General features: G+C 43.0%; 2 protein-coding genes across 3 annotated transcripts; both read right to left on the bottom strand.

Annotated features, from left to right (window-relative positions):
• Positions 1 to 2883: 2883 nt before the first annotated feature.
• On the bottom strand, positions 2884 to 4477 carry TACSTD2 (tumor associated calcium signal transducer 2). Its single transcript, XM_056122344.1, has one exon. The coding sequence runs from the start codon at positions 4461 to 4463 to the stop codon at positions 3471 to 3473; it is 993 nt and encodes a 330-aa protein (XP_055978319.1). The 5' UTR covers positions 4464 to 4477; the 3' UTR covers positions 2884 to 3470.
• Positions 4478 to 64240: 59763 nt separating this feature from the next.
• Positions 64241 to 110968, bottom strand: MYSM1 (Myb like, SWIRM and MPN domains 1). Of its 2 annotated transcripts, none has more exons than XM_056122290.1 (19): positions 110886 to 110968; positions 105016 to 105091; positions 102763 to 102833; positions 102021 to 102098; positions 97804 to 97882; positions 95157 to 95255; positions 85563 to 86338; positions 84066 to 84196; positions 82653 to 82756; positions 81618 to 81695; positions 77150 to 77235; positions 73270 to 73324; positions 72848 to 72898; positions 72051 to 72125; positions 70713 to 70901; positions 69780 to 69912; positions 67721 to 67826; positions 67484 to 67541; positions 64241 to 65643 (listed from the first exon to the last, which is right to left on the bottom strand). In XM_056122290.1, exons 1-19 carry the CDS (start codon positions 110966 to 110968, stop codon positions 65485 to 65487), a joined length of 2487 nt encoding a protein of 828 aa, XP_055978265.1. In that variant the 3' UTR covers positions 64241 to 65484. The 2 variants fall into 2 exon arrangements, with proteins under 2 accessions (XP_055978265.1, XP_055978266.1); XM_056122291.1 differs by having other exon boundaries at positions 67484 to 67538.
• Between the last annotated feature and the right edge of the window lie 33211 nt (positions 110969 to 144179).

The following is a 144179-nucleotide window of genomic DNA, read 5'->3' as shown; positions in this document are numbered from 1 at the left end:
GATAATCCATGACTCAATTTGGAAAGCAGCCACTGTCACTGGCACTGTCCTCCCGTTGTTCATTGATTTGCTCGAGCGGGCACCAGCAACGTCTCACAACAAATTGTGAGACTTGTTGTTACTGTTTTTGGCATATTGAATACATCACGGGTAGCTTACCGGGCTTTGCCATGTAGGCAAGATACTCTTGGTAGCTTGCCGAAAGGGGCCGAGGAATCGAACCCAGGTCGACTGCATGTAAGGCAAACGCCCTACCTGCTGTGCTATTGCTCCAGCCCTTGGAAAGCAGTACAGTCTGAGTTATGTAGACAGGGAGAATGTTAGGGATTTTAAAAGCAGTTTCTCTTGAGAAAGTAGCTGGTGGGGGGAAGGAGGAAGGGTGGAGGAGGGGTGTTTGTGACTCGGGTGGAGGGAAGTGGCACTCTGGTGGTGGGTGTGGTATTGGGACAATGTATGCATGAACATGTCCTTACCAGTGCTATAAACCGCAGGGTACCTCCTTTTAAAAATGGGGAGGGAGGACACCAAAAAGCAATCAAATAAGCAAATAAAAAATATTTATTCCTCTTAAGGAAAGACTGAGAGGGAAGAAAGACCTGGTGGTGGAAACAAGGAAATTAGTCGAGTCTCCCAGAGGCACTCAAGACAAGCAGAGACTTGCTGGGTTAAACCACACCTTTGCTCACATTCCTCCCAGGGCAAAGCTCAGGATGGGAATTTTGATTTGACCAGGGCTGGGGGAAATCCCTGGAGTTCAGCTTTTGCTGAATTTCCCATGGGAAGCCAGATGGACACATCCTAGAAAGAAGCACTGAACAAAGACACTTTTCCCGCTCAGCACATGGGGCTGGCAAGCCTGGGACTGGGAGCCACAAACCAGATCTTACACTCACGTTGGCACCTGGGGAATGTGTGACCAGGAAGTCATTTCTTCTTCTCTTTGAACCTCCATCTTTGTAAGAGAAAACTGATGTAAGCTAGGAGAACAAATCTAAGACAGGCGAGCTGGGGGCGCCTGGGTGATGCTCGGCGCTGGTCTTTGCGGTCAGTGAGGTCCTGTGACTCTCCAGTGCAGCAGGACTGACCTCGGGTTCATGCCCTGTGGGTCATTTCCAGGAGGTTTCTGAGAGCAGCTGCAAGAGAAAGTGTACTTGGGGTTTACGAGCGAGACGTGCCAGACAGTGCAGGGCCGGAAGTGGGGACTCCACATACAAACTGGTTTATCCTCCAGAGCCCCTTGCTGGAAAAGGAGCCGGGCCGTTTCCTGCCTTCTCCTTTGTCCAGATGCCCACTCCACCCTTCATCTGTTTATTTTCGCCCCAGTCAAGGGCCTCTTGGGAAGGGGCTCTTGAGGCAAAGGCAGCACGTCATAAATGGAAAGAATCTTGCCTAAGGAGAAACTGAGAGCTTTTTCGGTTCAGCCCCTGATACTGAAACAGTCATCGGTGGAGTCATTCTCTCCTGCCTGTAAAGTGAGGAGGTTAGGATAGACCTGACGTAGGAGGGTCAGAATGGCAGCTCCTTGGGCCCTGTTCAGACCAGCTGGAGGTCTGGTTCCAGCAGGGGGTGGAGGTGGGGGATAGCCTCAGTCCATCTCTGACCCCCTTTTGTGAGAGCTGGGAATGGGGTGGCACCCGAGACTGCAATCAGGGGTTTCCAGACCTTGAACCCACCCCCACCCTACCTCCACTCCTCACCACAGGCCTCCAGCAGCCTACCTGCTCCCTCCCTGTGCCCCCCCCCCCCTCCCCTCAGACCCTTGGAACTTCCTCTCTTCAGTTCAGAGTCTGGATAAGGGTCAGGAGGCCTTGAAGATGGGGGGGTAACCAGGAGAGACCCTGTGGTCCCTGCTTTAGGATCCATCCATGACTCCCTCCATGGGCCCAGCCCAGTGTGGCAGCAAAGTCCCCAGGTCCAGGGACCTGCCACCACTTTTGTTTCACATGGGTCAGTGTCGGTGAGTGAAATGGGCAACAGGGCCTGGAGACTATTCCCAGGGCCCAGCTAACAGGAAGTAAAGTCTTACAGCACATTAAGAGCAAAGTCATGGGGAAACCATCCGCTGGGTGTACACTGTTAGGCCCATCCAAGGCAGTTCCCTAGCCTTTCCAGACCTGGGCTCCCCCCACCCCACCTTCCCCCCCCCACACACACACATTCATTCCACCACCACTACCACTATACCTGTCTTTGTTTCCTTCCGAGTCCCACTCCCCTCCTATGCTGGTCGCCTTGTTGTATCGCTCTTGGAATAGCCTGTGGACACACAGGGGCCCCAGTTGAGAAACGCTGGGCTCAGGGCCACCATAGGTCAGAGCACACCTGTGTGGGTAAGGCCTTCGCTGCCCTCAGAGCAACGTGCTTTGGAAATAGTAGATTGCCAAATCTGAATGAGAACAGGATCATCTGCTCCCAGGTGCAGTGGGGGACACTCAAACGTGTTCACTGTCCCTGGAGCAGGAGAGTTTTCCTTTCCCTGAAAATCAAGGCTTAGGGCTCTCCAGAGCTGTCCCAGCAGATTCCGACCTCCCGCCTCAGACCCTCCTCCTGCAGTGGGAGTGAGGGTTGCAAATTTCCAAATTCTAGATTTCTACCAGACTGTTCCTGGACCTGAGGTCCCCCCACCCCCACTCCCATTCCGAAATGCCTAGCCACCTGCAAAATAACAAGGGAGAGTGGGACTTTGAAACAAGAAATCTGAGGAAATGAGAGGAAACAGACGTCTGGAGCAAGTCTTCACAAGCTCCATTTTTTGGGTTGTGCCTTTTCCATATTTTATTAAATTCTTGTTTTAAAAAAATGACAGCAGCATTATCAAAGACAACCTATGTACAAACATTTTACAAAAGAAACATCACTGGTATGTAGGTTGGAAAAGGGGTGAGCTGCAGAACAGACGCAGTTTCTGGGGCCGAGTCTGCCCTCAGAGACATGGGTGTAATAAGGAGGAGTGGGGTGTAGGAGGTGGGTCACAGGGCTGGTGCCCAAGGGTTCCCAGAGCACAAGACCCACCTCCTCTTCGCACCCAGAAGGCCAAGAAAGCGAGCAGGGGGGCGCTAATAAGCCAGCCAAACTGGCCCTGGCGCTGTCTTCCCCTCTCAACTCATTGGCACCTTCAAAACGGAAAGCTCCAGGGATGCTGGGTGGGTTCCACAGACGATTGCTCCTTAGACACAACCCTAGGCCCAACTGGCCTGAATTCTTCCATTCGGGTTTCTCCTTGTTGGAAAAAGAGGGAATTGCAGAAATGCTCCCTTCAAGACAGAATTCAAAGGGGGCTGACCCCGGGCCAAAAAAAAAAAAAAAAACTTGATAAGGGATGGGGGTGGGATAGAGGAAGAGGCAAGAGTTGGGGCGTAGAAATATCCCCTTCGGGCCAAGAATCCAGAAGGTAGCAAAAATCCAGAAGGTGTCCTGGGACCGGGCTAACGTCGCCCCCCACCCGAACCCACCCCCTTGTCCGTCTGTACCTACAAGCCGGGCTCCTTCCTCAACTCCCCCAGTTCCTTGATCTCCACCTTCTTGTACTTCCCCGACTTCCTCCGGTTGGTGATGATCAGGACCACCACGCCGGCCACCAGGGCCACCACGACCACCACGATGACGGCGATGAGGCCGGCCGTGAGGCGCTTCATGGAGAACTGCGGGGGCTTCTCGTCCAGGTAGTAGATGAGGGTCCGCTCCAGGTGCAGGGGCTCGCCGCGCACGCGCACGTCGAAGCGGTCGCCGCCCTGGAAGAGCGACTCGCCCTTGACGTCGCGCTCGAAGTAGTAGGCGGCGTCGGCGATGTCCACGTCGTCCGCGGCCTTCTGCGACGCGTTCTGCCGCAGCTCGATCTGGATGGTGGGCTCCTCGTAGTGCACGGCCTCCAGGAAGCGCGGGTGCAGCTGGTAGCGCTCGCGGAAGAGCCGGCGCAGCGCGGCGTCCAGGTCCGAGTGGTTGAAGGCGCGGGCGGCCGGCCGGTGGCGCAGGTCGATGAGGATGTGGTGGGTGCGCACCAGCTCGTCGCAGCGCAGACTCTGGTCGCCCTTGTCGGTGCGGCGCACGCCCACCGAGTTCACGCACCAGCACTCGGCCGTCTGGTTGCACTGGCGCGCCTTGAAGCGGCCCTGGTGGTCGCAGTCGGGGTCGTACAGGCCGTCGTTGTCCACGATCGCGTGCTGGCTGGGGCGCACCAGCCCGCGGCCGCTCTTGGAGCCGTGCATGCGCGCCTTCAGCAGCAGGCACTTGGACGTGAGCTTGGAGCAGTCCACCTCCAGGCCCGAGCCCAGGGCGCGGCACCGACAGGGGCCCCCGGGGCTGGCGCGGCTGCACAGCGTCATCTTGTTGGTGGCGCACGTGCAGTTGTCCTGCGCGGACGCCGGGCGGGTGGCCGCGGCCAGCAGCAGCAGCAGCAGCAGCAACAGTGGCAGCCCCAGCAGCGGCGGCGAGGGCAGCGCGAGGAGGCCCGGGCCCCGGGCCATGGTGCGGCCGAGATGCGCGGACGGGACGCGGCGCGTCTGGGCCGGGGAGCCGGGGGAGCGGGGAGGGGACCGAGCGCGGCGCGCGCGGACCGGACGGGGCGCGCGGGGACTGAGCGCGGCTGGGCTCGGGCTCCCGCGGCGGCGACCGTCTGTCTGTCGGTCTGTCTCTCCGGGCTCTGGCGCGGGCCGCTCCCTCCCGCTCTTATACTCCGCCCGACCTGCCCGGCTGGTTGGGCCGCCGACTCACCCGCTGGTATTCGGGTGACACATCCCGCCTCCCGTCCCGCGTCCCACGGGAGGCCCAGCCCGCCCTGCGCCGCCCGCGATAGGATCAGGGCCGCGGAGGCCGCTCCCGCCTCCTCCCGACCGAAAGCCCGGGAGAGGGGAACCGATACTCACCTGCCCGCGGCCGAGGAGCCGTCCCCGGCCCGCCCGGCCACACCCAGGCTGGACCCGCCCTCGGCGCGCTGGTGGCTGCCCACCGAGAAGGCCCGGCCGCTCTCCCGCTCTCCGCTCTCCGGGTTGGTGTCTCGGCAGCCCCACGGAAAAATCTATCAGTTCCCACCACCAAGCCCTCCCTTTTCCTATTCTGGAGTTCTTTCTCTTCCTAGTTTCTGACCCGCCCGCTCCCCCAGCTCGCTCGCTCCCTCCCTCCCTCCCTTCCTTCCTTCCTTCCTTCCTTCCTTCCTTCCTTCCTTCCTTCCTTCCTTCCTTCCTTCCTTCCTTCCTTCCTTCCTTCCCCCCTCCCTTCCTCCCTTTCCTTCCTTCCTACTTTCGTACCTACAGTACAGCCGGTAAGGCTCTTGCCTTCCATGGGTCTGACCTGGGTTCGATTCCGAGCATCTCATATATTTCGTCCACGACCCCCAGCCCGTCAGGAGTGATTTAATTCCTGAGTGCAGAGCCAGGAACAATCCCTGAGCCAGGAGTAACCCCAGAGGCAAGAGTAACCCCTGAGCACTGCACTTCCATGTCTGGCCCCAAAACCAAAATAAATAAATAAAATAACCACTCATAGGCGAGATAGTATAAGGGTGAAGGCACTTGCCTTGCACATGGCTGACGGGGGGTTCGATCCCTGGCACTGCATAGGAAAGATTCCCCAAGCCCTGAGAACTTCCATGTGTGGCACAATGCTCCCCCCCACCCCATTTACATAAATCAAAGCTCACACATAAAGATTACCTCATCCTTATGGAGGTACAGTTTCAGGCGGCACTTAGAGTTGAAACTTAGAGTCCCCCAGTCTTTGGTCCTCTACCTGACTGTTATGAGACCTTTAAATGGACCTTTCTAGAAAGGTTATCATGAGTTATCACGGCATGAGTTATCATGGTATGAGCAAAACCCTGGTGACCAGTGTATTAGAGCTTGTTTGAAACACCTCTCCCTCTCCCCCTCCCACTTCCTGTCCCAGTCACATTCTCTTTCTCTCTCTCTCTCTCTCTCTCTCTCTCTCTCACACACACACACACACACACACACACACACACACACACACACACTCACACATACCCATTAAGGAGATAGGAACATAAGGGCATAGGGACATAAGGAGTTCCTTGCCCATTGCATCAGGAAATAGCCCTTTGTGTCTGCTTCTCCTGGGGGTGATGCTTGGGTGCACCACTGCACCCCAGGGTGTCTGGAGCAGGTGGGAACACACTGTCTGCTGCGCTGTGGCTGTGTGGCTACTTTCATGGGACAGAGAGGTTGCTGTTTCCTGTGTGAATTGCTGAGAAAGTCCAGAGTTTCAAAGCTGTGGTAAAATTAACAATAATTAGTAAGCTATAATTATTCCCAGCTCTTCCATCAAAGCCCATTTTATACATTCAGCATTTAATGAACACCAGCGGTAAGACAAGGGTGTTGTTTAACACATGAAAACCAGCCGGGCCTCTGTCCTATTAGTTTTTCAGCAATTCCAGAGGCAGGTAGATGGAAATATGTCATTCTGCATTTACAGGGAGAGAAAGAAGAATGGAGCGGAGAGAGGGTATTCCTGATTCATAGCGCCCCGTGACCCTACTCTTTGTTCACTCACAGCGTCTGCCTACTCAGACCAACTATCTTGTGGGTCCCACTTTCTCTTCCTCTCCACAACCCCATTCTGCTCTGCATCAGAAATGGTTTCCCGAAGACAAATCTGCACCCTTTCCTTAAGGACTCTTCTACCACAGATTGGTGGGGTGGCATGGATGCACTTTGCTCCCTAGATAAAATTCATACTTCTAAAAAGATGCACGCAGATATCTGACCTTGGGAAGCTACTTTACTTCTCTGGGCTTCCATTTCCTCTTGTCTTGAAATGGGGTAGGAAAGTACCTCCCTGGGAGGTAGCTGTGAGAATCAGCGTTAGATAAGCGACCTGGGATGGTATCTAACAGTAGCAGTGCTCAGTAAACAGGTGTAGGCGGTAACTCTGCTGTGATCACCATCAGTGGCCGCTGCTCGTTTCCCTCTTGTTCCTGCCAGCTTTTGCAACCGTGCATGTTTTCAAGCCTTTGCTTGAAAGTCATAGACCTAGGTTCTCCCCTCCATTGATTTGATGCATAATCTTTTTTTTTTTCTTCTCTTCTGGCCTCCGGGAAGCCTTTCCCAGTTGCACTCAGGGCTTCAAGTACCTGTCTGGCCACACTGACTTACCTGGCCCCTGTCCTTCCTCCATCTGCAGATTTTCACAGGTCTTTCTGCACAGCACACCTAAATGGAGAGAGTAGATGCCAAACTTTGGAAATGGCAAAGATGTTAGGTTCACTTGATCACTTGACTTCCCGTTAATCTGCGATTTGCTCGAGCGGGCGCCAGTAACGTCTCCATTTGTCCCTGTCGCGTGCTAGTGTAGCCCTATGGTGTCTGTTCACTCTAGGAACACGAAGAGCCTCAAACCGATCGTTCATAATCTTGATGAAGAAGTCTGACCATCTGGTAGGTGGGCGGCCACGCAGTCTTTTGACATCCCGTGGAATCCAGTCGGTAACAGCTCTAGTCCAGCGATCTTCTTTAAATCTCATTACGTGACCAGCCCATCTGATTTTTGACACATTGGCAAACGAGACAGCGTCCCTTATTCTTGATAGTCGACAGATGTTGGAACTCCGGATTCTTTCTTTCATTTGAGTGAAACGTGATATTCCAAGCATAGCTCTTTCAATTCCTCTTTGGGAGACCCGAATAGCGTTCTCAGCCTGTTTCAGTAGGGCCCAGGTCTCTGAGGCATATGTTAATGCAGGAAGAACAGTGGAATCAAAGAGATGTGCCCGGAGCTGGAGGTTCTTCGTCCTCTTAGCTATTTCGCTGACACTCTTGAAGGCATTCCAAGCCGCTCTCTTCCTCCTGCGCAGCTCGCGTGCCAGGTCATTTGTCATGTTGACTTCTCGACCTAGGTACACATAGCTGTTGCATTCGGAGATGGTCGTTCCGTTGAGAGCAAATGGGGCATCAGGAACGAGGCTGTTTCTCATAAACATTGTCTTCGTAAGATTCAGCTGTAGTCCGACTTTTCCACACTCACGGTAGAAGTTGGCCAGCATTTGTGCCGCTTGGCTGATGTTTGGTGTTATTAAAACAATATCAGCAGAACGGAGGTGGTATAGTTGCCGACCATCTATCTTCCAGTAATAATTAAAGATGTTAGGTTACATTAAAAATATGATATATATATACAAAAGAAAAATTATATATACATCACTGTATCACTATATCACTGTCATCCCGTTGTTCATCCATTTACTTGAGTGGGTGCCAGTAACGTCTCCATTCGTTCCAGCCCTGAGATTTTAGCAGCTTCTTCTCACTCGTCTTTCTCAACGCTGCCGTATTGAAGGCTCTTTCAGGGTCAGGAGAATGAGACCCGTTATTGTTACTGTTTTTGGCATATCGAACACACCACGGGTAGTTTGCCAGCCTCTGCTGTGTGGATGGAATACTCTCGGTAGCTCGCCGGGCTCTCCAAGAGGCTGTTTATACACATATGCATGAATATGCTACCGTCTCACTTAGCCACAATCCGCGGGGATTGGCAGAGCCCCTGACTATTTCAGTGTGTCTAAAGCTGTAAGGAGGAAAGTGCTGAGGAAGGGTTCGCAGGGTCAAGGAATGGATCTCATGACTACTTAGCTAGCATAACCCCCAACTCTGCGAGTCCAATTTCTTCCTTTACATCATGCTGTCATTGGGGAAGATGGGGCAGAAAGAGACTGTCCTCAGTATCTTTTCTGGAAGATGTAGTGAACTGTAGATGACCACACATACCCGTAATTATGCTCTTTATTTTTTTCTTTTTGGATCACACCCAATGATGTGCTCAGGGGTTACTTCTAGCTCTGCATTCAGGAATTACTCCTAGTGGTGCTCAGAGGATCCTACGGGATGCTGAGGATCGAACATGGGTCAGCCACATGCAAGGCAAATGCCCTACCACTATACTATCAGTCCAGTCCCTCTTTTTCTTAACTCCTGTGTCCTTCTGTACTTTCCTCCAAAGTCACACCGTTGCTAATTCCTTTATGAACAATCCCAGGGCCAAAGGAGTAAAGCACTTGCTAGCATTTGGCCAACCTGGCTTCAAATCTCCAGCACCATATATGTTCCCCTGAGCACTGCTAGGGATCACCCCTGAGCACAGAGGCAGGAGTAGTCCCTGAGCATAGGTGGGTGTGGCCCAACCCCTGCTCACCCCACCCAAATAAGAGAACAGCCCTGGCTCAGAGGTTTCCTCCTTTATCCCTTCATCTCTGGCCTCCATCTGTAAAAGCATTTCTTTATATGTATTTTTAAACATTTCAGAAAGGTATTTCTAGGACTTTTAAGTATCTCAAGGGCAAGAACCATGTCTCAGACAGTTGTCCCAGTGCCAGCAATGTTAGACACTCGGCCACTCACCATGTCTATGGGCTTTGAGTTGTGTCCAGAATGAGGCGTGACAGTGTTCTCTCCACAGAGTGAGTTTGTGTCCATTCCTAGTTAGTTTAAGTCTTTCCTAGTTAGTTTAAGTCTCATTCTCCCACTCTTCCCATGTCATGAGCATTGAGGTCTTCCTACCTCAACGTTCTTCCTGCCCTCCAACCCCGACCCCCTGCCAAAAAAAATCTAGTTTCTTTTTTTTTTTTATTGAATCACAATAAGATACAGTTACAAAGCTTTCATGTTAGAGTTTCAGTCATACAATGATCGAACACCCATCCCTCCACCAGTTCACATTTTCCACCACCAATGTCTGTAGTATCACCTCCCCATTGCACCCCTCCCCCGCCTCTCTCTCTACTTTTCTATAGTTTCCCCCATACTCTCTCTCTAGTTTTGGCATTATGGTTTGCAATAAAGATACTGAGAGGTTATCAAGTTTGATCCTTTATCTACTTTCAGCACACATCTCCAATCCTGAAGGATCCCTGCAATACCACATCTGGGAATATATCCCTGGGGTGCAAAAAATCACCGTAGAAATGACATCTGCACTTATATGTTCATTGTAGCACTGTTTATAATAGCCATAATCTGGAAACAACCCCAGTGCCTGAGAACAGATGACTAGTTAAAGAAACTTTCGTACATCTGTACCATTATCCTCCCATTGTTCATTGATTTTCTGGAGCGGGCACCAGTAATGTCTCCATTATGAGACTTGTTGTTACTGTTTTTGGAATATCGAACACATCACGGGTAGCTTTCCAGGCTCTGCTTGCGGGTGGGATACTCTCGGTAGCTTCCCGGGCTCTCTGAGAGGGCCAGAGGAATCGAACCCAGGTAGACTGCATGCAAGGCAAATGCCCTACCCGCTGTTCTATTGCTCCAGCCCATTGGTACATCTTCACAATGGAATACTATGCAGCTGTTAGGAGAGATGAACTTATGAAATTTGCTTCTAAGTGGATGGTCATGGAGAGCATCATGCTAAGCGAAATGAGTCAGAAAGAGAGGGGCTTCGTTATCTTTGAGTTGTGCCCAGGATGAGGTGTGACAGTGTTCTCTCCATGGAGTGAGTTTGTGGCCATTCCAGTGCTTCGTTCTTAGTTAAAGTTTCATTGCCCCACTCTTCCCATTTCCACCTCAATGCTCTTACTGCCCTCCCACCCTGACCCCCTGCCAAAAAGAATCTAGTTTCAAGGCTGTCTGGGTAATTAGCAGAGCCTTGCCTTTCTGCATGCTGCCAAGCTTCAGTCTGTGGCTGTAGGAAAGGATGTTCTGAACCTTTGACCAGAGGTTCCCATTCCCGTCTGATCCCCTGCCCTCTTTGGGGAAAAAGAAACCAGCGTCCTATGGAGACCTACTTTCTTTAAGGGAAGAGACAGGAAGTGCCTCCCTATTGTATCCAAGGCTGCAATGCCCCCTCCATCCTCACATTGCAGGGGCAGAATTAGCTCTGGGAAACACTAATGCTGACAGGAAATTTGAAGCTCAGCAGCATAGTCGGGTGAAAATAAAATGGTCTTTGGAGCTAGTGAGACTTAGACTCTGGTTTCATGCCCTTCACTGGCTGTGAGGTTTTCGAGTCTGGTACTTTTCCTCTCTGAACCTCATGTCCTTTATTATGAAAATGGGGAGAGAGGATCATGTTACATTTCACTGTTGTCTCTGAGAAGGATGATCTTGCACTTTTGTGTTCAGAATCCGCTCCTTCCCTATGGAATTTCACATTTCTCCTATTGCTGCACTGTTTTGTAAACCAGTGTTTTATTGTTTGATTTTCCTTGCTATAAGATCTGTTGCCACCACATCTGCTTTATGTTTAGAGGTGTGATTTATAAAAGCAAGGCATAAAAATAAAACTGGATGATTGTTTAAAGACAAATGCCAGGCTGAAAAAGAAATAAAAAACAAATGCCAGGTGATCTTGCTTATCTGTGGTATGTAGAGTAACAGGACAAGGAACTGCAGGGGATCAAAGGGGAGATGCCTAGATGATCCTGGTCCCTAAATTATAAAACAAAGAAGGACAAAGCAAAAAGAAAAGAAAAGAAATGGGGTATGGGGAGTAAGAAGAGGTGAAGATGTGAACAGGTGCAGGGGCAGACACCTTGGACACATTGGCATAGAACTATGGCATATTTACATATCTGAACCAACAAAGCTGAAAGTATAAGATCCAAACTATACCAACCAAACTTTAAAATATGCCTGCCAAGGAGACAGGCTGGGGAATAGGAGCGAACATGGAGACATTAGTGGAGGAAAGTTAACACTGGTGATAGGATTGCTGTTAGAACACTGTATGCCTGAAACTTAACTATAAATAACTTCACAAATCACAGTGCATCAAAAGAAAAAAAAACCTTACCATTTATAATTATCGTATTAATTTATTATTCTTTAAGACAAAGAGTACAAAATGCCAACGCCAGGGCTGGAGTGATAGCACAGTGGGCAAGGCATTTGTCTTGCATGCGGCCAACCCGAGTTCGATTCCCAGCCTCTCATATGGTTCCCTGAGCACCACCAGGAGTAATTCCTGAGTGCATGAGCCAGGAGTAACCCCTGTGCAATGCCAGTTGTGACCCAAAAAGAAAAAAAATGCCCAACACCATGTTCAGCACGTACTAAAAGTAATTCATTTTAGCTCTTGCCAGTCTCCTTGGGAATATGAGGATGCTTGTAGGTCATTGTTAGTGGTGCTTACAGCTGTTAAGTGAGTCCAAGTGCTTATAACACGGTCCCACATTCCTTCTCCATGCCCATTATGTCTCATCTACCTCTTCTTACTCCCTCTTGATTTCTTTTGTTCCTTGGCCATCTCACTGTATCACTGTTATCCCGTTGTTCATCAATTTGCTCGAGCAGGCATCAGTAATGTCTCCATCCCAGCCCTGAGATTTTAGCAGCCTCTCCTTACTCATCCTTCCCAATGGTGCTTTATTGGGGACTCTTTCAGTGTCAGGGCAATGAGACCCATTATTGTTACTGTTTTTGGCATATCGAATATGCCACAGGGAGCTTGCTAGACTTGTCCATCTTAGTTCTGTAATTTAGGGACCAGTGTCATTTAGGTATCCCCCCTTTGGTACCTTGCATTTTCCTGTCTTGTCCTACATTCCTTGTCCTCTAAGTGGTAAGACCAGATCTCACATCCAGTCTCGACTGCAGGTGTGTATAAGACTCAGTACACCTGGCTGGGAGAAAGGAGTGAGAAGGTGAGAATCTCCTCTCATGGAGGATTTTTTTTTAACCTCCTTTTCTTGAATTGTGAGGAGATATAGTTTTAGAAAGTCCTGATCGTGAAGGTGAAAAATAAACACATTTTGCAGGACATCACAGTGAGTCAACAGCTAAAAATCTGGGCCCTGTGCCTTTAGCCACTGATTCCTTCCACGAGGGGTTGGAAGGTGCCGTGGCCTTTACTTGGTTGCAGTGAAGCAGCCAGGCCCAGGGCAGGGCCTTCTCTCTGGTTTCCTGTAAAGCCAGGCAGATGGGATCCTTGTGGTGTCAGAAGATTCTGGAAGCAGTCTGAGACCATGATGAATATTTCCTGTTCTTTCTGGTCCACCTCTGTCAGCTTTGGTCTCTAGAAGGTGCCACCATCAGACTGGTGGATTTCCCCTTCTCAGAGGGAACTTGGAGCCCTAGAGGAAGTGGAGAGCCCTCAGCCACAAGGTGGAAGATACAGACAGAGAAGTGTGTTGCAGGGATTGTCAGCTCATGATGTAGGAAGGAGGCCCTAAGAATGGGAAGTCAGCCCAGGGACTGGAAGCCAGGGTGGAGAGAATGGAACAGAATGGAACAACTCTATCATAATTGTTGTATATCATAAAAATGTGACTCGGGCCCAGTGAGAACTCAAACGATTGAGCACATGCTCTGAGACTAACCTGGGTTTGATTCCTGGCACTGCATGGTCCCTGGAACACCAATCTGGGAGAAACACTTAAGTACCAGCAAGTGTCGCTCCCAAAACAACAGCAAAAACGTGGCAGATATTGCAAACCAGTAGAATTAAAAAGAACCAGGGAATGAGTATACTTTCTGTATTTTCTTGTTGGCTGGTATTAAACAATTTATAACAAAAACTTGTAAAAGTAATACCTCAAATTCAGTTTGTTTTGCCCCTGTGATTTTTTTTCTATTTCCATAGTTTCTGTGATTTGTATGAATGGCCAATCATTGCTCACCAACATGCTCATCAAGCACTTAATAAATTTCCTATTCACCTCCCAGATGCTCTACAGAATGAGGACACTTGTCCCTATTCAGTTGCTAAGGTTCAGGGTCACTTTGCTAGGAATCAGTACAAGAGGGGTTTGAGCCTAGTATGCTTTTCTGTGACACAAACTGGTCTCTTGTAGAAGAGTCTGGAGTAAACATGAGAGTAGGTCTGGGGCTGAACAATAGTACAGCAGGGAGGGTGCTTTTCTTGCATACAGCTAACCCGGATATGATCTGCAGCATCCCATATGGTCCCCTGATCATCACCAGGAATAATTTCTGAGTGCAGTGACAGGAGTAACCCCTGAGCATCACCAAGTATGTTCCAAAAGCCAAAAAAAAAATAAGAAGAAGGAGGAGGAGGAGGAGGAGGAGGAGGAGGAGGAGGAGGAGGAGGAGGAAGAAGAAGAAGAAGAAGAAGAAGAAGAAGAAGAAGAAGAAGAAGAAGAAGAAGAAGAAGAAGAAGAAGAAGATGATGATGAAGAAGAAGAAGATGAAAAAGAAGAAGGAGGAGGAGGAGAAGGAAGAAGAAGAAGGAGGAGGAGGAGGAAGAGAAAGAGGAGGAGGAGGAGGAGGAGAAGAAGAAGAAACAATAGATCTGAGAAATGGAGTTGGTACCTGAGTGTGGTTTGGTCCAGACTGCCTAAAGAATGGAATGTCTGATCTTTTCACTATCTAGAAAGGTGACACATTTCTCTTGGTGCTTGTCATTGGGGTGAGGCCTGACTCCATCTTTAGGGAACGTTGATTGTGACATCTTGCTTGGTTTGGCTTGGTTCTATTTTTATTTTTTTCAGAATGTGAAAAGGGATCACGATGTCTTCTGAAAGCCTGAAAACTATCATGGTGTTATCTAGCCCCATCTGCCCACAGGTTTTTTTCCTAGTCAGATCCAGTGTCTGTTATTATCCAGCCTGGATTTCAAGGGACCTTTGAATCCTTTCCAAGGATCTTCAAGTCGGGGAAGGGCCAATATATGTCCCAATCATTTGTGTTGGTTATGTCAGCGGCTTCTGGTTCTACTAGTTTCTGGAGAGACTTGACCAAGAGAAGGAGAGACTGGTCCCGTGTCACATCTTCCAGACATAGTTGTCCCACACCGACACTTCCTTTCCCAAAGATGGCCAGCGGGTGATGCCCAAGGAGGGAGGTTTGGGCTGTTTCTAAACACTTCTGGCTGCTGTAGAGATGAGGACAGGTAGTTAGAGGTCGTGAATGTACTGCTATCCCCTCAACGCCAGCCTGCCTCTTTGAGCTCTCAGGGGGGTAAGTCATGGTCCTTAGTTAGAATCACCAAGAAGGATCTTAGCAGTCGGTGATTTTAGTCTCCCATCTCCCCTGCAAATTAGAGGATGCCTCTCTCTGCATTCTGAACAGGTGCTTATGTGGTTTCTGGAAGAATAAAAGTTCTTCTCCACAAGTCAGCTGCCTCCCGCCCACCCCACCCACCACGCCACTCCCAGAGCAACCTTATGAGAAATTTTATCATACTCAGGGGAAGCCTGAGATTCTTTAATGATCAGCCACTCATCCAAATTTCCATTCGTGGAGCAACAAAGAATCAGAGCGCCTCTCCTTTCACACTGCTTTCTCAGGCAGGGACTTGAAGCCAGCTCTCCTGGCCCCTGGTTTCTCCACTCCCTACTCTCTGCCTCTTCCCTTATCTTTCTCAATGAGAAACAAGGGCCCCCAATACCCCCTGTACCACTCACACACAGGTTTATACCATCGTGTACCCACCATTTCTACCAGGACCCAGTTCAGGAAATGACATAATGTAAACAGGCAGAAGCCAGAAGCTCATATGTTATCTTTATTCTTGCAACATCTCGATGAGGCAGGTGCTGTGATTCTCACTTTACAAATAAGGAAACTCAGGCAAAAGGGCACTTTCCCAGGAAGACAGAGCCAGTCAATAGCAGAGCTGGAATTCTAGTTCCATCTAGAACTAGATTCACCCCCACTCCCAGCTGTGACAGATCATGTGCATTTCCCACACCAATTGTTCTTTACACCGACCCACTTTCCTCCAAGTTCACTAGCAAACAATTCCCACTGCTCACCAACCTCTTTCTCCACTGCAGCTGCTGAATCAGATCATCAGCATTGCCTTTCACCTTTGCCAAGGGATGGACAAGGCCTGGATTGTCTGCGCTCATGTATGACTTGGCTGACATCTTGGTGGTGCTCAGTCTGTGGGGGAAGCAGCTGGGTCGTGATAAGCACCGTGTTGGGGAGAAATGCCTGCAGATCAGTTGCTTGATCCTCACTCGAGAACAGGACAGAATCTTCTAGTCCTCCTAGCAGTGGACACTACCTTTAGCTTTTGTGCTGCTGTTCCCAGGCAGGAAACCCTGCTGGGTGGGTTTTGCCTCCCAATCTCCCACCCAGCCTCTGTGTCTTGGAGATCCCTGCCCTAACAAGTGTGCTGAAGGCTGCACAGCCCACTACTGCTCTCAGCACTCAGTCACTGGACTGGGGCGGGGGGGGGGGGGGGGCGGAAGTCAAGTGGGAAATCCACTGAGGAGTGGGAAGGGGTGAGGATTGGAAATCTAGGAAGAATGTGGCCGTGCCGGAGACGAGACGTCATTATTCTCTAGTGTTGGGACTGCATCCAAGCTGGGGCCCAGAAAGCCCCTATTGTTTCCTGGGCCTCAGTGGGGTGCCAGACTGCACACTCATTTCTTGGAGTCATGTGGGAAGTCCTGGCTGTGTCAGCTACCCTTGAGCTATAACCTTTAGAGCATGATGATGGAAGTTCGGTTGTCAAAACACAGGAGGCTGTGGATGGGGTCCCCAGAAACCAGCACAGCTACTGTGCTCAGCACCCTGTTCCATGTTCCCATTTTCTCTTGCACTGTCTTGTAGCCAGCCAGCCGCCCATCAAACACACATAGTTCACTCATTTCCAGACTTTGGAGTCTCACTGTGTGCTACGGTGAGGAGTGGGAGGCACCTAATCGAGGTCTTCAAAGAGTTTAGTGTCCACAAAGCAGGAGCCTAGAGGCTTTTGGTATGCATTTGGTGAATAAATAATATTGAATAATTGCAATGAAGGATTACCAACCACTGTTTCTGCCCTTCCCATTAATATGGATTATTTACTGAAGGTTGCAAATTCTGTTGGTAGAAACACCTAGCTTACTCTAAAGCTTATCCGCATTTCCCCCTCTCTTTTCACAGTAATGAATTTAGGGGAAGAAGTATAACCCAATTGGAAGTATTCTCATTTTAAAAAAAAAACAACACTAAGACAAATAATATGGGGGCAGAAAAGACATCTGAAAGATAATGTTTGAGGAACAAAAGTGACAGTCCTAAAAGATAGCAACAAAATATGTTCAAGTTCGAAAAGATTTTGAAAGAAAAGGTAGTCCCTTTGTCATGCTCTGTTTCTAGCCCTGAAATCATTTCTTAGGACAGAGATGAATTCTCTCTGCAAATACATCCTCCATTGTCCTTTCTACAGGAGGCATCACAGCATTCCTAGAACTTCTTATTCACTCCATGGACCTTCCAATTCAGGGCAATTCAGTGCTCACTGCCCATTTAACAAGACTGCAGGACGAATTCTTTAAATTCGCACATGCAGGGAAAGAAAGTAGTACATGTTATTTTTTCTCTATATTTTTATTTTATTGGCTCACAAGGCTGTGCTCCTGGATCTTCTGCTCTGTACTCAGGGATCACTCCTGGCAATGCTTGGAGTCCATATATGGTGCCAGGAATTGAACTGGAGTCAGCCGCATGCAAACCAAGCACATTAACCCCTGTCCTATCTCTCAAACCCCAGCAGTAAGATTTTGAGAAGAAATGCAGAAACCACCCGTTTGGCTTCACTGCCTCAACTCCAATTCTAACTTCGTCATTGACCAGTTCTTTGACTTGTAATCAACAACACAACTAGGGCCAGGGGCAAGGGGGGGTGGGGCTAGGCAATTGCCTTGCAGGTAGCCGCTTCAGTCCAAAACACTGCATACATATGGTTCCCTGAGTACCCCCAGGCGTGACCCCTGGCCTCTGAGCACGAGCCATGAGTAGCCCTTGACCAAGGTTGGGTGTTTCCTCCCTCCCCCAAATCAAAACAAAACAGTGAAAATTGAACTATGCAACTTTTCAATGCAGCTATTTTCTCATTTGTAGAAGGGGGATCATAGTAACCCACTTAGAGGATAAGGCGTTAATCTGCACTAAAAATCTCTGAGCACGGGGATGAGGGATGAAGAGATAGTGCAGCAGGTAAAATACCTTGCAGGCATTTGATTCCTGGGTTTGATCCCCAGAACAACATATGTTCCTTCAAGACCACTAGGGTGATCCCTGAGAATAGAGCCGGGAATAAGCCCTGTGTAACCCCAAAACATAAAACAAAACAAAAAAATAAGCCCCAAAACTCTGACCAGGGAGTTGGCAAGAAGTTACTGGAGAAGGTAAAAGGCTGGAGAAGGTAAGCTGATAAATATCTCATTTATCATTTGTTGGTTAAGGACAGAGATGTATCTTAACTACATACTTCTTTTAAAATGAAAAAAAAAAGTCTTAGTTCATGGTCAGCATAAAAACAGGATGTGGCACAGGCTGGTGATTTTGTCAATGCTCAGCTCAGCACGACACCTGGCATTCAGTCAGTGCTCTGAAGTGTTGCTTCTGCTGTCCAAAACAGGCTTCTTTGTGTCAACAACCAGCATCACCTTCGTGCAGCAAAACAGGAAGCAAGGTGTTCCCAGCCCACTCACCCAACCTGTTTGTTCAAAATAAGCCACAGCTATCGGGTGCTCGGTCAGATCCTCCCTGCTACTCCCTGGGTCTCCTGTGTGAAGCCCTTCCCAGGCATGCCCAGTGTCTGCCAGCCACAATGGCCAAAACCTTCCTCTTGTTCAGGGAAGCCTTGAGTTGGGAGCCAGCAGAAACAAGTGAGAGCTGGGATGGGGGCCACAAATATTTGGCTTCTGAGCAGGGGTGGGGAAAGGAAAAGGAGAAACGGCCTACTCCACAGTTATGAATGTTCTGAAACTTTCTACAGCTTCCAGCTCTACGGTATTAAGAACACACTGACTCTTGCCCCCATCAAAGGCTAATTGGACCAATTGCGCCACCTTCTACCCACACCGTCCCTACTTTAGAGAAGTTCCAGACCCAAACTCAAACACAGCTGTGTGCTAGCAGGGTCTCACTGTCTGACCCCAGAGCTTCCTGTTTGATCACAGTGCTAAAGCCCGGGTTGGGAAAGTGACTGGCCCACGGCATCAGGATTAGAATTCCAGTCTCCTGACTTCCAGATAGAGGCTTCTTCTGCTTGTGATAGCACAGGTTTCTGTCTTTGACACCTGGTGGAAACTGCCAGAGTTGTCTGCCTATCTTTTTATGCTTATCTGGATTTGATGATACCGCCCTTTGCAGATGGCTTGCCCTTTTTTATCTACATTTCCCGAGTTCCATGTATTCACCAGCCCTGTGCTAGGGGTGAAGATGAAATAGGAGCCACTTTCTGCTTTGGAGGATATTTACTCACAAATCAGTGTGATTACTGTTCACTCACTGGTTGATCTGTTCTTTTGCTCATCCACTCAAGAGTTTGGAGTCCATATGTTGTGTCAGGGCTGCCCTGGATGCCGAGAATCCAGCATTGATAGAGTTTCTGCCTTTGTAGCCCAAAGGGGTAGCTCAGTGCCTTGGATAAGGTTCTGAGTTCAATCTTTGGTGCTGAACTCAATTTTGCTAGCTCTGCTAATTATGATCCTGGACACAGAAAGTGAGTTTCAGCCACTCCACAGCCAGAGCGATCCACAAAAAAGGTGTGACTTCTTCCCATTCCCACCCAACCAGTGAGAACCAAAACTAAAAGATCTGCCAGTGCTATGCTTGGAAAGTAAGAGACCAATGAATGTGTATGAGCATTATGGCATCACCCAGTAAACACCATAAAGAAATTGTGTGTGAGCTCCACAACCAAATATATGAACCTTAGGAAGCATCACACCGAATGGGAAGCAATTCTGGGTGAGCGCAATCACAACTAAATACGTGTGAGCACCACAACCAAGCATGTGTATGGAAAATGAAAGGAAGGGAGGATTGAAAAATGAAGACTGCCAACTTAGTTTTTGTTTGTTTGTTTGTTTTGGTGGGATGGGGGCTTCCAAGCAATGTGCTATGTTGTGCTGCTCTGGTTCAGCATTGCCAGATCCACTGCCGCAGAGCCACACTGGGCAGTAATTGGGGACCAAACTTGAGGTCTCTGCATACCAGCCATACTCCAGCCTTTTAAGCCATCTCTCTGGCCCCAGTGTTGAAAAAAATGCCTGGGCCTAAAAGATAGTACAAAGTTAAGGTAGTTATATTGCATGTAGCCAAGCCTAGTTTAATCCCCAATACCCGATAGGGTTCCCTGAGTACCACCAGGAATAACCCTATACCCTCCAAATAGAGTTTCTGCCTTGATGGAAGTTATATTTTGGTTCAGGAGATGCACGGTAAATGCAGATACACTGTCAGGTACAAAAGCTTTCCTAGGGAAAAAAAAAATCCTGACTTTTAGCATTTGGTAATTTTCTTGGATACTCTCTCGCTGGTTAATTTCAAACTGCCCCCAGAGAATCACTGCAAAGTTACATGAGAGAGACATGCACAAAGGCTCTTGCAAGCTGGCGAGAGCAGAGGCAGCTGGGCCCTGCATAAGCCCATGCAGGCAGCAAGGCCAGAGAGGGAGGCAGCAGGGCCAGGGGAGAGTGGGCAAGTAACAGAGGGGCTCCCATCGCAGCAGCCTGCTCAGGGGACATTTTCCTAAAGAGGCAAGGTGGAATGGAGACCCGAAGGAAGTCATTAAGCCACTTACCAAGAAAACTATGACAAGGCATCGAAGGAGCACCCCAGGCTGAGGACAAGCAGGTGCCCAGGCCCTGAGTTGGGAAGTTGAGAACATGCTTGAAGACCCTGCTTTGGTGAGCACAGGATTTGGGGGGGACACAAAGGAGTTGATCAAAATCAGCCACAGCTATTGGTACATGGGCGAACCCTCCTGCTACTCTCTGTATCTCCTGTGTTGACCTCTTCCCAGGCGTGCCAAGGTAGGAGAAAAGAGTTGGGCCAGGGTTTCCAGTGAAGATGATGTTTAAAAGGAATCTTAAAACACGGGCTGTTAGGAAAGTGGGGGTCTGAAGATTGGTGGAGAGGGGGTTGCTGTGGAAGCCTCGGGGGGGCGGGGGCAAGGACGCTGGAGGACTGAGAGTGGAACAGGCCCAGTCCACTCTGGGCTTCCCACACTCCTGCTCTGGGTGGGTCATCTCCTCCCCCCAACACCCCCCAGAGTATCCACATTCTCCTTAGAATTTGTATCTTCCCTCAATACGAACATTTTACTTCAAAAAAAGGAAAAAAAGAAAAGGTGCAATATGGCTGAGGAGTCAGAAGTAGGGGCCAGTCAGAGCCATGTAGGTGAGTGTTGCCTCAGGAAAGGTCTTAGGCACTAATGACCGTTTTCTGCTAGCAGGTGTTTTTGCTTGAGAGAGATCGCTGAGGTAGACATCTGTGAAGGACCCGTTTGGTGGGGAGCAGGAGTCAGGTGACTGGAGGCTCCTGACTGAGGGCAGAGAGGAAGGCATGAACTTGGACCGGGAACCTCTTGTCTTCCAGTGATTCACTCTGAAACTCTCATGCCTGCCTTCCCTCCTCTTCACAGCAGCCTGGTGAAAGCACAGGAGAGATGTGGCTGGTGGGTTAAAGATGGCAGCCAGTCCTGGCTACTCCTCCCATCTCATCTCCTTGACTCTGGGCAAGCCATGGGGCTCACTTATAACTACTAGAACACTGTGGAGAGGCAAGGAGGGTCGGTCTTCAGGTGTGAGATAATAAGTGACTTTGCTCGTTCTTGCCTTGGTCCCTTGACTGCTTGTTGGGAAAAGTTCAAAGACCCTTAGCCTACCTGGTGTGAAGAATTCCCAGCAAGTGGTGTGGAGAAGCCCCGTGACAAGATGGTGCCGACCAGCCCTTCCAGCCAGTACCAGACATGGGAGTAAAGTACAAAGTGCTTTCTTGTACCTCCAGCTCAGTCGAATCCTCAGGTGACTCTCACTGCCTCAGCCACCATCAGACTGCTCCCATGGGACCTCTGGAAGGCCCCACCCAGCTGGACGCCCTAAGAGGCGGACACAGTGTTTGTCTTGCTTCAACAGATAACAGAAGAGGTGATCTTATTCTTATCCTGGAATGGGGGTTGAGGCTCCAAGTGTTCATCCAAAGTCACATGGCTGATGAGTGACAGAGCCAGAATGGATCCAGCGTGCTGACCTTGAGAATTGCCATTTGGAGTCTTTCCTCCTCTATCATTACCTTTCCCTCCCACACACGAGGAAGGCCAGGCCTGGGGGGCCTCCAGCCTCTTGAGTCTTCTTGCCTAACACAGAGATGTTGCTGATCACAGTGCTGTTCTTTGGGGAGCCAGAGAAGAGTAGTCCCCTCAGAGCCTGATCCCCTTCCTGGCATTTAAGCTCTCCATTCGTTCAAACTCTGCACTCATCCCAGAGAGTGAAAACACGCACAGTGAATGGACTTCAGTTGGCTCAGCTCAACAAAGAGAGTTAGTGGTTCCAATAAAGGATAGAAAGCCTATCAGAAAAGTGGTCCCTGGTGGGCACCCACAGAGTCTGTGGGAACCCAAAACTCAGAAAGGGGCAGGACTTTGCCTAGACTCACACGGAAATTGAGTTTCAGAGGCTGAATTTCAACTCAGTTCTGTCTGCATTTTTGTACTGGGAAATGGGATGAGTGTGATATGTATGGGAATGCGTGGTGGCCGTGTAGTTTGGGAGATCACTTCTGCAGACATGCCAGGACAGCCTATGACATATCCTAAAGTAAAGTAAAGGCCCTCCCGTTGATCATTGATTTGCTCGAGCGGGCCCAGTAACGTCTCCATTGGAGACTTTGTTGTTTCTGTGTCTGGCATATCGAATACTCTCGGTAGCTTGCCGGGCTCTCCGAGAGGGGCAGAGGAATCGAACTCGGGTCGGCCATGTTGGCTGCGTGCAAGGCAGATGCCCTACCCGCTGTGCTATCGCTCCAGCCCTAAGTGCTTCCTAAATTCTAGTTCCATCCCTCTCTACCCCAAATCTATCCCAGAGAAATCTGTGACCTACCAAAGAAGTGGATCCTTGAGTAGAGGCCCAACACTCTCTATGCACTGGTGGAGTATGGTTGTGGGTTAAATTGCCTATTTATTTATATTTAGTTATTTAATTTTGATTTGGGGGTCACACCCTGCAGTGCTCAGGGGTTATTCCTGCTCTGTGCTCGGGGATCATTATCTGTAGTGATCAGGGAAGCATGTGATGTTGGGGATTGAGCCAGTGCCTTCCAAATGCAAAGTGGCTGCTCAGCCCATTGAATTCTCTCTTTGACTCAGATAATCTAATTTAATCCTCAGCAATGAAGCAAGAATCAGACACTGTAATTCAATGTACTATATTTCCTTTTTCTTTTCATTTTTTTCTTTTTTTTAAATGCTCTTTAGAGGTAATAAAATCACAGCTCAGTCAGATAACAACTTGCTCTAGACCTACTCCAGAATTCAGTCCTGGTCTATGTGACCCCAAAGTTCATGCTCTTACACAGGCTGAGTACTTGCCTGCAGGCTGCCTGATGGGGCAGGATCAGGCAGTTGCTTAATGAGGGGATCGACCTGGGCAAGGAATGAGGTCACATTCCAGGAGGCTGAAGCAAGTTAATCCACGCATCACTTCAAAGACTCGGAAAAACACCAGCAAGGGTGGATACCAGTGCCAACTGTAACACTGCACGCATGCAGGGAGTATTAGGGCTCACTCCTCTGTAAAGGGACTATGTACACCCAGGCCCCCATGAAACTGGACTCCAGGAAGATGCATGAACATGGATTTCCAAAGACCAGGTTACTCCTGTGCCTTCCCATGGCTACCCATCAGAAAGAATCAGCCGGCCTTTCCTTCAGAATTTCCCCCTCTATGTATGTGACTTACATTCTTTATAATGTAATTAGTTCATTCACCACTTAGTGCAAGAGACTATGTTAGAAGTAGCCTCTTGCCTTCCTGGACCTTGTAATCCAGTGAGAAAGTAAGGAATTCAATCCCAATGAACATTATGATAAGGGAAGCCAGGAGCACTATGGAATAAACCTCTCCACTCCTCCTTCCCAGGGCCAGAGTTACTGGTAGAGTGTTTGCCTTGTATGAGTGATATTCTGGGTTTGATCCCCAGCACTGCAAAAACACATAAATAAATAAATAAATAAATAAATCACCCATTTTCCCGCTCATTCCTTCTTTCCCAGTCTTTCTCCACTCCTTCCACAAAGACATCTTATGCACCTACAGTGGGCCAGGTTTGGTAGTGGTGCTAGGGACCCAGCCGTGAAGGAGAGAGATTTGCTTCCAGCCTCTGGGATCTTACATTCCAGGGGGACCTTGGGATGGGACAGAAGGCAGGAACATTTGTAAAGAATATGTTCACTGAATTAGAGAGTTTGAGTTTTATCCAGTCATTTAAAGAAAACTTAATGCTTTGGGTAAAAGGAGGGTCTGAGTAGATTGTGTTTCTGAAAGACCACACTAGAAGACAATAAAGTAGCAGTTTGGGAGGTGGTGAGGTTGGTGTAAAGAAGTGGAGAAGGTACTGCTTGGTAATGTGGAAAAGACAGTGGTAACCAAGCCATGAAGGGACAAGGATAAGGAAGGGCCTCAAATATGGGAGCCAGCCAGGGATACTGACATCCTGTAAAGTAAAGTAAAGGCCCTCCCGTTGATCGTCGATTTGCTCGAGCGGGCCCAATAACGTCTCCATTGGAGACTTTGTTGTTACTGTGTCTGGCATATCTAATACGTCATGGGGAGCTTGCCAGGCTCTGCCGTACGGGCGAGATCCTCTCGGTAGCTTGCCGGGCTCTCCGAGAGGGGCGGAGGAATCGAACTCGGGTCGGCCATGTTGGCTGCGCGCAAGGCAAACGCCCTACCGCTGTGCTATCGCTCTAGCCCAACCAATGTCACAAAGCATCAACTTTCCAAGCTTTTGTGTTGCTGTTTTGGAGCCACACATGGTATGGCTCAGAACTTACTCCTGACTCTGCACTTAGGGATCACTTTTGTCCGTGCTCAGGAGACCATATGGGGTCCCAGGGGTTGAATCCAGACAAGTGTCCTACCTGCTACCTCTCCAGTCTCAAACTTCCAGTTTTAAAGAAGCAAATCCAACTATTTAGTAGGTTTGGAGAGAAGCAAAGTACCTAATATCCAAAATTGCCTTTCTATTTTTTCATGTTTCTTCCATGTACCATAGATAACATGCCAATGCATTTGGAATTATCCAGTACTCTGTATAATGTGATGAGGATTCACTATATAACATGATGCTATTCACTGCACAGCAAGCTGAGCCACCATATGTGAGGCACTGCCACTCTGCTGTAGACACCACCTCTAGGGCACAGGCAGTGTCTGGGGTTCAGCCATCATAGGAGTAACACCAGCAGTGCCCATCTGCCTGTTATATCTAGAGTGCCAATCATATTCATACTGCTATACTTGGACCCTCAAGCCAACCTTGCTGGCAGCTGACTACCAATAAATGACCCAGCGAAAGTCACATCTGCTCTCCAAATCAGTGTCTTGTCTGAATTCATGAACCATGCATTGTGAGATTGGGTGATTTATCTGCAAACCTCTAACTTTGGGGTTGCTTATTGTATAGTAAGTTCTAAAGAGAATCCTGTGAATTGACACCCATAGGCCTGTAAGCTCCAGCATCATCTGAAAGCCTCATCATAGGATCCTTGCAGAGATTACAATGGCTCATTTCTAAATTTATTTCATGCCTGCTGACCAATTGAAAAAAGCTCTATTGATATGAAGACATTCCTGAATCCTGAGGAGAGGCTCCTGGAGACATCAGTGAGGACTCAGTCATGAGTATCTTGCCTCTTTCCCCTTCACTGATTGGGAAAGAAGACACATCATCAAAAGAAGTCCTAATCACTTTTGGTACCCACCACATGAGCACAGTGGAGCCAGACTCAGATGAGTGGAGAAAGGGGAGAGAGGGAAAGAACCTGGGACCAAAATGACATTATCAAATCATAAAATCAACCAACCCCGAAGCCCATCCAACCGTTGGGTATCTGCTTTGTGAACTGGTTTCTTCGTTTCTAGGCTAAGCCAGTTAGTGAAGAACTGGTTGCCGGCTGCCCGAGACAAAACAATTAATACCATAGCTCCCTTCTCTGGAAGAGGGACATCTGCTCAATCAACGCAGTTTGGTTCTAGCTTCCTGATTCTATGTAGGCCTTCTTGCTGTATTTCAGAATACAAGCTGGGAGAGCACTAGGTTAATTTTCTAACACCACACAATAGCAAGTGGTAGAATTTCAACTGAAAAGGTGTGACACGAAGCTCTTTCTGTTAACAACTATTCAACCAAGGAGGTTGTATCAAAGTGGTAGCAGTGGAAAAAGAATTTCCTGGATCTATTCACAAAGAAAGAAGATTCATGAGTGGGGTGAATTGTAAATGCAAGTAAATGTATCAGTCACGACATCAAATGGGACAGGTGGATCCTCAGCAATCTACATGCCAGTTTCCATGGTTGATGTTTTATACACAGCTCTGTTACATATTTACGTGTATATATGCATGAACATGCACACTTTTGCACATTATAAATTTCTTGTTAATACCTCTTCTCTGAGTGACTTCAAAGTTTTAATCTTTAGCTTTTCTGTCCGTGGAAGTGTATCTTGGAGGAAATGTGTGCAGAGAGACTATATTGAACATAAGGTGCTAACGATTTCAGTGACAAAGCCGGTTCTGAACTAAAAATTTTGAAATGAGCTCATTTTTTTACTTGAGATAAGATTTGGTCCATTCAGGGGTTAGAGAGATATACAAAATAAGAAAGGTACTCGTCTTGCCTGAAGCTGACCCAGGTTCAGTGGTCCTTCTGATGGTCTGCCGAGCCCTGCCAGGAGTGATTCCTGACTGCAGAGCCAGGAGTAAGCCTTGAGCACGGTCAGATGTGTCCCAAAAGCCATACTCACATACACAGTATTGCAAACCCCAGTGTCTAAAAGGAAAAAAAGCAAAATAAGACATATATATATATATATATATATATATATATGTTCATCTGAGACCTAGGCCCTATGAAAACAGGATGAGAACGCTATTCAGGTCTCCCAAAGAGGAATAGAAAGAGCTATGCTTGGAATATCACATTTCACTCAAGTGAGAGAAGAAATCTGGAGTTCTGACCTTCGTCGACTCTCAAGAATCAGGGATGCTCTCTCGTTTGCCAAGGCGTCAAAAGTCAGATGGCCGGACATGTAATGCGATTTAGAGATGACTGCTGGACTAGAGCTATTACCGACTGGATTCCACGGAACATCAAGAGGAGGCATGGCTGCCCATCTATGAGATGGTCAGACTTCTTCGTCAAAACCCTGAACAGTTTGAGGCTCTTCGTGTTCCTGGAGCGAACAGATGCCATTGGGCTACACTAGCACACAACAGGGACAAATGGAGACTTACTGGCACCCACTTGAGCAAATTAAAGATCAATGGGATGACAAGTGATATGAGTGATATACATCTTAATATATGTATATATGCATATATATATATATAGAGAGAGAGAGAGAGAGAGAGAGAGAAAAGAAAAGTGTCTGCTATAGAGGCAGGCTGCAGGGCTGGTATAGGGTGGACACGGAGGGAACCTGAGAAAGCTGGTGGTGGGAAATGTGCACTGGTGAAGGGATGAGTGTTGAAACATTGTATGCCTCAGACTCAATCATTTACAACTTCATAACTCTGTTTCTCACAATGATTCAATTAAAAAAAAAAGACACACAGAATTGGTCCATGCAATGTCACTGGTTCCTCTTTTTAGAGGAAAGAGCTTCCAAAAGACTGATTTTGTGCCAGCACCAGTGTGTTAAACAATTATCTGCCATTTGAGCTTTTTCTCCAGACAGTAATATTTTCAGTGTCACAGTGAGGCTTCCACTCCAGTCCATGACCCATAGACACACACATCCTAGACGAAATCCTTGGATAAGTAAGTCTATTCAAAACAGGCTCATTCAAAAAATTGCTGGGAATTGTTTCCTCTCTGCAACTCTGAATAAAGAGTTCTCCTGCATCCCTCAGATCCTCCAGCAACCTTTTTCCCTCCAGTCTCTTAAAAGGCAAGTCCTGCAGGGATCTGGACATATTGAAAACGGGAAATGCAGTTGTTTAAGGACTGTGCTCCAATCAAAGCTGCTGGAGAAAATGGTCCCATCATTCCCAGCCCCTTCTCCACTTCTGTGCGTTCATTTACTCATTCATTTGGTGTAGTCTATCTAAAGAGACCAAAATGTGCTATCCTCTGGGCAAGTTACTGAGCATCAGTGGTAAAGAAGGTAGTTCAGACCTCAGCTGGAAGACAGACAAGTCCCTGTAATTTGGTGGATGCATCATTAGCAGTGGAAAATCACGGAGTGACATGCATGTCTCAATGAGGGGTATGGAGGAACTCTGACTTCCAAAGGACATGGGGTCCAGAAATACCTTCCTTAGCAGGTTCACTCTTATCTCAGATCTGAAGGATGCAGGGAAGGTGGGGGAAGGAGCAGGGGAAAGGAGCCTAGTGTTTAGGTTATGACAGAGAAGTTGCATGGTGCTCAGTCTTTTCCAACCTCCCAGCAGCGTGTGTGACAGGAAGGCTGAAAGTGCGTCTTGCAGGTCCTTAGACCAGGTACATAGGAGCTAGAAGATGGAGGTGATGAAGCTCCTGCTTTGCGGCAGTCACTTCTTCAGGGAAGTGAGTGGGCGAAGGGGGAAAGGGACCACAAAAACCACCAAAAATTAGGTTTTGTGACCACTTCTCATAGGCGGTGGCTTCCTTATAATTTTAGCTTCCACATTCTGGCTGTTTATAGACATTTTGGGGTGTTTTCCTGGTCCTGGCAGACAGTTTCCCAATTTGGCCATCAGTTCTGTGAGGACAAAAAGGCAGAAATTCCTCTGCTGGCCTGCTGGGTGGAGACTGTCCCTTTGGAGATTGTCCCTTGAGTGGAAGCACTGGGACCTGTTGTGCCCGTCCTAGATTTAAGATGGACTTTAGTTTTTAAATTTTAATTTAAACTTTTTATTGAATCTTTTTTTAATTTTTTAAAAATTGAATCAGTGAAATACACAGTTACAAAGTTGTTCATGATTGGGTTTTAGTCACATAATGTTCCAACACCCATCCATTCACCAGTGTACATTTCCCACCATCATTATCCCCAGTTTCCCTCCCACTTCACCCCCCCACCTGCCTCTGTGGCAGGCACTTTTCTTCTCTCTCTCTCTCTCTCTCTCTCTCTGTGTGTGTGTATGTGTCTCTCTCACTCCTCCCTCTCTGCTTTATGGTTGCAATTCAGATACTGAAAGGTTATCAGGTATATTCCTTTACTATTTTCAACACTCAGTTCCTGTCCAAAGTAATCATTTCCAACTATTATTGTCCTGCTGGTCCCTTCTCTATCCTAATTGCCCTCGTCCACCACACATTTGTGGCAAGCTTCCAACCAGAAGAGTCTTTTTTCTTAATCTCTCCTCAAATCACCTCATTTGAGCCAGATATCTGTTTCCTGTGGGGATTCTCATGATTACACTAGATGTTTGGGCTTGAAAAAGTGTCCTCCATTTGAGGTTTGACTGCAACCACCAAGTGAGACCAGCCCATCTTTCCTGTCAACTGGCAGCAAGACCTGCAGGTGATATTCGGAGTCCCAGGGCATTCTCATTTGCTTTTGGTCTGTTTTGCAGGACCCAGAAGCAGCATCCTTAAGATTTATCTTCTGCCTGAGAGATCCATTTTTTATCACCCCCAAGTTTTTGCAGCTTTGGTGCTTGTAGAGCTGGTTCCTGGCTCCAGTAGGAAGTTGCAGAGAGAGGAATGATACCACCCCTCCTTCTGCAGTTGTTAATGGATTTTCTGCAGTGGAATTCTTCTCCTCTGGGAGAGCTAGAATTATCCCTCAATCTCATAGACTGGCATTTCCAGAGCAAGTGTTCAAGGAGAACTTTCTATTTACTGCAGCATTTCTCAGCCAGAGGCCATATGGTGTCCTCTTATTCCAAGGTGGGCCCAGGTTACAATAACGTAAACAGAGGCCACAGCACGAGATGAAGGGGTCAGGGAGTATAGGAAGGAAGCAAGAAATGGGTCATGATGGGGAAAATGTTGTTTACTGTGTTGGGATATCAACTGGTCTCTATTACCTCTGATTAAGACACCAACTAACCTCCCTGACTTTGCCATTATTTCAGCAAAGACTTATATTAACTGCATAGAACACAACCAAGCTTTTACAATGAGGCATAACATACACACACACACACACACAGAGCACACAGCACACAGCACACAATAGTATGGTGTTGCTTAATCAATAACTCAAAAATGTGAGGTCACGAGTCCCATGCTTTGCCCAATACCTCTCTCTGAGGTACTACTGGAGAGTGTACTACACCAGCCTCGATCTCCATTCCAGACAAAGAACCAAAGGAAGACGAGAGGAAGCAGCAGCACCTGTTTTGTGTGAAGGCAGTTGCACACAATGTAAATGTAAAATTCCACTGACTTGTACACTTCAAAATGATTAAAATGGACTTTGGAGACAGAGCACAAGGGTTTAGGCACTTGCCTTGCATGTGGTCAACTCTAAGTTCACATCTTTGCATGGTTGTTGGTCTCCAGAGCATCTCCAGGGGTCCCTCCTGAGCATAGAACCTGGAATAAACTCTGAGTATGACAGCGTGGCCCAGTTCCAACCATTCTCCCGAGAAAGTAATGGGTAAATGAAAGTCCTTAAAACACACACACACACACACACACACACACACACACACACACAAACACAATGGTTAAAATGGCAACTTTATGTTATAAGTATTATCATTATTATTATTGGTGAAGCTAGAGAGTTTTTATTGAAACTTATTTAGAAAGATGTGAGAAAGAGAAAGAGAAGTATGTCTTGAGAGAGAACATAGGTTTCTCCAGAGTGGAAATAGGCAAGCAAAGAAACAGAGACAAGGAAGTGGGATGAGAACATGGGCTTAAGGAGCAAGTCTATAGTAAAAATATTTAAAATTACACAAGTTTGCTTGTATGTGGGCACACATGTGTACACACACATACCTATGTGCACTCCAGCAACCAAAAATGTCAACATGGTCAAAATTTTCAGGTGCCAAGACAGAAAGAGAGATATGTTTCTGGGGGCATTGAGTCATCTCCACTATCCAGACCTGGGCACTGGCTCTGTCCTGTGTCATTGGATCTACGTGGATGCAGAAGAAGCTTCTAGATGGTGAAGCATGTTGATGGAGTGCCTGTTAGGCCAAAGGCAAGCGTCAGAGGAGAGAGTTCATTGATGAACCTCACTTTGAGAGTGGGCATATGCCAAGAAAGTCTGTGGCAGACCAGGAAGAATGAGCATTTTGAGACTATTGGCTCACTCATGATATCCTTGCCGCTAAGGGTTTTGTCTCAAAAATGGACCAATGGTACCACCCCAGTCAGGATCTGCCACAAGCACTGCAAGCTCTGTGACCTTGTGGCATTTGTGACTTCTGCACCTCAGTTTTCTCACTTGCAGAGTAAGTATAATAATAACAGCAACCTCACCTGGTTGTTGGGACAATTAGATGAGCTAATTAATGAATAATGCTGAGGATAGTGTCCGGTGGGCATCAGGTGCTTGTTAAGTGCTGGAGATGATTATCATCAATATTGACATGCTAAAAGAGCATGCACATGATAAAATTAGTGCAAAACAAGGATCACAGAGGAAATACAACAGTCTCAGAAGCCCTTGTTTTCTGTGAACTACAGTGGGTTGTTTCCTGTACTCCCTTTGGACTTCTGGTCTGAATGAGGGTTGTTGCCAAGGTAGTGGCAGGGCATTGAGTAAAAGGTAAACAGACTCAGATGCATGTAAAAGTTTGCATGGGCTCATGGAGATAGAATGAATATAGGCAGAAAGGTGCTTGCCTTGAACCTAGCCAATCATGTTTGAAATCCCCAGCACCCGTGCACAGAGTCAGGTGTAAGTCCCAAACTCAGCCAGGGGTGTCCCCGCCCCCTCAAAAAAGCCAAAAATATGATGGAAGTTTAGGACTTACTAGCAACGGGGTGGGCAAGGGAGGGAGAGAGGAGTCCAGAGTGCTCTCCGGTTTGGGGCTTGATCTGATGTGGGTATGGTGCTGTCCTTCGGGAGCGGGAGAGGGGAGAGATGCAGACGCAGACATTGGTATAAACAGGGGCCGTATCTGCAAGGTTGGAGAGAAACCACAGTGGTAGCTGGACAGGAGCACTTCGATGCGAGGCCCAGGCTGGAGACGAGTTTGGCGGTGAGTGTTTAGGTGGGTTGTTATGCTCCTGCAGAAAGACAAGCTCACTTGGCAGAGGGAGCAGAGTACCAGGTCATCGACTAGGTCATCCACTCTCACCTGGGTGATTTCCTCAACCTCCATGGTTGTTTTTTAAAAGGAGAAGTGGGGGAGGGTTTCGAGCAATGTCCAGGAGACCTCAGGGTTATTTCCGGTGACACTTGACTAACCAAACCGGTTGTTCAATGTAAGGGTCCAAGCATGTGGTGTTGCTCTGGACGTGCAGCAAAATGGACCCCCAGGATCACATACGTCAGTGTTTGAGGGGCTGTGCAGTGCCAGGGGTCAAAGCCGGGACAGCATATACAAAGTCTGTGACCTAATCACTATGCTATCTTTTTCATTCCCCCTTTTTCTCTTTTATTTCACCCCTATTTTATAATTAATTCTCAAAAGTGCCTTCTAATTATAGTTCTGAAAATGATTATGTCTATTCAGTTCTTCCCTTGTAATGAAGATAAAGCTCTACACTTCTTTTTTTCTTTTTGTGTCACATCTGGTGATGCACAGGGGATACTCCTGACTCTGCACTCAGGAATTACTCCTGTTGGTGCTCAGGGAACCATGTGGGATGCTGGGGATCGAGCCCAGGTCGGCCACGTGCAAGGTAAACGTCCTACCCGCTGTGCTATCGCTCCAGCCCAAGCCCAACTCTTTTGCTGGAACTGGACTATTTTTTCACCTGTCTTTTATGTTTGACCTCTAGCGTCTCTCTCTCTCTCTCTCTCTCTCTCTCTCTCTCCCCCCTTTATAATTCCTAGTGGGTGCCACAGTCCTATCATAATGAGTTATTTATAAATCTTCCTATGTTCCCTGATATCTCATGATTTGAAACCTCCATGACTTTCTTTTACATTCAGAACAAAACCCACACACTATCTAAACTGGTACTGGATACTTTCCAATCTAATCTCCTTCCCCTCTTTCTCTCCCTCTCAGCTCTAGTGGGTCTATTTGCTGTGTCTTGAGCTTGTCAAGAAAATATCAGACTCAGCACTTTCACATTTATCAGTTTATGATATTTTATGATGTGCTTAGTCTGTTCAGTTTGGGGGGAGCTAAGGGGTTTGAATCACACCCCCAACAGTGCTCTATGCAGCAGGCAAAGCAAGCACCTTAACCCCTGTTCTATCTATCTGCTCTTCTGTCCTTTTAAAATTATCTCCTCCTGGGGACAGAGCAATAGTACAATGGCTAAAATACTTGCCTTGCATGCGGCTGACCTGGATTCAATCCCGTGTATCCTATATAGATGCCAGAGCAACACCGGAAATAATTCCTAAATGCAAAGCCCTGAGCATCAGTTGGCATGACCAAAAAAACGAACAAACAAAAACTATCTCCTCCCACTAGAATATAAATTATTCAAAGACAACAAGCTTGTTGATTCCATCCACTTCTAGATCCCCATTGCTCAGGTCAGTTTTTTGACTAGTGGACATTCAATATATATTAGCTAAATGAAATGAATGGACATAGGATTAAAAATGAATTCCACCACTATAGCCCATCCTCAGTCTGATTAACTCCTACTTATCCTAAAGACTTGGTCAGATACCAATTCCTGTAGCAAGTTTTCCCTGATGTATTGTTCAAGCCAGGCTGTGCCCCATGCTCTTCCTCTGAATTGGTATCACTACAGCACTTCTTACTCGAACTGAAATCTGGGTAGTTCTTCTTACTCCAATCTCTAACCTTCAGGGCAGGAAAACCTCTTCTTAGTGGCCACTAAGTAAATTCTCAGTACACATTTGTGGCATGATAGAAGAAATGCATAAAATAATTACAGTTAAAAATAAACAACTTTTACTCAACACTGGTGTGCAAACTAACCTCATTTTCTTTGTCAATAACCTGATGTCTTTGCTCTTGTGTGCCCATTACTTCTGATGGTGAAACATTACTCTTAAGCTTGCCAACAAAAAGAAACTCAGGGTTTTTTGAATCCTGTGGACTCTTTCTGCAATCCAGTTTTGTTGGACTTGATAGTTGACTTAAACTCAAGGCCCTGATGAATACTGCTTCTCTCCTCTTTCAAAGAGTTTCTCCTTTCCTTGGTCACTGGGGTGGTGTTATTATGAAGTCATGCATCCCCAGAGGCATGGTAGTGACAGGGAAGAGAAGGGTAATGAGCAGATACCCTATTCCAAGAGCTACTATCTCTCAGGGAACGCCAGAGAATGTGAGGATGGGCAGGTTTCATGTGGTTCCTGAGAACTGAATGAATGTCATTTGGAGAGTTCATAATATTTATGGTCTTCCAGTTGTCATCCATCCATCCATCCATCCATCCATCCATCCATCCATCCATCCATCCACCCATCCATCCAAAGTTCCTGATGCTGGATCCTCTGTCCCTCCTTAGTAACAAAAAATCTGATTTCTGAAGCTTCCAGATCCTGATCAAATCCCTGGGTCTTCTAGATTACTCAGATTCTCTGTCTAACACCAGGCCAGTGGGCAGCCCCTGAGCCATGCTCTTAGACACTGTGTCAGCTCTGACTGGTATTGTGAACATGGTATCATGCTGACCCTGAGACTTGGATTTCGTGAACCCCAAGAAGCAAACAATTCTGCACTGTTATTCTCAGTGCTCCCTCCCAGACAGCTCCTGCTCAGTGAGTTCAGTCTTCAGGTTGGACCTTCTTCCCCCTCTCTGTTCACTTCCCCTAACCTGGATGGCAACAGAACTCGTCTCTCTTGGACAGATGTCCCTTCTTCCTATTTTTCTCTCTAACCTTCTAGGTTCCAGGTGATTTCCTCTCCTCTTACTGCTGTCAGGCAGTACAGCCCAGCCATCTGGTGCAAGATGTGGGCGATTCCAGAGAAAGGAAACAATCACCCAGATATGCCACTCAGATGAGGGACAGATGGATGAATGACAGACTCATCATCCGGTACTTAAAGAGTATCTAGGACTCCCATCAGACCTTCTGACCACGCTTTCCATTGTGTCATTTGAATCGAAAATCCAGTCTCCCAACTTCCCAACTTGCCCCAGTGCCGTGCAACCTGGCACGCTTTCTCAGGGTAATTATGTGCCTCAGGAATTTCAGATGTGACAATATCCTTTACCAGGTGTGCAGGGCAGTAATTGTCCTGTGGGTTTCCCAGAGCCCAGTGGTCTGTAGAGTTAGTTCATTAAAAGCCATAGTGCAATTACAGAAAATAACAAGGCTGCAGTGTGATGCGATTTTCTCCACAGAACTCCCATGTTCTCCCTCAGTGTCCACCTAAAGGCCAGCCTATGTACATGAGTTCCCTCACCCCGATCTCCTCAGATGGGACTCCAAGGGCTCAATTGATCCTTACCTGTCTACTCGGCTTTTCAAACTTCATCTTTCCCAAACAAACCCCTGACGCCCAATTCCACCCACGCTCCTTTCCTGATCTTCTCCAATAAACAATTATTTTCTTTCCTTCCACTCATTCCTGACTCTGGTCTTCCTCTCATACCTCACATTCATCCACCAGCACCTATATTTTTCTGTGTTTCCAGAAGCTTCTCATCACTTCTGGGGTTTTCGTTGTTGTTTGTTTCGTTTTATTTGCTTTTTGGGTTGCACCTGGCGATGTTCAGGGGTTACTCCTGGCTCTGAACACGGGAATCACTGCTGGCTGTTCTGGAGGACCAAATGAGATACTGGGAATTGAACCCGGATTGGCCACATGCAAGGCAAACGCCCTAGCCGCTGTGCTATCGCTCCAGCCCCTTTCATCACTTCTGAAGCTACTGCCTTTCCCCCTAATAACCATCAGCTTTGCCTGGACCTTTTCAGACACTTTTAGCTGGTCTCTCTGTTTCTGCCCACGGTGTTGGTGAGTGTCATAGATTCTGTGTCTCCAACAGAGACGCTAATAAACAGTGGCATGAGCCAGAGAGCAGTTTGTTTCTTACATACCTAGCAACCTGGGCATAGCAGCTCAGGACTTGTGCAGTGGCCCCAGAGTGCCAAGCTCCTGGGTTTTGCAGCCACACCCCTCAAGAGGGTATTTCCTAGCCTCACCTGACCCAACCTTGCTTCCCATCTGTCTGCAATCTGTTTGGTGGGAGGAAGAAATGGAAAAGGGGAGGGCACGCCCCTTTTCTTTAACTGTGTGGCCCACAAATTGTGTCACTGCTTCCATCAATACCCATTGGTCAGAAGAGAGTCGAACAACCACACCCAGGGATGAAGACTTGGAGCCAAAGCCTTTGCTCTGGGAACTGGGGCCTGCTTACAAATAGGGCTCTGTGCTCGGAAAGAAGGGTGAGCGGATATCAGGTTTTCTGTTACACACTTGCCCAGAAGCAAATGGGCATTGTACAAATAGCCACCAGGCCAAGCTCTTCAGTCAATGATGTGTGCTGGCATTCAGTAAATATTTGATTATTATGTATCTCAATCAATCCCAAGGCATGAACTGCCCGGAAACCTGGAGTCCCATCAATCCCTCCTAGTGCTCTCTGGTCTCTTTATCCTCACCCAACTTCTCTGCAAAACAGTGATAATATTGTCCTTTTAAGTGGGTGAGAGGATTAAATCAGGGACCCAGTGTTTTGGGAAGCGAAGCTCCTAGACCCCATCCCCAAGCACCCCAGAGCCTTGGCCCCTCCCAGCTTCTATCTCAGGATTCCAGGGTCCCCTCCCCAGTAGAAGGACCACAGACATTCCCTCTGGTCCCAGACAGAGACAAGACCCCTATTCACCATGTTGCCTATGGGGCAACTCACTGAGCTAAAACAACCGCAGAGAGAGAGAGAGAGAGAGAGAGAGATCACCCCCTGCCACAAGATGAACCTGCAGGTTGCTTCCTCTGGTCCCACCCAGGAGTCTCAGGTTCCTGGTTCCTGTCCCTGGCACAGACTAGTCAGCAGGGAAGCACCTGCATTTCCCCCTTTAGCCATCTTTGTGCTGGGGGCATCATTGTGGGCCTTCGGCAGGCAAACCAACTGAGGTTCAGAATCACACAGGTAACAAGAACCCTAAACCTCAGAAATACAATGTGTTTTCTCTGTCTCTCATGTTTTTTGGGCTATACCTGGTTATGCTCAGGGGTTACTACTGGATCTGCACTCAGGGATTACTCCTGGTGACTCTCAGGAGACCATATGGGATACTGGGGATCAAACCTGCTGCATACAAGTGCCTTACCACTGTACTTACTATTGCTCTGGTCCCCTACAATATATTTTTTAAAGTGAGCTTTCAGCCCTAAAGAATCCAGTCGATCTTATGGTTTAGGGTAACTTTTCTTTAGCATATTTATAGGAGAGTCTGGAGGGAAACAAAAGTTTTGTAGGGCAGACCCTGGCTAGGGCTCAGCCCTGAGCAAATAACCCTGGCCTATGTGACCTCATAGACCAAATGGACTCAATACCCAAACCTCCTTCCCAAGGTTGTTGGGAGGATTAGATGTGTTAATATCCTTATCCCATAATAAGCACCTAAATTCCTCTCAAGCCCAATTATTTATAATACAATTGAACCTGGGCCCCACCACTTCCTCAATTTGCAATCTCAGATAAGTCCCTGGGCCATTTTGAACCGTGGCTTCCTCTTCTGTAAAATGGGCATGATCAACTACCGGAAGTCTGCTTTGACAAAGACTGAATTGTCCAGGGCACATAACTTGATCTGGTACAGTTGATCATGGGGAGTGGGGAGCATTTCTGTTTCCTTCCTGGGACAGAGACAAATCAGGGTAATTCTGAGACTAGGAGCCACTTGTCTTCTTTTGACTCGCTCTAGCTTCTGGGGAGGTGAATAATTTCACTTGTGGTTTGGGGTTCGCTCCATTCAGCGCTGCTATCTCCCTCATGCCAACAGAAAGCATAGACTCTTTCTTTTTTGGTCTTTGGGGCACACTTCGTGGTGCTCAGGGCTTACTCCTGGCTCTGTGCTCAGGGATCACTCCTGAGAGTACTCAGGTGAACTATATGGGGTGCCAGGCATATAACTTGGGTGGGCCGCATGCAAGACAAGTGTCTTACCTGCTGTACTATTGCTTCAGCTCCACATACACTGTTTTCACTGTAGAGGGCCCTCAACCTTTACTACAACTCCTTTCCCACATAAATTACGGAGTTCTGAGGGGCAGGTATAAACCTCACTTCTTTCTTTTAAATTGAATCAACATGAGATACACAGTTACAAAGTTGTTCATGATTGGGTTTGTCATACAATGTTCCAACACCCATCCCTTCACCAGTGTACATTTTCTGCCTCCAATGTTCCCAGTTTCCCCTCCTGCCCCCACCAGCCTGCCTCTATGGCAGAAACTTTTCCTCCTCCTTCTCCTCTCTCTCTCTCTCTCTCTCTCTCTCTCTCTCTCTTTCTTTCTCTCTCTCTCACCTTTTAGGCACAGTAATTTGCAATACTTTTACTGAAAGGTTATCATATATATACATACATATGTATATATATATATATAACTTTACCTCCTTTCAGCATTCAGTTCTTGTCCAGAGTGATCACTTCCAATGATCACTGTCATAGTTCCTTCTCTGTCCTGTTTTCCCCCACAATTTGTGACAAAGTTCCTACATTGGACCAGTCCTTCTGGTCCTTGTTTTATTGTCTTTGGGTATTATTCTCATACTATATTTTTTTAATATCTCACAAATGAACATGATTATTCAATGTCGTTCCTCTTCCTCTGAATCAGTATTATAATTTCCATATTGATCCAGGTATATGCAGATTTTATGAGCCTATTTTCTCGATAACTGCATAGTATTCCATTGTGTAGATGTTCCATAGTTCCTTTATCCAGTCATCTGTTCTTGAGCACTTGGGTTGTTTCCAGATTCTGGCAATTGTGAATAGAGCTGCAATGAGCAGATGGCTTTTCTGCAGTTTGTTTTTGGGCCCTCTACCTTATTTCTTAATCTCTAGCTCAGTTCTTGGCATATGATAGATTAAGAAATGCTAATTACATTTTTTGTATTATTTTTTCCAAGGAAGGGCTTAATAAATAACACTTTCAAACAATTTTAAAAACAAGTCCTGGGCAAAGACTCAAGTCAAATATCTTTTAGATTATAGATGTTCTAAGAAGTTTAGAGTCATGCAAGAAAGAGGCATTGTAGCACCCCAATGTAGTATCACTATGCACTTCATGTCATCTGTTTTCCCTCCTGAACTGTTAGCCCCATCAAGGCAGAAACATGTACACCCATAGATCACTTTGAGCTCAGCCTGACCCACAATCAACACTCAAATAAATACCATTTGAATAAATTAGTTAATCAATAAATACACAAGATAAAATGAAATAAGAAATTGGGATCAAGAGAGTAAGGAAGGAGAACTGGAGAACAATGTGTGTGTGTGTGTGTGTGTGTGTGTGTGTGTGTGTGTGTGTGTGTTGGAAGGTGTGAAGATATTCACCACCAAGTCCCCAGTTATAGAAATAATGCCTAGCACATATGCATGTTTTAGTCAGTGTCTTCAGTTGGAGGGATTGATCGATAAATAGATGAACTGATGGAAATGTGGGTGGGTAGGTATCTACATGTATGAGTGGATTGATGGATGCAAAGATGGATGGATAGGTGGATAAATAAATGAATAGGTAGATGAGTGGATGTATGGAGAATGGGCAGGTAAACTCGTATATGACTATGTAAGACGGATATATTTGCTGGATAAATCAATGAATGAAAGGAGGGGGACCTGTTAGGAGCTGGAGATGTAACTAAAGTAATGAACAATGAGGGGCTGAATCAGGCCAGTATAATAAGAAGTGGAAAAGAAGTGGAAGAAAATAGGAGCAATTACCTGAGCACTTGATGGAACTATAGCAAAGGTATCTTGCAATTGGTTGGACTCACTGATATATTCATCTAGTCTGAACATGTGTTTTCCATACAAAGTACCTGAGAGGTTTGTCCTAGACTCACACAAGTAGTTAGAATTTGATAGTTCATTAATTTTTTCCATTAAACTTTGGCTAGGAAATTCAGTTTTATTGATTTTCTTTTTATTTCCCCAAATAGAGTAAGCATTCAGTATGAGTGTCAGTTAAATTCTACAAAGTTAACCCCATTTCTGGTTATGGCCTTTCCTTGACATTTTACAGAGACTCAGCCTTGGAAGATAATTTTCATCCTTATGAAAGTGAGGCCAGGTTTTCTAACTCCAGGGTCTGTCTCTGCCGTCTGAGCTTAGTTTCTTCCCCGGAGGCCGTGGGTGTGCTGTGATGTGTATCTAAATAATGATGGCCCAGAACTTTGGAAAAGCAAAAGGGTCTGTGAATTATTATTATTAGTTCTTCTTCAGAAGTATGAGAAAAAGGATCCTATCTCTTTGGAGAAGTATGGGCTGCGTCAGATTGATTTGAGAGATGCTGAGGCCACACCTACATAGTGAAGATGCTTCACATGTAAAAATTCACACATTTCTTTTCCTATAAAGTTTATGAAGTGTTTTTTCTTGGATTAGTTCGTTTTTGTCTTTAAGATCACACCCTGTGTGCTCAAGGGCTACTTTCAGCTCTGTTGCCAGGGGTCACTCCCAGAATGGCTTGGGGGACCATGATGTAGTGTAAAGCATGTACTCAGTCTGTTGAACTACTTCCCTAGTCCCTTTGAGTGTTTTTCTGTTATATTTTATTTTTTTATTTGCTAAATTTATTTTAATTTATTTATTTTTTTAAATGGACTCAGGCTCTGTGATTTACACTCTGGTTATTGGTAGTTCCAACACCACACTCCTGATACAGTTTTAAAATAGCATGTACACTGGACTCTTATAACTTTGTGTAGGAGCTGTTGTTTTTACTATCTACAATTATAGAAAAAAAGAAACGGAAGATCAGTGTATTGAATGACATGCCCCAATCCTATGTCCAGTAATTAAAAACAGAATTCAGGACTGCAGTAAGAGTACAGCAGGAAAGGCATTTGCCTTAGATGCAGACAACCCAGGTTTGATCTTGAGTGCCACCAGAAGTTATTCCTGAGTGTAGAGCCAGGAGTAACCCCTGAGCATCACCGGGTGTGACCCAAGCCTCCCCAGAATAAAACAAAATAAAACAGTCCAAACGTGGTATGGAGAGATGGTTCAATAGAGTGGGCACATACTTTGCATGCAGAAAGTCTATGTTTAAACACTGGCACTTCATGGTCACAATCCAGATGACCCCTGAGTAGTGAACTAGGGCAGCCCTTGAGTCCCACTGGGAGTGACTCAAAGCAGATAAATAAAATACAAATAACAACACATAAAAACAGAATCGAAGACTATATCTTCTGATTTCTCATCTTGTGCACTTTTCTCTCAACAAGCAGATTCTGAACATCAGAACCAGACTGTCTAAATAGGCTTGCGTGTAAATCCTTTTATTGAAACACAGACTTTTGGGCTCTGCCCCCAAAGGTTCTGATCAATAATCTTTTGAAGCTCCCAAATAAAATATTTATAAAACAGTCTTCTTAGTTATTTTGGGCTTCTATGGCAAATTATCATTGATGAAGTAGCCTGAACTCCAGACATTTTCTTTCACACTTCTGGAAGCTGGGAAGTCTAAGGCGAAGGTGCTAGTAGATTCAGGCCCTGGTGAGCACATCTGCTGGCTTGCACAGATGACCTGTTCCTGAATGTATATTGAAATAGACCACTTCCTGTTTCCTCATCTTATTGGGGCACTCATGTCAGCAGAAGGTTTTTGTCTCCGGATCTCACCCAAACCCAAGGACCTTCCAATGACCCTCCAGATATCATCTTACTGGGCATTAGGGTTTCAACATAAGAATTTGAGGGGAACATAAATATTCAAATATTTACAATTTCATATAAAATATGTGCAACCATGTACCTAGCTAAGCTTCATGCTTTGAGAAATGACGCTATGAATAAACACTATAACCAGGGACAAAAGAGGGAACAAAACTGACATTGTTTCTATCCTAAATGCACTTGCAGTGCCTAAGTGAGATTTTAAAAAAACCCCAAATCTGGAAGGTAGTTAAGATAGAGGAGGGTCCATTATGAGAACATTAGTTGTAAATGATCACTCTGGATAAGAACTGAGTGTTCAAAGTAAGTAAAGGGATATACACGATAATCTTTCAGCATCTGTATTGTAAACCATAACACCCAAGTTGAGAGAGAGGGAGAGAGAGAGGGAGGAAGGGAGAGAGAGAGAGAGAGAGAGAAGAGAGGTGCCTGCTATAGAATTAGGCAGGAGGGTGGAAGGAGGGTGGTTGGGTGTGAAGGGAAGCTGGGGACATTGGTGCTGGGAAATTACATTGGTGGAAGAATGGGTGTTGGAACATTGTATGTCTGAAACCCAATCATGAATAGCTTGGTAATGTTTTATCTCATGTTAATTCAATAAAATAAAAAAATTAATATTAGAAAATACCCTCAAATCGTAAAAGCAAATTGATATTTTTAAATAGATAGGCCTCAGAAAGGAATAAAAAGGAACGATTAGTAAAAATGCTTAACTTTTCATATGGGAGATATAGGGAAATGAAAATAACGTTTCAAAGAGACTCCAAAAGAATCAAATGAAGTAGGTCAACAGGAAAGAAGGGGCTATGTGCAGCAGAGAACACAGCATGTACCCACGTCTCAAATTAGCAAGAACCCAGAAAACAGTGTTATGGAAAATGAAACAAGACCAGCAGCATTGAAAGTTGTTGAACAAAAGTGAGGAGAGGAGATAATTACAGTGGATGAAGGCCAGGTCACCGAAGGTCATGAGGATGGAAGTAAGAGGTTTTGTGTTAAAGACAATGATAGTAAAATGGAAGATTTCATACAGAAAAAATCAATCAACCTCTGTCATCTGAACGGGCCCACCTCCACATCTAGGATCTTCTTGCTCATCCAGAATTCCGGGTGAAGTTAACCTCTCAGCTGTCTTCTTGGGGATTTTGGGAGCTGGCGGCAAATTCCTCTTCCTTCCAGCTAGGTCCTGACAGCCTCCATACCTGACCTCCACCATTTCAGCAGGCATTTCACCTGGACATCTCCTGAACTGTGTGGTTGAAAATGAATGGAGAGTTTTGCTCATCATCACACCTTACCCTGATCACTCATATCACCTGTCACAGGAAAACAACTAGGGAAGGAAAAGAGTGACATCCAGCTAACCCCTCTGAGTCTCCCATGGAGCTAATGATAAAGATTCACCCTCTGCACAGCAGGAGCACGGGATGTATAGATGTCCACCAAGCTCTGTGAGTGAAAATAATAACACAGAAGGCTTTACCAGTATCAAGCAGCTCTGTAAACTCTCAGAAAATGACATCAGTGACACCACGTTGAGTGTGTTTGATGAACTAAAACAAACACAAACAAACCAAACAAACAAAATGATGGCATACATAGGTAGTCAACAAAATAAAGAAAGTATGAGACCCCTAAATAAATTATAAGCAGAAGTGATTAGAGAGAGAGAGAAAGAGAAAGAGAGAGAGAGGGGAGAGAGAGAGAGAGATAGATAAATAGAACTCTTGGGAAGCTCTGAGCAGCAGAATAACAGTAGCTGCGGAAAAGATCCAAGAAGCTACAAGATGGGATGCAGGAAGCCTCTAGGAAACAAAGTAAGATGGAACAAAGTATGAAAAGAAATGAACAGCACACAAGAGAACTATAGGATGAGTTCAAGAGAAACTATTCAAAAATCATCAAACTCTTTGAAGAAAAAGAAGGCAAATTGGTTCTTTGACCAATGGTTAAAAAAATTCATAGATAAGAATTTCCCAGTGTTGAGGAGCACAGACTGAAATCCAAGAGGTCTGAATAAACTTTAATAGAAAAACTCCATTACAGTGTATCTATGAAATAACCAGAATTATAAAAGTCAAGTCGTGGGGGCAGGAGACTGTGCTGTTCTCTTCCAGGAGCTGGGTTTTATAGTCTCTGGGTCTTGGCCGTTGATGGGATTACCTGGCACAGGGCAGTTGGTGGGTGCGACCCCTGCCTACTGGAAGATGGAGGATCTGGGTGGAGGATGCTCAGCTCTGATCCGAGCAGGCTTGGAGATCTCAGCCCCGGGACCCGCATGCCTGTGTTCCTCTGCCGGTTTCTTCATGCGTGTGGAGAGTAGTCTCAGCATGGTTGTAGTTGAGTTTCCCTTCCCGCCCCGTGCAGAGTCCCAGCAGCCCAAGACCTCCAGAACCAGTCACAACCATGCTGAGACTACTCTCCACACGCATGAAGAAACCAGCAGAGGAACACAGGCATGCGGGTCCCGGGGCTGAGATCTCCAAGCCTGCTCGGATCAGAGTTGAGCATCCTCCACCCAGATCCTCCATCTTCCAGTAGGCAGGGGTCGCACCCACCAACTGCCCTGCGCCAGGTAATCCCATCAACGGCCAAGACCCAGAGACTATAAAACCCAGCTCCCGGAAGCACACGGCCGCATTTGCGGCCATGCGACTTCTTATTATCTCCTTCTTATTTTGGACAACCTGGCAGGCTACCGAATGTAACCTGCCCACATGGTAGAGTCTGGCAAACTCCCTGTGGCGTACCCAATATGCCAAATACCAGTAACAATGATGGGTCTCATTCTCCTAACCCTGAAGAGCCTTGAATATGGCACTTTTTAAAATCTTAGGGCTAGGACGAAGGAGATGTTTCTGGTGACTGCTCGAGGCAATCGAGGAACAACAGGATGATCGTGATCGCGATAAAAGTCAAAGAATATTGAAAGTAGCAAGATCAACAAGGAACTTACATACAAAAGAAAGACCATAAGATTCACAGCAGATCTATCAAGAGTAAGTTTATGAGTCAGAAGAGAATGAATGGATAGAGTAAAACAACTCAATGAAATGAACTCTTCACCAAGAGTACTTATTCTGGGGCTTGAGCGATAGCACAGCAGGTAGGGCATTTGCCTTGCACACGGACAACCCTGGTTCGATTCCCAGCATCCCATATGGTTGCCCAAGCACCTCCAGGAGTAATTTCTGAGTGCATGAACCAGGAGCAACCCCTGTGCATTGCTGGGTGTTACCCAAAAAGAAAAAAAAAAAGAATACTCATTCAGCTATATTATCATTAAGATTTGAAGCAACAATTCAGAGCTTCATGTACAGGCAACAGTTTAGGGAATAATGTCCTTGGAACTAGTTTTATTTTTTTTTTCCCAATAAATGTGAAGCGGCCAACATGGCCAACTGGAGTTCGATTCCTCCGCCCCTCTCGGAGAGCCCGGCAAGCTATCGTGGGCACGGCAGAGCCTGGCAAGCTCCCCATGGCGTATTTGATATGCCAAACACAGTAACAACAAATCTCATGATGGAGACGTTACTGGGCCCGCTCAAGCAAATCGATGAACAACAGGAGGATGGTGGAAATGTGAAGGGTACTTCTTTGAAAAAGACAAACTTCTCAGTACTTTGCCATGAAGTATGGCGTTTACTCATGGAATTTATGATTGCTCTCTACTACATTAAAATCTCCTAGCTTGCCAGAAGATATTTTATGCATTTTCAACATTGAATTAACTTTTCATTTATATTGAATGTTTTATGTCTATTCTGGTGATATTTTTATATCCATAAAGATTTTTATCGCAATATTTTACTTATTAATGCAGATACTTAAGCATTATCTATAATGTAATATTTTCAAACATAAGCCAACATTTCCTATTTAAGATAAAACACACTTTAATACTTTAATACTTTTATAGGCCTATTCATATTTTCCCCTTAAAATTCTCTTAATTCTCCTAACTCTTACTAAATTGAACTTTTTAGGATTTATCTCATTAATGTGATTTTTTTAATGTATAAGCATAGAATTATTCATACTATTGATATTTCAATATTTATGTACCTGTGAAAAAATACACAATTTAAAAAAATTTTTCATCAATAATTTATTGATCTAAAATTTTGTAGAATTTCAGGAGTTTAGCTTTGTCACCACCTCCACAATAAATTTTTTAAAAAGATCACTCTCATGGGAAGGAAGACAAAGAGAGAGGGAGAGAAGAAAAATGACTTGCCTTGCACACGGACAACCCTGGTTCGATTCCCAGCATCCCATATGGTTGCCCAAGCACCTCCAGGAATAATTCCTGAGTGCATGAACCAGGAGCAACCCCTGTGCATAGAGGAAGGCTGGGGGATGGGGCATGGTGGGAGAAAAATGGGGTCATTGGTGGTGGGAAATGAACACTGGTGGAAGAATGGGTATTGGATCATGGTATGACTGAAACCCAATCATAAACAATTTTGTAACTGTATCTTACAGTGACTCAATAAAAAAAGAAACAAAAACCCAAACAAACAAACAAAACCAACCGAAATTAACACTCTATCTGGAAAAAAAAAATCTCTCTCAGATCTGGGATATAAAGAAACATAGTAAGGGAACAACAAACAATTAAAGTCATCAGAACTGGAGAATTTTTGTCTAAGAACTGAACTTACAGGAGGGGGAAGGGTGTGAGGGGCCTTTGGGACACTGGCAGAGAGAAGCAGATACTCTGGTGATGGGTGTGTTGTTGGAACAATGTATGCATAAATGGATAATTAACAGTATTGCAAATCCTGGTACCTCAATAAAAATGATTAGAAGAAAATCAGATGGGGAAAAACCAAGGTGAACAAAATTGCATTTTATTTTACTATTACTTTTGACAGTCAATGATTGTTAAATATTAAAATATATATTAACGGGTAAGATATGAGAGGTATCTACAACAACATATAAGTAATATATCATATAAATATATCATTTACACATTTATTATATAATGTGTACTATCTGTATAATGTATAGTTAATATATTTATGTATGAAGTGTAACACATGAGTATACGTTAATGCTTTTTCTATCAAGTTGTCCACCAACTATAATTCTTTATTTCCTATATACTTTCAATTAATTTTTATATTATTATTATTTTGGGGGGTTGGACCAAACTAGTAGTACTCAGAGAATACTTCTGACTCTGCTCAGGAATCACTGCCTGTGGTGCTTTAGGGACCATATATGGAACTGGGGATTGAGCCAGGGTTAGTCACTTGCAAGGCAAACACCTTAACCCCTCTACCACTTCTCAGGCCCCAATTGTTTATGTACTTTTTAAATTTTAATTTTTATTGAGCTACCACTTGTTTACACGAGTGCAAATTTTGATGTTTTCGGGGTATAATGTTTCCACCTCATGCTTAGCACCAAAGTGCAATTAACTTCCACTTCAGTCTATTGGATCCTTCCCACCCCCAAGCCCTCACCCCCAGTAACCTCAGCTCTGTAGACAGAATCTAAGAGTTTCTTTCAAATTTTCACTTTAGAAAAGCTATGCCCGGAGAACGAAAAAGGAAGAAGGCTAAGATGGGATTCAGAGAGAGCAGAGGTTCGTGTGAGACCATCACAGTTTAAATCTTGTGTTTAAAGGAGAGGTGGAAGGAAGCAGACAGACTTGGTCAGATGGGAGAGGGGCCCTGGGTGAGCAGGAAGAAGGGGACTATTATCAGGAGTAGCCTTGAGATTTCTCCAGGCATAACTGGAGTTGACCTGGGCCACTGAGAAGGAGTGATTTAAGAGACACAGAAAAATGAAGAGTCTAGTGGTTGGCATAATCAATTTGAGATGCCTATTAGATATTCAAATGAACGTGACAGGACTCAATTTGAGATGTAGTGTTTGGAGTTGTCAGGCTAATAGTGATGGCATTTGTGGCCATGCAAGTTGGATAGGCGACTTGGTGAGGACAGGAGAGGGGTGACAAGCCTGCACTAGAGAACGAGGTGCTATTGCTAAGGGTGGAGGCTGATGGGGGTTCCTCCACCAGAGAGTTGCCATTGTTTCTCTGTCTGAAAAAGGCTAATGCACCGAGGACTGCAATGGCATTTGTCACTATACGGATATCTGTTTATTTGTCTAAATTTCCCAAAAGACTGTAAGTTCTTTAAAGATGAAGAATGAACCTCATTTTACAGAAGAGGATACTTGAGCTCAGGGAATTTTAATTGTTTGCCCCAGTTCACATTGCTAATAAATGGAAAGATCGTGCTTAGACTCAAAGTCTAAGACTCAAAGATAAACTTCAAAGTCCCCGGAAGAGACAGTCTCAGCAACCCTCGGGTAAGACTATTGTGCTGTAAGAAATTCTGCACTCAGAAGGTAACGCATCCATCTGTACTTGGCAACTTATGTTCTAGCTAAGTAATCTTTTCCATTCCAATATCCTAAAGCTATTCTTCTCTATGGTCTTCACGAGTTTTAAATAGTTTTATTTTTGGTTCACTAGAAATTAATTTTCATAAATGAGGCAAAACAAAGAATACATTTTATTATGTTCTTCTCTGTTAATGGCAAACTGTCCCACAAAGATTCTTTTGAAAGGTCTCTTTGACTGATTTATGCTGCATCTTACGTTCATTCAACTATACATTAAGGTCCTATTATAATTAGGCATTGTTCAAGTGACTGGGGCAAAGGTTGAAAGCTGGAAGACCAAGGTGATTTAGACATGGTTGCAGAACCTGGGGGGGATGTTAGTTTATAAGAACAAGTATAAGCACTTTGAAAAAAATATCTTGGATCCAATTTTAGTTATGTTACACATAAACAATAGGCATTCTCATTTTTAGGCTCAATTTCAGCAGGTCTAACTCTCAAAACCTTCTAAAAGATCCTCAATGAGGGTACTGGGCTATATCCTTGGGGTGGAGGTGCTCTTTTGGCATCAGATGGAATTTGCAATGTAATACTGATTGCATTGTGTCATTTTTGCTCGAGTGGGCCCAGTAACGTCTCCATTGGAGATTTTGTTGTTACTGTGTCTGGCATATCAAATACATCACGGGTGGCTTGCCAGGCTCTGCCGTGCGGGCGAGATACTCTCGGTAGCTTGCACAGCGGTAGGGCGTTCGCCTTACAAGCAGCCGACATGGCCGACCCGAGTTCGATTCCTCCGCCCCTCTCGGAGAGCCCGGCAAGCTACCGAGAGTATTCGATATGCCAGACACAGTAACAACAAAGTCTCCAATGGAGACGTTACTGGGCCCGCTCGAGCAAATCGAAGATCAACGGGAGGGCCTTTACCTTTTACCTTACCTTTGTGTCATTACCTGTTTACCCATTTTCACCAAAAAAAAAAAAAAAATCTTGAAAGACAGAACTCCTGCTTACTGATTTTTATGCTTACACAGGAAACTTGGTTCTAGTCCATGTTTTCAATCAATTTGGACTTAAATACTTTAATTATTCCTTCCCCTCCTTTTGTCCCCTCCCTCCTTCTCTTCCCCGCCCCCAATTCCTGCCTTTCCCTCCCCTTCCTGAGATGGACTCTCAGCTTCCATGTGTCTTTTCACACGTAGACAAATATTCCGCTTCAAAATAGTTACATTTATTCTTTAAACAAGTTTCCCTAAACACTCTCTCCTTAACTTTTTTAAATAACATTTACCAACATCTGATATAAGTAAATTTGTTTGCCTTCCTCTGTCCCCAGAGTGCATGCTCTCTGAAAATACTTTTCCTTCTCCATACTATATTTCCAGCACCTAAAACAGTATCCAGCGCCATTTAACAATTAAAAATACTTACCATTAATTGAATAAATGAGTCCTTTGAGCACTGGGGAGGCAGCATGGAAATAAGCATCAGTCATGTTCCCTGATGAAAGACAGACTATTCTAGTTCAACCCATTCAATTCACCCCTTCCCCTAGTCTCATTCTGTTCCATTCGCCACTGTACATGATGCCCCCACCCCCTTTGCTTAGCTATTCTTAGTTTACTAATAGGTGCCATGTCTCAAGGCTCCATTTCTGTCACACGTATGTCATTCTTTCTGCCTGGAATTTTGTTCTTGCCCTTTCCATCTGATTGCCATGGCATCAATTTCTCCACCAAATTTCACCTGGCTTTCCTGGTCCCCACTCAGGCTTGATCCCACAACGTGCTTGCCTTAATTTCTTAACTCATTTTTCCACGTGAAATGTTTGTTTTTCCCCTTTTCCACTTAGAATTGCGAACCTAGCTTGTGGGTCTCCTGGTACTAAGTACTTAGTAAACACGGCATGTTGAGTGATTGGACGGATGTTCTGAGGGTATGGCCGGCAGATGAAATGTCAGTGACTTAAATTCAACCTTCTTTGCTTTGTATACTTTTACATTGTTATTGACTATTCTTAAAACCTGTTCGCCAGCTTCCAAAGTTTCCCAAATTACACCTAACATTGCCAACGATGATGATCTATCCTGAAATACTCAGTGGCTCAGATGAAGGGCTCTGTGCCCAGTGAGTACAAGGCAGTAATTTGTCCAATGGTTTTTTTTTTTTTTGATCCTGGACTGAATGTTGTAGAACCAGCTAATGAAATCTACATTGTAATTAGGGAAAATATTCCTGCAGCAGGTTGGAGAGATAATTACTGCCTAATTGTATTTTTCCCCCCAGTATTTTAACTCAGTGGTCTAGAAAAATAATTTAGGATTGTGATTTTTATAATTACCTTTTTTGAGAAGTCTGTTTGGAATTACAATTATCATCAAACAGACTTGATAGTTAACTTTGGATTAGGCAACATTCCAAAGGCTTTTAAAGTATTACTTCATTTGGTTATCTAAAACACACACACACACACACACACACACACACACACACATACACGTGAGGTAGGTCATTATTTTATGGATGAGGAAACTAAGACTAAGATGGGTTTTTTTTGTTTGTTTGGTTGTTTTTATTTTTTTCTTTTTGGGTCACACCAAGTGATACACAGGGGTTACTCCTTCTTCATGCACTCAGGAATTACTCCTGGCAGTGCTTGGGGGACCATATGAAATGCTGGGACTCAAACCCAGGTTGGCCGTGTGCAAGGCAAAAGCCCTACCTGCTTTGCTATCACTCCAGCCCCAAGGCTAAGATTGTTTAAGAATCTGTTCCAGGGGGCCAGAGATTCAGTATAACAGGTAGGGCACTTGCCTTGCATGCTGCTGACCCAGATTTGATCTCTGCACCCCAGTTTGGAGTTTGGATGACATAGGAGATCTGGATGGCATGGGGGAACTAACTTCCTGTCCCATATGGGGTGCTTGTGCTGCAAGGAGGACTGGAGACATGAATTTTCTATGGGACTGGGGTCCATCCATTGATGAGCAGGCTGATTGACCCCTACCCCGGGTACGTACTGCAACCATGTCACAGTGCTCAGTAGCAGCAGGGGCGCTGGGGCCACTGCAGTAGAAATGGGTGCTTCATTCCAGCAGGCTCTCATGGTGTCCTCAGCGAACCTCACTCCCTTGGCTGCCCAGTAGGCTTCACATGATGGCCATTCCTGGAGACCTTGAGTGAATAGCATACATCTCACCACTGCCCTTTTGCCCCCTCCAGAGGTTCTGTGTGTATCTCATTTCCTGTGTTAAACCTCCTCCTGCACAGAACACCTACTTTAGTGTGGGTTTCCGCTTCCCACACAGAAACTTTACTAGCCTGGTATTTAAGCGGCCACTCCAAGCTATGGTAATGAAAGTGATAAGATCAATCAGGATAATGGCTAACATTCGTTGAGTGCCTGTCCCATTCCAGGCAGTGTTTCCGAGATATTAACTCAATGAATTCCTGCAATAATCCTCAAATTCAAGGGTATTTAACCCCAGTTTACACAGGAAGAAACCAAGACCATGATCACCCAAGGTCCTGCACCCAGCGGATTGGGGGAAGGAGACGCCAACCTGCTTTTATTATTGAACTCAAGACCCGGCATTATGGATTCCCAAAGCCCCTAAGGTGGCTTTCTTTTTTTTTTTTTTTCACTTTTTGGGTCACACCTGGCGATACACAGGGGTTACTCCTGGCTCTGCACTCAGGAATTACTCCTGTCGGTGTTCGGGGGACCACATGGGATGCTGGGAATCGAACCCAGTTGGCCTCGTGTAAGGCAAATGCCCTACCCATTGTGCTATCGCTCCAGCCCCTGAAGGTGGCTTTCTGAGGTGCTTATTTCTTCCACCTGACCCCCCTTCTCCCTGACTCCTTAGGATACTTTTCTGGAAAAAGTTGTGAATATTTTGAAAGCACTCAGTGAAATATTCCTTGGACACTAGGATAAACAGACGCTAGGTAACGCAATTCCTTTCTGGAGTCTCATACATAGCTGATCTCTCCTCCCAAGAAGTATGGTAAAACCTGCCCAGCCAGCTCTAGGCAAGGTCCTTACCTAAACCAGGTCTAAATTGGGCAACAGGAAGTTGTGTCTGTTGACATTGGGAAGAAACCATCCAGGTTAAAAGTCTCGGAAGCTTCCGGCCACACACACTGCACCCCGGTGGGGCGCTTCCCAACTGCCAGGCAGGCTTCTTCTCCCTTCTCCGTCCAGATTCTGCTCTCTAACAGGGAAACTCTTCTAACCCCCAAGCCCAATGCTCCCCCTGCATGGCACCAGCTCTGCAAAATCTAAAGAAACTGCAGTTCCCAGCCCCAGGGGTCTGGGGACAGGCCTCCAGCCCTAGAAACACTGTTTTGTTGCATTTGTTTTTTTCCCCTTTTGTTGGCTTTTTTGTTTTGTTTTGGTGTCACACTTGTAAGTGCTGAGGAGCAATCCCGTGGCTCCTGAACCAGTTGCCCCTGGTACTGACAGGATGGAGCATTCTAGAATGAGGACTCCTGTACACAAAGCCTGTGTTGACCTCTCTGCTGGTCTGCTTTGTCTTCCTTTGTGCTGCTATTGCTGTTCTTCCTGTTATCTAGGGCGACAGGGACAGGTGTCCAGGCCACACTCAGGGCTTCTGCTGCCCCCAGGTTACAGGGAGGACCCAGGGCCTTTTTCTGCGACAGACTGGGCTTGGCTGTACCCTGAGCTGGCTCTGGGCACTGTGTGCACACTGAGGCAGCTGCCTCCTTCCCTCCCCCCACCCCCCACCCTGGTCCCCCTCCCTGGGCTCACCACTGAGAGCCCAGAGGTCTTTCTAAGGCCGCCTCCAATGCCTTTGTCCTCTGAGAACTACTCATGGTCCCCACTTCCTGTTGTTTTCTCCATTGCAAAGTGGGTGGAGAAGAACCTGAGACAAGATGGGGTGTATGGGGGGGGTGTCCACCCTCCTCTGCTGGCCGGGATAAAAATACTCAGTGTGTAAAGCAGTTCCGCTACAGGGGCTTCATAATTACCCACGTTATATTGCGCTTTTGATTAGAAAATGCAATTATGTTTATAGTGTTATCATCTCACCTGCCTTTGTGTTTGGGAGGAAATTGCAAGAGAAATGCACCTCGCAGAGCAAGCTGCCCTTGCTAATCAGTTGATTCATTGCTGCAGAAACGATCCTCTTTCTTAAGACCGTTGGAGAGAAACTTTTCTTTGAGGCCTTCAGTGCCCACCTAGACACCAGAGCTCTTTTTTTTCCTTTTTCCTTTTCCCCGGAACTCTGAGTCCTTTTTCCTTTCTTAGAAGGCAAGAAAATCTGCCACCCAAGTGTAACAAATCGAATGCCCTCCAAGTATCTGTCCTTTCATTTTGTTTCCTTTGATTCCATCATTTACTCATCCATTGCACTGCTATGAAATGCCTTCTTAAGCTAAGCTAGATGAGGTACTGGGACATGAAAATTTAAAAAGCGTTGCTGGTCCCAAAGGTGTGGAGCAAGGAGTAGCCCTTGAGCACTGCTGGGCATAGTTCAAGCATACCCAGACCTGAACATCCACCCTTACAAAACGCAGAGTCCACATCCTTGGGAACTGCAGGGCACCATGAGACAGCAGTAGGGAATGCTGATATTTGGGTGATGGGTGTGGTGTAGTAACATATTGCTGACGTGTCAATATCAACAGTATTATAAATTATGGTGCCTAAATAAAAAGAATAAAAAGCAAATTCAAGTCTAAAAGTAAAGAAGACACAAGAATCCGTCAGAATGACTGGGGCCATGCTAGACAGAAGGGTTGATTAGCGAGGAGCTCTGGTAAAGGGTTTTATCCAGTCTCGAATGGAGAGTCAAAGCAGGTTGCATAGAAGGAAATGTGGGACCATGAAAACAGACATGTACGGGCCTGAAGTGGTGGAACTACACAGTTTGGACTTGCCAGATAGTTTAGCAATGTGTGTTGTGTGTGTGTGTGTGTGTGTGTGTGTGTGTGGTGTTGGCAAGAAGTGAGTCTGCAGGATAGACTGGGGTCTGCCATAAGGTCATCTAAGCGTCCACACTGGGGTTGGTTGAGAAAGCTTGATGTGCCCTTGGAGAATGGTAAGCAGAGATAGAATATGTTCAGGTTTGCACTTCATAAAAAGAGAACAGAAGGGGTCCTATTGAAGACAAATTCAGTACTCTTAAAAATGCAACATACCTGTGAATTCACTTTCTCCTGGGTTCTCCATTAGGGAGACGCAGAGAACCACATGAAGCCCAAGTTCTGGTGATAAGGTTCATTGACAATAGCCATCTACCATGTTGGGGTATGTCAGGGTACAAGAACTTCATGGTGTTTTTTTTTTTTCCTGTTCCTCATGGGAGGCAGAGTCTCCCATGAAGTGTGATTCAGGAGCAGCAGCAAAGGTAATACCTGGATTTCCTAGTCTGACCTTTATTGGGTCTTCAGCTGGGATCAGTTGCTTTTCATCACTGGGTATTAGTTCTCCCAGACCTAAATTAGGACATTGAATTAAAAGTTTCCTTCCAGCTTACAATATGATGTGGGTTGAGAACCTCACTTTGAATTGTGTCACTTCTGGGTGTCTGGCCTTGGAGAAGTGGCTTAGACATTTTGACACTCGGTTTAAAATGGGGATAACAACACTCTCCCCACCAGGCTGCTGTGGGGGTTAAATGTGAGACTGTACAGTACAGCAGTCAGTACCTCACCCGAGATAGACACTTACAATAAATACCTTAAAAATGAAAATGAGGGGCTGGAGAGATAGCACAGCGGGTAGGGCGTTTGCCTTGCACGCGGCCAACCCGGGTTTGATTCCCAGCATCCCATATGGTCCCCTGAGCACCGCCAGGAATAACTCCTGAGTTGCAGAGCCAGGAGTAACCCCTGTGCATCGCCGGGTGTGACCCAAAAAAGCAAAAATAAATAAATAAATAAAATTGACTAATCCAGAAGCCTGCAAAACAAGGAACCCACTCCAAGATCACACAACGAGGAGCTAAACGACTGACTGGTTCATGTCTTTCCACATTCAGCCTCACATGCAATCATTTTGGACTATTCAGCCACCTGCCAAGGCTGTGGCATGCCGCTCATACAGTGGCAGGGCGCCATCTAGTGGTTCGAGAACAAATGAGTTTTGAGTTTTGTAACATAAAGGGAAATGATTTAAAGTTTTTTGTTTGTTTGTTTGTTTTTTTAATTTTAGCTGTCACTGTCCTCCCGTTGTTCATCGATTTTCTAGAGAGGGCCCAGTAACACTGTGAGACTTGCTACTGTATTTGGCATATTGAATACGTCACAGCATGGTGGTGCTGAGACCACTCTCCGCACACACGAAGGTACTGGCAGAGGGACAAAGCCACGCGGGTTCCGGGGCCGAGACCTCCAAGCCTACTCGAATTGGAGTCGAGCATCTTCCACCCAGATCCTCCAAATTCCAGTAGGCGGGGGTCACACCCACCACCTGGCCCCCTGGCGCCGTGTAATCCCATCAGCGGCCAAGACTCAGAGACTATAAAATCCAGATCCCGGAACCGCGCGGCCGCATTTGCGGCCGTGTGACATATTATCAGAATTTTTTTTATGACATCTTATTGTCTCATTACTACTTTGGACAAACTTGCAGGCTATCGAATGTAGCCTGCCCACAGGGCAGAGTCTGGCAAACTCCCCGTGGCCTACCAAATATGCCAAATACCAGTAACAATGATGGGTCTCATTCTCCTAAAGAGCCGTGAATATAATCTCAGGGCTAGGATGAAAGAGACGTTACTGGGGCCTGCTCGAGGCAATCGACGAATAACAGGATGATGAAATGAAATGAAATGAAATGAATACGTCACGGGTAGCTTGCCAGGCTTTGCTGTGAGGGCGAGATACTCTTGGTAGCTTGCTGGGCTCTCTGAGAGGGGTGGAAGAATCGAACCTGGCTCAGCCGGGCTGGCTGCGCACAAGGCAAACGCCCTACCACTGTGCTATTGCTCCAGCCCCGACTATACATAAGAACCATAAATCATATTGTGTATTTACGCACAACCAGTGTAGTTCTTTACATGAACATAATTTGGGATTGTTTAGGAGAGAGTAAACACTTGGAGCAGAGCCGGGTCTTTCTAGAATCTTGCTACAACTTTAGATTGGCAACTTTGGCAACTCGCTTTACTTCTGTGTGCCTCGATTTCCTCATACTAGAATATAAGATCAAACCAAATGCTTCCAAGGACTTATGCAGCTCTAACAGTCTTCGATTTGAGGGGGGATATTTCTTGGTGTGTGTGTGGGGGGAACACCCAGCTGTGCTCAGGACTCCTGGCTCAGGGCTCCTGGTTCTGCACTCAGGGATCACTCCCAACTGGGCTTGGGGGATCATATGGGGTACCATGAATTGAACCTGGGTCGGCTGCTTGCAAGGCAGACACCTTACCCACTGTATTATCTCTTTGGCAAAGGATATTTTCTTTTAATGTTAGGAGTCTAGCTTGAAATAAAACAAACCCCAACATGTTGACATCAGTCATCTTTATGAACCCAGGATTTTAAGCACAGTATAAAGGAAGACAAGTACTTCATAAGATTTAGTATTTCTTATAGTTTGAAGAGATTATGGACTTTCATAAAATCAACCCTGGGGCATTCGCCTTGCACGCAGCCGACCCGGGTTCAATTCCTCTGCTCCTCTCGGAGAGCCCGAAAGCTACCAAGAGTATCACGCCTGCACGGCAAAGCCTGGAAAGCTACCCGTGACGTATTCGATATGCCAAACACAGTAACAAGTCTCACAATGGAGACGTTACTGGGCCTGCTCGTAAAAATCAATGAACAATGAGAGGACAGTGACAGTGACAGGAGTTACTAACAGATGCTAAGTGGTTAAGAAGGATTCATGGTCCCCTTCCAAAGATTCGAACTTGTGGAGAAATTACGGCCCAACCAGAACACATTCAGTGGGACCACTGCTTTTGGGTAGCCTGTGAGAAACGTGAGCAAGATGCACGTATGTACAAGCCATGATCAATGAGTTAACAGGTGTGTGGAGTCTTTCACGTTGCCCTCAATTTTGACTCGAGAGCGTAGGATGATGGCAGAGCCACCTGTGAAAGAATCCTGGATCCCTGATAACAAGGTGGAGTCCAGGTGCCTCGCAGTCATTCCATCAACAACACCTGCATTTGGACGGGGTGCCTGTGAGAAACGTGCCCTTGCGTGCAGCACTGAAAATCTGGGTGGTTTGTTTTAGCAGCCGACTTTAGTCCTCCCGGCACTCTCCAACTCCATGGCCCTGGGATTCTGAAGTACTGCAGAAAAGCTAAGCTCATGGTGGTGGGTGGGGTCTACGGTAGAGTTGGTGGGGGAGGGAGAGAAATTTGTGCAATTCTGGTTGCTTTTGGACTATGAAAGTAGTTTTGTTCTGAAACAGGTCTTACTGAGATTTCCCTGAAATTCTATTTTGCTAGACAAAGGGAGTCTAATGTATGTCTTTGGTTATTGACGAGAAGAGATGCTGCGTTGCTGGATGGATAAGACAGCCCGATAAACACCGATACAGAGAAAATGAAATGAGCAGCGAACTTGCCTTGAGAAAAGTTACAATTCTGCATTTTGTGGTGTGTTTACTGGGGTGAGGTAGGAGAGGAATAATTAAATACAGTAACAGGTGTTAGTTATTAATTGGTAGGGCTTCTTTGTGGTAACAGGAAAAATATGAAAGCCAAAAAAAGCAAGTGTTCTGCTTAGCTGGAACTCCCAACATATAGTATTTATTCTACGGGCAGATAGTTGAGAATTATCAAAGCAGAAACATATCAGCAACAGTATGAAAAAACCATTGCTGTGTAAATTGGATGGTGGAAAATTGGGTTATCTGGAGTCAGAGGAAAAGTAAGATGCTAGCCACAATCACAAAATTGTCAGAAATGCCTGACTAGCAAGAACCCATGACAGCTGGACAAGAGGGATGAAGTCCTAAAGAAACAAATGGCTTGAAGAATTCGAACTCTTCGGATCAATTATTGTATACTTTGCAATCCAAATTACCATTTAGGAGCTTAAGTTCAAATTGGTTCTGTAAACAAAATGATGAACGTAGCTGTATTATTATGAGGAAAGTCAGCTTTTAGAAATTATTTTCTGCAGATACTGAAATTTAGAGGGTACACACACACACACACACACACACACACACACACATACACACACATAAAACATATAAGCTTCTTGTAATCTGTTCAGAGAAAGAAAGCATTACAATTATTTTCCAGAGAATAACAGGAACAACTTCAAGGTCATCCAGAAGAAAGCAGATGAAATAAATGGCGGCAAGTCTGTACTACAGAATGTGATTTACCAAGCATGATCAGATGTTTCTGTGTTGACATAAAGGTGTCCCCCATGAAAAGTATAGACATTGAAGATGGATGGTTAACCACTTTTCAGACATAGAGGCTTTCTGTGCTAGAAGAAGAAAAGGACTGGAGTTTAAAGACCAGCCGAGTTGATTTTGACACTCTAAAGACTGTCACTCATGCTCTATCTTCTTTACCTTAATTGATTGTATTATTTCACATTCCTAATTAACATCCTATACCTAAGTCCCCTGGAAAGACTCTTATCCTTTCCTAAGTACATTGTATTCCTCACCTCTACATCTATGCCAAAGTCACTTTCTCTTAGGAACATCTTCCCCCATCCCTTAGTTATCACTTAAACCCTGCCAAGCTATGACAAAACAATTACTTCCATGACATCCATCTCACTGCTTTCATGCTTGGGAAATGAGTTCTCCTTGTCTCAACACCTGTTACCCATGAAGTCTTACAGGCATTTACAATCAACTACAGTTTGTATCTGGGCTATTCATAGTGGGTTTTATATGCTTTCCACTTCTTAGCTGACTAACTATGAAAAGAAGCCAAGATTTATTCATCTTTGTGTCCCTTACAATGTTTAACATAATAGCCACTCAACCAATATTTGCAGAATAATCACGGTCACGGTCTTCCCGTTGTTCATCGATTTGCTCGAGCGGGCCCAGTAACGTCTCCATCATGAGACTTGTTGTTACTGTGTTTGGCATATCGAATACATCACGGGTAGATTGCCAGGCTCTGCCGTGCAGGTGAGATACTCTCGGTAGCTTGCCAGGCTCTCTGAGAGGGGCGGAGGAATCGAACTCGGGTCGCCCATGTTGGCCGCTTGTAAGGCAAATGCCTTACCACTGTGCTATCGCTCCAGCCCTTGCAGAATAATATGGCTTATATTTCAATTCAATGTGTAATGTGTATGCTTTTAATGCTATAAAAAAAACACCAAATGGTACATCACTTTATTTTAAAAATTTTATTCATATTAGAACTTTTAGAATGAGCCCACATTCTCTAAATTTTTACCAGATAAAATCCCAAAGCAAAATCAAATATTTTATAATGCATCAGTTAAGTATGTAAGTTATTTTGAGAAAAAACTTTCATCATTGTACAAACAATATTAATATTTACAATATTCTTTAATATATGTAACATGGCATCACATTTAAAAGTACCAAAGAAGTTTACTCCGTGTTTTATTCAGAACATTCCAAAATTCAAATAAAAGAAATTTATAAACACTGATAATATTTGGGAAAAAGAACAGCAACAAGTTTATAAATCATAGTAAGCTTACATTATACAGAATTTACATGTCAATTCACAAATGCAAAGATATATGATCAATCTATTTAAATCATGCTAAAATCTAAATATTATTTTACAATCCACAGGTTGGAAGAAACATGGTAACCTATGAAATAGAAACATGAACTGTGAAATCGTATTTAATTGAATTCATAATCCCAAAGAAGGCTATTCTGGGAAAACTCAAAAGATAGTAAATCAGGCACAGTTCTCTGAAATCATAGTTCTTATGAATATATTCATAAACACCAAAAGAGGAAAATAAAAACATCCCAGATACTATGAGTTAATTTTACCTTCTTAAATTTAGTTTAGTATCGGGGTCCTGGCATAATTACAACTTCTCTGGGATATTTTAATTTTTCTCCTGATTTAGAGATATAACATATTCTGCCCTGTTCCAGAAAGGATTTAAGGTGGTTAAAAAAATAGATTTAGAGAATACCAAAGTGCACAAATTACAGGTCAAGTAATAAAACAGAGAAAAGAGGCTATAGGGAAAGAAGATACATAAAACCATTTAAGAAAATGTCAAGGAATAAGGTTCACTTCCATATCGTGGCTACTGTATTCAGCGCTACAATGAATACAGGTAGATACGTATCATCTGAATGAACGCTTTTGTGTTGTGGGGACAGCCATGTCATATGGTAGCTACATTCTTACTCTTTGGAGATTTCTTAGATTTCCCACAGAGGCTGAACCAGGCAACATTCCCACTAAGAGTGGATAAGAGTTTCAGAAGGTGACGTATACATGGAATGGAATACTACGCAGCCACAAGTAAACATTAAACTCTAAAGTTGGCTGCAATTTGGATGGATCTGGAGGGTATCATGTTAATATGCAAAATAAATCAAAGAAGGAGAAGTACCAGATGATCTCACTTGTCTGAGATGTACAGAGAAGCAAGACAAAGGAAGAGAAATTACCATTATTCTCCACAATGATTTTGTTTCTGAAAGTACTGTAATATATGGTATTAATTAAAATACTGTAAGCAAACCATTAAACCGGAGATACAAATCTGATCTTTCTAAACTTTCTGACGAAATAAATGATGATATAAGTGGTGCTTTTATATATTTTGATAATCTTTGCTTCTGTTGGGGAGAAGTAAAGGTAAAGGTAAAGGCCCTCCCGTTGATCGTCGATTTGCTCGAGCGGGCCCAGTAACGTCTCCATTGGAGACTTTGTTGTTACTGTGTCTGGCATATCCAATACTCTCGGTAGCTTGCCGGGCTCTCCGAGAGGGGTGGAGGAATCGAACTCGGGTCGGCCATGTTGGCCGCTTGTAAGGCGAACGCCCTACCCGCTGTGCTATGGGGAGAAGTAAATTTTCCAAAATTGAATGAATGACTCTAGTGCTGGTCTCTAGACCCAGCACTACTGCTAGGGGTGCAGGTGAAATTGCAACAAGCAGGTCTCCCTGCTTACTGCCCCGCAACCCAAACCTATCTCTGATGAGGAGCCAGGGAGAGGAAGTCACAGGACAGTGTCTGTTGGCTCCGGTGGGTGCTGGACTCAGCATCAAGAACCCCCCTGGGGAACTGTGTTAGTCCCTCCAGGTCTCCTACTCACCCTGACAGGAGCAAGCAAGCAAGGTAAACAGGAAGATGGTAGACTGAGGCCAGAGAGCTATCAAGGCTGGGGCAGCCCTGCACCCTTCAGGGTAACCGGAACAGGAGAATTCTCTCTCCTCCAGACCCAGCTCTCAACAACGGACAGAACAATATTGCTGAGAGGAAAGTAGTAGAGAAAGTGAAGATGAAGAAAGGGGCTGAGAGAAGAAAAGAAAGGCGGCAGGATACGTATGTGTAAGTGAAAACTGCTAAGGACCAGAAGAAAAACTATCAACCTGAAGATAAAAACTCATCTCTGCGTTTAAATATCACTGCCCCCCACCCGAACCCAACCCTCATGCCCCCTTTTCTTCCTTTTTGTGTTCTGTTTTTTTGGGCCGTATCTGGCAGTGCTCAGACCTTACTACTGGCTCTGTGCTTGGGGATCACTCCTGGTGGTGGGCAGGAGACCAAATGTGGTGCCCGGGATTGAACACATAGGTTGAGTGCTAAGCCAGCACCCTACCTGTTGTACTATCACTCCAGGCCCCTTTCTCCCCTTTTTAGAGATAATTGATCCTGAGCAAAATCCTGGGTTCGGGCAAGATCAACAGATGAAGACCAAGCCTGTGGCACGGAAGCCAGGGGGATGGCACTGCCTGGCTGAGTGACACTACCCCAGGACAGGGAGGTCGATTTGTCGGGAGAGAAGAGTTGCTCAGGCTTTCCTGTTGATGCCGGCAGAGTTTTGGCAGAACCTGATTATGAATCAGGCACAGTGCCTCAGGCCCACAAATGCGTTTTCATTTCTTTCAGACTAAAAGGACTTTGGATCGAAGAAAAATGAACGTGACTTTAATAGAAGTGTGACTGTAATGTATTTTTTTTTTAAAGGTAGAAGAGGTCTCCAAGAACATTATTCAGGGCCCATGAAAGTCTCACTGCAGCAGAGTAAGGGCTGATGGCCAAAATAATGAAGCTGGAGAAGGCTTGCTTGCTTCTGATGTGCTTTTTCTTTTTTGATTATTACTTGAGGATTAGATTTTTAAAGAAAGCCTAATACTAGTCAAGTACTAATGTCAGTTTTCATTAGTCAAGTTTAACAGCTCATATTTTACAGTCACTGTGCAAGAGTATGAGCAAAATTTAGGCATTTTCCAGTCTCATATCCACTTGTATAAACAGGGCAGAGGTTCTTTGAGGCCCTACCCTCTGAACGATCTATGAATGAGCCACTTGTGGATTGAAATTCTTTCTGTACTTTTCCAAGACCCTAGCTGCAATGACCTCAAAAAGTCTAAGGTTGGCAGTGATAGGAAATGTGGGACCTGCAGTGGCAAAGGTGAAGGATTTTAAGAGTAACACAGGAGAAAAAAGGAAGTAGGGAGAAGGAATGAGGAGAGAGGGAAAGGTCGCCAATTTTAAGGCTTTAAAATCTGTGAAGATGATGAAGGCTTTACTAAAAAATATTAATTATTTAGATAGTATGACAGATAACTTTTATGCTTTAAAAATTTATAAGATAAATGGCTCATCAGAAAAAAAAAACATTAGTTACAACATTGTGCTTTCAAAGCTCTAAACTCTGCAGATGACCATCTTCGAGTTCCTTCTAGTATATGGCTTAGGTGAGTAAACATAGTTGAACCACTGGCATGCAGAAAAATTTAGGAGGACAGAACTCTGAATAAACAGTATTTTCTATTACAACTCATTATTACAGGGAAATGTCAATCAAAAGAACAAACTGATACTGCTTTCTAGTATCTGTACAATGAGGAAAATATGTCAAAAGAACACAAAGGAATGTTTCAGTTGAATGTCCTCTAGAGAATCAGACATTCTGCAGAGAGGAAACACTTTTAAGACACTGGACTGCTTCAAAACACTAACTTCTGTGTGAACAATCTCCGAAGACTATTTAGACTTAGTCACATAAGAATTTAGACCCCTCCCCCCACTCCCAAATAAAAAGGGGCAGAGTGACAGTAAAGTGGGTAGTGCATTTGCCTTTCACATGGCCAATGAGGGTTCTGCCCCCAGCACCCCATATGGTCCCGTCACTCCTTCCAATAGGTCTAACTCTTCCCATGAATGTTGATTAAAACCAGAAAGGAACAACAACAACAAAATTCTCACACAGTCATATTCAGTTCGGATGTAATCGAGTAATTATCAGGACCCGAGAGACAGTCCAGAGGAAAAGGCACTTATCTTGCATGCATCTGACTCAAGTCTAGTCCCTGGCACCACAGATGGTCCCCCAAGCGCTGCCAGGAGTGATCCCTAAGCACAGAGCAGGAATACGCCCTGAGTACTGCTGGGTGTGGCCTAACCCCCCCCCCCAAAAAACTGTAACCCCACCCCCCTGAAATCATGGATAAGACTAATTAGCAATATAGGTATCAATCAATTCTATGATTAATAGAAATGAACTAAAAATCTACTCAAACCAGGCAGCATGATTAGTAAATTAATTGAAAACATACTTAAATATAAATCATAACTCTGAATCTTATTGTTTAAAGAGAATGTAAAAAACGTTCAGTGTCTCAATTCATAGAGCAGGCAAAAAAAATTTAAATGGCTGCATTCCCTAGAGTAGGGCTGGAAGACAATAACCTGCAACCTGTTGATGAGGTCAGAAGGTTTTGCTGGGCTGGAGCGTATGCTTCGTCTGTGGGAGTTCTGGTCCCAACACCCACACTGCATGGTTCCCCGAGGACTGCTGGGAAAGAACCTGTGCACCAAGCTCGAGCAGCCTCTGAGTCCCACAGGAGGTGCAACCCCCACCCTCTCCCCTCCCCGCCACGGGTATATTTTTCATTTTTAACATTTCCAAAAGGTTGTATAAAAATATTAAGAACACCCAAGAGACTGCTTTTTTTATTTGCTTGCATTTGTTTTATTTTGTTTGGGGGGGATGACCCATACTTGGTCATGCTCAGGGCTTACTGGTAGTTTCATGTTCAGAGATCGCCCCTGACAGTGCTAGGGATCGAATCAGGGTCAGCTGTAAGCAAGGCAAGCCAGCAAGGCCTGAGGTGTGGCGTGCAGAGCCCACGTTACTAATTTACCGGCCCTTCATATAAGGAACTTGTGGACCTCTTCTAATTCAGCTGTTACTGAAATTTAGCTGAGTAGCTAATATGCCCTGGAACATTTTTTGTTCTCAAAATTAAATACTTAATTCATTCAAGCTTTAATATAACTTGTTTTACATCTGATAATAGGTGCAGGGGGGGAAAAATCTAGTTAAAAGGTTATGATTACATGCTTTACATCTGAATGAGGTTTTATCACAACATTAATCTAAACAGACTAAATGAAGTTAATTATTTTATGTACAAAATTCATCAAATAGCTGAGAAAATGGCCTATCTTTACTGGGGGAGCCACACCTAGCGGTGCTCTGGGCTGACTCCTGACTCAGTGCTCAGGGATCACTCCTGTCAGAGGCAGACCCATATGTGGTACAGGGGATCAAACCAGGGTCAACCACAAGCAAGGCAAGAAAACGGCCTTTCTTGGAGTAGTATTGCTATTAAATAAAATGGAAGCAAACGCTCATGATTTACAAACCGGTAATTTCATTCTCATCTGGGTTTCTTCTCTAGTTTTAAGGTTTTCACCTTCTGCAGGGCTCGGCCCTCCAGAGCATGTTGTTAAGATTTATTACGCCAGCAGTTCTCAACCACAGTCAACACCTCAGTGACCACCGGCCCACATATCATTTGTACCATAAGAAGATCTCACCAAAGCATATACAAAGAATGTTAAGTTCTCCTAGGAAGACACAAGCTAACAAAAATGGGAGCTGAGGGAGAAATAATTAATAATCCTAGCCACATGGCACATATCTGGTAGGGTAGACAGTCCCTTCGAGCCCACTGCACTGCTGTCCTGTGGTCGGCCCAGAGCCTGGTGCCAGCAAGGTTATAGGACATTGGGGGGATTACTAGGAGAACAAATCCTGATTGCTTTCCTTTCACACGATTCACACGACAAGACCGGGATCCTGTGAACTAAAGAACAGCAATACTATGCTACTGTAACTAAAGTACAGTCAAGATTGCAACTTTGAAAGTAGAAACTCTGGTGTCCAGATGAAATGTCTTACATAATCATCATCCATCACTGAATCATTCCGTTGCACCCACAGGACAGTTCTCTTCACCCACTCCATTTTCTTGCTTGCTTTTATAATTCGAAAGAAACAAACTTTCTATTTGAGTCAAGAATTCTTCAGCAATGAAAGAATTGGTCACTTTGCTCAGAGTTTTCCTTAGGCACTCCAAAAGCTGGTTGAAAGAAAGGATTTATAATTAGTTTAAAAATAGTTTGCACTACTGTCATTTCACTGCCTTCTAATGTTCAAATGAAACATTTTCTTTAAAGGTGGCTTGATGCTGGGGGCTGGAGCGATACAGCGAGTAGGATGTTTGCCTTGCACATGGACCTAGGTTCGATTCCCAGCATCCTATATCATTCCCCGAACACCGCCAGGAGTAATTCTCGAGTGCATGAGCCAGGAGTAAGCCCTTGCATCGCCGGGTGTGACCAAAAAAAAAAGGGCTGTTTATAAATAAATAAAGGATAAAGGTGGCTTAATGCTAAGCCTGTGTTTAATAGTAATATAGCTGAAATAGAGGAAGCCAGGTTTGAGGCATACTCAGATTAGGTCCTTTATGATTTTATATCACGATCACCCTGTTATTCGATTGCTTCGAGCAGGCCCCAGTAACGTCTCCTTCGTCCTAGCCCTGAGATTTTTAAAAAAGTGCCATATTCAAGGCTCTTTCAGGGTTAGGAGAAAGAGACCCATCATTTGTTACTGGTATTTGGCATATTGGGTATGCCACGGGGAGTTTGCCAGATTCTGCCATGTGTGCAGGTTACATTCTGTAACCTGCCAGTTTGTCCAAAGTAGGAATGAGATAATAAGATTCGCAGCCAGGCGCTTCCGGGAGCTGGGTTTTATAGTCTTTGAGTCTTGGCCATTGAGGGATTACACACGCCAGGGGGCCAGTTGGTGGGTGTGACCCCTGCCTAATGGAATTTGGAGGATCTGGGTGGAGGATCCTGGGTGGAATGCGAGTGCCTAATGGGCCACTTTTGGTAAGCATGATTTTATATAAAGAGATAAAATTAGAATATACTTGTGATTTTTTTTCTACTTTGAGCAAATTCTTTTTGGGGGGGGGGTCACGCCCAGTGATGCACAGGAGTTACTCCTGGTTCATGCACTCAGGAATTACTCCTGGCGGTGCTCAGGGGACCATATGGGATGCTGGGAATCAAACCTGGGTTGGTTGCGTGCAAGGCAAACGCCCTACCCGCTGTGCTATTGCTCCAGCCCCACTTTGAGCAAATTCTTAATTTGTTTTTCTTTTTAAAGTCATATTTACAGAACAAAATAATCTTATTGGATAAAAATCTACATATAAATATACACAGGACTCTAATCATTTCAAAATGGGGATGCTAGAGTCTATTTCTGGACAAAATGTTCCAATAGCACATAAAAGAAGTGTTTACAACAAAAAAGGCCCAAAATGTTAAAAGTAAATTTTATTCTTAAATTTTCTATTCTCATATTGCTACAAGAAAAGAAAAAGACAACTATGATGCTAATCTACAGTATAGCCAGAGTACACACACACACACACACACACACACACGCAGTATTTATGGGAACACAACTGTAAGTGAAATTAGAGAAATTCAGGACTGTTGTCTTCTTCCAGAAAGTTAAATAAAATGACCATTTAAATTTAATTGTTAGATTTATATTACCATTCTTAAAAATGATAGATTGCTAACGTTAAAATGGAAACATGGTGATTCTGAATTTAATAAAATAAGAAAAATGTTCTCCACTGTGCAGAAGAATAATCTTTGAAGAAATTCATCAGCCCATAATGACAAATTTATTCTAAAATAGTATTACTTCTACATGCAAGTGTGGGTAACAAAACACATTACTAATTATCTCTTAGAAATTAATTTTAGAAAGAAAAAAGCAATAAAGGAAACACACAAAAAATGTATATGCAAAGCATCAGGCATCGTGGGAAAACACATCAAGATGAATAGTTTCAGAGTGTGAACAATAGAACCAATTAAAATGAAGGGGCTTACTTTCTGCAAACAAGTCAGGTCAGAATCCCGGCGAAAGATTTTATCCATGGGGACACTGCTGCAGAAAGAAACATGGAAACAAAGCAATGAGACAAAATATTATAAACTCATCAGTTTTGTAATAAATGACCACTGATGCCATACATCACCATTTTATATTTAACTCAGGTTTTCTCTGAAACATAATTTAACGAGAAACGCTGCAGATGTGTGGCTATCTCAGAGCACGGTACATACCTGTGGGAAAGCCTGTATTTTTCTATTATCCATCTTGTCTTTTCAAACACTAATCCCCACTGCGGCTCCTCTAACATCTGCTGTACTTCAAATTTGTACGGTAAACCTAGAAAATCAAAATGAGGCAGGTTTCCATCAACAATTTCTTAAATCTCTAACCTCCTTATAACTAATTGCATTTCCCTTCCATGTAATTATGACCATAGCTCGGTGGGTCAGCCAAACAGCTTTTTAAACATACCGGGCATTCATTAATATTTATTGTCTGGGGTGAACTTGGTATAAAACAAGCAATTAATAATAATAAAGAAAAGTAAAAGTGCCATTTGCATGACAATTCTATGCAAGGGACTGTAAGAAGCAGAATGATCACATAATTTATCATCAGAACCCAAAGACCTTCTAAGTGAGAGGCAGTGGGGATGGGGGAGTGCTATTAATAATAATATGCCAGGCCCACCAGCTGGGAATCACCCGGGACTACCAAGACCTAGACCCTCTAGGTTTTTGTTTTTTAAAGAGGACAGAGAACCAACAAATTATTTTTTGTTTGCTTGCTTTTGGGTTACACCCAGTGGTGCTCAAGGGTTCCTCCTGGATCTGCTCTCAAGAATCACTCCTGGCAGTGCTTGGGTTACCACAGGGATACTGGGGACGAACCCAGATCAGCCACAGGCAAAGCAAGTTTTCTATCTGCTGTACTATATGGCTTTTTTTTTTAAAAACAAACAAACAAACAAACATAGGTATTAAGCTTACAACAATGCTAAAGTAGCATTTTCCCATTTAACAGATAAGAATACTGAATTAAAAGTTTTTAAAAATATCTATTTTAGCTAGTAAAGTAGAAGAGCTTGGGCTTTATTTTTAATTTAACTTAATCTAATCAGATTTTTTTTTTGGAGAGGCACAGCTTGGCAACATTCAGGGGTTCATATGCAGTGCAGAAGATCGGACAGGGGTTAGCTGCATGCAAGTAAGCACCTTAATCCCTGTATTATCCCTCCAGCTGCAGAGCTTGGTTTTGAAACTCTAGCAGTTATGTCTACACTCATTCCACCTCTATACAGGGGCTGATCTAGGACCAGACAGGGAATACGATTAATTGTGAATTGGCAGTTAGAAGGCAAAAAATTACAAAAAAAATGAGCCTCCTGGAAACTTCTCACAGATCCTTTAAGATCTCCGTGTCAATGAATATATCCCATACAGTGGATTAGAATTTAAAAAATTTATATAATTAATGACTAAATCTGCCAGGGCTGTCTAGAGCAGTAAGCCCCAAAACATCAAGTCATGAGATAGGCAACCCAACACCTTTCTTAGAACAGGAGTCAGAGTGTTAGGTTTAAACTGAGAGGTCACGGGGGACTCTGCAGTCTCAATGGTGAGACCACCATTTTTCTTAAAAAAAAAAAAAATGCATCTGAATGCCATCAGAGAGAAAGCCTATCTGCATCTACTGAAAACTCTTTTTTTTATAAGAGCAGAGATTTTGCTTATTGCATGTCTCCAGTATCAAACATACATACACAATTCTTAGTCACAACCTTTCTCAACACTACTCCTTTTGCCTGGACTGGTGCGATAGCACAGCGGGTAGGGCGTTTGCCTTGCATGCAGCTGACATGGCCGACCTGAGTTCGATTCCTCTGCCCCTCTCGGAGAGGCTGGAAAGCTACTGGAGAGTATCTCGCCTGCACGGCAAAGCCTGGCAAGCTACACGTGACATATTTGATATGTCTAACACAGTAACGAGTCTCACAACGTTACTGGGCCCGCTCGAGCAAATCGATGAACAATGGGAGGACAGTGACAGTGACAGTGACTCCTTTTGCCCAGTGACCAGGTTCACACAGTAAGTTCACACCCAAATCGGTATCATATAAGACAGAGCTTTATCACGTGGTATGCAAATAGTTATTTCCTAGTTGCGAACATCCACTATTATGTCAAGTGTTTAAGTGTTTTTACCCAGTGCTAACTCTGATTTGTACGATTCAAAAAAAAAAAAAAATGGAGGCATAAATAGGGTGAAGTATTTTTTGTTGAAACTTACGATAAGAGCCATCTGGGCTAATTTCATCACTGATAACCAGGCAGGTAATTTGAGAATAAGGTAAAGGATTGTTTCGATTATAAGGACTAATAATCATTCCAATAAACTTTGCACCACCTCTGGAAAAGTAACCCTATAATTGAAAGAGAAGTATAATTAGTTTCAATACTTAAATTTAAAATTCTGCATTTACTCACAGATCAAATGAAGGAAAACAAAGGAAAAGGTGTGTTGGAAACTACATAGCTCACTGAGCTAAAACATATACTTCATATGCATGAGGCCCAGTTTTGATCCCTGGTACTCAAGCAGCATTAGAAGTGCCCTAGCACTGTGTTGTGAGTGTGGCCCCAAATCCAAACAAACAGAAAACCAAAACTTCATATTCAAACAGCAATTAACTTAAATGTCATTAAGTGTTCATTCCACACTCTACATTGGCTAAAGTAGTCCCTTAAAAGATTACTAGGTCAGCAAAAATTTGTATTAGCCAAGAAAACATTTACTAATTATATTCACTACCCTCCAGTTATAATCTTATCAATATGGTAATAATTTACAAATAACTGCTGACAGCAAAACATTCACATATCAAGCATAACATTACAAGATAAAACAAATGTTCTGTTTTTCAGAGAGGCAAAAAATATAACTTATGTTTCTGATTATTTCACGCGTACTCAGTCCCTGTCCTAGCTGCTCCCATCAATCTTCAAAGCATCTTACTTTGAGAGCGTGTCCATATTATGCAAAATAACTGATATTCCAGATGTTTAAATAAACGTGTATTATTATTTCAAAGAAATGCAGTCCTCTGCTAGATATGCTAAAAATTTATTAGTTTAATGGAAAGAAAAGGAAGAAGGGACCGAACATGCAACTATTTGCAGATACATTGATATGAGCAATAGGCGTCTGGACCTATAAACTCACCTGGTATTTGGCTTGGGTGTCAATATCTCGTAAGGAAGGATTCGGATCAAAGGCGGGATGAGAATGATACCACCCAATGACACTGTATCCTCTCAGAGCCAAGGCTTCCGAGGCCTGCGTCTGCGAGACAGGATCCATCTCGCACTGCAGTCCTGTGCTCAGACTGTTGCAAGGTTCTGCCGCACAAACCTATAAAACATCAGCCGCCAAGGATTATATTTTCACCTGTTCATTCTACTATTCCAACACTTTCATTTTTTTTTCCATACAATTACAGAAATCTCACTATGTTAAGCCTTTGTGTTTTCCTTTTTGGGGACACACTAGTCATTAGTGATACAAATGGAAACTAGAAACTCAGCATCCATTTTTTTCTCTCAAAAGGTGGTGGAGAATGGGCACTGGTGAAGGGAGGGGTACTCAATCATTGTATGACTGAAACGCAAGCACGAACGTTTGTAAGTCTGTAACTGTACCTTACGGTGATTCACTAATAAAAAAATTTTTTAAAAAAAGTCCTAAAAATTGTTCACTGTATGGGTCAGCACAAAAAATCTCTGCACATGCATATTCTTTCAATTACCCCACCCGTGAAAATTTCACAAGAATGTACATACCAAATTTTAACTAAGGTTAGCAAATGCTTTGTAATTTCTGAGCAATGGAAGCTTTTTGTTGGTAAAAATGACGAGGAACCATGGCCTGGCACACGCATGCTCCTCCGTCTCTCCATCTCCCCGCCCTCTCTTTTCTCTCCCCCACTCTTATCCACCCTCCCCAGGGATAAGTCACTCTAGGGACAATATAACTGCCTATACTTGCAGATTCTCAGTCACAATACAGATAACTTCATTTATTAATTAGGATTTTGGGCACCCTGCAGTGCTCACAGTGTTCAAGACTTGTGCCTGGCTTTGTGTTCTTAGTAATCAGTTGTGGTGGGGTTTGGGAGACCCTGTATACGGTGTCAGGACTTAAACCAGAGTCTGCCACAGGCAAGGCAATCGCCTTACCCCTGTATTATCTTTCCAGTCCAAAAAGTAACCTTTTAAAATTTTATTTTACTGTTTTTTTTTTTTATGGGGGGAGAGGGGCAGGCACACCCAGCAGTGCTCAGGGCTTACTCCTAGCTCTGCGCGCAGGGATCACTACTGATTGGGATGCCAGGGATCAAACCTGGGTCAGACACGTGCAAAGTAACTGCCCACTGTCTGCTGTACTATGTCTTCAGCCCTCCAAAGATAACTTTTTTATTAAAAGTCTTTCAACAATATGCATTGAAATCTATAAAAAAATATGATATGGCTAGACTAAACAGTTATGAAAAAGAAAACTTACTTCAACTATTTTATTAACTTCTGAATATCTTCCTCCTAATAGACCAATCACTTCTGCCATAGAAACATGAGCGTGCTTTAAAACAAAACAAAACAAACTTAGTCCAACATACAAAAAAGATGAGACAAAAAAAAAAATAAAAACACAAAACAAAATCAGATAAAATACGGTACCACAGGAGAGTAATTTATAAGTACAATAATTCCACTTTCCTAAAATAAAGCAACACAGTGGAAGGACTAGATGCTAGGCTCAGTATATAGAAACTTAAGATTTTAGATCCATCATCAGTGGTAGCTGAGAACTTGAAATCAAATATTCACAGATTCCAAGAAGCCATTTTTTTTTTTACTTAAAAAAACTGAAGCTACCATTTTCTTTCTCTATTCAGGAAAGAGATTATAAGAATACAAAGTAAAAAATGGTTTTCCTAGAAAAACACCTTGATCAAACACACAACTTTAGGAGGCCTCAGAAAATATGAAACCTCCAAATTACAGGAGTTGTGTTTTGTTGCAAATATATAGAAGGTAGCAGACAAAGAATACCAGAAAATGAAACAGGGTTAATTATGATAAACAGTCTGCAAAAACTCACATTAATTAATTTTCTCTAAAATATGGAAACATGCAATTGTTTGGCTTTTCTCCAAAAGAAAAGACTTATTTTTAGATTCCTTGTAAAAGAGGATAGTTAAGATCCAAAATACACGTCTTCCATACTCTCTTATGCCTGCAATAAAAATACACAAGAATAGAAATCAGAATAGCTAAGTAAACACAATAGATTATTCTTACCAAATCCATTATTAAAAGTGCTTCTGAAGCCACTTTCACCTGAAATGGCTCCTGAAATATAAAAAAAAAAAAATGGGGGAAGCATAAAAATAGAGATTTTGTTTTCTCTAATTGGAACATCTACCCTTGTCTTCTACATGGGAGAATGATCTTATTATCAACACACAATGATCTTATTATTATCAATCAAGGTTCACTACAGGCCAGATTTTGTTATTTTTGAAATTATCATTTAAAATTCTAACATGAACAACTTCCCTCTCATTTTCTGTTTAAATGAATCAGTCATCTAAATTCATCATGTACCATTCTTTGTCCAATCTTTTATTTACATATGTCTCACACACATACAAAAAGAAGGAACATTTCTTGTCTGACAAGAAGGCATTATTTATGGTTATTCAGTGGAGAGTAAGTAGTACCTGCTTTTCTTCACTGAAAAAATTACAAGGTATCAGCTGGAAGGGATCAAATGAGCTAAAAAAGAAAAAAAAAGTTACTTAAAAATAATCACAATAACATGATTAGTAGAAGAACATTTACAAGTTTCCTGGTTTGAAAATGTGTATTAATCACACCTAAATTGCGCACAAGAAAAATATTACATGGGAAGAATTTCTTAGGAATTTCTTCATATAGGTCTTTTGAAAGCAGCACTATTCTTTGGAAAAAGTTTAAAAAAAAAAAAAAGAAAGGACAGGACAGGACACTTGGGAGAAAGTACCCATTGTCATACATTAATACTCAAAGAGAACAACATTTAAAATGACCAGACACGTGTCCTTCACTTGAAATGTAATCAATTCCCTGACAAGACATAGAAAGAAATTTCAACATGAAAGTTTTTCATAAATGCTTTTGTCAGTACAATAATGTGTTCAGCATAAGAACTTCCAACAACAAGTATCTGTTGAAAGTTTAAAGGAGAAATTGTTCTGCCAAATAAATGTATAGAGAACTTTATGACAATGTACTTTGAGATGTAAAGAAAAAGGAAAAGATGTACATCTAAGCATGGCAAGATGCAAAAGCATAAATCTGAGAAACAGAGCTGACTGGTAAAATCTAACTGGTAAATAACTGAGGTTTGGGAAAAACACTGGACATAAGAAACAGTTTTCAGGTTATATTCATTGATAGAAAACAAACAAGGTTAATGGTCATGTGAACACTAGGAAAAAGAAGCAGAACTATTTAGTTCCTATTCTCTCCAAGACTGTGACCTTTGGAAGAGTCTTTGCCTTTCTGACTACTATTTTCCAAGCATCTAGAACAGTGCCTGAGCATCAAAGACACTCAAAAAATGTTGAGGGAAGTAAGATATTCAAGTTAGAAGTGCTTAATCAACACAAACAAAAAGAAACCAAAGGCCAAGACAGATAAGAAAGCAGAAAAAGGATGTTCTTCCATAGCACTGAATAAAACAACTCTTTTTGTTTGTTTTGGAGTCACACCCAAATGTTCAGGATGTTCAGGAGACTATTTGGGGTGCCTAGGTTGGCCGCATGCAAGGCAACCTAGGTTGGCCGCATGCAAGGCAAACACCCTGCCCACTGTACTATTGCTCCAATCCTACAACTTTTTTTTTTTTGGTCACACTTTTTGAGAAGTTGCAGAAAAGGGGGAAGTTACTGGAGATCAGAAATAAGTGATTACTGGGCTTGCTTTTAAAGAGATCAAATCAGATCTTGAATATTCGGGAAATTACACAAAGGATCATCAAACATATCATAATAATAAGGCCATAGTAAGCCTTAAGTAAATGAAGACATAACTACTAAAAAAAAAAAAAGTAACAGGTTCAAGAAAATTTAAGTCATGGTAAGGCAAGTCTGTATCGATAGCACAGCGCGTCTGGTGCTTGCCTTGCATGTGGGCAACATAAAGGTAAAGGTAAAGGCCCTCCCGTTGATCGTCGATTTGCTCGAGCGGGCCCAGTAACGTCTCCATTGGAGACTTGGTTGTTACTGTGTCTGGCATATCGAATACTCTCGGTAGCTTGCCGGGCTCTCCGAGAGGGGCGGAGGAATCGAACTCGGGTCGGCCATGTTGGCCGCTTGTAAGGCGAACGCCCTACCCGCTGTGCTATCGCTCCAGCCCAAGTTCGATTCCTCCAACCCTCTCGGAGAGCCCGGCAAGCTACCGAGAGTATCTCGCCTGCACAGCAAAGCCTGGCAAGAGACCCGTGACGTATTCGATATGCCAAACACAGTAACAAGTCTCAAAATGGAGACGTTACTGGGCCCGCTGGAGCAAATCGATGAACAACGGGAGGACAGTGAGAGTGACAAGTCTGTATAGTTTTTTACTATTTTTATTTTGGGGCTGGAGCGATAGCACAGCGGTAGGGCATTCGCCTTACAAGCGGCCAACATGGCCGACCCGAGTTCGATTCCTCCACTCCTCTCGGAGAGCCTGGCAAGCTACCGAGAGTATTACACAGTAACAACAGTCTCCAATGGAGACGTTACTGGGCCCGCTGGAGCAAATCGACGATCAACGGGAGGGCCTTTACCTTTTACCTTTACCTTTATTTTGGGGGGGAGGGGCACATTTAGCAGTGCTCAGAGGACCATATACAATGTCACGGATTTGACCCTGGGTGGGGCTGCATGCAAGGCAAGCACTTTACCTCCTGTATTATCTCTCTGTCCTCCAAGGATTTTATTTGTTTTGGGCCGAAACTCGCAGTGCTTAGGGTTACTCCTGGCTCTGCACTCAGGAATCCCCCCTGGCAGGCTTGGGGAACCAATTGGGATGCTGGGATCAAGCCTTTGTTGGCTGCATGCAAGGCAAGTGCCTCACCCACTGTAATATTGCCCTGGCCCCTGTCCTCCTAGATTTAACTTTTGATAGGAAGGATCTAAAACTAGCAGGTAAATTCAAGACTTAAGTATTTTTTTTGTCTAAATGTAAGCAAGAAAACCTTCCATGTTCAGATGAAATAATATAGGTAAACAGTGAAAATGTACAGCTGAGGGAACACTGTTCTCAGGTTTATGTTTAGCTATTACAATTACTTGTTAACAGTAGAAAGGCAAGTTTATTGAAATATCACAATTCAAGGCTAATATGAGAAAGTGTTTCTGGTTTTAACACGATCCTAACAAACTGAAACAAAGGACTTGAAAAGCACTAAGCTTACATCAGAAAATCTACTACTACAGATACAAGATGAGAAGACCTAATGAATTACTATGAATTATTTGCATATTTCTCTAATTTATTCTCTAAAGTTTTAATTTTTAGAGACTATATAATGCAAAGCTTATTAGTTTTACTTCTGAAGTGTTAATGCCTAGGATGAATTACTTTACTTGTTACAACTAACAAGGACTAACCTTCCTCCTCTTTGACCAACATTATCTGTAAAATGGGAAGGATAATACTAACTACTGCACCAAATTCTTAAGAGGATTAAATGAGTTAACACACTGAAGTGCTTAAACAGCTAACAATATTGGCTATAATAGAAATCAGTTTATAAAACAGAACTTAATGCTCTAGTAGTTTTAAGCTCTTTACTAGGCAGAGATCGCTAGACAGATTCTAAGACAGGGCTCTTTCCACTGAAAATAATCAAGTAGCATTTCTGAGTATCTCCCTTTAGAAAGAATACTGATAAAATTATGTTCCACTTAATAGACATTTCTGTGTGTCTGCATGTATGCACACACATATACGTATCTTATTTAGTGCCCCTTAATAATACAAAAAGAGATTTAGATCATAAAACAAATTCTTCTTTCACAAGACCATGCTAACAATTAATACCACCCAAAGAGAGAACAATTGTTTCATGAGGATATCTGGTTAGAATGTCTAAGGAGTTAAATGCCCACCTTTCACAGTAAAATTAATCACTCTGAAAATTTGCTCAAGGTCTCCCAAACTGATAATCAGTGAAATCATTTCAAAAATTTTAGCAACACATTTTACTGACAGTGAACAATTATTGCTAAATCAGATACTTTCCCCATAAATTTCTAACACTAGTACTAAATTAAAAATAATTTACATTAAATAACATAATGCTGGGCTGGAGCGATAGCACAGCGGTAGGGGGTTTGCCTTGCACGGCCAGCTGGGCGAACCCGGGTGTGATTCCTCCATCCCTCTCGGAGAGCCCGGCAAGCTTCCAAGAGTCTCTTGCCTGCACGGCAAAGCCTGGTAAGCTACCTGTGACGTATTCGATATGCCAAACATAGTAACAACAAGTCTCACAACGGAGACGTTACTGGGCCTGTTCGAGCAAAACGATGAACAATGGGAGGATAGCGATCGATGAACATAATGCTGTACCTTTTTGTTGGTCTTGGCACTTTGGAAGACTTAACGGGTTTGCTTGTTTCCTCCTCCCTTCTTGCCAACTCCTCAGCAGAGAGATGCTGAAACATAAAATATAAACTGATCTGACTCTATGAATCACTGGGAGGGAGAATAAAAATCCTTTAAAACCATATTTATGGGCTTATACGAATAAGAGAAAGGTGATGTACCTGTCTCCTTCTTGCTAATAATAAAAAGAAATGCTGGATAATGTATTAGAGTGTGGAACCAAAAAGAAAATACAAATGGCAGGGCACTTGCCCCGCATACGCTGACTCAGGTTTAATCCCTGACATCCCATGTGGTCCCCCAAAACTCATTAGGAGTGATCCCTGAGGAAAGATACGGGCACATAACAAAAGAAAAAAAAGGAACCATATGAATCTAGTTTATTTCTTCTGTTGACTTGCCCATTGCAATTAGTGGTATTATTAAAACTAAGATATTTTCGAATCATCTAGGTCTTCCTCTAACTTCCCATTTCTAATCAACTTCTGTACTGAACTTTCTTTCCTTTCTTCCTTTCTTTCTTTGAACTGAATTCAGGTCTCAGGCATGCAAGATGTACTTACTGGGTTTTCTTTCACAACCAGAGACATCATGGTGTGAAAAGAATACAGATTCTGGGGGTACATGCCAAGTTTGCCTGCTCCTACCTGGGTGGCCCTGGGGAATTTACTAAAGCTTTCTATGCTTGTTTCCTAATCTGTAAATGGGAACAATAATTAAAAAAAATAATGTTATAGTGAGACTGTGAAGATTAAATAAATTAATACTTGTAAGATATTTGTGCCTGACACATTTTAAGTCCTACAAAAGTATAAACTGTCCCATTCCTATGACCAATCTTAAACTCCAGAACAAATAAACTATAAACCTTTCCCAGAAAATAAGTAACTGGTACTTTCCCGTATCTCTACTTGGTTCATGCAGATTCCCTCAGCCTAGAATGCCCTTCTCTCCTTTTCTACATTTTGAGATTCTCCGGCTCACCCAGCATGCCCCATTTGGTTTCACTAAAAACATTTTATTTTCTGGGACTAATCTTTAGGAACCACGGGTTTTATCTTTCCTATGAGAAATGTTAAGTTCCTCTACGCAGAAACTTTGCATCACTAATTGTTGTGCCTGGCAGAGAGAAATTGTGGGTGGGGAGCAGGGAGTGAAAAGGGGAAAAAGATGATGTATTAAAAATCTGACCAGCCAAGGCTTACTGAGTACCTGGCTTTAGCATCTTATTATATGTTATTGAACCTATTTCACTGGATTTACCAGAAATTCTATGAGGGAGATATTATTCAACCTTTGGAAACAAAAACTTGAGATTCAGTGAGGTTAAAAATTTGCCTAAGGTCATCACCTTCCCCAATCTCAAACTCTACTACAAAGCGGTAATAATTAAAACAGCATGGTACTGGAACAAAGGCAGAGCCGCAGACCAATGGAACAGGGTTGAGTATCCTTTCACACACTCTCAAATATATTATCATCTAATCTTTGATAAGGGAGCAAGAAAAGTAAAGTGGAGCAAGGAAAGCCTCTTTAACAAATGGTGCTGGCAAAACTGGACAGCTACATGCAAAAAAAAAAAAAAAGGCTCAAACCTCTTCCTAATACCATGTACAAAAGTTAGATCAAAATGGATTAAAGACCTCAACATCAGACCAGAATCCATAAGGCACATTGAATATAAGGTCGGCAAAACTTTCCAGACATTGAATCTAAAGGTATCTTCAAAGATGACACGCCACTGACCAAGTAAGTGGAAACAGAGATAAACAAATGGGACTATCTTAAACTAAGCTTCTGCACCTCAAAAGATACAGTGACCAAAATACAAAGACAGTCAACAGAATGGGAAAGGATATTCACCCAATACCCATCTGATAAGGAGTTGATATCAAGGATATACAAGGCACTGGTTGAATTCTATAAGAAAACATCCAACCCCATCAGAAAATGGGGAGATGAAATGAATAGAAACTTTCTCGAAGAAATTCGAATGGCCAAAAGGCACATGAAAAAATGCTCTTCATCACCAATCATCAGGGAGATGCAGATCAAAACAACAATGAGATATCATCTCACACCACAGAGACAGGCACACATCCAAAAGAACAAAAGCAACTGGTGTAAGCATGGATGTGGGGAGAAAGGGACTCTCCTTCACTGCTGGTGGGAATGCCCTTTTGGTTCAGCACTTTTGGAAAACAGTATGGGCACTTCTCAAAAAATTAGAAATTGAGCTCCCATTTGACCCAGCAATACTACTTTTGGGAATATATCCTGGAGATGCAAAAAAGTATAGTAGAAATGACATCTGCACTTTTATGTGGCTGGAGCGATAGCACAGCGGGTAGGGCGTTTGCCTTGCAAGCGGCCAACATGGCCAACCCAAGTTCAAGTCCTCCATCCCTCTCAGACCCCAGCAAGCTACCGAGTATCTCGCCCGCACGGCAAAGCCTGGCAAGCTACTGGTGACGTATTCGATATGCCAAATACAGTACAATTGTCACAATGGAGACGTTACTGGGCCCACTCAAGCAAATCGATGAACAATGGGAGGACAGTGACAGTGACAGCAGCTCTGTTTACAATAGCCAGAATCTGTAAAAAACCCGAGTACCCGAGAACAGATGACTGGTTAAAGAAACTTTGGTACATTTACACAATGGAATACTATGCAGCTGTTACAAAATATGAAGTCATAAAATTTACCATGTTAAGTGAAATGAGTCAGAGAGGGACAGACATAGAAAGATTGAACTCATTTGTGGAATATAAAGTAACAGAATGAGAGACTCATACCCAAGAATAGTAGAGATAAGTACCAGGAGGATTGCACCATGGCTTGGAAGCCGGCCTCACATGCTGAGGGGAAAGGCAGCTCAAATAGAGAAGGGACTACCAAGTAAAGGGTGCTTGGAGGGCCTGCTCGGGATGGGAGATGCGTGCTAAAAGTAGACTATGGACCGAACATGATGGCCACTCTACAATACCCAAAAGGAGAGAGAGAGCAAAAGGGAATGCCCTGCCACGAGGTGGGATGGAGTGGAGGGTTTGGAGTGGGGGTGGTGGGAGGGATACTGGGATCTTGGTGGTAGAGAATGGGCACTGGTGGAGAGATGGGTACTTAATCATTGTATGACTCTGCCCCCGCGCCTCGGTGTTCCTTCCCGGAGTCCCTTGGAGGGGAGCGGGTTGAGCTTTCCTCCCCGCCCCGACCAGGGCTACGGCAGCCGAAGACCTCCAGGACCAGCCACCACCATGCTGAGACCACTCTCCGCACACATGAAGGTACTGGCAGAGGGACAAAGCCACGCGGGTTCCGGGGCCGAGACCTCCAAGCCTACTCGAATTGGAGTCGAGCATCTTCCACCCAGATCCTCCAAATTCCAGTAGGCGGGGGTCACACCCACCACCTGGCCCCCTGGCGCCGTGTAATCCCATCAGCGGCCAAGACTCAGAGACTATAAAATCCAGATCCCGGAACCGCGCAGCCGCGCGACATCTTATTGTCTCATTCCTACTTTGGACAAACTTGCAGGCTGTCGAATGTAGCCTGCCCACAGGGCAGAGTCTGGCAAACTCCCCGTGGCCTACCAAATATGCCAAATACCAGTAACAATGATGGGTCTCATTCTCCTAAAGAGCCCTGAATATAATCTCAGGGCTAGGATGAAAGAGACGTTACTGGGGCCTGCTCGAGGCAATCGACGATTAACAGGATGATGAAATGAAATGAAATGAAAATGACTGAAATAAAAACAGGAAAGTATCCTAAGTCTGTAACTGTACCTCATGGTGTTTCACTAAAAAATAAATAAATAAATAAAAAAGAAAACAACTGCTAATAGACTTTAAGGAGGACACTGGTTAGCAACACAATAGTAGTTGAGACTTCAACACAGTCACCCTGTCACCCTATTACCTCTTGATAGAACCAGACTAAAACTCAGCAAGGAAGTACTAAAAAAAAAATTGCCTAAGGTAACAAAGCCAGTAAGTAAGAATCATACATTCTTTCCATTCAACCTGCACTGGTGGTTCACAAATCAAACACACACACACACACACACACACACACACACACACACACACATAGCCTATGCTCAGAATATGACTTTAACTGATATATTGGAGTACCATTCAATAAACATTCAGTGAAATGAATAGGGTACATCACTTCCTTCCACTCCTGCAGATATCCTTAAACTAGATTAAACTGAATGTAGAGATAATACCAGAGTTTAGAAAGTCACTCCAACTGCTAGTCAACTGTACCAGTAATGTTTTCTGCCTGTTTATTATTGACTTCTCAACAAATACATTAACTCAGAATTGATCAACATACACATGTAAACTGTGATAAATGTGGCATTAAGATATCAAAATACATAGACAAAAAAGAACTCCTATCATTTGAAAACGTCAGAGTTACCTCAAAAGTCTGTCCTTCTAAATCCTTTGCATCACACCAATTTCCCCATGGATCTCTGACCCTCCGTCTCCTTGTGCGCTATGATGAGATTAGAATAAAACAAAGGGTAACAAGTTTAATTTGGAGAATTAAGATAAAAAGCCAAAGAGAATATTTTCTAAATGTAAGTTCTTCATTACAACACTAATCTCTCAACAGCAATTTATAACAGTTTATATGTTCAATAGTTAATATAGTGCTCAGAAATAAATCTGTGATGATTTTCTATAATTTAATTCCTATTTTTCTTTTTTCTTTTTTTTGCAGGGGTTGGGGTGGGGTGGTTCAGAGCCATATCTGCCTGTGCTCAGGGCTCAGATGTAAGTAAAGTAAAAAGTAAAGGCCCTCCCGTTGATCATCGATTTGCTCGAGCGGGCCCAGTAACGTCTCCATTGGAGACTTTGTTGTTACTGTGTCTGGGCTCAGATGTAATTAATTTTATTCAAGTTTTCAGAATTGTACCTCTCATAAATTCTTGCAAGTGTTAAAGTTTTCTACTACGGAGTGATTGAATGAGAAATCGTTTTCTTAGTGGGGTTTTCTGACTTTCAATTTTTTTTTTTAATCTCTCAAATATTAGCTCACAAATGGTGGAAAGAGAAATTCAGGGCCAGAGAGATAAGTGCTCGCCTTGAGTGTGGTCAATTACAGTTCAATCTCATATAGTCCTCTGAGCATCATCAGGAATGATCCTGGAGCACAGAGCCAGGAGTAAGCACTGAACACTACCAGGTGTCGTCCTACTATGCATCCCCCCAGTCCCCAAAGGGCAATAAAATCTGGCAGTCAATTTTGAGGGGTTTCTTTAACTTGTAAATAACATTGAAATTGAAAGGTGACTCAAATATGTCAACAGCAAAACTGAAATGCAAGACAAATATATGCTCAACTAAACAGCCATTTGTCACACAATTGAAGGGAAGGCCACACTCCTAACTGACCAAGGACAGAACCAACCAGGGATCATCTGAGGGAGAGGAATGACTGTTTGCTTACCACAGACTGCAGGCGCTGGGCGAGTTGGTATGCCTCTACTGCATCTTTTCTATCTCTGATTCGAGCTTTATCAACTGGCTGTGGCTTGTTATATATGGCCTGTTCTATTGGAATTCAGAAAAAAACACAATTTACTTTACAAAACTCATCTGTTACGTAAGTATAAAGAAATTTGTTAAATTGAATAAATTTATGATGTTAGATTTCAACAAATGTACCATTCGTTAGATTTAACAAATTTATCATTTGTTAAATAGGTGGAAAGTTTTTTTTATACTTGATATTCTATTACTCTATTTCACAATCTATTCCCCAATCATATCATCGATATGCTACTTTGTAATTCTCAGATAAAAGTAAATCAGTTAGTATAAGACAATCTTAACAAAATGGGGTATTTATGAAATGGATAATTTCATTCTGATTAAATGATTGCCAAGCCTCCTTCATTAACCTTAGAAGGCTAATACAGAACACGATTTCATTTTCTGTTTATTCACCTCAGGAAGCCTTATTTCTCCTGAGAAGCTAATCCCAACATAAAGTGCTTTGGACCACACAGGCACAAAAGTGAAAGGGCGATCTCATGCAAAACTGTAAATACCACTGATCTCTGTAAAATGAGTCATCTCTGAGAGAAAGATGGTCTTTTCATAGACAAAGAATATACAGCCTATTCTTAAATCATGGGTACAAAACTGTAATTACCTTATTACTTTGTACCTATAGCTAATGTCAGAAATTTGCGTCCTACTAAAAGGATAGAATTTAAAACTATGCCCATTCACTGTTTTTTAATTTGAGAAAAACTAAAGCAAACTAAATAAATTTTTTTCCACAAATATATATGCTGAAGGTCCTACTGTTATTAAGTTCAAGTTAAGATGAAATAATTTTATTTCTTTCTGAGAAAGAGCTGCATCGTTTAGGGGTCTGGGGGATGCCGGGCTCTCCCTGGCAGTGTTCAGAGATTATTCTAGGCTCGCTGTTAAGGGATCATTCCTGAGGGGCTGGGGATCAAACTCGGGTCACCTGTGTGCAGGGTAAGCACCTTCCACTCTGTACTATCGTTCTGGCCCTAAGAACTGAATTCTTAGATTCTCAACTGCTTAAGATGACTGCTTTACATTAAAAAAGTACACCATCAACTTTTCACCATGGGTTAAAGAGAAACAGTTTAATCGACAGACATATGCTTTACAGAAAAATCTCAATATGTTTAATCTATAATATTATAGCATTTTCCTGAAGAAATCTGTATCTGAATTGATTTGAATGCTAATCATTAAACAAATGAACAATGTCTGTAAAAACAAAATGTTGAGTATAAAATACTTTGGGTAAAGTTTTTTTAAAAGAATAAATTAAAAAATAATAATAAAAGTTTTTTTTGGAAGGTGAAAATTTTTTTACCACATCCAAAATTGATTGCTCCTATCAACTCGAGGTATGTATGAATCCGTCCAATACAATTAACGTCCCCACAGTTCTTCAGGCCAGGACGTACTGAGGTCTTATTTAAGTATTTCGGTTTGCATATCGCCCTAGTTAAAAGATAAAAGTACAATTATTTTTAATGAATAAAAACATGAAAAAACATTTTTAGGAAAAACTTTCAATATTTAAAAGACCTTAAAAATATTACCCCTCTCAATATGTAAATATAGTATACAGAATGCTGTATTTACACCTAATACTCTGGTGTACTTCTTTCTGAACATGTTTTTAAATGATACAGTAACTTGCAAGTATTGAGGGTTTTTTCAAATATTATTTGTTCCCTAGTACCAAATTCAGTTGATTCCAATGAATTATTTCAGGGCTCTGGATTCATCTTTGAATTAAAAGATTAACTTTGATAGGACCTGTGAAAGTACCTTTCCAATTTTTTTTTTTTGAGTGGGGTGGGAAACACACTTGGCAGTGCTCAGGGGACCATAGGGGGTGCTGGGGATCGAACCTGGGTCAGCCATTTGCAAGGCAAGCTCCTTGTCTATTGTACTATCTCTCCAGTCCTGACTTTCCCAATTACAGTTTTTAATATATTACTTTGGTTCATTATTTAGCCAGTGAGTATGATTGTCTAATTTATAAACAATCTATTTTGTTTTGGGGCCATACCCGGCAGTGCCCAGAGCTTACTCCTGGCTCTATACTCAGGGATCACTCCTGGCCAGGCACGGTGAACTACATGGGATGCTGGGGATCAAATCTGAGTTTGTCACGTGCAAGGCAAGCGTCTTACAGGTAGAGCTGTCACTCCAGTTCCTAAAAATGATCTGGAAAAAAAAAAACCTAAACGCTGTATGCTAAATTTTAATCAAGGCAAAAAATATATAAAATGGAAAACAAATATATTTACCCCTGAAATCTCTCTGGCCCCAGAGAGCCAAAATACTCTTTATGAATGGAGAGACAGATTAAGAGAGTTATAGATAATAATGTAAACACAACCCCCATCTAATATTTAAGAGAAATTTTAAATCTTGTCTTCTTGAAACATGTTTATGCTAGATATCTCCAGATCACTAGCAATACTAAAGTTAAATTCTGCATAGGACCAATTAAAAGTTTTAAAACAGATGCATGTCGAAAGTGGACTATGGACTGAACATGTTTGCCACTCAATGCCTCTTTTGCAGACCACAACACCCAAAAGGAGAGAGAGAACACAGGGGATTGCCCTGCCACAGAGGCAGGGGGGATGGGGGATGGGGGTGGGGGGGATATTATCCATGGTGGTGGAAAATGGGCACTGGTGGAGGGATGGGTATCTGATCATTGTATAATCAAACCCAAGCACAAAAAATTGTAAATCTACAACTGTACCTCATGGTGTTTCACTAATAAAAAAAAATTAAAAAAAAAACTATAAAATTAAATTAAAAAAAAAGTTTTAAAACATCTTACCATTGATCCAAAATATAATTCCTAATTTTCAAATAACGTTCTGGTGTTTTAGCTTGGCGGCCTTCAAAAAACTCAGGAATTGCTTGCTTTTCTTCTTCTTGAATGGTATTTCTATCTACTTCTACTTCTTGTTCTGGTGGCTTCAGCTCTTCTTCCTCATGGTTCTCCCCCTCCACTTGGAAGGATGAATGAAAAAGTATTTCACCATCCCTCGAATCTTTCTGACCTTCACTGGGCTCTGGAGAAGGCAAATGCCCCACATCACTCACTATTCCATTTCCATCATGCTCGTCACAGGTTTTAACCAATTTGTTACATTTCTGATCAATTAACTCAACCAATTTTTCACCAGGGGTATACTGTTTTTCATTACAAAATGTAATTTCTGAACATGAAAGTGTTTCCATTTCACCATGCCTCATATTCTGAAGATATTCCTTGGAAGATTTAGAAACAGGATTTTCTTGGCTGTCCAAAGTAGTAGATTCTTTTTCTTGACTGGTTTTGTGTGTTTGGTTACTAGGAACGTTTAACAGCAGATCACTCTTAGGATTTGTTTGGGGTGCTTGAGAGGTCATGTCATCTGACTCATCCGTGATGTCTACTTCTTCATCATCAGACAACTTTTCAATTCGTACAGCATTTAAGTTGGGATCAGCACGGCCCCATAAATCTGAGGGTGTGCGGGTCTTGGTCCCTTCGACTTCATTTTTAACCTGAAGGTCACTGCTGTTCTTTCCATTTGGTGCTTCTTCCTCTGGACCATCTAATTTTACCTTATTCAAAACCATGAGAAAAAAAAAACAACAGCAAATCATATTAAGATTTTAAGATTTAATCACACACAATATATACACAAATACAATATTATACATATCAATGGTAGGTTATACCTGATTGTACATTTCTTTAAAGTATTTGCAATTGCATTGTAAATGTAATGATTCACCACTTTAGGAGCCAGAGAGATAGGATAGCAGACAGGTTGCTTGCTGTGCACGCAGCCAAATCAAGTTCAATACCCAGCGTCTCATTTCCAGTCTCTGAGCACCGCCAGGAGTGATTCCTGAGTGCAGAGCCAGGAGAAACCTCTGAATATTGCCAGGTGTGGCCCCCAAATCAAAAAATAACAAATTACCACTTCAAATACTAAGATGTATGAATCATTCATGGTTTTGTGATTTTTATTAATCTAATGATCATGAAGATTGATTCATGTCCTATTACTCTGTAAGAGAGTATCTCTTATTTATAAACGATCTTAAAAGTACTTGAAACTTTTTTTTTTTTTTTTTTTTGCTTTTTGAGTCACGTCCGGCGATGCACAGGGGTTACTCCTGGCTCATGCACTCAAGAATTACTCCTGGTGGTGCTAGGGGGACCATCTGGGATGCTGGGAATTGAACCCAGGTTGGCTGTGTGCAAGGCAAATGCCCTACCTGCTGTGCTATCACTCCAGCCTAGTACTTGAAATTTTTATGCAAGTTTTATTTGTTTTTGATTAGGCAAAAAAGAAAAGCAAAAATATACTATGGGAGATTCCAAAGGCATAAAGAAATACTCAAAGATTAAAGAAATGAGTTATATAACATACTGTCCACTGTAGTACTGTCCTCCCATTGTTTATCGATTTGCTCGAGCGGGCACCAGTAATGTCTCCATTGTGAGACTTGTTACTGTTTTTGGTATATCGAATACGCCATGGGGAGCTTGCCAGGCTCTGCTGTGCAGGCAGGATACTCTCGGTAGCTTGCCGGGCTCTCCGAGAAGGGTGGAGGAATTGAACCTGGGTTGGCCGCGTGCAAAGCACACATGCTACCCACTGAGCTATCGCTCCAGCCCATATATCATAATCTGACCATTAAATATACCAACATATTATGCTATATGATATAACAAAGTTTAAAAGTCACAGAGAACTTTGTAATAATAACCAATTACTCGGACTGGGGCAATAGTAGTTGCTAAGGTGCTTGCCTTGCACACAGCTGACCCAGATTTGACCCCGGGCACCCCATTCGGTCCCTGAGCCCACCAGGACTGACAGGAGCTCAGAGTCAGGAGTAAGCTCTGAGCACCACTGGGTGTAAGCCAAAACCATTAAACAACAAAAAAATAATCAATTACTCTTCTATGGGGCTGGAGCGATAGCACAGCGGGTAGGGCGTTTGCCTTCCACACAGCCTACCCGGCCAATCCAGGTTCGATTCCTCCGCCTCTCTCAGAGAGCCCAGCAAGCTACCAAGTATACCCAGCAAGTATGTTGCCCGCACGGCAAAGCATGGCAAGCTCCCCGTGACGTATTAGATGTGCCAAACACAGTAACGAGTCTCACAATGGAGATGTTACTGGGCCCGCTCGAGCAAATGGATGAACAACGGAGGACAGTGCTACGGTGCTACTCTTTTATACTAAGAATTATACATCTTTAATCCTTCTAACAAATGCATGAAGTAGTGATTTAAGAGATTAATTTCAGTAGTCTAGCCTCATATTGTGACCCCTACCACAGAGAATGATCTAATACTTATCACACGAATGCATTCTCTAGGACAGTATTTCTCAGTCAGGGAGGGGGTCATATAATCTGAATATTACATGAGTGTATTATGTATTCATTTGGGCAGAGGTAGGAAGAAAAGGAATTGATTGATCAAGGATCAATTATCTGCCCCCTCTTTTAACCAAGCTAAAGCATTCGTAAGCCAGCTTCTTCCCAGGATAAAGTTTTATGAAATGGAATAAAGGTAACTTGGGTATTATTTCTGTACTTCACAAATTGCCAGGTAGTCCATCATACAGAGCCAGTCTGTCTTGCTTTTATAATGCGGACCTCTCCACAGAGCTGGAGGGTGGGGGAGCTCAGTATCAGTGTGTGCCTGCCTGTTCTCGCTTCACTGCTTGGGTCAGTGTTTCGAGGGACTCCCAGGGCTGCTCCCAGCCGCAACACCGGGCAGTGGGGGTGGGAATGCAGTGTCAGGAATCAAGTCAGAGACCTTACCCATGCAAAACACATGTTATACCCCTTTATAAGCTATCCCCAGCTCTGTACTGTCAGTTTTACTAGGAGACTCAGTATGGAAAAGTAAATCTTTATATTAAAGTGAACATTATAGATTCCAGTCTGATGTTGAGGTCTTTAATCCATTTTGATCTTACTTTTGTACATGGTGTTAGGCAGAGATCTGAGCCCACTTTTTTGCATGTAGCTGTCCAGTTTTGCCAGCACAATTTGTTAAAAAGGCTTTCCTTGCTCCACTTGACATTTCTTGCTCCCTTATCAAAGATTAGATGGTCATATATTTGGGAGGAGGTGTCAGTATATTCAACCCTGTTCCATTGGTCTGCGGCTCTGCCTTTGTTCCAGTACCATGCTGTTTTAATTATTACTGCTTTGTAGTAGAGTTTGAGGATGGGGAGGTTGATTCCTCCCATTTTCTTTTTCCCAAGAATTGCTTTAGCTATTCGTGGGGGCTTATTGTTCCATATGAATTTCAGGAGTTTTGCTCCATTTCTTTGAAGAATGCCATGGGTATCATTATAGGGATCGCATTGAAGTTGCACAATGCTTTGGGGAGTATTGCCATTTTAACAATGCTAATTCTTCCAGTCCATGAGCAGGGGATATCTTTCCATTTGCTCATGTCCTCTTTTATTTCCTGAAGTAGCGTTTTGTAGTTTTCTTTATACAGGTCTTTTACGTCCTTAGTTAAGCTGATTCCTAGGTACTTTTTTTCTGGGGCACAACTGTGAATAGGATTGTTGTTTTCATGTCACTTTCTTCTCTCTCATTATTTGCATATAGGAAAGCCATGGACTTTTGGGTACTGAGTTTATAACCTGCAACTTTACTATACAGTATACAAGTCTATTGTTTCTAGGAGTTTCTTGGTAGAAGTTTTGGGTTCTCTAAGTATAGTATCATATCATCTGCGAATATTGAGAGCCTGATTTCTTCCTTTTCTACCTGAATGCCCTTAATATCTTTTTCTTGCCTACCCACTATTGCAAGTACTTCCAGTACTATATTGAACAGCAATGAGAGAGTGGGCATCCTTGTCTCGTGCCTGATCTTAGTGGGAAGGCTCTTAGTTTTTCCCCATTGAAGATGATGCTTGCCATAGGCTTGTGGTAGATGGCTTTAACTATATTGAGGAAAGTCCCTTCTATACCCATTTTGGTGAGGGTTTTCATCATAAACGAGGTTGGCAAAACCCTCCACAACATTGAAGCTAACGGTATCTTGCCACTGACCAAGCAAGTGAAAAAAGAGATAGACTAATGGGACTATATTAAACTAAGAAGCTTCTGTAACTCAAAAGAAGCAGTGATGGCCACTGGCCAAGCAAGTGAAAATAAAGATAGACAAATGGGACTCTCTTAAACTAAGAAGCTTCTGCAACTCAAAAGAAACTGACCAAAATACAAAGATAGTCTACAGAATGAGAAAGGATATTCGCCGAACACACATCCGACAAGGGGTTGATATCAAGGATATACAAGGTACTGGTTGAACTCCACAAGAAGAAAACATCCAACCCCATCAAAAAATGGGGCGATGAAATGAACAGAAACTTTCTCAAAGAAGAAATCTGAATGGCTAAAAGGCACATGAGAAAATGCTCCACATCATTAATCATCAGGGAGATCCAGATCAAAACCACAATGAGATATCACTTCACATCACTGAGACTGGCCCACATCCACAAGAACAAAAGCAACCGGTGCTAGGGTGGGTGTGGCAAGAAAGGGACCCTTCACTGCTGGTGGGAATGCCGACTGGTTCAGCCCATTTGGAAAACAGTATGGACGATTCTCAAAAAAATTAGGAACTGAGCTCCCATTTGACCCAGCAATACCACCTCCTGGGAATATATCCCAGAGAGGCAAAAATGTATAGTCGAAGTGACATCTGCACTTGTTTGTTCATTGCAGCACTCTTTACAATAGCCAGAATCTGGAAAAAACCTGAGTGCCCGAGAACAGATGACTGGTTAAAGAAACTTTGGTACATTTACAAATGGAGTACTATGTAGCTGTTAGAAAAGATGAAGTCATGAAATTTACATACAAGTGGTACAACATGGAAAGTATCATGCTAAGCGAAATGAGTCAGAAAGAGAGGGATAGACATAGAAAGACTGCATTCATCTGGGGAACATAAAGTAACAAAATAGGAGACTAACACCCAAGAATGGCCGAGATTAGTACCAGGAATTTTGCTCCATGGTTTGGAGGCCAGCCACATATGCTAGGGGAAAAAGGAGCTCAGATAGAGAAAGGAGCACCAAATAAAGAGTGTTGGGAGGATCCTCTTCCCAGGATGGGAGAAGCATGCTGAAAGTAGACTATAGACCAAACATGATTGCACTCAATGCCTCTTTTGCAAACCACAACATCCAAAAGGAGAGAGAGAGAACAAAAGGGAATGCCCTGCCACAGAGGCAGGGTGGGATTGGGGGGGGGGGGGATGAGGGGTGAGGGGGATACTGGGATCCGTGGTGGTTGGAAATGGGCACTGGTGGAGGGATGGGTATTTGATCATTGTATAATTGAAACCCAAGCACAAAAATTTGTAAGTCTACAACTGTACCTCATGGTGTCTCACTAATAATAATAAAAAAAGAAACAGTGACCAAAATACAATGACAGTCAACAGAATGGGAAAGGATATTCGCCCAATACCCATCCAATAAGGGGTTGATATCAAGGATATACAAAGCACTGGTTGAACTCCACAAGAAGAAAACATCCAACCCCATCAAAAAGTGGGGTGATGAAATGAACAGAAATTTTCTCAAAGAAGAAATCTGAATGGCAAAAAGGCACATGAGAAAATGGTCTACATCACTAATCATCAGGGAGATGCAGATCAAAACAACAATGAGATATCATCTCATACCAGAGACTGGCACACATCCAAAAGAACAAAAGCAACCGGTGTTAGCACAGATGTAGCGAGAAAGGGACCCTCCTTCACTGCTGGTGGAAATGAGTACTGGTTCAGCCCTTTTGGAAAACAGTATGGACGATTCTCAAAAAATTAGAAATTGAGCTCCCATTTGACTCAGCAATACCACTCCTGGGAATATATCCTGGAGAGTCAAAGAAGATTGCTGCACTATTCACAATAGCCAAAAATTTGGAAAAAAACCCAACTGCCCAAGAACAGATGACTGGTTAAAGAAACTTTGGTACATCTACACAATGAAATACTATGCAGCCTTTAGAAAAGATGAAGTCATGAAATTTACATACAAGTGGTTTTACATGGAAAGCATCATGCTAAGTGAAATGAGCCAGAAAGAGAAGGACTCATCTGGGGAATATAAAGTAACAGAATGGGAGTTGAACACCCAAGAGTAGTTGATAGAAGTACCAGGAGGTCTACTCCATGGCTTGGAAGCCGGCAGCACTTGCTGGGGGGAAAAGGCAGCTCAGACAGAGAAGGGAACACCAAGTAAAGGATGTTTGGAGGACTCGCTTGGGATGCGAGATCTGTGCTGAAAGTAGACTATAGACCAAACACAATGGCTACTTAATACCTCTATTCCAAACTACAACACCCTAAAGAAAAGAGAGAGCAAGAGGGAATGCCCTGCCACAGAGGCAGGGTGGAGTAGAGGGGGATGAGGTTGGGGGGTGGGAGGGCCACTGGGCTCATTGGTGGTAGAGAATGGACACTGGTAGAGGGATGGATACTCTATAATTGTATGATTGAAACCCAAGCATGAATGTCTGTAAATCTACAACTGTACCTCATGGTGTTTCACTAAAAAAAAGTAACAGCATTAAGAAATAAATATAAATTAAAAAATAAGGTGAACATTAATATTTTATGAAACATACAAAGTTTTACCTGAGATTTTTCAATAAAATGAGACTTCAAGTAATTATTAGCAAGATTGCAGAAAGTTATTTTAGACTATCTCCTTTCTTTCCTGCTAACCTTTTGGCTTCCCTTATATTGTTAGCCCCAAATTTGTGACCTGGATTCTAATATGATATAGTATCTATCAATAATCACTTCTTTGGGGACTTGTAAGCTGTATAACAGATATATACAAGATTTTCCCAAAATTGTGTAAGATTTGGTCCTATAATCTTCTATGGGTCACCAGTATATTCTAAGGGGATCTCTGGTGAAAGCTGTAAATGGGGGTCCACAGCATGAGACTAAGGGCCAACCAGAATGGGGGTGGGAGGGTCCACGGGAAGGAAACAAGATTCGGAGGGGACCAAGGTTAGAAAAAACTGATCTAAAATATTGAAATATTTTAAAGGCTTATTTCTCAGAATGTCTGATATATGTCAACTAATTTCTGACTTTATGGTTCGCCCCTTTTATTTTTTCACTGTCTTACTAAAATTTATTTTAGGCACTCTGGAAACTGTTCTTGGTAGGGCTTCATACACAAAACGCCAGCACCACAACCTCCACCATCATGTGTCCCTGTCTCACTGTCCTAGGCTCTCTGCACTCTCCCCTGTGCCAAGCTTCCTACTGAAGACAGTTCTCAGTATCTGCTGCCTTTGGCCATTTTCCCTGTTCTTTGAATCTCACGTTTCCCCTTTAAATCCTGCATTTCCCCTCGGCTAGACGCCAGGAGGCTCATTTTTAGTGTTTTGAGAAGTGTGCATGTTATTGTCTTCCAAAAGGCTGTATAGTCAACATTCCTACCAACAGTGAATGAGGCTCCCTTTATACCCACATCCATGCCATGCCCTGCCATCGCTGGCTGTTTTTTTTACTCTATAATGTGTTCCAGTCTCACTGGTGTGAGATGATGCCTCATTGTTGTTTCAATTTGCATTTTCCTGATGATCAATGATGCAGAGCATTTTTTCATTTATCTTGTGATCGCCTGTTTATCTTCTTCGAAGAAGTTTCTGTTCATCTCTTCCCCCCATATTTGATAAGGCTGGTTGTTTTTCACTAGTAAAGTTTCAGCAGTGCTTTGTATTCTCTGATATCAGCCTTTGTAAGAAGAGTAGAAGCCAAAAGTGTACAGGGTGTCTTTATTGGGGTCATCATTTCCTTCAGAGTGCAGAAGCTTCTTAGTTTGATACAACCATTTGTTTATCCATGACACTAATCTAATTTTAATGTCATGAAGTGTTCTACCTCTACATCTATGTTTTCCTCAATATAATCTATGGATTCAGGTCTGATATGAGATTTTAATCTTTTTTTTTTTTTTTTTTTGCTTTTTGGGTCACACCTGGCGATGGTCAGGGGTTACTCCTGGCTGTGCACTCAGGAATGACTCCTGGCGGTGCCCAGGAGACCATATGGGATGCTGGGAATCGAACCTGAGTCGGCCGCATGCAAGGCAAACGCCCTACCCGCTGTCTATCACTCCAGTCCCGAGATTTTAATCAATTTTGATTTGACTTTTATACATGGTGTTAGAAAGGGGTATTCTTTTTTTTTTTTTTTTTGCATGTGATTGATCAGTTTTCCCAATACCATTCATTGAAGAGATTTTCCTTACTTCACTTCATTTTTTTGGCTCCTTTCCCAAAGATGTCAATATATACATGGGAATCTGTCTCTGGACTCTCAATTTGACCTTTCACTTAAATTTTGGTTCTTGGCTCACACTTGGCAGTACTGAGGGACTATCTCCCAGTCTGGTACTCTTGAATGGTGCTCAAGGAAACATGAAGTGCCAGGGACCAAAGCTGGGGCACAAACCTAGGGCATGCAAAGGATACACTCTAGCCCTTTAAGTAATCTTCCTAGCCCCTAAGTTTTTGTGTTTTTAAAGCTAAAATTTTATAATTCTCTAATTTATTAAAGAATTTAATAAAATTCTTTAATTACTTGAAAGAATCTCTCATAATCTTAGTAAATGAAAATCTTTCATTAAATACAAAAACAAGAAACTATTTTTTTTGCAGATTCACTTAACATAGCTCTAGTGTTATGTGTTAATAAAATAAAGCATAAAATTATCTTCCCTTAGCTCCTATTAGAAACAAAATATCTGATAATGTAATAAGCAAAAGAATAAATATCAATAAACTCACTAAAACATTAAATTTTATCCAATGCATTTCCATATTCCAAATAATTATGTTTCTAAGATATAAGTACAACAAACCAAGGAACTATGCCATAACTGTTATTTTTCTGAATTTAAAATTTTCAGGTGATTCTTAAAACAATTATAAAAATGTCATTGCAGTTCCAAGTTTTATGCCAGCATTTATGGCCTTTAAGCTCTAATAACTATGTTGCTATAAAACAAATATTTAGAAAGAAAAGATATCTTTCAGGAAACAATAAGACCTTTAAAGTTTTCTCTCTGTAATACTACTTGACTTTAAGCTATTTCTGATCAATTACTATTTTATTCTTCCATTTAACTATATAAAATTAAGTGGAGAATGAAACGTTTAAGACAAAGATATTAAAGATTTGTTTCAAGTATTTGAAATAAACATTCTGAGAGCAATTTATGGGCAAAAAATACTGTCACTAAAAAAAATTTTAACATCAAGACTTAATACCTGAATTATAAAACTATTTCTCTTTGAATCTTGCTTATTCAAAATAATATAATCACTAAGATATTTATATTTTTTTACCTTATTTTTAAAGTACTGTCTGGCATAACTCTTCACTTGCAAAACAGTACGACTTCCAATTAGTTTGGCAATTTTGGTCCACCTTCGGCCAAATTTAGCCTGTTATCAAAATGGAAAAGAAATAGCTTTTGATTATATTACTCATTAATATTCCAAGCAACTGCCATGATAAAAAAAAAAGACCACATCTTTATTTTCTAACGCACACAATGAAGTCTCCTATATAAATAAGACTCTTAAAATCAAAATTATTCTTAAAATTCTTTTGCAATCCATACTTTTGAAAACTGATCAAAACAATTTAGATGCATGAATAGCTATCTAAAAATAGATGTGTATCACTGTACTATTTAATAGTAAATATTATTATTGCACAATTATATTTCAAATCTAAGGGAATTAAAAAAATAAGTTTCTAAAAGAGAAGCTGTTTACATTTTTTTGATATAAATCAATTATGTCCTGACACTAATTTCAGAATACCGTATTTTTACTCATATTCCATTATTCATTAAATGTCCCGCATCAAAACATCAAATACTTTTTTTCTATACAGATATCACAGTGATTATAGTCTACAACTGTACCTCATGGTGTTCCACTAATAAAAATTAAAAAAATTAAAAATTAAAAAAATTAAAAAAAAAAAGAACTGACTCACAGATCCAGTAACCCATAATAGAAGCCTACCTACATTCTCCTTAAGCCTGTCTCATAAAAAAAGTGGAAAGAACCTTGAATTTAAGGGAGCTCAGTGTTTCAAATTACAGAAAGGAATACATAAAATTTCAAAGATAAAATGATTTTTACCTATTAATTCTATGATTTTCTATATAAATCTCCTTTGGAATATCTCTAACATAGGACACTTTCTACTTGCTAAAGTAGTTCAACAATACTTAATTTTTAGAATTCTTATAAATTGAGGGAAAAACAACCCCCAAGCCCCAAGACATACAACAAAAAGTCCCAATTCCAGAAAGCTGATCCAGAGATGAGGTTTGTAGACAGGAATCCATGCCTTTAACAGCGAATCATCCTGTAAGATCTAACCCATGTGATAAATCTTAATTTATATACTATTTCATATAGTCCTTAGAAAATCTGACATATGGACAACATTGTAAAACTGAAGGTACTTCTGCAAAATTATACTAAGTATGCACACTAGATGAGATCACCTTACTGATGAATTATCTATCTTTATTGTAGGATGAGGCAAACAAATAACACTTTTGGAGAAAAAAGATCTAAATTAACTCATTGTGATTGCTGGGATAGCTACTAAGAAAGAAAATTGGGCAGAGAACGCTAACAAAAGAAGCAAAGAAAACATTAGCCAAGATGGATCAAAATGACTCTATGTCTATCTAAGAAAAAAAGGAGAAAATCATTCAATACCATATAATTCCTTTCTCTGAAGCCTGGTGGAAATGACTCTAATAAGCCAGAAATATCAATGGGTGGGAACTGAATTTTGGAATACAGACAATAGTTTCAAGCTTCTCATGTCAGAGTTTATAAAAGAAACGATTTGTGAATATAATACATTTGCTTATATAGACACAAAATACCTCTAGAAGTATACAATTTAGAAATTGTTTAGCTTACGCAAACAACTGAAATGGGCACAAAAGACCAAATAATTTACTACTTTTGATATTTTCTAAATTTGAACCATGCAATTACAGTTCCTACAATGACCACCAATGGCAAACATAGTCTAAATCTACACATAGCCAGTCTTTAATAAGGGAAAACACCAAAGTATCAACAATCTAGTATAAATGATTGGTTAATAAAGTCAAATGACTGAAACACTAATATAAACCCACTAGTAAAGGAGGGAGAAAAGAAAACCCCAAGAAAAGATAAAGGCCTCAGTATAGTTTATGTTTATACAGAAATATCACGGAATATATAGACAAGACAGTAATAACTATAAAAATACAAACAATAAAAATATAGAAATATTTTATTTCTCATCATAAGAAGTATAAACAATGCTATTTCAATAAACATTCAAAAATCCTACATAGACATAATATAGTCTCCAAATATATGCATATACATAATTTCACAATTTATTAACATAATACTGGTTATATCAAACCTTTATAGAAAAAGATACAAACTGCTCTGGATAGTTTTTTTTAAAAGCTTAAGTTTTTGTTAATGATTCCTTCATTTTAAGAAATATTTTTAAAATACAAACTGACATAGTTTCCATTAGTGTGTAGACATTTAAATAGATCTCAGTGAAACATTAATGCAAAATAAATGACTGCAGTCTTTAATTACACTAAAATATTTATCGACTGTGCACAATGCCAAAGATTTTAATAAAAAAGAACCCAGCTAATGATCTAGGCAGTTTCAAAAATACAAATTATTTTTTAAAAATGAAAGAGAATACATCAAATAATGACTTTTCCCTTTTAACACAAGTAACTGGTATCATACATACAAATATATCTAAATTTCTTGGAGTTTAATAACCGCCGCCAAAATGACATCTAAAATAACTGATCCAAAAACCGACTGGTACATTCACAGTAATTAAATTAGAAATTTCATCACTACAAACTAATTTACATTATTTGATTCTAGAATTATTGTACTATAAATTAAAAATTGCTCTATTTACCAGCCCTTGTTCAAACAGTTCTTTTTCTTCTATTGTCCACTTTACTGAGTGACTGGCTGGTTTTGTAGGAGAGTGTACCCTGAAAGAAAAAAGAGAGCTGCAAAACAATTCTGAAATTAAACATTTTCCACTTCTGCAGCTACAGTTTATAAAGAGCCATGACTTAAATTCAACACTTTAGGCTGAAAAAAAACCCAAGACCACAGCCTCTACCTGAGAGACTGATTTACCCAGACTCAGAATGACTTCCTGAGCTCAGAATTACAGGAATCCCAAAAGGTCCCTTGTGGAGCAGGGTGACAAGACACTGGTGCTGATAAGACCTGACCTTGCAAAGAAGCCCAGAAACAAAGCCTTGCAAGACGGAATTATCTGGGCAAAGTTGGCAAGATCAGGGTGTCAGCCAGCACCAGGTGTTCGGCCTTGAGCCTCTCTCGACCTTCTAATCACATGAGCCCTAGACACAGAAACTGTCATATAAGCTTAGCAAGTTACCCTAACTGCAGCTTCCAGCATTGACTGGGATTGGACCGGGGCATGGCAGGGAAGGAGCGGTGACAGGCCAATAATGCTAAACTTCATGTGATTGGACTTTCTTGTAAGCTGAAACCCTCTATAAAATATGTGTATATCTGGCAATAAAGTCAACAGCCATCAACAGTCAACACCCGGAGGGTGTTTCTCCGCGCGCCCGTTAACCTTCGCCCCGCACCTGCCTGGACTCAGCGCGCAACATGTCCAGGCACCGTTGTGGGGAAAACTGTTCCCCAACAATCCCTGAATTGGGATGGGAGATGTGTGCAGAAAGTAGATAAGGATCAAACATGGTAACCTCTCAGTGTCTGTACTGCAAACCATAATGCCTAAAAGTAGAGGGAGAGTATGGGGAATATTGTCTGCCCTGAGGGCAGGGAGAGGGTGGGAAAGAGGGGGTATACCAGGGATACTGGTGGTGGGGAATGTGCACTAATGGAGGGATGAGTGGTTTGATCATTGTGTGATTATAACCCAAACATGAAAGCTTGTAACTATCTCACGGTGATTCAATAAAATTAAAAAAAAAAAAAGTCCCTGAGTCTCACAGAAGTTAACATTAAAAGACTGTCACTGTCACTGTTCTCCTGTTGTTCATCGATTTGCTCCAGTGGGCCCAGTAACATTGTGAGACTTGTTACTCTGTCTCACATATGGAATATGTCAAGTCATGGGTAACTTGACAGGCTTTGCCATGCCTGCGAGATACTCAAAGGAAAACAAAGTGACTATCAATAGGCATACATAGGCTGGAAACAAAATAGCAAAAACTAATATATTTCTAACTCCTGAAAAGCATGTCCAGTTTAAACTAGTTCCGGGAATATTATTTTCCTGGTTCTTCCATACAAATTCATGTAAAAATCAATTCAGAAAAATTAAAAAAACAAACACACAACTGTGGTACTAAGTTCAGTAGCTTAGTTCAGTAAGCCATTAATCTTTCCACTAACTTCGTTTTTATTATTTATTCAGCAAAAGATAAAAGCCAAAGTTTACTTAGTACTCAACGAGTTTTTAGCAAGTATAAACCTATACATTGAGTCTTTTAAGATGCCACATGGAGGGGAAGGAGAGAGAGAAAGCAGGGATGGTGGACAGGATAAGGGGAGAACAACTATGACAGAGGAGATTGCTCAACCAGGAGGAGGTGCTGCTGACAGGGGGTAAAGTGTTATGCATGAAACCTCATCCATAATGGTATTATAAAGCACAGTGCAAAAACAAAAAAGTCCCTCGCCTTTTTTCAGACTGACAGGATGGAAGGCAAAATGGGGAACTGGGGAGAGTACAATGATGGAAAGAAGCGGACACTGGTGAAGGAACAGGTGTTCAAACATTTTGTGCCTGGAGCCCAATCATGAATAACTTTATAATTTCAAGGTGACTAAATTTAAAACACACACACACACACACTTATATAAAATATCCTTACATGGGGGACCATAAACTTACAAGTTTATAAACACAAAATATCATCAATTTTTTTTATCACAGGTCAAAGTGTGCTTATAAAATATTTAGTAAGGTAAGGTAAGGTAAAGGCCCTCCCGTTGATCGTCGATTTGCTCGAGCGGGCCCAGTAACGTCTCCATTGGAGACTTTGTTGTTACTGTGTCTGGCATATCGAATACTCTCGGTAGCTTGCCGGGCTCTCCGAGAGGGGCGGAGGAATCGAACTCGGGTCGGTCATGTTGGCGGCTTGTAAGGCAAACGCCCTACCCGCTGTGGGCCCGCTCGAGCAAAATATTTAGTAATTTCTCTAATTTCTGAAAGCAAAAAATTCAAATTATATTTTTGTTTAAAACTACTGAAGTCAACCTGAATCCATAAGATACTTGGAGAAAAATGTATGCAAAACTCTCCAAGACACTGAAGCTAAAGGCTGACCAAGCAAGTAGAAGCAAAGATGAACAAATGGGACTACATTAACAAAGAAGCTTCTGCACCTCAAAAGAAACAGTGACCAAGATACAATGGCAGCCCACAGAATGAGAAAAATTATTTACCCAATACCCATTTGGTAAGGGGTTTAATATCAAAGATACGGCAGTCCACAGAACGGGAAAAAAATTTAATCAATACCCATTTGATAAGGGGTTTAATATCAAAGATAAAGAAGGCACTTGTAGAACTTTACAAGAAAAAATACAACTCCATCAAAAAAAAAAGGAAAAGAAAATGAACAGAAACTTCCTCAAAGAAGAAATTCAAATGGCCAAAAGGCGCATGAAAAAATGCTCTATACCACTAATCACCAAAGAGATGCAAATCCAAACAAGGTATCATCTCACACCACAGAAACTGGCACACATCCAAAAGAACAAAAACCACCAGTGCTGGCGTGGATGTGGGGAGAAAGGAACTCACATTCATTGTTGGTGGGAATGTCTAGTGGTCCAGCCGTTTTGGAAAAACACTATGGATATTCCTCAAAAACCTAGAAACTGAGCTCCCACTTGACTCAGCAATACCACTTCTGGGGATATATCCCAGCGTCCCAAAACCACATAGCAGAAACACCATCTGCACTTCTATATTCATTGCAGCACTGTTACAACATCAGAATCTGGAAACAGCCTGAGTGCCTGAGAACAACAACTGGATCAAGAAACTGTAAAACATCTATACAATGAAATACTATGCAGCTGTTAGGAAATAGGAAGTCATGAGATTTTCTTATAAATGAATGGACATGGAGAGTTATCATGCTGAATAAAATGAGTCAGGAGAGGGACAGATATAGAATGACTATTCATTTGTGGGATATTTAAAAAAAACAAGTAGTACAAGACTAATATCCAAGGCCAGATAAAACGTAAAACAGAGGCCACAAGGACTGGTCAGGGTTGGAAACTTGCCACAGGTGTGTTGTGGGGGACAAAGGGCAGTTAAGATAGAGAAGGAATCAAAATGATAGCTAGAAATGATCACTTTGGACAAGAAGTGAGTGTTGAAAGTAGGTAAAGGGATAAACATAACCTTTCAGTAGTTCTATTGCAAACCATAATGCCCAAAAGAAGAGAGGGATGGGAGGTGGGAAGAAAGGGGCGGTGGGAACTGAAGTGGGGCGGGAGGGAAACTGGAGACACTGATGGTGGGAAATGTACACTGGTGAAGGAGTGGGTATTGGAACATTGCATAACTCAAACCCAACCATAAACAATTTTATAACTATCACTGTAATTCAACTTAAAAAAAATTATTTAAAATAAGAAATAAAACTAAAGTCAATGGACAAAGTAAGAGAAACTGAGTTAATTCCTAAAAAGTCACCTTTTGAAATATCTGCAAATTTCTAAGAAACCACCTTTGCCAAAATTTGACAGAACTGCCTATGCAGGGCCACAAAATAAATTCATGTTGTGAGACTCCAAAGTCTACAAAAAAAAATTTTGATTTATATTTTTGTATTGACCTATAATTGAATATAAATTCAATTAAAATCACAAATTCATAAATTAGAGTTTATATTTTTTTGTATTGAACAAGGGTATTTTTCCATAGTCCAACTATATTTTTTTCATTTAACCCTTTGATAATTTGTACTAAATAAAATACAACAAAAACACCTACATGATTTTTGGTGTTCACTGCAAACCAGACATGTAAAAAAGAAAATAAAGTTTACAGAGATTTAAAAAAATACAATTTAGACCTTAAAGATTTATGAACTGATTTACCTTTTTGTATATTTCTTCTCATCTTCTTTTTGATCAAGCCAGAATTTCTCTGGAAGTGATTTTTTAGATAAATAATATCTGTTCAATCATTAAGGAAATGTAAAAAAAAATTATATGTAAATGCAACTTTTATAAACAGGCACTCATATATTACTAAAAGTGACACTTGAATTACAGTTGAAACACTTTTCTCAAAGTTCTACCCATATTTGCAAAAATGAAAATATTTATAGAACAGTTATAAGGACTGTTACATATGAAATCAAACAGCATAGCGTTTGCACAAAATATGTACTACATAAATACTAGTTTCCCTTGTCTTCCTTATAAGAAGTAGCTAAGAAATATATTTATTTATTTATTTTAAATGTGAATATTTTTTAATATCTGGTGGAAAACTAGAAATGCTAGTTTCATTTAAATAATTTTTCCTAAAATACGGAGAGAATGTAATAGAGAAATATGACTGGTTATCCAGGATAATCTGGGAGTATACCTCTGGATATTTCTAAAGGTAACAGAACAGCTCAAAGTTATTAACTACTTTAATACAGAGATTCGGATGAAATGTTGGTGAATTACTCCTAGCGGTGCTCAGAGGACCATATGGCATGTTGGAGATGGAATCCAGGCTGGCCAAATGCACGGCAAGCACCTTACCTACGTACTATCTCTCGGGCCCCACGTTCATAGACTTTTTGCCCCTGAAATCTTTACTTTCCTCAAGACCATTAAAGGATACTCTTCTTCCAGTAACATCTTCTCAATGACAGCTCTGTTTTCTTCGCTGATGGTGCTATCCAGAGTCCACGGCTAAATAAAAGAGAGTATTTTTCTTTTCACTGCTTTTAAAAATCATCTTTTATTTTAAAGTGAAAAAACAGAACACAGTCATTATAGTAACAGCAATTATTTGCTGAGCACACAGAACTATCTTTGATTCCCAAATAACCCAAGATAGCATTACTTCACAAGTAACACAACAGCACTGAGAGCATTTTAAGTGAAAGAGGAGAGATTTCACCCTCGAGTATGCTGCATTCCAGGGCTCAAGCTCCTACCTATGATAAATACTGGCTATCATGCAGGGGGAACTAACAACTATCACATATTCTGCAAGATAGTTCACCTACTTTCAAAATTCACCATAATCTCTTTTTTCCTCAGGTGACAATCTTCCTTTAATCATCATACTCATTTTCAATTCTCAGAACTCAAGGTTGGAGGCTGGAATAACTACAGCAGGTCAAACACTTTCCTTGCATGAGGCCAACCTGGGTTTGATCCTTGGCACCATATCTGATCAGTCAACCATGCCCTGTCAGGAGTGACGCCTGAGCTCAAAATCAGGAATTAGCCCTAAGCACCTTGCATGTGCACCCCAACCCCTAGCCCCCTTTAAAAAAAAAAAACTTACAGTTGGACCTCTTTATCTCAGTTTCTTTCTATATTTCTAGAATGTTCTAATCAACTACCATTCAAGGTTTCCATCTGGGATTCTAGTAGGCTTGTTAAACAGCACATTCAAAGCAAAATTTACCATCACATCTGTTTACTTGTTTCTCTCCATTTCTTAACTTCAGAAGTGGTACCTGGGACACTCCAGTTAGAAATCCATGGATCATTCTGGGTTCTTTCCTTCTCCTTCAACACCCATAGCATTTTTAACATGCAGTTCTATACTGCTTAGAGTATTTTCTCAATTCTTCACATATCCACTCCTTTTTTTTTTTTTTAATTTTTTTGGGCTACACCCAGCTATGTTCGGGGCTGAAGTCTGGTTCTACTGAACCCAGGTCGGCGTACAAGGCAAGTGCCGTGCTCACTGTACTATATTTCTGGCTCCGATCTGCTCCTTTTATTATTATAAGTTTTTGGACTACTACCTGTAATGCTTGAGGATACTCCCAGTTCAGTGCTCAACGTAGTGTCAAAAAAATCAAACCCAGGACTCCCACAAGCAAAGCATGCAACCCAGGGACAAATATACCTCTCTGGTCTCTTATTTTTCAACTCAAATGTCACCACTTTCATTTCTCTCACTGACAACTTTTTTTTTTTTTTTTTTTTTTTTTGCTTTTTGGATCACACCCAGCAATGCACAGGGGTTACTCTTGGCTTTGCACTCAGGAATTACTCCTGGCAGTGCTCAGGGGACTATATGGGATGCTGGGAGTTGAACCTGGGTCGGCCGTGTGCAAGACAAACGCCCTACCCACTGTCCTATCGCTCCAGACAGACCCCACACTGACAGCTTTATCAGAAGAAGGTTCCTCACCCTATTATTTGACAATATATAATGTCCAAGACACATAATTCGGGTATGCCTACTTGCTATTTACCTGAGTCCCCTACAGAGAACAAGTTCCTTGATCAGAACCATGCCTATTTTGATCATAGCTGTATTCCACAAACCTGGAGTACTAAGCGCCTGGCACACAATAAAGAGTAAATAACTACTAAAGAAATAAACTTCAAGATGATACCCTCTAATTAAGAGAAAATGAATGTTCACAAATTTGCTGCAGTGGCAGAGCAGGATTTGTATCTAGATCAAGTTGGCTCCGAAAGAGTTTCCCAACAGGCCAGTTTTCAAAGTCAAAACAAGCCCAATTTTTTCTGCGCTGGTTTTGAAGAAAAATGTTTCAAATATGATCTTTATGACTGCTGAGAAATAGTACCAAAGTGAAAAAAAGAGGTTCTCTGAGTAGGGTAGGCTCAGAGGTCAGGGGTACCTGCCTCACACTCCGCAAGAACTCAAATTCAATTCCTGGCACCACAGGCTCCGTCCCCCAGCACCACTGGACAGAGCCCTGGAGGACCCAGGAATACAGCTAGGTGCTGTAGGTTGTCCCCAGCAATGCATCACTGGGTTCAAGCACTGATCCTTTTGGCAAGGGCACCCACTCCCCCAGCGTATAAGAATCTAAAAAAGGGTATTCTGGCCAATGAATAAAAAAGCGGGAAGTGCCTAGTATTTCCACAAAATACTTACAATTAGGCTATTCTCAGTTCTCCATGATGAATCAAGATAATGGTCTTGTAAAACAGATGCTGTAGTCTCATCACTTCTGTAATATGAAGTGGAAAAAAGTGTTATTATACCAATTAATGAATATAATTTACAGTACAGTGATCGGCAGGGTACATATGTCAAGTATTTAGTTTCCTTCTCTTAACGAGAGCTCACAGTACAGAAATGCTTGCTCCATCTCTTTGGTGTGTGTGAAATACATACAGTCTTTAAGTCATCTTATCTCTAATGATAAAAATCAAGTCTGACAGTTTAGTAATTTTAATTCCCAAGAACAAAAAAACCTCATGAGGAAAAAAATTCCTCTGAAAGAGTAACACAACATTCTCTATACCCACAAACCAACATTTATGACTTTGAATGAGTCTTATAAAGAGGTATCCAAATATGAAATTCATTTATACTATAAAAATTAACTTGGCTATTTGGGGGCCCTTTCTATGTCCACTGGGTATTAAATCTTGCTAACTCTCACTTCTTTCACTGAACAAGAATTCTCTTTAAAATCACATCAATCATTTCACATGCAAAAAAAAATAAACCATTAACTTTGGGGAGGCTCATTTTATCATAAAATTAAGTTTAGTATTTGCTTTAGTCTGTCTTAAAAAATTAAAAATTTCCTAAACCTAATTCCTAGACCTAATTAGGAATTTTTTCTACTTCTGTACTATATGAGAGCTTATATGAACTACCTATAGATTTATACTTTATATTTTCAATCAGCCTTACAGTACTGAAAATAAGTTATGAGGCTAACAGAATATCTACAGTGAACTAAAAGCAGTAATTCCTCTCAACTGTCAATGACAAAAAGGCTTAACTTTCATTTTCTTTCTTTTTTTTGGGGGGGGGTCACACCAAGCGATGCACAGGCGTTACTCCTGGCTCATGCACTCAGGCATTACTCCTGGCAGTGCTCGGGTGACCATATGGGATGCTGGGAATTCTACCTGTAGGCTGCATGCTAGGCAAATGCCCTACCCGCTGTGCTATCGCTCCAGCCCCCAAGGGTTTAACTTTCATATCTGCCAAGTATGAAATATGATTGGGAAGACTATATAAGGATAAAGAAGAAAGACTAAATAAGGATACTGAGCCTTGTATATGCAGAAGGAAATCTTTGCTCAACTCACTGCATCTGCCAAATGTGTACTTTTAAATTGACTGCAGAAATTTTTTTTGCGGGGGGGGTGACATACCCAGCAGTGCTCACTATTCCTGGCAGATTTAGGGGTTCCTATGGGATGCTGGGTATCAAACCCAGGAAATGCAAGGAAAGCATTCAACCTGATGCACTGTGGTTCTGGCACGGACTGCAGTAATCTTTTTTGAAGCATTCCTTCGAAAAAGGAAACACAACATCCACACCTCTAGTGCACACATCTGGCCATCTACTGGAATTCCCATTAGATCTCACAAACGCACAAGTTTAAGGCTTTCCTCTCCTATCAGCCTAGGTTGGTCAGTATCATCGCTAGCCCTCTAACTGCCCAAAGCAGAAATTAGCCGGTCCCTCCCCCCACTTCTGCCTCTCAGGACACAATTGAAAGCATAGCCAATTCTGTTGCAGATCAGGCTTTTCAAAATCCTGTCCTTCCACCACCAACCGGGTTGGGAAGGAAACCTGGGCTTTCTGCCTACAAAGCATGAGCTTAGTCAATAAAACTAGCTAGACTCTAGCTCCAGACCTCCAACTTCCAATACACAAGATAAAAAGCTAACAAGTTATCCACCTACCCTGCTTTATCATTTCCTATCAACTATCTCCACTGGGCATATATGTGTGTATATGACAAAGTAATATATGTATCTATATATATATACACTTTCTATCATTTTCCACTCTCTCCATTGGGCATATACATGTAAGGTTTCATCTTTCTTTTTTGTCTGTCTCAGCCAATAAGAATATTAAGTCTATAAAAGAAGTACTTAGTTGATAACTTCAATAAATGCAGACTTTAGCATATAAAAATAGAAAAGTTTCACCAGTATGTGCTGAATGACTGAAAGAGTGTCTACCTCTGTCCGCCCATGCAAAACAAGATGGGTGTTAAGAAAATGGGGATTTTCTTATAAAACCATTTGGAAATTGAGAGGTATAATCATGGGCTGGAGCGATAGCACAGCGGTAGGGCGTTTGCCTTGCACGCAGCCAACATGGCCAACCCGAGTTCGATTCCTCCGCCCCTCTCGGAGAGCCTGGCAAGCTACAGAGAGTATCTCGCCCGCACGGCAGAGCCTGGCAAGCTCCCCGTGACGTATTCGATATGCCAAACACAGTAACAACAAAGTCTCCAATGGAGATGTTACTGGGCCCGCTCGAGCAAATCGATGATCAATGGGAGGGCCTTTACTTACTTACTTAACATAATCATATCCGGATATAAGGAAACATACTTGTATTGCAAGAAGCAATAGGAAAGAGTGGGGAGGGGGCAAAGAGACCAGTAGCAGTTATCATTTAGTGATCATTTAGACACCGGGGAGTAACTGTAACCCCAATAACATAAAACACTAGAGAGTAATAGTAAACACTAAACAACAAACAAGTCCCTACCACACTGGGAATAAGGTTTTTTAAGAAATGAAGGCATTTGAAAGGATACTTTAAATCAACAAACCCTAAATTAACATCAGTAAAAGGTAACTCCAACAACGGCCAGGATCCAGAGATCATCACACTCAGCTCCTGGGAGAGAACAAGACAGAGTCTCCTACCCTATGCCTGACTGTCTCCACCAGGGCCCAACAGCTGAAGACCACCGAGGCCCAGCCAAGGCCATGCTGGGAGCACTCTCCACACACATGGATGAGCCTCACGCATAAAAGAACTGACAGAGGAACCCAGGTGTGTGGGACCCGGGGCTGAGATCTCCAAGCCTGTACAGTTTGGGACTGGACCTGCCAGTAACTAGACAGTTACACCCACCAACTGCCGTGTAACTCCAACAACGGCCAGGATCCAGAGATCATCACACTCAGCTCCTGGGAGGGAACAAGACAGAGTCTCCTAACCTATGCCTGACTGTCTCCACCAGGGCCCAACAGCTGAAGACCACCGAGGCCCAGCCAAGGCCATGCTGGGAGCACTCTCCACACACTTGGATGAGCCTCACGCATAAAAGAACTGACAGAGGAACCCAGGTGTGTGGGACCCGGGGCTGAGATCTCCAAGCCTGTACAGTTTGGGACTGGACCTGCCAGTAACTAGACAGTTACACCCACCAACTGCCGTGTAACTCCAACAACGGCCAGGATCCAGAGATTATCACACTCAGCTCCCGGACATCTTGTCATCTCATTCCTAATTCAGTCAAACTGGCAGGCTACCAAATGTAACATGCCCACACGGCAGAGTCTGGCAAACTCCCCGTGGTATACCCAATATGCCAAATACCAGTAACAATGATGGGTCTCATTCTCCTAACCCTGAAAAAGCCTTGAATATGGCACTTAAAAAAAAAAAAATCTCAGGGCTAGGACGAAGAAGACGTTACTGGCACCTGCTCGAGGCAATCGACGAACAACAGGGTGGTCGTGATCGTGATCGTGAAAAGGTGTCAGAATCTGTAAGTAATAGTAATTCAAGTCTAGGTCTATACCTCCTATGGGTGGGTGCTATTTAAGTAAGTGGGAAACTTGGAGGGGCTTGTTGAGTGAGGAAAGTTTGTTGAGCAGAGTCTTAGGTACCTCCAGAAGGTAAAGGTGGAGAGATGCAGAGAATTACATACAGGTACAGAGATAAATAAGTGGGTTTGAATTGAAGCTCAGAAGAGAAATTTGGGCTGGTGAAAGAATTAGGAAACAGCATCTATTATGAAACTTCCATTTTCGTAGGTTGAAAAAAAAAAGGTTGAAAACTGGAAAATTTCACATGGTCCAACCTAACATTTCAAAGAGAGAAAAATTAAACAATCAGAAAAACAAAGACAAATCTATAGAAAGGGGTTTAATGGTCTCGGATGATTTTTCCTATTTCCAAGAAAACTCGTATGTCTCCCAACTACTCATCTCTGCCCATTTCTCCTAGAGACTTATGGGGGAAAATAAAACACACATGCAAAAGTAGTTGGTCAAGATAATCCACACAAATATGGAAGATGGTTGTTATTAGAGGTTCTTTATTCATCTCAGGAGCAGGCCTAACACATTCCACAACTGACAGAAGTGATAGGTTAAACTGTATGAATTTGCCATCCCCAAACTGTCCATGGAACGTGGTTCCCCTGCTTGAATTCTGATGAATTTATTCCGCTACAAGCTATGCTGCTGGCTGTTTTGAACTTGAGCTTTCTGACTTCTGACCTAAGAATGGATCATTCTTGTCCAATCTTAAAAGGAGATTCTGGAAGGAGAATTTTAAAATGGTCTGTAACCTCCCTCAAATAAAAAGTTTATGCACAGCAAAAGAAACTCAAACAATAATAAAAAGATATCCTATCGAACGGAAGAAAATATCTGCACACAATACATCATCAGATATAAGGTTAATAGCCAAGATCTATCAAGCACTCACAAAAACTCAACAGAAAAATCCAACTAAGTCATCCAAAAATGGGAGAAAAGATGAACAGGCACTTTTCTAAAGAAGACATACAGATGGCCTATAGGAATATTTACAAAATCTCATCATCACTCATGATCAGGGAAGTGCAAATCAAAACAACACTGAAAAATCATCTCACGGCAGTGAAAACACATCAAAAAGTCAACCGCAGTTGGTAGGGTACCCTCATTCCCTGTTGGAGGGAACGTCACCTGGTTCAGCCTCCTCTATAGCAGGCAATATGGGCATGTGTACACCCACACTCATGGCCACACTTAGTATAATAGTCAAGATACGGAAACAACCCAAGTGCCCAAACTGCACAGGAATGGTCAAGAAGCTGCAGTAAAGATACACAATGGAATACTACGCAGCTCTAACTAAGAACAAAATGATGCAATCTGCTGTTCCATGGACGGAACCAGAGGATGTCCCACTGAGTGAAGTCAGGAGAGGGACAGACACACAGAATGATCTCTCACATACGGGACTTAAGAGATACACAGCAAGGGAGTCAAAATACACAGCAACGTAACAGCAAAAAAGGTCCAAAGGCAACACAACGGGAGAAGTGGTCTACAACACTGACTTGGGGAGGAGGGTGTCAGGAGAGAGGGGCGCCGGGATTCTTTGGGGCCGGAGTCGGGCACACTGGGTGAGGGATGTGGTGTTGGAATTCTTTCTCTGGGCGGGCACCACTGCCACCTTGAGCTCAGGAGCATGATCGGGGGCACGGGTGATGCTGTCCAGCCCACGATCGATCGCACCGCCAGGGCTGCCCGCTCTGAAAGCCGCTCCGTTCTTTGCAAAGCCCGCAGCCCTGGAGGAAAGTTTTCCAGGCGCTCGTGGAGGCGGGAAACTTGGGGCCAGGCTGGAGACCAAGGAGCTCCCCAAGGTCAACTGCACGTGTGGGCGATGCAGGAGGGAGCCCCGAGCTCAGGTACCGTGCAGAGAAGCCGCCCAGTTCCGGTGGCTGTCAGGCAAGGGGGGAGGAGGCAGGGTCTGGGGTGCAGGAAACGGGCGAGGAGACCTGTCGGGGAGGGGGTTGGACCTTGTCGGCGCCCGGGCCGTACTCGGGAAAAACGGGCACCTGGCGCGAGCGCGGACCCAGCAGCCGGCGGTCGGGATGCGCGGCGGGCCCGGGCCTCCGGGAGCCCACGGGCCGGCAGACCGGCTCCCGCTCCCCCAGGTCCTCGGCCGGAACCGCGGCCCTTTCCAGAGGACGGGCCTCGCCGCGCGGCCCTTCCCGACCCCGCGCAACCCGGTCTCTCCGCCTCACCCGGACTGGGAGGCCGCTGGCACCACGTCCCCTTCGATATCCACATCCGCCTCTTCCGCCGCCATGATGGGTCGTGACCCCATCGGTCCTCTCGAGAGATCCCGCGAGAGGTGACGGACCGGGGGCGGGGCCGAGCGGAAGCCGGTCGGGAGGCGGGGCTTCCCGAGTAAAGGTGGCCCGGACTTTGGTCTCTGGACTCGCCTGGACATCCGAAGGTGTAGTTTTCCAGGACCTGGGCTTTAAAGAGATTGTACTTTGGGGTGATTTTTTTTCTTTTTTAAAATTTTTTTTTTATTTTGGAAACTTATAAAAATGATCCTGGGGTTCAAGCCCCACCAGGAGTGATTCCTGAGCTCCAAGCCAGGAGTTAACTCTTTGGGGTGATTTTTTTTTTTTTGGAAACTTATAAAAATGATTCTGGGGTTCAGCCCCACCAGGAGTGATCCCTGAGCTCCAAGCCAGGAGTTAGCTCTTTGGGGTGATTTATTTTTTTTTTTTGGAAACTTATAAAAATTATTCTGGGGTTCAGCCCCACCAGGAGTGATCCCTGAGCTCCAAGCCAGGAGTTAGCTCTTTGGGGTGATTTTTTTTGGAAACTTATAAAAATGATTCTGGGGTTCAGCCCCACCAGGAGTGATCCCTGAGCTCCAAGCCAGGAGTTAGCTCTTTGGGGTGATTTTTTTTTTTTGGAAACTTATAAAAATGATTCTGGGGTTCAGCCCCACCAGGAGTAATCCCTGAGCTCCAAGCCAGGAGTTAGCTCTGAGAACCTTGGTGTGTAGTCCAAACCTACCCATGAGACCCCAGAAATAGAAGCCTGTCTGGGACGGATGGTTGAAACCCACCCAGAATGCTTTCCTTCTCTACTTTAAACTGGAACAGTGTCAACAATAAAAGGCCTGAACTTGGCCTCCCCCACCACCACTTTAAAAAGAATAGAGAAGGGTTATCCAGTACTTATGTGAAGTACTGGATAGACATCAATCTTAAACTCAATGAACATTTAAAAATAAGGCTTATAATTGTATATTTTATCTTGCTGGGTTCTTTTCAATTAATTTTTATTTAATTTAAATGGTGTGTGTGAAGCAAAATAGTTTTTTTATTGAATGAAATTTACTTAGCCTTTGAGGAAAGAGAAAGAGAGGAAAACATGTTCAGGGGAGAACACAGGCTCTCCAGAGTGGAAAAAACAAGCAAAGATGTGTTCAAGGGAGAACAAGGGCTTGAAAGAGGAAACGTACTATTAATTCTTAAAAATCACCTTTTGAGCTTTCAACAACTCAGTGAGATAGGCAGAACAGTTAGCAACAGTCACACTAAAGTGTAAACAAGTAAAGTGTGTAAACTGAGGCACAGAAAGCTGAAATACCTGTTGATTATCTTACATAGCTTGTCAAAGACAGAGCTGCAATCAGAATGCAGGATTGATTTTATAAGTGTGTGTTTTCCTTCTACAACTCATATTGTCAGGAATTGTGTGAGGTGAAGGCCGTTACCACTACTCTGCCCCAAGAGCCTATCAGTGGTTTTGAAAGATAAACAAACCTCTCAAAGAATGTATGGCTACTCCAGATTTTAGATAGTGACCTTTGCTTTGTTCTACTTATCATCTATCATTCACATTATTGTAATTGGTCACTTATCTTCACCCACCACAACACTGTTCTTTAAGAAGAAATACGGATTGCTAATCTTTTGACTTCCAGCATTCTGAGTGGTGTCTATGTTAGGAAAACTTCAATCCTTCCTTCTCTATTTTATGCCCATAGTTTCACACAGAATCCCTCACTTCTGACACCCCTGGTCACAGACTGGGTGGGGTTTTCTCTCCCACTAAACCATTACTAATGGTTTGAACTCAATTTTTTTTGTTTGTTTTTTTGGATTGGGGGTGGGGGGTCACTCCCGGCAATGCTCAGGGGTTTCTCTGCACTCAGGAATTACTCCTGGCAGTTTGGAGGTAGATCATATGGGATATTTGAGATTAAACCTGAGTCAGTCATGTGCAAGGCAAAGGCCCTGCACACTGTGCTACCTCTCAGACACTGAACTCTGATACTGTCTGATACCTAGAATAAGTATCAGATCCTGATAGACAGTTTATTACTGAGCCAATGAGCCAAAATTGAGAATAATGCTCCAGACTTAGGGGAATACCAAATAGAAGAGTTGGAGGGGGAAAAAAACAATTGAAAAAGATGAGAAAGAGTCACACAGTGCCTAATTCACAGAACCAAGAACAGTGCCTGTTTCCACTGACAAAAATCAGGAAATCTTATGGTACTTGGGGGCATTGAATAGATAACTAAAAAAGGTGTATAGTATAGTATAAAACAACAAAAAACAAACAGCAACAACAACAAAAAAACATTGTCCTCCCATTGTTCATCGATTTGCTCAAGTGGGCCCAGTAACGTCTCCATTTTGAGACTTGTTACTGTGTTTGGCATATTGAATATGTCACGGGTAGCTTGCCAGGCTTTGAGTGAAGAATAATTAACTCTAGATGGAGTTTGCTCTGCTACTGCCTCTGCTCTAGTAAACTCTAGATCTGAAAAATCAAATTGTTTTCAAGAAATAGCCCAAATGTGTCACAGCAGATGAATGGATAAAGGACTGTATACATACAGAATGGAATACTACTTATCAATAAAAAAGAGGAAATTTTGCAACTTGGATGGATCTTTAGGGTATCATAAGTGAAATATGTCAAAGAGAGAAGGAAAAAGCGTGATTTCACTCACTTGTAATATATATAGAAACAAAACAAGGGGATGAACAATGTTGAACAATGCCAAACACCTGGTGTTGGATTACAAAACCCAGATTTCTAAACAGTTTTGGTAAAGGTAGGGTTAAGGATAGGGTTGGGGAATAAACAATCAGGCTAAAAGTAACCTAAGGACAGTGATGATGAGTCTTGGGCACTTAGGTAATGGCAAAAGTGTATATTAAAATCATAAACTTTTAACACTATTATAACCATGTCAACTAAACTCTAACAAAAGTTAGAGTTAACAAAAGTTTCCTATTTTTCTGGTAAACTTAACTGTATTTTCCTTTCTAGCCCTGCCTTTACACCCTACCACCAAAATCCTAAGGATATTTATGAGAGAAATATCCAACACTCAACAAAATTAAAATTCACTATGTCTGGTATACAATTATAGGCAAACACAAAAAATGAAAATGGGATCTATAAGAAGGAAAAGAACCAATCCATTAAACACACCTCACATGGACACGTATTAGAATCAGCATCAGACATGAGAACAGTTACTAGAAGTGTATTCTGTGGGTTAAGAAAAAGAAATGAAGACATTATAAGGATAAAGAGAAATACGTTAAAGTTAATCACAATTGTGGCTGGAGAGACAGTTCAGCATAGAGTTTTTTGCCTTGCAATTGGCTAATCTGAGTTTGATCTCCAGCACCTCATATATTCCCTGAGCTCAGCCAGGAATGATTCCTAAGCACAGAGCCGAAATTAAGCCCGGGGTGCTACTGGTTATGGCCCCAAGCCCCCAAATAAAATAATAAAATTAATCATAACAGTTTCCTCAAAACCAGCGATAAGAGAAAAATTCTCCCCAAAATGAAGGCACACTCCCTATGAAGGGAGAATTATAATAACAACAAACTTCTGCTAGAAACAATGCAAACAAGAGGATGAAAAATCAATGATTTTGAATTACTGTGAGAAAAATATTTTGGAGGCTTGGATATTTAGTACAAATGATATTATGTACTAAAATATTTGGATATTTCACAAATGAAGGCAAAATGAGGAAAAATCGGTTGGAACCCATTGTCAAACCTATGATTACTACAAGAAAGTTAATGGAGATAAGGAGAGATAGCACAGTGTGTAACAAGCTTGTTTCTTGCATGTGGTCAATCCATGTTTGATCCCTGATGCCATATATAGTCCCCTAAACACAAAACCAGAAGTTATCCCTAAGCACTGCCAGGTGTGACCCTCAGCCTTGCTCCTCCAAATGTTAAAGTATCCTGAAGGCAAAAGGTCTTGATATTAGGTAAAACATGAATCTACATAAAAGAAGGAAAAACACAGGGAACGGTAATTACATAGTAAATACATAATACATATAATGCTGTTTTCTTAGGTTTTTACATCCCTTTAAAGGGGAATGAACTGTTTAAACAAAAAAGGAGTGAGATTTTTGAGTATGAGACTTATAATATAAAGTATATGAATAAAATACGACAAAATATACTGCTTGGAATGGTAGAAAAGCCAGCATGATATTTTCATGTTATTACATAGTATACCAAAAGGTATGCTATCACTTTAATATATTATCTCTGTGATATATTTAGGTGACATAGCGGAAAACCTGAAGTGATCACTAAAAAAGCAAAACAGTTGAATGTTCACAGTGAAAGTTAGTTGTGCTAATTTTGAAAAAGCAATAAAGAGAAGAGGTGTGCTAAAGGTCACAGAAATAGGAATTTGGAATTAATGGAACAGGAATTCAAATTACAGCCATCTTCAAAACTAATTTTACATCCCAAAGAACATGAGAACTGGTTTTAAGTAGGAAACATCCCAATGGAGTAGGCGAGAAGGGCAGGGCGGGGTGTGGACAGGAAGGGGAAGGAACCACTGTGACAATGGTGGAGGGAATTGGTCAATCTGGAATAGGAGAGGGTACTGGAAGGTGGTGAAGTGGTATTCACAAAACCTTATTGGTAATGGTATTGTAAAACTTAGTGCCTAAAAGAAAAAATATGCAGGAAGGGGGTGGAGAAAGCAGGAACTGGTGGAGGGAAATGAACACTGTTGAAAGAATTAGTGTCGGAACTTCGTCTGTCTGAAACTCAGTCGTGAATAACTTTGTAAAGTACAATGCCCCAATAAAAACAAATTTTAAAAAATGAGTTTTAATTCCCTTGTAGCAGCCAGTCTCTCTAGCTTCTGTATGTATTGAAATGAATGTTTTCAGATCTTGGAGTTACCAATACAATATTGTTTCTCAGAGACATCAAAGAATATCATTTTATCTTAAGTAGTGAAATCAACTCCTAAGAGCAGAGACAGTACTTAAGTCATGGAAGAAAACTAAATAAACAAATAATGAAATGGAAGAACATTCAAACATGAATGAATGTACACATTTAAATTAAATGGTATGAGTTGTTAATGGGCTGGAGTGATAGCACAGCGGGTAGGGTGTTTGCCTTGCACGCAGCCTACCGGGCCAACCCGGGTTTGATTCCTCCGCCCCTCTCAGAGAGCCCAGCAAACTACTGAGAGTATCTTGCCCACATGGCAAAGCCTGGCAAGCTACCTGTGATGTATTTGATATGCCAAACACAGTAATAAGTGTCACAATAGAGCAAATTGATGAACAACGGGAGGACAGTGACAGTGACAGTGTTGTTAATGCCTTTCAAACAATGTGCAAGAAGAAGGAAGCTGTAGTATTTGGTGTTCCTCGATTCTATTAGGAATGGGGAAAGATTCTAATATTTTCCCATCCTTTTAGTCAAATGACCTACCCATCGCACAATAAGCTCTGTGAGAGAGGGACTTTGCTTTACTTGTTGTGTTATTCCAATAGCCCGTAACAGTGTGCACTACATAGCAGGCACTCAATATACATATATGTCAAATAAATGTTCCCCAAAGGCCATGATTAATGGAATGAAGTCATTACATTAGAAACATACTGACTTCTTGTTCTGATTCCACACTGAAAGAGCAATCTAAAGATTTTGTGGATTACCTTCCCATAAGAACAGGAGAATGGACTGGTGTGCTGAAGTGAACTTTACAGACATGTGGCCATGACCATTTTCAATGCAAGAAACAACTTGGTGGGCACAACAGTCTTTTGATGTTTTTGCATGTTTTGGACTCTGAATGTTCCGCACATAGAGTAAACAAACCAGTCTTAAGCAATTCAGTATGTTCTGGGCAGCCTCCCCAAGGCCCTATCCTATCATACTACTTTTTACTAATTTGTACAAACAATAGATGACAAAACTCTTAATTTCAAATGAGGTTAGTCTACAACTTTATGGTGTGTTAAAATAAAAATTTCCAAATGACCATATGCTTAGATTTTTCTCATTAAAATACACTTCATTAACCAGAAAGCTACCTCAATGAGCTGAGCACATATTTTGCATCTGAAGGATTGGGTTAAAAACTGTTACTGGTCCTCTCAGCTCTGCCAAGAGTGACCCCTAAGTGGGGACTGGAGCGATAGCACAGTGGGTAGGGTGTTTACCTTGTACTAAGCTGACCCAGATTTGATTCCCAGAATCTCATATGGTCCCCCAGCACTGTTAGGAGTAATTCCTGAGTGCAGAGCTAGGACTAACCCCTGTGCATCCCCAGGTGTGACCCAAAAAGAAAAAAAAATACAGAGTGACCCCCAAGGTCTGGTTATCCCAGTGCTCACCCAAACAGAACCCCCAGCAGCCACTTGCTCCCACAAACCAAAATCTCTGCCATGCCCCCAGCCAAACTCCACCATCTGGGGACAGACCTCACCAAGATATTAATCTGCTGAAAATTTGGGTATGCGGGTTTGTGATGGAAATCTCCAAGATTTCTGAGAGTTTGGATGGGCTACCTCCCTCCATCTCCCTGTACGCTTCTGGAAGCCCTGGCAGTCATGTCTACTCCTCAAATCTGCCACCCACTTTAGAAGGCTACTCCAGCTGTACAATAAAAATACTAAACTCCCTGAACAAACATGATGACCCTAGTGTCTGTATTGCAAACCATGTACAAAAGGAGAGAGAGAGAAAGAAGAAAAGTGCCTTCCATAAAGTCAGGCTGGGGGAGGAGAGTGGTTGGTGGGTGATGGGAGGGAACTGGGAACATTGGTGGTGGGAAATGTACACTGGTGGAGGGATGGGTGTTGGAACATTGTATGACTGAAACCTGACCATGGACAGATTTGTAATGGTCTATCTCATGGTGATTCAATAGAAGAAGAAGGAGAAGAAGGAGAAGGAATGTGGCTAAAAGGACTAGAATGCATGTTTAGCATGTGGGATACACAGATTTGATGCCCAGCAATGCCCAGTCTCTTGGCACTGGCAGAAGCAACCCCCAAGCACTGTGTTGGGAGTAGCCTCAGGAGACCACTAAGTGTGGCCTCTATAGCAAAATAGAACATAGGTTAAAATAGCAATAAAATAAGACCAAAAATTTGAGAAATCTTGTTTTAAAATGGTTACTAATATTATTAAGAAAACAAAACCCTCTTAATATGACAACTCTACAATTTGCTTTTGAAAATATTTTATTTTTAAATAATAGGACACTGATAAATACTGTTATAAATTCTTATGTGAAATACAACATATCGTATAAAATCAAAAAATTTTTGAAATCTTTTTACTCCAAATAATTTGATTTTATGGAAGAAAAAAACAAACATGTAAGAAATTCAGAGACCAATCAAGAAAATTAGCTTGTTTGTAACAAAAATTGTATGAAGCCAGGGAAAAAAAGTGACCCCCCCCAAGTGCAAAATTGGGAGTAGTTCCTGAACATCACGGGGTATTTGCCCCCAAAAAAGCAACAAAATAAATTTTATTTTTTGCATAATCCCATAATATTTAACTATTTTAAAACAAATGTAGGGAAATATTTTAATTCATTATGGTGATCTACTGTCCTGCAAACAAAATGAATGTGAAAGTGATTTTCAATGACCAGGGAGTGAAGATAAGTTCAGACAGAGAAAATGGATCTGGGCTAATATGATCACCTGCCATATCCCAGATATCATGTATGGCAGAATGATTTTTGACCCTCCAGGAATCCTGAAAACTGTTACCACCTCAATTTTAGAGAGGAAAATAACAAAATTTAGAGAAATGCAGTTATGTAGTGAATGAGCACACAAACTGGAACTCTAGACCAAGTCTTTCACATTCTTTATTTAATTAGTTTGTTTTATTTTGTTGCTTTTTTTTTTTTGGCAAATACCCCGTGATGTTCAGGAACTACTCCCAATTTTGCACTTGGGGAGTCACTTTTTTTTCCTGGCTTCATACAATTTTTATTACAAACAAGCTAATTTTCTTGATTGGTCTCTGAATTTCTTACATGTTTGTTTTTTTCTTCCCTAAAATCAAATTATTTGGAGTAAAAAGATTTCAATTTTTTTTTATTTTATACGATATGTTGTATTTCACATAAGACACGAATCCCAGTAGGCGGGGGTCACACCCACCAACTGGCCCTCTGGTGCTGTGTAATCCCATCAATGGCCAAGACTCAGAGACTGTAAAAATCAGTTCCTGGAAGAGAACAGTGCAGTCTCCTGCCCCCGCGCCTGGCTGTCCTCGCCGGAACCCCTTGGAGGGGAGTGGGTTGAGCTTTCCTCCCTGCCCCAACCAGGACTCCGGCAGCCAAAGACCTCCAGGACCAGCCACCACCATGCTGAGAACACTCTCCGCACACCTGAAGGTACCAGCAGAGGAACAAAGGCAAGCGGGTCCTGCCTGGGGCTGAGATCTCCAAGCCTACTCGGATCGGGGCTGAGCATCCTCCACCCAGATCCTCCGAATCCCAGTAGGCAGGGGTCACACCCACCAACTGGCCCCCTGGCGCCGTGTAATCCCATCAATGGCCAAGACTCAGAGACTATAAAAACCAGCTCCAGGAAGAGAACAGCCCAGAGTCTCCTGCCCCCGGCCGCGCGACATCTTATTATCTCATTTCTACTTTGGACAAACTGGCAGGCTACCGAATGTAACCTGCCCACATGGCAGAGTCTGGCAAACTCCCCTTGGCATACCCAATATGCCAAATACCAGTAACAATGATGGGTCTCATTCTCCTAAAGAGCCTTGAATATAGCACTTTCTTAAAAATCTCAGGGCTAGGATGAAGGAGACGTTACTGGGGCCTGCTCGAGGCAATCGACGAATTTAGTGTGTTGTACTTTCATATTACAATGGAAAGGATGGGATATTTTGCAAATGTCAACTGCTATTGTGTTTATTTTTATGAATAAACCAAAAAAGGAGAACTTATTGATTTCTTTGAGGTGCCTCAATATAGAAATGGTAGAATGTGTGTGTTTCATTTTAAAGATAAGAAACTTGTTTTAGATTTATTCCTTTTATGATCCTTATTAATTTCTACTTCCTTTGTTGATCCTAAAACAAAATGAGCAGGAGGTGCTGTACCTGTAAATTCTTTTTTTTTTTTTTTTTTTTTTTTTTTTTTTTTTACTTTTCTATTTTTTTTTTTTTTTAAATTTATTTATTGAATCACTGTGGGAAAGGTTACAAAGCTTTCAGGTTTATGTCTCAGTCATGCAAATATCAAACACATTTCCCTTTACCAATACTTATTTTTTACCATGAAGAACCCCAATAAAACCCCACCCCCCACCCCTCCCCGTCCCTGTGAAGCAGATGAATTCTAGTTAACACTCTATCTGCTTTGATTAGATTCATTGTTTCAATAAAAGATTCACCACTATTATTTAGAGTTTACCCCCCCCCCCAAATCAGACATGCTGAAAAAGCATTGTGAAGTGATTTGCTTTCTACGGCTGGGTTCAAGAATTAAATGTTGGTTTTGGATTTCTGCTCTTTTACCTATTGACCCTGGAAGTATTTCTACTGAAAGTCAGATAGTTAAGAAATTGGTTTCTGTGTTCTGGAGTCCTGGCCGTGCTGGAGAGCCGCTCGCGGGGGGCAACCGGTGGCCTCGGTAGGGCGTGAAGGGCGGACCGAAACGCCCCCCTTCCCATGAGGTTTTAGTCGCCCCCACACTCCCGGCTCATACCTGCTGTCCACAAGGCTCCCATGTGGCCGCCATCTTTCTTTCCAAAGAGGAGAGGGCGAATGGGGCAACACCCTTTCCCCTCCGGCAGACTTGATGGCCTGGATCAATGCAGAGTCCGTTCACTTTTCTGCTCCAAGCTGCTGGGTTCTGCATTAAGTCCTTGTGCTTCTGGGGCCGTGGCCGTGCTGGAGAGCCGCTCGCGGGGGGCAACTGGTGACCTCGGTAGGGCGTGAAGGACGGACCAGAACGCCCCCCTTCCCATGAGGTTTTAGTCGCCCCCACACCCCCGGCTCATACCTGCTGTCCACAAGGCTCCCATGTGGCCGCCATCTTTCTTTCCAGAGGGAGGAGGGCGGAAGGGAGCAACACCCTTTCCCCTCTGGGCAGAAATGATTGCCTGGATCAACGCATAGTCCTTTCACTTTTCTGCTCCAAGCTGCTGGGTTCTGCATTAGGTCATTGTGCTTCTGGGGCTGTGGCCGTGCTGGAGAGCCGCTCGTGGGGGCAACTGGTGGCCTCGGTAGGGCGTGAAGGGCGGACCGAAACGCCCCCCTTCCCATGAGGTTTTAGTCGCCCCCACACTCCCGGCTCATACCTGCTGTCCACAAGGCTCCCATGTGGCCGCCATCTTTCTTTCCAGAGAGGAGAGGGCGAATGGGGCAACACCCTTTCCCCTCCGGCAGACTTGATGGCCTGGATCAATGCAGAGTCCGTTCACTTTTCTGCTCCAAGCTGCTGGGTTCTGCATTAAGTCCTTGTGCTTCTGGGGCCGTGGCTGTGCTGGAGAGCCGCTCGTGGGGGGCAACTGGTGACCTCGGTAGGGCGTGAAGGACGGACCAGAACGCCCCCCTTCCCATGAGGTTTTAGTCGCCCCCACACCCCCGGCTCATATCTGCTGTCCACAAGGCCCCCATGTGGCCGCCATCTTTCTTTCCAGAGGGAGGAGGGCGGAAGGGAGCAACACCCTTTCCCCTCTGGGCAGAAATGATTGCCTGGATTAACGCATAGTCCTTTCACTTTTCTGCTCCAAGCTGCTGGGTTCTGCATTAAGCCCTTGTGCTTCTGGGGCTGTGGCCGTGCTGGAGAGCCGTTCGTGGGGGGCAACTGGTGACCTCGGTAGGGCGTGAAGGACGGACCGAAACGCCCCCCTTCCCATGAGGTTTTAGTCGCCCCCACACTCCCGGCTCATACCTGCTGTCCACAAGGCTCCCATGTGGCCGCCATCTTTCTTTCCAGAGAGGAGAGGGTGAATGGGGCAACACCCTTTCCCCTCCAGCAGACTTGATGGGCTGGATCAACGCATAGTCCGTTCACTTTTCTGCTCCAAGCTGCTGGGTTCTGCATTAAGTCCTTGTGCTTCTGGGGCCGTGGCCGTGCTGGAGAGCCGCTCGTGAGGGGTGACTGGTGACCTCGGTAGGGCGTGAAGGACGGACTGGAACGCCCCCCTTCCCATGAGGTTTTAGTCGCCCCCACACCCCCGGCTCATACCTGCTGTCCACAAGGCTCCCATGCGGCCGCCATCCTTCTTTCCAGAGAAGAGAGGGCGAATGGGGCAACACCCTTTCCCCTCCGGCAGACTTGATGGCCTGGATTAACGCATAGTCCTTTCACTTTTCTGCTCCAAGCTGCTGGGTTCTGCATTAAGTCCTTGTGCTTCTGGGACTGTGGCCGTGCTGGGGAGCCGCTCGTGGGGGGCAACTGGTGACCTCGGTAGGGCGTGAAGGACGGACCAGAACGCCCCTCTTCCCATGAGGTTTTAGTCGCCCCCACACCCCCGGCTCATACCTGCTGTCCACAAGGCTCCCATGTGGCCGCCATCTTTCTTTCCAGAGGGAGGAGGGCGGAAGGGAGCAACACCCTTTCCCCTCTGGGCAGAAATGATTGCCTGGATTAACGCATAGTCCTTTCACTTTTCTGCTCCAAGCTGCTGGGTTCTGCATTAAGCCCTTGTGCTTCTGGGGCTGTGGCCGTGCTGGAGAGCCGCTCGTGGGGGGCAACTGGTGACCTCGGTAGGGCGTGAAGGACGGACCGGAACGCCCCCCTTCCCATGAGGTTTTAGTCGCCCCCACACCCCCGGCTCATACCTGCTGTCCACAAGGCTCCCATGCGGCTGCCATCCTTCTTTCCAGAGAAGAGAGGGCGAATGGGGCAACACCCTTTTCCCCTCTGGGCAGAAATGATGGCCTGGGTTAACGCATCGTCCGTTCACTTTTCTGCTCTAAGCTGCTGGTTTCTGCATTAAGTCCTTGTGTTTCTGGGGCTGTGGCCATGCTCCAAACTTAACTCTGATTTTCAGGGAGAAAGATTGGGTGGTTTACTTCTCATTGATCACTTTGTATATAGAGAGATGTCGCGCGGCCGCGTAAGCGGCCGCGCGGTTTTGAGAAAAAGTCCTCGTTCCCGCATACTCGAGCTGTGTTTGTAGAGGCTTCTGGTCACCAGGGTTCCATCTGGGGGAGGCGGGATGCGGCGCCTACTCCATCTGGAACTTCCCGGTGCTCTCGGCTCTTTTTGGAACCTGTTTTTTCTTTTTTCTTTTCCTCCGGGATCCCGCACCCTCCATGTGTTCCTTCTCTTATTCTGAACGTTTCAAAGATGGCGCTGGGGGGCGGGCTGTGGGCATGACTTCCGGGATCAGAGGTTACCTGGGAGGTGTAGTCCGGCAGATTTGAGAAAAAGTCCTCGTTCCCGCATACTCGAGCTGTGTTTGTAGAGGCTTCTGGTCACCAGGGTTCCATCTGGGGGAGGCGGGATGCGGCGCCTACTCCATCTGGAACTTCCCGGTGCTCTCGGCTCTTTTTGGAACCTGTTTTTTCTTTTTTCTTTTCCTCCGGGATCCCGCACCCTCCATGTGTTCCTTCTCTTATTCTGAACGTTTCAAAGATGGCGCTGGGGGGCGGGCTGTGGGCATGACTTCCGGGATCAGAGGTTACCTGGGAGGTGTAGTCCGGCAGATTTGAGAAAAAGTCCTCGTTCCCGCATACTCGAGCTGTGTTTGTAGAGGCTTCTGGTCACCAGGGTTCCATCTGGGGGAGGCGGGATGCGGCGCCTACTCCATCTGGAACTTCCCGGTGCTCTCGGCTCTTTTTGGAACCTGTTTTTTCTTTTTTCTTTTCCTCCGGGATCCCGCACCCTCCATGTGTTCCTTCTCTTATTCTGAACGTTTCAAAGATGGCGCTGGGGGGCGGGCTGTGGGCATGACTTCCGGGATCAGAGGTTACCTGGGAGGTGTAGTCCGGCAGATTTGAGAAAAAGTCCTCGTTCCCGCATACTCGAGCTGTGTTTGTAGAGGCTTCTGGTCACCAGGGTTCCATCTGGGGGAGGCGGGATGCGGCGCCTACTCCATCTGGAACTTCCCGGTGCTCTCGGCTCTTTTTGGAACCTGTTTTTTCTTTTTTCTTTTCCTCCGGGATCCCGCACCCTCCATGTGTTCCTTCTCTTATTCTGAACGTTTCAAAGATGGCGCTGGGGGGCGGGCTGTGGGCATGACTTCCGGGATCAGAGGTTACCTGGGAGGTGTAGTCCGGCAGATTTGAGAAAAAGTCCTCGTTCCCGCATACTCGAGCTGTGTTTGTAGAGGCTTCTGGTCACCAGGGTTCCATCTGGGGGAGGCGGGATGCGGCGCCTACTCCATCTGGAACTTCCCGGTGCTCTCGGCTCTTTTTGGAACCTGTTTTTTCTTTTTTCTTTTCCTCCGGGATCCCGCACCCTCCATGTGTTCCTTCTCTTATTCTGAACCGTACCTGTAAATTCTTATGAATGCCATTAGAGTGTGATTCAGCCAAGAAAGCATTTGTCCTCCAATTTCAACTACATTTCATTTGAATCCATTAGGGATGCAGCTTATTCATTTCTTGTTTTCCCCCATTTCTAGTGAAAAAGATGACTGCATTTTTATTGGAAAAGTAAAGTATAATTGTAATATTAATCCATAAAAAGCTGGCATGTTAGCATTCATGCTAATTAGCTCAGATTTGTAAAGTGCTTTAAAAGCGGGAAGTGTCATACAACTGCTCACTAATGTTATTATTACATTATGAACCAAACTGTTAGCTAAATGATTGCCAGGGACTCAAGAGTTTCCATTTAAAAAATAAAATGGCCAGTGAGCAGGGAGGAAAAACCACTTTATCTATATAGAGGTGCGATAATAGATGAATTCAGACATAGACTTCCAGGCTACGCTTGGCAGGCACAGGGTAGACTTGAATTGTTCCAGGAAAGCAGGCTGCATTTTATTTTATTTTCCCTCCCCAATTCCCTGAAATCGCATAAGGTAGCTACTGAAAAAACTCTTCTCAATATGTTGTAAGGAAAGTCTGCCAATGCACTTCTTACATTTTAATTACAGTAATGCTACATCCATCTGACATTATTCAGAAGGGAAAGAAAAGATGCCAATATTAATGAGCTCCTACTGTGTGCCAGGTATTTTTCATACATTATTTCTTTATAGTCCTTGGAGGTAAAGGATTGTTATTTCCATTTACAGATGTGGTAATGAAGTTTAGAATAGTTAAGCAATTGACTTTAAGGAAATGCAGTTTCTTTTCATGACATCGTGCTGTCTTAGGTTGGATACTAAGGCTGTCATTCAAAATTACATGTTTTCTTCTCAGCAACCATAAGTGGAAAAATGATGCTTCTTTCTCAATAGCTCCAAGTGGATGGGTGTGATTGGGTAAGCTTGGATTGTATGTCAGTCCCGAAGCAAAGTGGGCCCCGTTCTACCAGGACCAACTGGAACAAAGAGGAGTGAGGGCTTCCCATGACACAGAGAAACATTTTCCAAGTGTTTCTAGAGAGAAGAGGAGCGGATACTGGGTAGGCAAAATGACAGATGCCAACCCTAGTGTTTAATGCAGTAATTCCTCTGTGCCCCCGCCCCAGTCTTTAATACAATCGGTTACCACTAGAGGCTCATATCAACCTTTCATTGGGCAAATTACTTAACCTGTCTAGACTCCTGCATCTTCATTTATAAAATGACTAGTGAAATAATCTTTTCCAGAAGTAAAATTTCATCAGGAAGTTCTTACATATCACATATTTGTTGAACATTGCTACAGGCAAAGCAGGGAGAGCGCGAGTGCTGGGGTCTGCCGGAGTTTGTCCATGTTTGGTTGCTAGTTAAATGTGGACCACAGACAAAATCTCCTCTGTGCCTGGAGCTGGCATCCCTTCTTTCATTCCCAGCCATTCCCATTCTCCAAAGGACTCTGTCTCCTTCTTCCTGCAAGAAAGGCAGGCTCTGATTCAGGTTAGCCTGCTGTTGCCATTTTTGGAACTCTGACCCTCAGTTTTTCTTTTTTAGAAAGGACAGAAATCAAGATTACTCCATGGAAACCAATACCAAAAAAACCTGCTATTGCACTAGACAAACATGTATATAGGCTGTATCTGACATGTAATTTGTCACTGTTGCCCTATATACTTTTTTCATACCACACGTAATGGGTTAGTTCCCATATGTCTGTCTATACCACTGGGAAACCTTTTTCTTAAAGTTGTACTTTAAAAAAATTTCCTCTTTGTTTATGTGCATACTGCTGGGAATTGAAACCAAGGCCTCATATATGTAAGGCAAATGGTCTACCACTGTGTGCCATCCCTGCCCAAAGCTTCCTTTTATTCTTTGTAGAGGCAATCTATAGTATTTGGAGGTCAGTCAGGGTCACACTTGGAGTTGTTCAGAGACCACACAGTGCCGGGATCAAACCTTGAACCTTAAGCATGCAAAACATATTCTCTACCATTTAAACTGGCCCTATTAAAAGTTCTTTCGGGATAAGGAAAATGGTTCTTATTCTTTTTAGCCACAGAGTCGAGCACAAAGCCAATTACATAGGGTGGAACTCACATCCTACTAAAATGGGTGAGAAAAGAAACAACAAACACAATAACTTAATTAACTTAATTATATTTTTGCCAGAAGTGATTGAGTGCTGTTGAAAAGGAAAAGTAGAGAAACACACACACACACACACACACGCACACACACACACACACACACACTCAGATGCTAAGAGTTCCAAGTGGTCAGAACTGCAGGGTAAGCCTTACTGGAAAGGTTGGATTTACTTTTTACTTTTTATCATATTTGGATTAGGGGCCACATCTAGCAATCTTTGGGGGCGATGCAGAGTTGAGGTTGAACCCAGTTCTCCTTCATGCAGAACATGCAGTCAATGCACTTAGCTATTTCTCCAGCCTGTACGGGGACATTTGAGTAGAATCTGGCAAGAATGGGGGATCTGCCAGACTGACGTGGGAGAAAGTATCCAGGTAGGAGGAAGAACCCATACTAAACTTGGAATATTGGAAAAAATGTCTCCCTGAAGTTTTGTTGGGGGTTTGTTTCATCATTCTTCCTCCTGGAAATCAGTGACTAAAGGACAGTATTTAAGTTAGTCATAAAACCAAGATAGAGTCTAAGAGAAGGACCACATGGAGGGTGCGGGAACCACAGATCCCGGAGGAAAAAAAAAAAAAACAGGTTCCAAAAAGAGCCGAGATCACCGGCAAGTTCCAGATGGAGTAGGTGCCGCATCCCGCCTCCCCCAGATGGAACCCCGGTGACCAGAAGCCTCTACAAACACAGCTCGAGTATGCGGGAACGAGGACTTTTTCTCAAAACCGCGTGGCCGCTTATGCGGCCGCGCAACATCTCTCTATATACAAAGTGATCAATGAGAAGTAAACCACCCAATCTTTCTCCCTGAAAATCAGAGTTAAGTTTGGAGCACGGCCACAGCCCCAGAAACACAAGGACTTAATGCAGAACCCAGCAGCTTAGAGCAGAAAAGTGAATGGACGATGCGTTAACCCAGGCCATCATTTCTGCCCAGAGGGGAAAGGGTGTTGCCCCATTCGCCCTCTCTTCTCTGGAAAGAAGGATGGCGGCCGCATGGGAGCCTTGTGGACAGCAGGTATGAGCCGGGGGTGTGGGGGCGACTAAAACCTCATGGGAAGGGGGGCGTTCCGGTCCGTCCTTCACGCCCTACCGAGGTCACCAGTCGCCCCCCACGAGCGGCTCTCCAGCACGGCCACAGCCCCAGAAGCACAAGGACTTAATGCAGAACCCAGCAGCTTGGAGCAGAAAAGTGAAAGGACTATGCGTTAATCCAGGCAATCATTTCTGCCCAGAGGGGAAAGGGTGTTGCTCCCTCCGCCCTCCTCCCTCTGGAAAGAAAGATGGCGGCCACATGGGAGCCTTGTGGACAGCAGGTATGAGCGGGGGGTGTGGGGGCGACTAGAACCTCATGGGAAGGGGGGCGTTCCGGTCCGTCCTTCACGCCCTACCGAGGTCACCAGTCGCCCCCCACGAGCGGCTCTCCAGCACAGCCACGGCCCCAGAAGCACAAGAACTTAATGCAGAACCCAGCAGCTTGGAGCAGAAAAGTGAATGGACTATGCGTTGATCCAGGCCATCAAGTCTGCCGGAGGGGAAAGGGTGTTGCCCCATTCGCCCTCTCCTCTTTGGAAAGAAAGATGGCGGCCACATGGTAGCCTTGTGGACAGCAGGTATGAGCCGGGAGTGTGGGGGCGACTAAAACCTCATGGGAAGGGGGGCGTTTCGCTCCGCCCTTCACGCCCTACCGAGGCCACCGGTTGACCCCCGCGAGCGGCTCTCCAGCACGGCCACGACTCCAGAACACAGAAACCAATTTCTTAACTATCTGACTTTCAGTAGAAATACCTCCAGGGTCAATAGGTAAAATAGCAGAAATCCAAAACCAACATTTAATTCTTGAACCCAGCTGTAGAAAGCAAATCACTTCACAATGCTTTTTCAGCATGTCTGATTTGGGGGGGGGGGGTAAACTCTAAAAAATAGTGGTGAATCTTTTATTGAAACAATGAATCTAATCAAAGCAGATAGAGTGTTAACTAGAATTCATCTGCCTCACAGGGACGGGGAGGGGTGGGGGGTGGGGTTTTATTGGGGTTCTTCATGGTAAAAAATAAGTATTGGTAAAGGGAAATGTGTTTGATATTTGCATGACTGAGACATAAACCTGAAAGCTTTGTAACCTTTCCCACAGTGATTCAATAAATAAATAAATAAATAAAACCAAGATAAACATGGAATATTTGGGTCAAAGACTTAAATTCTGGAAAACAAAACTATTCACAGGATACATGTTATTTATAAGTATTGGTAAATATTTTTAAGTTATTTGTAAGTTATATGTACGTTATATGTAAGTAAGATGCACAATTCTTTCATTGGATCTGAGAGAGAAAGATCCTGAAAAATATCAAGGTATGAAAGAAAACAGAAGTTAACTGTGACATGTTCATTATTGTTCATAAAAGTGATGCATATTTTCAGTGCGTTATTCCTACAAAGACTGTTACAAGTGCTTTGAACCATTCCTACCTTATTTGCCCTTTACCATTTACATTTATCCACCAGAAAAACTCTTCCAATGGGAGGGGTGGTTCATTGGGGTTAAAAGAGGAATTTTAGACTTCTTTATTTAGGCATTATGCTTTATCTTCTGCATTCATTATCATTCTTCATTAACCCTAAACTTAATATTATAGTGCATAGTAAGCTAATCTATTATTTTATGTGCCATCAAGAGAGGAAAAAACAAACATTGTCACTTACATTTGAACACAGTATCTATTGTAAAATGCTTCCTGATCTCAAAAATTTTAGAAAATATGTAACGAAACATTTGCTCATAAAGTCATTCCCTCCACCTGACTGAGAGTTGCCTGGGTAGCAAGACAGGAATTTGATTCAGTTTGATTCCTAGTACTTGTGTGGCTCATAGGTATCCAGCAAATGCTGGTTTGTATTAAACAAAACAGATCTTTATCTTTACCCACTTTGACATAATTTTTCGTATCCGACCTCCGACACAGGTTCATCAATCTATCTCAGAACCCTGAACAGCAGAGTGAAAGAACTCTGTTTAGCCTCAACAACAACAAAACCAGATTCCTTCTTCTTGTGTCAGTCTACCCGTGAATTGTGTTCGAAGATTTTTCATACTGCATCTTATGTATGCTTGTTTTCTTGCCTTACACTGTCTTCTCTCTCATTTATAAGGAAACCAAGGACCTCTTCCAAAAGAACATTGTTTTGGTAAAGGTGGTGGTAAAAATTGTTTTGAAAGAGTAGGTATCGTGTTAATTACTTACATGTGAGGTGTGTTTGGAAGGCCACATACTGCTGTAAATCTTTCAGCTCTTTGAAAGGATTTACTTTGAAAGAAAAAAAATTGAACATCAAGGAATTATTCATATAGATTTTCTATGGTTTTCATTTAGGGCAGGAAGGGATTTTTCAAGGGGTTCCACGCTTTTATTTGATTTAATTTCATGCTTACTGAAGCCCGTTTCCATCACAGTCACCGACACCTTGAACTTGCTGTGATTTTCCTCTGTTAAGCAGCCCAGATGATTTTCAGTAAGATTCTTGGCCACTAAGCCCCATGTCTTGGAAACAGACCTCGCAGCATTAGTGAAGATTCTGGGGGTATTCTTCACACTGATCTCACTAAGCCTTTGAAAATATACCAAAGACCATGAGGAATTTGCAGCCTCAGTCTGGACCTGGCATAAAAGGAGTCTGAGACCTTGGGAGGTTTCAAGGCTGAGGTGAAGTGGTTTCACCTCATTAGCCACATAGCAGGGACTCCCCCTCCAGCCACCATGGGGTCCATATCTTCTCATCTGGACCTAGGTCCTGTATTGTTTGGGCTTAAGGAAAGCAGCATGGTCACAAGCCACTTGCAGCACTTCTCAGGAGAGTATAGATACCCCTCCCCCCTCTCCAACAATTCCATTACAGGGCATTCCCTTCCATTTCTACTTGTCTCCTCACAACTTGTCTGTATTTAAGAGTTTAGGTTAAGTCCCAAAAGAGAAAAAGAGATGCTTGCAGGGTGAAGCACGAACAGAAAGGCAGTCTGGCTTTGCATCGATCCTTTTTTTCTTGTTAATCCCGCCTGCCTCTCTTTCCTCTCTGTGGTTGTTATCTGCCAGTTGCATCCAAAGTTTGTGCACACATCTGGCTGAGGGGCGTCTAAACACTAATACATTTTAGTGTTCATGCTTTTCAGCGCACTAACTACTGGTTTTTACTTAGCCTGTCAGCCATGCTCTTGGGTGGGACTTTCATTGGCCTTATTGGGACTTCTATTGGCCATTCCTGAAGCCTGGAGACTCTTTGTGTCAGATAGTCAGTCATCTGGCTTACTCCAGCACCTCTTCAAGTCTTTATGCAATTGTCTTTTCTGATGGCATTTCACCCACAAGGGTGTTCATGTCCATCCCTGCCATGTCCACCCCATTTAAAAATAGCAAACCCACACCATTTTCTGTGCCACTAGCCTACTTTCTTTCCCTTGTTTTAGTTTTTCATATTAGGTACATAAATATTATTCTGGGGGGGTCCCACTTCTTGTAATACTTGGAGACTACTTTTGCCTCCATGCTTGGGTAACTTCTGGGGAGGCTTGAGGGACTTCATGGTGGCAGGGATTGAACCCAGGCCTCCTGCATGCAAAGCATATACACCTGCCCTTTGAGCTCTTTCTCCAACTTTAAGTACATTTACTGTATACACTATGCTTTACTGATTTACCTTTTCTATTCTTGGTGTGCCTTTCTTTGTTAGAAGGATAGTGTCACGATGACAAGAGTTTTTCAACTTCTTTTATTTACTGACTCATTTTTGGCACCTAGAAAAGTGACTGATATACCACATACTGGCTGAAACTAAGATTAAAGGTTGAGATGGAGTCAAACACAGCCCTGGTGACATTTGAACCTCGAATCTGTTGTGCCTGAAGCTAGACATATTCTAGACTTTTCAGTTTTGCTTCTCCTTTTCAGTTCTGCCTTTTGGGTTTGATTTAGGAGAATTGTTTATTCAACTAAAGCCATCAGAGTTAGAATTTGATTATCTGCAAAGAAGTACTCCTGGTTTCTACCAGGAGCTAATATAGGCTGAGGATTCATGAAAGAATTCTCTGAGGAAGCGACAATTAAGCAGATGCTTGAATAATGAATAGAAATTGACCAAATTAACATCAGGGAAATGGTGGAGAGTGCAAGGAAAGTGGCCCAGGATGGTGGGCAATGGGAACACTGAGATGGGTAGAAATTGAAAACTGTTCTTTGAGAGTGAAATATAATAAATAAGGTAAATAAATGGTGTGAAATGAAATGAAGAGGTGAACTGAGATCTCAACATAGAGGCCCTTGAAATCAATGGGGTAGATTTCTAGTTATATTCTGAGGACAAAGGAAGGCCATTATGAAATTTGAGGTGAAACATGACATGATGGAGCATCATTTTTAAAACAAGAACTATGAGTATTTGATGGATAATAAACATGTGTGTGTGTATGTGCACTGCGTGCATGCTGTGAAAATAAGGAATTCAGAGATCCAGATGGAAAATAATAGCTGTTTGGACATGGGTAGTGCCAATAAAGAAAAGCACATGAAATTGAGATATATTTTGGAGGAAGAATCCACAGGATTTGGTGACAGATTGGGTGTGGGGGTGAGGAAGAGGGAGGCAACAAGAATAACTCCTGGGATTTTGGCTGGAGCAATGCAAGGCATGCAGGTGCTGTTTGCTGAGATGGGGAAGGCTGGAGCAGGAGCAGATTGAAAAAGAAGCCCTTGGTCAGAGGCAGTCTGACCCCATTCAGGATGCTCGCTGAGTATCTGTTCTACTATTGCTAGGTACTAATATGTGTTCACAATGTAGGTCAAACAATCTCAACACAGACAAATTCTTTTCCATGGGGGAAAAGTAAGGGCAATGCTATTTGTTCTCTTTTTCTCTGATGATGCTGTGGTTGTAGTGAATTCCTTCAAAGTGAGAACCCAGTCCCAGCCATGCACTGTCCCATGCTGGTATCATGGTCCCAAGGCAGTAATTGTCCTAGTGTTCAATGATTTGCTAGGAAATACTTTGCTGTGTGGCTGAGGAAGACCTCCAGCATAACATGGATTTAGTGGCTTTTGTGGTCCCTACAAGTTTAGGGTTCTATGTTTCCAACCAAGGAATAAGATAGTAGAGAGCAAACTATAGAAAGGATGAAGAAGTTCTCCAGGCCGAAATGAGTTATCAAGTGTCAACTGCAATTTATTCTTGTCTTCAAAGTGAGGAGCACAGCCTGGGCATTTGAACCACCTCAGTAGGTGGGTTGTCTTCCCATAACTATAAAAATACACCAGTGAAGGATAAAATTTTGCAACAGCATAACATTTTTGAAATTTACTTTTAGGGTGAGGGCAATGAAAAGTGTAGAGTGTGTTGTGGACTTAAAAGTGTAAGTAGTAGAAAGACTGCTGTTGATCTATCTTCTCTGTCTTGTACCAACTATGTTATCTTTAACAAATGGAAAACCTCTCTAGGCTTTATTTTCTCCAAATATGAAAGAGAGCAATTAATAGTTCCTGTCCCTTGGATGGTCCTAGGGACCAACAGGAATCACAGATCTTGGCATAGAATAACTGCTCTCTAAAAATTAGTTCTATGAGTATTTGGAATGCATATAAACTGTTCTATTAAACATTTAAAAAACATATAGAAATACTTTTAAAAATACTCCATTGCTTGGAACAGAATGAAATTTATTCTCTCTCCTCCCCCCCCCCCCTTTCTCTCTCTGTGGTTCTGGGATTAAACTAAAACTCATGTCCTCAGCCATATATGCCAAGTAATTGCCCTGACACTATGTTACATCCCCAGCCCAAAAGTGAACATGTCATAATTTTTTCTTTCCTTTTTTTGGACACTTGTTCTCCATAGTTTTTTATCATTTGATCACTTGATATCTCATTACTCATCGATTTGCTCAAGCAGGTGCCAGTAACGTCTCCATTCGTCCCTGTCGCATGTTAGTGTAGCCCAATGGCATCTTCTCATTCCAGGAACACGAAGAGCCTCAAACCAATCGTTCAGAGTCTTGACGAAGAAGTCTGATCATCTTGTAAGTGGGAGGTCATGCGACCTTTTGACATCCCGTGGAATCCAGTTGGTAATGGCTGTAGTCCAGTGGTTGTCTCCAAATTGCACTACATGTCCAGCCCATCTGATTTTTGATGCCTTGGCAAATGGGATAGCGTCCCTGATTCTTGATCATCCACGGAGGCTGGAACTCCAGATTCTTTCTCTCATTTGAGTGAAGCGTGATACTCTAAGCATAGCTCTTTAGATTCCTCCTTGGGAGACCTGAATAGCGTTCCCATCCTGTTTTCATAGGGCCCAGGTCTCTGAGGCATATGTTAATGCAGGAAGAACGGTGGAATTGAAGAGATGTGCCTGGAGCCGGAGGTTCTTCATCCTCTTAGCTATTTCTTTGACGCTCTTGAAGACGTTCCAAGCTGCTCTCTTCCTCCTGCACAATTCAGGTGCCAGGTCATTCATCATGTTGACTTCTCGACCTAGGTACACATAACTGTTGCATTTGGAGATGTTCTTTCCGTTGAGAGAGAATGGAATGTCAGAAATGAGACCATTTCTCATAAACACTTTCTTCTTAAGATTCATCTGTAGTCTGACCTTTCCACACTCACAGTTGAAGTCGGCCAGCATTTGTGCTGTTGGCTACTGTTTGGTGTTATTAGAAGGATGTCATCAGTGAAGTGGACGTATAGTTGCTGACTGTCTACCTTCACTCCTATTTCTTCCCATTCCAGTCATCGCATGACATTCTTGAGGGTAGCACTGAAGAGTTTCATTGAAATGGTATCACCCTGCTGTACCCCTCTCTTGACATGGATGATCATTTTTTGTAGAATGGTGAAATCCTGGTAGTGAATCCATAATACAGCTCACAGAGGATTCTGATGTGTTGAGTTTGAATGCCCTGTTTGGCTAGGGCTTCAATGACCCGCTTCAGTCTCAACCGAATCAGAAGCCTTCTTTAAATCAATGAACGTTAGACAGAGTGGCATCTTGAACTCCCGAGAGACCTCAATGAGCTTGGTTATCATGTGGATATGGTCCATCGTGCTGAATTCTTTTCGAAACCGGGCTTGCTCGATTGGTTGTACTTCATCTAGTGTTCTGCCAATCCTATTCAGGATGACTAAAGTGAACAGCTAGTAGACAACAGACAGCAGGCAGATCGAGTGATAGTTGCCAATGTCATGGATGTCTCCCTTCTTGTACAGTAGTACAGCCCTGATGGTTTTCCATTGGGACGGGAGATAGTGTATGAAGAGCCGAGCCAGTGTATTGATGAGTACTGACGGCAGGTTCTTCAGGTGTTTGGGTCTGACCTTGTATGGGCCGAGTGCTGTTCGTTTTTTTACCAACAAAATGGCGTGTTGGATTTCAGAAGGGAGAACATTGAGAACGACATATCCATCCTGTGGAATTTGGTATGTGGGCAGGTGGACGTGGCTATCAAAGAGATCTGAGTAGAAGTCATGGATAATCTTCTCCATTGCCCTTCTGGAAGATGTGATAAATCCATCAGGACGTTGGAGGGCAGTCATCTTGGTCTTGTAGCTGGTGAAGGACAGGCGGGCATTGTGAATGCTTTTCCCGGCTTCTGCTGCATCTGCAAGCGCTGCTGTTCTTCTCTTTTTGAGGTCTTCCTTGATTGCTTCTCTGCACTGCTTTGTGAGCTCGGACATTCGCTTGCAGTTGCCTGAGGCTTGCGCCAAGTCACGTTGGCAAATGAGCTCAAGAGTTTTCGAAGACAGGCATCTTTTTGTGGCTATGTCTCTCTTGGCGTTCCTCGCATAATCATGCAGGTGCTGAACCAGTCGATCATATTCCTCCACTACCTCCATTACCCAGCTGCTGCCACTCTCCAGGACACTTTCTGGACGCTCGGGCCAAGACTCACGCACTAGTGAAGCCCCACAGAACCAGGTAAGCAGAACTTTATGACCTTGGACTCCAGGCTCAACAGGATCCGGGAACAGAGATCCTTTGCCTGGTTCCACCAATCTCTGGCGACCCAGGGATTAAACCCAGAAAGCCCCACTTTACCCTGCCCTGTCTGCTTCCACCAATCTCCAGCGACCCAGGGATTACACACAGAAGCCCCACCCTACCGGTACCAGATAAATACCTCATTGGCATACCTCCACTACCTCCACTACCTCCACTACCCAGCTGCTGCCATACTCCAGGATGCTTTCTGGACTGTGTGGCCTCAAAGTGGCCACGTAACAATTCATAAGACATTTAATACCCATCTTCCAAGATTACCACACCATATCTTATGGAGTCCAAATATGATTTGAACCATGGGAACACCTGTAAGGGCGATTAGAGGCCGCCCTAAAAGCTTCTCTATCCCTCTCGGAGAGACTGGCAAGCTACCGAGAATATCCTGTCTGCATGGCAGAGCCTGGCAAGCTATCTGTGGCATATTTGATTTGCTAAAACCAGTAAATACAATGGGTCTCATTCCCTTGACCTGAAAGAGCCACCAATATGGCAGTGTTAAGAAGGATGAGGAAGGAGAGGCTGATAAAATTTCAAGGCCAAACTAGGCTGCCAAAATGAAGGACAAAAATGACTGTACTTTCAATGCACTTATGCTGGCATCAGATGCATCCATTGAGGACCCGATGGTACAAGCACGAAAGATCAAGTACGACATCATTGGTCTGACCGAGACAAGAAGGTATCAATCACATCATGTTTTCGACACTGGAAAAGAACTGTTCCTCGGAACATGCGACCAAAGAGGTGTTGGTGGTGTCGGTGTCCTTGTCAACACAAACTTGGCCATGAGCATTGATTCACTCGAATGCCTAACAACCCAAATCAGATGATTACACTTGAATAGATGTGGCTCACTGCCGGCAGTTTCTATCTTCGTTGTCTATGCACCAACAGCCAATCATGATGAAGGAGAAATTGAGAAGTTCTACATGGAGCTGGAGAAGTTCTATAAAGAAGACCACAGTTTCTACAAGATCATTGTTGGTGATTTTAATGCCAAGATAGGACCGAGAAGATCAGCCAAAGAACTCCACATCAGGATCCATGGCCTAGAATCGAACGAATAGGGTAAGAGACTATCTTGAGTTCATCATGTCCACCAAGACCATCCATGGTAACTCACAGTTTCAGAAGGCCGAATCTAAACATGAGAGTCTCCCGGTGGATGGTTCCACAGTGAAATTAATGACATCATATTCAATCAATGGTTTTGCCTGACCGATGTCGCTGTTGTCCCAAAATTCCAAACGAGATCAGACCACCATCTCCGTGCAAAATCCTACTTCATGGAGCAGGGAGAAAGGACTGCAAAGTTTAAGAAGAGAACTCCCAAAACGACCACCAACTGGGAGCTCTTTGGCACTATTGTGGCAACATGGGAAGATGCTGTTGTTGAAAACATTGATGAAGAATAGCTTTTTATAGATTGTAAAAATTTAGATTATAAAATCATGTTTTTATTTACTTTTTGGCTTATGAGTCACACCTGGTGGTGCTCAGAGTTTACTCTTGGCTCTATACTCAGAGATCACTCCTGGCGGACTTGGGGGACCACGTGGGATGTCAGTGATCAAACCCAGGATGCTTGCATGCAAAGCAAGAACCCTTCCTGCTGTATTATCTCTCTGACCTGAAACTTGTTTTTTAAAAAATATTTATTATTGAGGCATCATGATAGCACAGCGGGTAGGGCGTTCGCCTTACACGCGGCCAACATGGCCGACCCGAGTTCTATTCCTCCGCCCCTCTTGGAGAGCCCGGCAAGCTACCAAGAGTATTCGATATGCCAGACACAGTAACAACAAAGTCTCCAATGGAGACGTTACTGGGCCCGCTCGAGCAAATCGACGATCAACGGGAGGGCCTTTATCTTTATCTTATGATAGATTCATGTGTGTACAGTGTTTCAATACCCCACCTCCAGCAGAGTGTCCACTTCCCTTCACCAGTGTCCTAAAGTCCTCACCCACTCCCACCCCCCATGCCAACCCCCTTGGCAGGCTAGTTCTTCAGACTAACTCTCAGGTTTTGTTGTGTTTGACCATTTGTTATTCCCTACTATATTCCTTGGGCTGGAGCGATAGCACAGTGGTAGGGCGTTTGCCTTGCGTGCAGCCAGCCTGGCCGAGCCAGGTTTGGTTCCTCCGCCCCTCTTGGAGAGCCCGGCAAGCTACCGAGAGTATCTCGCCCGCATGGCAAAGCCTGGCAAGCTACCCGTAATGTATTCAATATGCCAAATACAGTAACAACAAGTCTCAAAATGGAGACGTTATTGAGCACGCTCAAGTAAATCGATGAACAACAGGAGGACAGTGACAGTGACTATATTCCTTTATATCGCATATATTAGAGAGAGATATTTGTCCCTCTCCTAACTGACTTCATTCAGCACGATGCCCTCTAGTTCTATCCACATAGTGGCAAATTGCATAATTTTAATCTCTTCTGAAATGCTATAGAATTTTCTATCCTTCTCTCTTACACTGCCCTTAGCTGTCATAGAATACCTCGAGAGGATGGCGCTCCCAGAGTTCAGGAGGTTGTGGAGTCCAAGATGAAGGTGCAGGTTAGGTGTCAGCTGAGTGCTTCTGGATACTCACTTCTCACCATGCCTTACTATGGGTTTTCCTGGTTTCATCTCTGCACTGATCCTCTGATGAGGCCCCAGCCATAATCCCTTGTCCAGAGCTGTTACCTTCTGAAGTCTCTGCTTCCCACCACTCCATCATCACCCTCTCTCCCTGGGGGCCTTCAATAGAAGAACTTTAGGGGACACAAACATTCAGTCCATAAAATCTTCTTTGAAGTTCTGTTTTTCATTTCCTTGGGATATACTCACAGAAGTAGAATTGCTGAATCATAATGTAGTTCTATTTTTATTTTTTCCACACTTCTGCATGTGACCTACCTCAGGAATGGATATCTATCTATGTTGGTTACCCAAGCAGAACTAATCATTTTGCTTCTTTCCCAGGGATAGTCACTGAAAGAAAGACCATCTCTGGACTTCTTAAAACTCTGGTGAAGGAGCTTCTCAATCTCTGGTCATGCAACTCCCAGAACTATAAGTCCATTCATAAGATGGCAATCTGAATAGTGTCACTCAGAGATGAGGGAGGATAGCAAAACAATATTGATATTGAGCCAGAGAGACAGTATGGACAGTAAGGTGCTTGCCTTGCACTCACTGATCCAAAGTTGAAATCCTTTTTGTTTTGTTTCTTTTTTTTTGGGGGGGGGGGGAGGGAGCTTTTTAGGTCATACCTGGTGATCCATATAGGTTACTTAGGAATTACTCCTGGTGGTGCTTAGGGAACTACATGGGATGCTGGGATCGAATCCAGATTGATTGCAAGCAAGTCAAACACCTTATCAGCTGTACTATTGCTCTAGCCCCAAAGTTGGAATCCTTGGCACCATGTATGGTCTCCTAGCACCACCAGGGGACAATCTTGAGCACAGAGCCAGCACGTATTAAACCTTGAGTACTGCTGGGTGTACTCTTCTCCTCCTCCCCCTGATTGCCTCTCCCCACCCCACTCCCCCCCCCCCCAAAAAAAAGAAAAGCAACATCGATGGGGCTTGAATCCGTGAATCTATGGCTTAATTTATTCCAGGATTATACACATCACTGTTCTTCCTATGGTTTTGTCAACAATCCCCTCCACAACCTTTTTGGCTCAATCCACCCCAATAAAATTTCTGAACAGAATCTTGATTAAAACTTACCTATATGCTAATTACTGAAGCCTCATATCTCAGCAGCATTCAGATGAAATGCCAAATAAACATGTCCAGAAATAGCTGTGAAATGTTAGGATTATAGTTACCCTTTTATGCTATATGGTAGGAAGGATAGAATTCGACTTATATAGAACTGATTTCATTTCTTGTTTTGGTCATTTATTGGCTATGTGATATTAATTAGTCAAGTTATTCACCCTAATTTAATCATAACCTCCTCTTTTGTAAAATACAGTTGAAAGGTCCTTTCAAAGTGCTGTTGTGGGACTTAACTGATTTAACATATATTGAAAAACTACCTTAATTCATTTACCTAAAGTCTGAGTTTTCATCTTTAGCATTTTGTTGTCTGATATTTTTATAATCAAGGTAATTGAGAAAGAGAAGATGCAGTGATAAAACTTACTCATGAGCTGATTCATAAAGCAATTTCAAATTTTGTACTTAGATTTAAATATTCAGTGGAGAGGAGTATCAGACTATGATGTCCTTGGTGCCTCTGATTTCCCATGAACTGCCCCAGCACTCAGTGAGAATTGCCCCAGAACTTGTTGGAACACTCATCATATAGCATGCAACTGCCCATCAATTGTGAGGTAAAAGTCTGAGAATATTTCATTCACACATGATCAGGATGAAGCCCAGGACCTCAATCAGAAAAGATTCCAAATGCTGAGTGACTGACAGGTTGTCTGAATAAATGAGAATAACCATACCAAAGTGCCCATTTACAGATGATTGGATAAGGAAATGATACATTTATATAATAGAATACCGTTTAGCTATAAAAATATGATTTTTCTATTTATTTGTGGCAAACTGAAGGAGTTTGAGGGAATTGTCCAAAGTGAAATAAGTCAGAAAGAAAAAATTATAAGGGGGGGCTGGAGTGATAGCACAGCGGGTAGGGTATTTGCCTTGCACGCAGCCGACCTGGGTTCAATTCCCAGCATCCCAGATGGTCCCCTGAGCATCGCCAGGTGTGACCCAAAAAGAAAAAAATCATAAGGGGATTTCACCTAAGTGTACAGTATGAGGATGTAAAATTGATGAACACCCCAAACAAACAAAAAAGTTAAACCAATGGACATTAATGATGACATGAAGATTTGTGAGGAAAAGAGAGGAATAAGAGGAAAATAAGGTGATGAGGTATAAAAAAATTCAGAAAAATTTTAATTCTTCATAGAATGTAGATGTAAAAATATAATATTGATACCTTAACTGAATTTCCATTCTACAAAGTCTTGAGCAGCAAGTAGCAACTAAAAATTATTAAAGACCTAATAGAATTCAGTAAGGTAGATGCACACTGTTCACTTCCCAGTGATAGAAAACAGAAATTATGTTTTGAGTCATGTACAGGATATAATGGTAGTCTCTAGGGTTTCATTTACCAGCTTAGCTTTGGTAGAAAGCTTTTGTCTTTTTAAGAAGTAGTATAAGCAAACCATAAAATGCATCCAGAGAATATCAGCAATGCATAACCACAGTATTGAATTTAGCTTGTTTATAAGCTTGAGAAAATCAAATGCATTGCTGGCAATGGTTCCACATATGCAGGAGTATAGAGTAAATGAGAAACTCGCCTGATACCCGATCCCTTACTCCACCAAATGTCAGAACTGTAAGGGAACTAGGAGTCTCTCTGACATGCCCGCAGTAACACTCCCCACTATTGGTTCAGACCACATGAGTGAAACAGGAGATCAGAACATTAGATGTGAACTGGAGAAAGTAGCCCCAGCCTGAAGCCTAGTGGATTTCTCATCCCTGCCTACCTAGTAAAGGAAACATGAGCAAGATTAGAAATATCCATGACCCCCAAACACTGCTTGGCCCACATAGGAGGAAAATGTTCACAAGTCTTAAAAGGGACAAAAAGATAAGCCACGTGCTAATAGAACCTTAAATATCTTCTTTTGGGCCAATGCAAGATATAGGCTAAAGGAAGTTGAATTATTACCAAATGATGAGTCACTAATGAATTAATGAATTTTGCTATCAGGCTAATAATCCTCTAACCAAATAATCCTCTAACACACTATCTAGTGTTGCTTGACAAAACACTCTTAAAGGTAGCAGTCAAAAGCTACCAATACAGTATTTTTTCTCATGATTATGCCTGTTGATAGGCATAGCTAAATGGTTTATATTTGGGAGCTAACCACTAAAGATGGTAACTGTCTCTGTAGCAAAGAAGTGAGAACTACTTTATGCATGTTTGCCACCTTGGTCTGGGGAGGGGCTGATCATCCTTTCATCACCACCTTTTGTTTTGGCTTTTTGGGTCACACCTGGCAATGCTCAGGGGTTGCTCTTGACTCTACATTCAGGAATTATTCCTGGCGGTGCTTGGGGGGACCATATTGGATGCTGGGGATCGAACCAAGGCAAATGCCTTCCTCACTGTGCTGTAGCTCTGGCCCCACCTTTACCTAAGTGTGAGCTTCCCCACCGCAACAGAATAACGAGAAAGTACATCATAGGTGGCTTTCCCCACTGCAAATTCTTCAAGAAGATTAAGTGGAAATTTCAAGGTTTCTTATAACCTAGCTTTGTGAGTTCTCTAACAGGGCTTCTGCTACATTCTAAAGACAAACAAATGACTAAGGCCAGTTCTGATTCCATGGAGAACTAGACCCCACCTCTCAGGGAGAGGAACAGACAAAAAAAAGTAGCCATGTTTAATGTACTTTGCAGAAGTTTCCTCTTGGAAACCTGAGGACAAAGGAATATCACCTAACAACTGTTAAAATACTCAGTGTCAAGGACACATAGCAGCTACCACTGTTGATTTTTTCACAAAGATCCTGTGAGGCGTTATTCCCAGTTTAGTGGCAAGGAATCTGAGGACCAGACATATGCTGGACAATAGTGGCAGAACGGAAAACAAAACAAGCCCACTTATGCCTGACTCCAAAACGTTTGTTCTTTCTGTTATTCTATACTACCATTTGTCAAACACGAATCTCTCCTTTTACAGAAGAGAGACGTGGTAGCACTTTAAATGCCTAAAACTGATGAGGTTTTAAAATAATCACTTTATAACTGTTCCACTGACCCTCTATTTGCACTTGTCCGTTTCTTATTGAGTCTATGTGGAATAATACCTCTTTCCTAGTTTATGAAATGCTCTATAGAGTAAGAAAGCAAGCACTACTATGTAAGACCTAATTAAGAGGGTTTCTCATACAGCAGAATAGAGATGGGAGGCTACCAGGAGCCTTATCACTTCATAAAAGTCTCCCTCATGAAAGCCCCAGTTAAAACGCCAAAAGATTTGCACTTCATCCTAGATGGAAGTCCAAAGTTCATATGTTTAAAAGAGTTTAGCACCAGTGATTTGTAACTCTGCAATAGTCTATTAAAGTAATTGAAAAATTCTGGGATGAAAATCACTATCAGCACAAAAAAACATTTTTTAATTTTATTTTTATAAAATAAAATTTTTATAAAATATTTTTATAAAATATTGTCACAATATTTTATTGCATTCAATATTCCAACACCAATCCCACAACCATTATACCTTCCCACAACAACTATTTCAAATTTTTCCACCACCACTCAAGCCTGCCCCAAAGGCAGATCCTAAATAATTTATTTTGCATTGCTCGTTATGAAAAATCTGCTAAAAACGACCCAAAAAGTTTTCCTTAGAGGAAAGTATGTGAAAATTGTTGTACCTGATCTTGGAGCCATTAAGCCCTTGTATAAGATATTACTAACATGTTGTTATAGGTTGAACCTTGAATATATATATGTATATATATGTATGTGTGTATGTACACACATGCACACATGTATATGGCGATCAGTTGTCTTCTACTTTACACAAAACAACTTTTCAAAGACAACCAACCACAAAAGAGAAAGAAGTAGGGCCATATTTCTAATATCTAATATAGTCTTTTGTTGAGCTGGAGTGATAGCACAGAGGGTTGGGCGTTTGCCTTGCACGTGGCCGACCCAGGTTGAATTCCTTCATCCCTCTCAAAGAGCCCGGCAAGCTACCAAGAGTATCCTGCCCACATGGCAGAGCCTGGCAAACTCCTGGTGGCATATTTGATATGCCAAAAACAGTAACAAGTCTTACAATGGAGACGTAACTGGTGCCCGCTTGAGCAAATTGATGAACAACGAAGGACAGTGCTACAGTGCTACAGTCTTTTGTTAAGATGCTTGAACACATCTATATTAGAGGATGGATATTTTATTTGTGGTTCTGAAATTGTTTTTGTCTTAATTTTAAAAATTTAACTAAAGAACCATGATTTTAAAAGTTGATAGTTGAGTTTTAGGCGTACAATATTTCAACACCAACACCACTATCAGTATCAACTTCCCTCCACCAGGGTCCCACTCTACACCCCCTGCCCTGCCTCACTCCCTGCCTGCCACTTTGACAGGCACATTTCCAGGTTTGGTGGTTGCAGCCTAGTTGGCTTGTTTTCAGCGTAGGTGAGTCCACATTGGCTATTCCAGCTATACCACCCTCCCACTTCCTCAAGGCCCTGGGCCCTGTTCTCCATTAAGCCCCTTTCTCATCTTCCTTCCACCTTTGATTTCTTTCTCTGTCCTCCTCCCTGTACTCTGGGGTCAAGGTTGATTTAGGCATTCCCCTTTACTAAATTCCCTCGTCTAGTTATTCTACATATGTGGCTTCCAAATTGTGATCAAGACCAATGAAAATGTATCTATTATATAAGAAGGTTTTTGTAAACTAGAGTAAGGCTCCTGCTCTTATTTATGTGCAATTGCTATAAAGATGCCTAACACATGATCTCTGGTCTTTGCACAGAGC

Source organism: Sorex fumeus, unplaced genomic scaffold (genome assembly GCF_029834395.1).
Source record: "Sorex fumeus unplaced genomic scaffold, SorFum_2.1 ptg000045l, whole genome shotgun sequence".
NCBI lineage: Eukaryota > Metazoa > Chordata > Mammalia > Eulipotyphla > Soricidae > Sorex > Sorex fumeus.
Note: the sequence above shows the minus strand (reverse complement) of the source record. Positions and strands in the feature narration are given on the sequence as shown.

Coding starts and splice junctions, on each gene's coding strand:
- TACSTD2 (XM_056122344.1), bottom strand. CDS start 4,463: ATGGCCCGGGGCCCGGGCCTCCTCGCGCTGCCCTCGCCGCCGCTGCTG.
- MYSM1 (XM_056122290.1), bottom strand. CDS start 110,968: ATGGGGTCACGACCCATCATGGCGGCGGAAGAGGCGGATGTGGATATC. Junction 105,092..110,885: donor CCAGCGGCCTCCCAGTCCGG/GTGAGGCGGAGA, acceptor TTCATATTACAG/AAGTGATGAGACTACAGCAT. Junction 102,834..105,015: donor GAACTGAGAATAGCCTAATT/GTAAGTATTTTG, acceptor TCTTTTATTTAG/CCGTGGACTCTGGATAGCAC.